This window comes from Notolepis coatsorum, assembly GCF_963971535.1.
Source record: "Notolepis coatsorum genome assembly, chromosome: 11".
Classification (NCBI taxonomy): Eukaryota; Metazoa; Chordata; class Actinopteri; order Aulopiformes; family Paralepididae; genus Notolepis; species Notolepis coatsorum.
In genome coordinates, this window is record NC_140175.1 from 71,127,229 (window position 1) to 71,252,414 (window position 125,186).

The 125,186-nt window shown below is 42.2% G+C and overlaps 2 protein-coding genes across 5 annotated transcripts in view; one reads left to right on the top strand and one right to left on the bottom strand.

Annotated features, from left to right (window-relative positions):
• Nucleotides 1-2,863: 2,863 nt before the first annotated feature.
• ptbp3 (polypyrimidine tract binding protein 3) lies at nucleotides 2,864-68,926 on the top strand. Of its 4 annotated transcripts, none has more exons than XM_084325181.1 (14): nucleotides 2,864-2,998; nucleotides 32,823-32,898; nucleotides 43,254-43,423; nucleotides 47,257-47,403; nucleotides 48,118-48,288; nucleotides 48,763-48,873; nucleotides 49,930-50,098; nucleotides 55,010-55,090; nucleotides 56,282-56,436; nucleotides 59,294-59,327; nucleotides 59,884-59,976; nucleotides 61,777-61,993; nucleotides 64,726-64,803; nucleotides 65,064-68,926. In XM_084325181.1, exons 2-14 carry the CDS (start codon nucleotides 32,874-32,876, stop codon nucleotides 65,194-65,196), a joined length of 1,584 nt encoding a protein of 527 aa, XP_084181307.1. In that variant the 5' UTR covers nucleotides 2,864-2,998; nucleotides 32,823-32,873; the 3' UTR covers nucleotides 65,197-68,926. The 4 variants fall into 4 exon arrangements, with proteins under 4 accessions (XP_084181307.1, XP_084181309.1, XP_084181310.1 ...); XM_084325183.1 differs by having other exon boundaries at nucleotides 56,303-56,436; XM_084325182.1 differs by lacking the exon at nucleotides 2,864-2,998 and adding an exon at nucleotides 26,014-26,085.
• A 27,627-nt stretch (nucleotides 68,927-96,553) lies between these two features.
• The window catches only part of ugcg (UDP-glucose ceramide glucosyltransferase), a 60,786-nt gene continuing 32,153 nt past the window's right edge, over nucleotides 96,554-125,186 (bottom strand). Inside the window, exons 5-10 of the mRNA XM_084324451.1 lie at nucleotides 121,367-121,479; nucleotides 120,880-121,058; nucleotides 120,013-120,099; nucleotides 119,472-119,579; nucleotides 119,265-119,343; nucleotides 96,554-100,994 (exon numbers count right to left, since the gene is read on the bottom strand). Of these exons, the coding sequence (XP_084180577.1) occupies nucleotides 100,824-100,994; nucleotides 119,265-119,343; nucleotides 119,472-119,579; nucleotides 120,013-120,099; nucleotides 120,880-121,058; nucleotides 121,367-121,479 (737 nt within the window). The 3' untranslated portion in view covers nucleotides 96,554-100,823. The remainder of the gene's footprint in view (nucleotides 100,995-119,264; nucleotides 119,344-119,471; nucleotides 119,580-120,012; nucleotides 120,100-120,879; nucleotides 121,059-121,366; nucleotides 121,480-125,186) is intronic.

Consider the following 125,186-nt stretch of genomic DNA (forward strand, 5'->3'; position numbering starts at 1 on the left):
GAACAGAGCCCGCTACAGCCTCTGAAAGACAGTAATGTCGGCCTCTGAGATTATGGTCTCTGAGGATTCATTTTCCATTGAGAGTACATTATGGTAATTTTTTACACATGTTGTGCATTTTTGGAGTAGTGATACAAATGATTATGAATAAAAAAATTAACAATTTTAACATCAAAATAAGTATTTGTGATGTTAAAAAAACGACTTAGTCTAGGAATTAATTAAATATTGAGTAATCAAATGCATAACATGCAAAGATATAAAACAAAATAATTTGCTCTGGTCACTTTTGACCCATGCTTAAGGGTTACCAGTAGGCTATATACAGTAGTAGACTTAGTGCAAGTTTAATTTAGGTTTCTGTCCAAGTTAGTTATTTAAGTAGGATTTCTGTCTACTGTTTTTATAGGCTGTGACTTGGATTATAATATATTTAAATTACCTGTAGAATTTCAGTTTATATTTATAGGATTATAGTATGATGTTACCCCATAGAACCGTATTATTATAACTTGGGCTAATAAATCCATATACTTTAAATTTTAATTTAGATTCATGGTGTAGGATATCTATGGTGTAGGATATCTGTCTATTTTAGATTAGATTTAAACCCACCGAGGAGGAAAATCTACCAGTAGCAATAATAGCCTTACTCAGAGGTTAAATTAGGCAGATAGGATTAGAAACTAGCAGAAGACTTTTAGTCCATAATGATCTATAGTAGTTTGTAGCCTATTAGATCTGTAGTGTAGCATTATACTGTAATTAATCTATGTGTAGCTTTAATTTTCAGGGTCAGGTTATGAATACATTTTTGTTCTACAGCCTGAATGAGCATTCTGTTTTTGGTTGTTGTTTGTGTCATGCCTTTGTTGAGTGGTTGTGGACATAATATTAGCCAATTTCTCCACACCTGTTCAAATATATTTGCTTTGGCCTACTATTTCCTGGCTCAGGGATTCATTTTTGTCCCACTTCTTGTCCTCACCCCCACCAAGCATTTGTTTTTTTGTTTCATGGCTCTACGTTGAACATTTGCAAAGACATCTTGGTGGACTGACACAAGCCTTTAGTTCAGATTCGTAAACAGTAAACTATTTAATCTTACTTGTTATAAAGTGTATATCTAGTAAGGATACCAATTGCACACCACAGATACCACAAATGTTTCTATGAAAGAGAGACATCGAGAGGTTTTGTATCAGATTTGTATCATCAATTACTAACGGCTTCGTATGAAACCCTCCACCTAGACTCTGTTTGGAGGAGGGATATACCAGACCTAGAAAAAGATTTTGATTGGCAAGAAGCATGGGCAAATGTTCGACTTGCATCAAGGAACCCGGACCATCAACAAATCAATCTTAACTATATTCATAGGACATACTTGACTCCTATAAGACTGAACAGAATGGGTCTTAAACAAGACTCCAAATGCTCCTTATGTACAAATGGGGACGAGGGGACATTTATGCACATGTATTGGGACTGCCCACCAGTTAAGATATTCTGGGAAGAAGTGACCCAGCAATTATCAAATCTCTTAATTCTGAATATACCTGTACACCCCTCTATATTACTGCTGAATGATGTTTTTGAATATGCAGTACCTATACAGCAAAAGAGATTGGTTTTATCTGGTATTACAGTGGCTAAAAAACTGATAGCATCACGATGGTTTCAACCGGAAAAAATGTGCCGAAAGGTCTGGATTCTTACATATCTCGATGTGATTTATCTAGAAATATCTACAGCAAGAATTTTGGGTCTCAATGAATCCAAATTGACAATGTGGTTAGAAGTGGTGGAGAGAATAAAAGCTAGCATTTAATGGTAGTGTCTGGTTAGGAGCGAAGGATAATGGATGGATTATTCATTGGGGGGTCCAGGGCGGGGGGTGCGAGCAAGAGCATATGTGTGTAGGGGAATAGATAGCAGGTATTAGGGGTATATCTTGTATAAGACATTTATCCAAACGGTGAGTTAACTGATGTACACTGTTTTACAATGCTTGTATATCTAATTGTGTGTTGTCATGTTTGTTTATGTGTTTGTTTAAAAAAAAAATAAAAAAAAATATATATATAAAAAAAAATGTGTATATCTTATTAAGTAGATTAGGCTAGGGTTGTAAAGGAAGCACAGCTGTCTCTCAGACTCAGGGGTGTTTTTTAACTGTATAGTTTTGGACTGTGCTCTTTCAGGACTCCCTGGATTGATTGATTGAAAACTTTATTAACAGATTGCAGAATGGGTACAGTACAGTACAGCTCAATACATACAATTGTTAAGGGGATGCAGACCAGAGAAAGACTTTCATCTTGTTTACATCAGGGTCCCCCATTTTCAATTCATCATAACATATATGACATACAGATAGACAGTACTGCTACATCTACATTTATGACATACCAGATTTGCAAATACAGTATAGTTTGTGATACAAAAAAAGTCCAGATATATACATTTGATGTAGAAACTGTACAGACTGGAAGAAGATATCTTGTACATCAATGGGACATTCCTGGATAAATAAAGGATAAATAAAAATAAAAGTAGGCTACCTGTACCCCTTTTCAGATAAACTCCTTCATTCATCCCATATCTCTATGGATTAATTTCCAATAGTGACTGATTAATACTGTGCTCAGAGATAGCCAAGGAATCTCAGGAGCTTAGAGGCCATTTCACCTGTAGTGTTGTTAGGACTTTATTATATTGAATCATGTTGTTGTTCAGTGGATACTAACGCCATGATATCAGCCCCTCCGTTGCTCCCAGCTCACCAAGGTGTGTCTCTCTCCTCTCAGAGGCCATTTTGTGTGTCGTCTGCTCACGTCAGGAAGCAGGAAACGTGCCATTATGCAGCGTCTCACAGCGAAACACTTTCTGCTCTGGAGGGGCTGCCAGCACTAACAACACACCCAAACCTCTCCTTCTTCCTCCTTTCAGTGCTCCCTCTCTCCTTTCTCATCTCTTTCCTTTCTGCGATGGATGGGTAAGCTAATTTTTTTTTTTAAATAACTGCTTTATGTATATGTGTCCTTGTTGATAGAATCGCACCTGCGGCACGGGAGGAAATATAGGCAATAGAGCGCGAAATGGGAGGGAGGGGGCGAGTCCAGCCCCGCCAGCTTATTAATAAATCTATACGCGTTTTTAATGCGATCATATGTGATGTGGTGCTTTCTTATTGAGTTCTATCGGAGTTATTATTTCTTTGTTATTTATTTTTTACACCAATGCGTGTGTCGTATGATGATGATCATGCTTTTGTTTTGCTTTGCTCAACACAACAATCCCAAGTTGACGTGAGGAAGTAGCCTGATAATAAAAACATGGTTCGTTACAGCGCGCAGGGCCTGGCTGGTATATAAATCAAGCGATCTGTCGGTGTTGTTGTCGTGTGGATACTGTTGACGGATTTGCTCTGTAACTTCTTGACTTGTTACTGTATTCTTGTTATTACCGGAGATAGCTCACGCTTTTAGATCGAGCACGCTGAAACGAGCAAACGAAGACGTAAAGAGAGGGCTGCCATTTTCAGACACAGAGGGGCGTTCCTGCTTTTCTTGTTCTCAAAACAACGTTACAAAAAAACTAAAAGCTACCGAAACACAACTGTTCCTAGAATAATAAGTGTAGCATCCGCTATAAGTGCGAATGATTGGCATTTAATTGAGGTGGTGTTTCCCTAAACAAGGGGCGCGATATAAAGCATTGTTTGTTTACAACTTGTGGAAAATAAGGGGCATGTTGTTATGTGGGCGGGGGGCTGACTGAGCAGAGCCACCATTTCCCCCAATATTATGGCACCAATGGGCTAAAAACAGACCTGAGGAAAACACTGTGATGCTACATCCTACTGCCTATATGGTGTGCGAGCAGTTTGTCCTATATTATTTTAAAGGAACACGCCGACATTAAACGCGTTTTCCATCTTCTCCAGAGTCAGACAAGAAGATAGACACCAATTTCCTCTCAGTAGAAAGACATCCGGCTGCAAGCTAGCCTAGCTTAACACAAATGAATGGAAGCGGATACGGACCACTAGCCTAGTTAGGCTAATGGTCCGTGTCCACTTCCTTCATTTATGCTGTGCTAGGCTAGCTTGCAGCCGGATAGTAGTTTACTGAACACAGAGAGGAAATGGGTATCTATCTTGTCAGGCCTCATCCTGGCAAGTAGTGTGGGTGTTAAACTAAGGCTTCACCACTACAGATACAGTTTTGATTAATTATATATCTTGCAATATCACAAATTGTATATGGTATGAATCGATGAATCAATATGATACATGGCTCACTATCACTATGAATTGAAAATGGGGGACCCTGATGTAAACAAGACAAACGTCTTTCTCTGGTCTGCATCCTGTATTGAGCCGTACTGTATTGGACCCATTCTGCAATCTGTTAAATAAAGTTTTCATTCATTCATTCATTCATTCATTCACATTGTGATCAAACGCAATCACATTACAACATTTCTTATCAAGTCACAAACACATACAACCATACTGTAATTATGTTGATTAGGTAGTAAATCAAGAAAATACAAAGTTCTCTGAATCAATATATTTCAAGTTTCTTTAATAGTTGTCATACAGAAGTACAGAATACTTTTATACAAAATGCTTCTTACTGTTACGCTCCAGAGACTGTGCTAGACAAGATAAGTATCAAATAACATAGTATAGCATGTAAATTAGAAGTAGAAAATGAGGTCACAGTGTTCAGTATAGACATACAATGTTCGATGCAGAATAGACGTAACTGAGTTACCATATAATATACAATACTATGCAGTGTACTAATATACAATACTATATAGTGCAAAGCAGAAATGGGATGAGGTACAATTTAGGTACAATTTACAGTAAGGTGTACGAGTTGTAGTGCAATCCTTTATCAATAAATATAAAGTGTGGGGAGTGGGTGCTACAGTGTGTTTGTTTAAAGTGAGTGTGTGGATGTGTGTGCTATGTGCGTTTGATGGTTGTTGTGTAGTGTTCATTGTTCGTATTTACATCGAATTGCATCACTCTTTTGCATTGATGTAGGCCTGTTAAATAATAAATACATATCATTATACATGATAATTTAGTCAAGTATCCCTGTAAAACAGATTATTAAAAGCGAGATGTTCATCATAACATGCTAGTACCAACACACTGACCGACAGACATTATAGTTATTAGCAGTATTAGCATGCTAATGCTAGACGCTAATATGAAGGGGGATAGGAAGCATGTTAGGAAACATAGGAAGGATGTTAGGAAGCATAGGAAGGGCCATAGGAAGCATGTTAGGAAGGATGCTAGAAAGCTTAGTAAGTGTGATAGGGAGGATGTTAGGAAGGGTAATAGGAAGCATGTTAGAAACACAATGATGGGAATTAATTCATGCATACATTATTTTAATGTAGGTATAACAACGACAATAGGTTCACGAACTTCACTATGGCATTTCCATGTTGTAAACGGGCCAGCAAGCTGATTCCCTGAGGCTCTGAGCAGTGAACCTTTGTAGTATCGCCCTCTTGTGTTCAAAATGTGTAACTTTATACTGAATATAATATTAAAATACAAAATATTATTTGAATGGACAATGATGGACATTTATTCAAATAAAATACTTGTCGTCGACCCATTAAAAAAAAAAAAAAAAAAAAATTCCAGGTAGAGATAAGAAAATAATTCACATGGTTATGCCTTTATTTAGCTATTGTTGGAGGAATTGACTAATCTCAATCTCCTTTCTTGATCCTTTAATCACAATTGTTGCTGAGGAAAGAGGGCGGTTGCTGAGGAGATGGCACTGTGTGGTATGGCTGTCTTAAATACTTCGAAGCTTCGTTCGATGGGCATGGGATTCGAATGGGAAAATAAAATTTGAATATATTATTAAAATTTGATTTTACCTGCAAAATCAACTCTGCCTCTCTTTAACTACAACAAGCAATGCTGTTTGTTATTTAAGATGAGGTCGGACTCGGCACTGACCGATTTGTGTTCATTGTGCTGCTTTTATAAAGCCTCAAATGACGGCTTACAATATTTCATGAAAGCAAAGTGTTTTGTTTGTCTAAGATTTAAAAAGGTTTAAACTTTACAGCACTGACAATTCTCTATAGTATTTTTTATAGTGTCCCGACCCATATAAAAACATGTCTTAATAAAAGATTAAGTCGAATTCTGCCTTTGTCTCTTAACACTTTCCCGGCCACTTGGATGCGTCTAATCTCACGCTTAACGGCCAGCATTTCTAAACAGACTTGCACAGTCCGTGGGGCTGTTTGTAGAGCTAAATCTATACTTTATAGTATTGCTATCTGTCCATTCTCATTGTCAATTGAGACCATAAACCGTCCCTTCAAAATGGCTTAAAGAAATAATTTTTTCATCAATACGTTCTCATTTTATAGCGTCTTAAATATAAGCGTTATAAGGGATTTCGGCTAGGATATTTCCTGGAAGGCGAGATACAGGCCGCTAAGCTACTAACGTTATATCCAATGGCATTTCGGATATACAGAAGCTACAGTTAAAACTCAAACTGCATATGATCGGTATTGATGGTCCACCATGAATGCATGAGGGGGGGGGGGGGGATTTTTTGATTATTGATTACCAATAACCATGTTAGCCTCAGTAGTAGGGGTGGACGGTATAAACGGTATACGGTATAAGCGGTATTAATTTGCTCTACGGTATGGATTTTGACTATACCGTGTAACCGGTAGAGTAGCTCTAAAATAGCAATGACGTCATGTAACCACAGCGCTACTATTTCAATCGCATTTGCCCCTAAAAATAGATAGAATTAGTCATAGATAATAGATCTGTGCAAACTGGAAAAAGTTATTTAGAAGGCTTCGCGCAGTGGGCGTGTCAACACGCAATTGTCATTTCATAATAAACACATATCACCGCGGCGCACAGCAAGTTTCAATTTCAGTTCCTGGCATTTTTAACCAGTGGAGAAAGGTAAGCGATGTCCCTATCGTTTTTCTTATATGAATTATTCTACGTTAATAAAACATACCTGGTGATCAACTACAGTTTGCTGTAAACATTATGATATGCGTGTAGTGTTATGATAACGACGGCTGCAGCGGGAGCCGGAAGGACGGCGGAAGCAGTGGATTTGCGAATAGCATGCAGCTGCAGAGCCGCAGAGCCAGCGGCGCTTTCAGGTCAGATCCGCTCAACAGCGCCCCCCCACCCAACGGCTGAAAGCTGTGACCAGACCTGAAAGCGCCGCTGGCTCTGCGGCTCTGCAGCTACATATGCTTCTAGCAAAATCCAGCATCCAGCCCGGCTGTTTGCAATGGGAGCAGCACGGACTCGGGACTTATTTTATTTGGAATATAATGACTTTATACGCAAAAGTAGCCTAGTTTTAAGTTAAAATATTATAAATCTACATGCCTTGAGGATGTCATTCTTTATATAGCCTGCCTATCAGGCAAAAAAAAATATTCTAACGGAAACACTGATACCGTGATATATACCGTTACCGTCTATACTTCAAATTATACCGTGATATAAATTTTAGACCATACCGTCCACCCCTACTCAGTAGCCACATTCGTTGACCGGGTGGATGGATATCAAGACAAGCCTTGATCAGCGTGTAATTTACGTGAAAAAGATCTTACCGTGGGCCGGTTGGATCCCCCAGAGATCAATCGCCATCTGGTAGATCGATATGTCCATTGGCTGATGATATATTCCTTTACTGCATAGTGAAATCCGTGTCCCAAAACGTAATCCGTGTAACAGGCTATAGGCATCGCTTCAGGTTAGTAGAAAACTACATTGGAAATCCAGAAAAAACAAGACAACTTCTGCCACAGGGAACACCGCATTATCGAGATAGCGCCCCTAAGAGGATCTGGCCGGTAATGCACTTTTTCGAATTCAAAGAGTAGGGTACTTCTGCAGTGCCGCTCGGTGACCTTGATAGGTTATTAAAATGGAATAAAAGCCCAAACAACCTTGCCACGGACATGTCCGTGGTTGGTCCTCAACGGGTGGATTCGAACCACGGATTTATCCGTGGCCCGTCCCGAATGTGTTAACTACATATAAATATTTATATAATTGTTTGCTTTATAGACGAAGGTTGCAACATAACTATGTAATGTAATGTTGTTGGCTGTGTAACGGAAAGCAGCCGCCCAGGTGACTCATTATTAATTTAATTAATTAATCCAATCCACTTTATTTATAGAGCACATTTAAAAACAAGTGCTGTACAAGTCCCACAACATAAAAAAAAAAGAAAAAAATGTAATCTCGAAGCTTCGAATTAAAATCAAATCTCGGCCCCGAAGCAGGGCTGTACAGTGCGATGATCTCGTCGCAAATTGCCCCTTAATTTGGCCGTTGCGAGTTGGAAATATTATTTGGGAGCAACGTTGCGAGTTGTGATTTCAACCCTTCATTCGCATTTCACTCCTAAATTAATCCATACAAATTGGATACATTTTAAAAAAAAACATTAGCCTACAACCAGGGCTGTACAGTGCGACACAATGTCGTGGTGCTATGAAAGAATCTGTCGGCAATGAATGAACTTACTGCGATCACCGATAGCCTGAGTGAAAAAAAAGATTTGCGTGTGGAGTGAATCTGGGTCACGCTAGTACCTGGTACTTGTAGTCTATCGTGCGATTAAAGACCATGTCCCTATCTGCGTAGTCTATACATCCAACACCAAATCCCATAATTCCTAGCAAAACGAAACTGAATGTGGGCTCTCTTCCTTTCAATATGGGCTATTGCATCGCCAAAGAAGCACCTCATTTTAATACATTTAAGACGCAAAAAAGAACAACGGAGTGGATATCAGTCCATCTTATGACAACCACGTCCGATGTGGAGAGATGATAAGATGATGATGATTGATGTGATGATGTGATGATTGATTGACGGGGACACGGACACTTCTAACGTTCAGGTTCAGCTATGCATTAGGTGAGTAGTCCTACCGTAAGAGCCTCATACGGGTCAATTAAACCTTTTTGATTAGTCTTTCCTTCCAGCTAAGTTGGACTGAACATTTCACTGTCAAAAGCGCAAATGTAAATAAGGTTGCGTCGCAACACGGGTTTCAAAATAAAGGTCACATATACAAATACCTCTCAATTCTTATTAAAAAAAGTCCCGGATATACATAAACATTAATTGGCATAGATCTCTATAAACGGCCCAACACATTGATCACTTTAGGCACACACTGAAACCAGTAACATCACAAATATGAAGCAGGTAATTACCCATACAAATAAACCTTTCATGGGGTTATTTACAATAATAATTCATTTGATTTCTAAAGCACTTTTCATTGTGAAACAAATGTATGCAGAGTTTCTTGTCCTCCTGATTAATGCAATGGTGTGTGTGTGTTGTGGTGATCTCATTCAAGGAGCACTACACAAGCGCGCGCACACACACACACACACAGTTTGTTGTTTTTGTTCTATTAGTGATTTACACACTTTCTCAGTTGGTTCATTATAAAAGATACAAACCTGAAAACAAACGCACTTAAATGTTAAATAAAAGGACCACAGTAATGAGGCAGGAGGAACATATTTTTTTAATAATGGTAAAATTGTTATTTAAAAATTTGCCCCTAAATGTGCCCCTAGTGAAAAAGCTTAGCGTACAGCCCTGCGAAGCTTCGAATGCCAACATTTTTTTTTAAGGTCAGCCCTACTGTGTGGGCATCATTTTTAATAACGATTATCAGCTTATATCGGCCGCCAATCTTGGCTGACTGATATACCCCATTTCACGAGCCCTAGTTAGTGCTTTTTGTCAGCATGTGGTGCTAAAAATAATCCAAAAAGTTACACAAACGTGTTTCCTCCTGTGTGTGTATGTGGTGTGAGAGCTGAGGCTGGTACCGGTAGACGTTTGGTTTTCCAAGTAAGTTTGAATCAGTTGTGTCTGTGGATGCTGACATAGTATTTATGTGGTAGGTTCTGTGTAGGTCAAAGGTCATGAGCCAGGGACCACCTGTGAGTATATTGTTCTACTGAGGCAAGTGTTGTGTCTGGAATTGTTGAAATTCGACAAGGTTGAGATAGTTGGCAGGTAGTCATAATAGTTTCTCTATAGCGCCTGAACTTATAAGGCCTGATCACTTTTATCTAATTTGATTGAAGGCATTTATTACTCTGTGTTTGCAAAGCTTCAAGTGTTTTATTTTGTATTGTTTGTAAACATTGGAAATGTACTTTGAGTTATGTGGGAGCTGAACGTATCAAAGAGATTATTATTATTCCCTGTGCTTAAAAATAAATAGGCTAGGCTTCTTTGTGAGGGGTTTAATGAGAGGTTGTATTTTATTTTGATTTTGAGAAGACTGCCTGTATAAACTAGAACATCAGCGGTTCAATCCCTGCTGCTGTTGTGTGAATTACGTATTGTGGTGCTGCAGAGATGTCTCGGCCTACAGATCATATTCTACTGGAGACTTAAGAAAACATCTTTGTTTGGTACTACAGATCCCTGCAAAAATCACACCATGATTATTTGAATGTTTTGAATAGAATAATGACACACAAATGATTATTCCCTCTACTACTGTGAATAATATCACAATTGCAATCAGTCAAAAATAATTGCAATTAGGTAACTTAATGCTACCGTTAAGCCTTTGCTGAGCATTGGTTTTACAGAGTGTTATTGTGGATAGAAAAATAGGTCAGTGGATAGTTTAACCCAGGTAGTGGGTTGCTAGGCTCAGTCCTAGCAAGTAGTGTTTAGTTAGCCATGTACCAATTTCAAACCCTGCCCCCCTTTCTTGCTCCTCCAAACACCTGCTGCTTCCCTCCTGAGAGAAGCAACATTTGTGATTTTGAAGGATCAAGAAAAGGGGGCAGGGTTTGAGATGGGTCAATTGTTATTATAGGGATGCAAGAAAACATTTCCTCTAATTAATTATATGCGCCATTCCTTGGCGAGTAGTAGGGCTGGGCGATATGGCCTCTAAATGATATCGTGATATTTTTTGGCCATATCGCGATACACGATATATATCGCGATATTTTGACATTTCCTCTAAAGCACTTAAAAATGCTTGATTTAACCCTTTGATGCATACAGTCACGCCAATATGATGATTATAATAAGTCCCTGCAACATATGTTTGCATTATTAAACCATGAAGATGCTTTAAAAAATTATTTAATGAAAATGTACTAAGTAGTCTACTGACACACTAATAAAAAAGTGTATTTACATGTATTTATATAAAAACTCTTGGGTGCCTAAGACTTTTACACAGTACTGTGTTTTCTATCCACTTTAGCCAAACACACACACATAGATATATGTATATATATATATACACACACACTACTGTGAGAAAATAATAATCACACACAAAGGTATAATGGCTTATAGCAGACTTAATGATTTTAGAATATTTCAGATAATGAAATTAAATGTTTATATCATCAACTATCCAGTTAGTATTTATACTGTCTGTAACGTTTGGCTACTGAATGTAGAGAGAGAGCGAGAGAGAGAGAGAGAGGGGGCGAGAATGAACAAGAGAGCCAGCCCCCCCCCCCCCCCCCCCCTCGGGTTTTGTTCTAGGTTCGCGTTTTGATTGTCTAAGGCTCTAAGCTGCCGTAGGTGATGACGTCGCACTCGAATGTAAACAGGAAGAGATGGAGATGGAGACACACAGAGATGGAAATTGGATGATATACAGAAACGAATAACCAATAAATATGAAGTTATGTTTAAACTTCTGTTGTCAAGCGTTGTCAATATAACCCACCCCCTTTCCTCACGAATGGAACTAGTCTTGTGGAGTCCGCTTTGACCGTTTTCCAGGGTTAGCAGCTATCGCTAGTTAGCTTAGCATAATCCTAATGGATACCTTGGTTAGCAGCTACCGTTAGCTCATTGCTTGTGTCAATTAAATTGCATGTTATTAAAGGTCCGCGCTGGTCTGTCTAATGAAATTACAACCGCAACATTATATCGCACTGTACAGCCCTGACTACACTAACGTTAGCCTATAGCTCCGCCGTCCCTTCTCGAGGAAAGCACTGCGAGTGTCTCTCGGCCGCGGGCGGCGCCATATAAACGAATACTCGATTTTCGCAATATAGTACAGTACTACATCTCGGGTAGAACAATCCGCGATACATCGAGTATACTCGATATATCGCCCACCCCTAGCGAGTACTCAAGTAAGCATTTAAAATGTTTTATTTATGTTATTGTTGGCTACATTAGCTATTAGTTCATATTAACTAATTCTCCATATTAACATTAATATTAATAATGACCATGACCAAGGGCAGCTGGGTGGCGCAGTGGACATTGCGCTCGTCACCAACGCAAGAGACACCGAGTTCGACTCCGGCCGTTCGGCGTTGCCTCCGGCTTGGGCCAGCCGTCATACTAACTCAATTGGCAGAGTTAGCGGGTGGAAGTCGATGGGTGGTAATCTGGACGTTGTGGACAGCGACTCCTACAGGTTGGTTGGGGACGTCTGCACAGCAGAGACAGGAAATGGCGGGGGTAGTGTGAGCCTCCCACACGTTACACCTCGCCAATGAGAGTCCGCGCTGGCAGGTGAAAAGATGTGACAGGCTGCCTTCTCGTGTATTGGAGGGGACACATGATGCAAGGCTTCTATCCTCCCTACAACCGGCCAGTGGGGGGCATATGCGAGCAACGTTCAAGACGGGGGAGGGGAGAATTGGCACAGTGGAATTGGGATGGGAGAAAAATAGAAAAAGAGGAGAGAAAAAGTGGATAAAAAAAATAATTACCATGACCAGGTTTTTCATGAAGTGTCAAATAAACTAAAAGACCATAAATGTAAATAGTATGTTTAAACTAAACATTACCTTCCTTACTTAAATCAAACAAGTCACAACACAGTCGTATCTTCTTTTAGGTTCCTCTGCGATTGTGTTTGTTTTGATCTGATGGCCTCTTTTCCACCAAATTACTCAGTTACTCTTGAGCAAGGCAGCAAACCACGACATGAAACTGCCCCAGAGCCACCGCAGTGTGGCTGACCCTGTGCTCTGACCTCTGACTGAATGAACAGTGTACTGTATGGGGTCTGTGTGCACATATTAGTATTCGGATGAATACTGTATGCAATAAGGCTTGATCATGAATTCAATTACATGAGCAACATGGCCCGGAGTCCTCTCTAGTTAACTTACCGAATGCATTTAATCATTTGTGTCAAACAAGGGAGGCACGTCTATTAAATTCTGTATTATTTATGAATGTAACTCGAGCCCTGCAAAGCATGGTAGGTAGCATGAATAAAACGGTATTATAGGCTCGTAAGTCATAACATGCGCAACGTGTAATCTAACTAGTACGCAATGAATCACGTTCAAAAATATAAGTAACTTATCTTAAACCACTATTTCTGTGATTCTGCCTAGAGCCAGGATTCTACAGTGCGCGTTTCGCTCCCATTTTATAACTTCCGTGTTTCACGTCAACGCCAGCTGTAAGGGATGGGCTGACCCCGATACCCCCACTTTCAATTTTAGAAGCTATCTACATCTAGCTCTTCAGCCCTGCATTCTACAGCCTGTGCCAACTCCTCTCGCGAGTTGTGCTGTTTCTATGTGCAATGAAAACTCTTAATGCGGTCTATTAATGCGTCTAACATGCTTTACATCCTCGCCATTCTTGTATGCCCACATCTCGGTAAAACCTTAACTAACATTAGCTGCTAACTAGGGCTGAGCCCAAACGTTTGAAGGTTCGGACCTTCATTCGTTACGTTGGCATTCAAATCTTAATTAATGGGTTTGAACCTCCGCTTTTTTATCAAAATGTTTTCTTTTTATATTTTATTTATTTTACACAAAAAATATATACTAGAATGTGATATATCAGAATATCACAGTACTATGTTATGTTGTGTTTACAATCATTTGAAAGTCGCGCACACAGGGATTAAATCGCTCCGTCCTACGACGGATTTCCGTCAATTTGATTCCAAGTCGCAACAAATTTTCCATCAATTGGCTACCTGGTGTAACGGTCACAAATGTGCCTATTGTATTTCTGTGTTGTTATTTAGTTGCAGTGCCATGTTTGGTCACTAAGTGGCACTCTTTGTTTGTACCGGATGTAGCTACAGGTTTAATTTGATTTAACCTGAGCCAGTGACTTCACTTCCTGTTCCACCTGACGTCCGAGAGCAGCGTCAAGCGTCAACTGGTTATAGTTAGTTCTCTAGTAACGATGTGGCTAGTGTTTGTGATCACCATTTATTGATATAGTTGTGTACATTGAATGAATGCCGTATGGTCATAGTCCTCATTTTATATGTTGTTAATAATAAATGGGTATGTATGTACCAAATCCCAAAAGTAACAACGTCTGGTAAGCTACTTGCTTAGCTATCCTGGTGTTATTATGTTCATGCTGACAAGTTGACATCATACAGCCAGACACCGTTACACTGGTATAATATGATTTGTAGAGGCATACAATCTATTTTGATGTCGGTATTAGGTAGCCTATATAAATTATATATAATAGCCTACATATAGGCCTTTATCGGCTACAACTATGCGACAGTGACTTGCGCATAACGCATGGCACAGACACGGAGCCCTGCGAAGCCTGCATACATTAAACTAACTTGATCGTTAATCTAACTGTTGTCCTTGTATCTTTACGCTTATGAAAACATTAAATAATATTTATAGGCTATAGCCTAGCCTCCCCTCGTTTGGCCATAATAGCCTATTCTCAAATGGCTATCCGCTGTGGGCTATCTCCTCGCTGACGGACCAGTAGCCTATATCATATCATATTCCTATGTCTCCAAGGAATTGTGGGGCTCTGGGGAAGAAAGGTTTGGAACCCCTGCTATAGCCTATCCTTTATAATGTTATAGGCTATTTTATTTACAGTAGTCTATTTTAGGGCTGGGCGATTAATCGATTTTTTTATCGATTAATTCGAATGAATGATTTAGGACGATTTTGAAAAATGTAAATAGATTTTCAATTTTTTTTTTTTTTTTTTTTTTTTTATTACAGTCACCTTTTATTTTACAAAAAGTTATGTTTGGTGAAAGTTAGATTTGCACTTTATTAATCCCAATAGGGAAATTCATTCTTGTTTGATGATCAAGAGGCACATTTTATCTGTTTTACGTGAAGTTTGGTGAAAAAGCAAGTTATTGCACTATTAATCCCAATAGGGAAATTCATCTTGGTTTGATAATTATTTTGTGTCAAATAAAAACAAAGGTGGGGTGCTCCAGTAGCACACCATAATTATAGCTCGCTGAGTCGTGAAGCGGTCGCCCAGGGTTCGATTCCCAGTCCCGGTGGCCATTTGCCGCATGTCCTCCCTGCTTCTCCTCCCGTTCTCCCTCTCTCCTCTGTCGGTCCTGCATGGCCAGAAAAAGCTGTGAAAACGCTAATAAAGATAATAATATAATTTTTTAAAATAAAAACAGGTTATTTGAATGATTTCCTTGGCGTTTCTAGTTTTCAAGAGAAAAAAAAATAAATCTGAGATTTTATTTTTAGGCCATATCGCCCAGCCCTAGTCTATTTATGATTTTTGCTATAGCTGGTCTCAGTTATGTGGCTGATACGGATTAGGATTAATTAAGCTTCTTAGGAGACTGCTTCTCTTAACTCATTCAGCGCCGGGGATTTTCCTCATCCTGTTCTAGCTAGGCCACGCTTTAAAGATAGGGGTGCGTCACCTTGTTTGTAGAGCTATATTCTATATTATAGCTATAGATACAATACTATGGTCATTTGACAGTAACTATCTTCTGTCCAAGATGCAAAAAAGAATAACATTTTCATGTATATGTTCGCACGTTATCCCGTGGTGAATATAAGTATAGTTTCGGAGTGATCCGGGCTAATTCCTGGAAAGCTGAGTTATAGGGCGCTACGTGAATTCTACTAAAAGCATTGGCCTTTCATCCCTGGACACGCTACTATTTCCAAATCAAATGTATAATAGGTATTATGTTTCATCATGAATGCATGAAAGGGGGGGGGGGGGGGGGGGGGGGGCGGTCGTTTCTGATGCTTTGATTGCCAGTAACGGCATTCGTTTTGAGAACTACACACGCTGATCAGCTGGATCGATATGAAAACATTGCAAGATCAAGCTGTAATTGACGTCAGATAGTCCTTACCTTTGATCGGGGCTATTCCAAAAATAATATTCCAATTGTTTGATCGCCATCTGGTCCATCGTGCCAATTCTCCCCTACCCTGTCTTGAATGTTGCTTGCATATGCCCCCCACTGGCCGGTTGCAGGGAGGATAGAAGCCTTGCATCACATGTCCCCTCCGATACATGTGGAGGCAGCCTGTCACATCTTTTCACCTGCCAGTGCGGACTCTCATTTGGCGAGGTGTAATGTGTGGGAGGCTCACACTACCCCCACCATTTTCCTGTCTGCTGTGCAGGCGTCCCCCAACCGACCTGTAGGAGTCGCTGTCCACAACGTCCAGATTACCACCCATCGACTTCCACCCACTAACTCTGCCAATTGAGTTAGTATGACGGCCGGCCCAAGCCGGAGGCAACGCCGACAGCCGGAGTCGAACCCGGTGTCTCTTGCGTTGGTGACGAGCGCAATGTCCGCTGCGCCACCCAGCTGCCTTGTCCCGGACACTTTTCAATGTGATCGAGTGAACCTCTAGGCTTCCCTGTACTAACATTCTCCGCCGGTGGGATTTAAATGGAGCACACGGTCTGGAACAGGGTTTACTGCACTCTCGACACTGCCACCTTGCCGGATCTGGCCGGTGCTGCACCCTCGGGGTCCCAGTATGCCTTTTAACGGCAACATACAGGTCCGTGACATTGAATAGAATATTAAAATAGGAAAAAAGCATAAACGATATATACGTTTTTTTGGCCCTGAACGGTTGGTTGGCCGGGAAAGTGTTAAGGCTACGAATTAAAGCCACGATTGAAAATAATGTACTTCCTTTCTTGACAATAGCCTATAACAATAATACAAGAGAGAGCATACAAGAACAATGAATCTCACTGCCATGTAGCCTACGGCCTATGCCATGTGTAGCCTGCCTATGTGATCAATAAAAACTTGAACTTGAATTCCATCACGTCTGTGCGGGAGCTCACAAATAGGCACACAAGCCGACGTTATTAGGCCTAACTATATAGCCTACATCTATAAACGTCACACAAGCACATTTGCCGATATGAGTGTCTTAATGTGCAGCAAGTATTAGAAATATCTACTAGTTGAAATGGCCTAATCAAGATTGCAATCAAATCAAAGTTTGGATTTAGCCTGATAGTGATTAATCTTTTCTGAAGCAGGCACTGTCATGCAAAATCAGCTGAAATTCCTTGTTCAAGTCATAAGCTTGTTCAGTTGTCACAATGTAAATAAAAACCTGCACTGAAACCTGCACTGAAAAGTTACAGTATGTAGATGGTTGATGATTAATTATTTGTATGACAACAAAGTCAGAGTCAACCCTTGCAAAAAGTCAGTCAAAGTCAAAAATCTGTTTTATTTAATGAATTGAAAACAGCATTGATATTCATATTACGTAAAAGCAAACTGGCAATAGAAAAGATATAAATAATACAAAATAATCTAGTTCCCTTAAAACGCTAACGCTATTAAATAAGAAATATACAGTGGAGGTTAAAATAAGAATATGACTTGGCCTGAAAAAAAGTTCAGGAGATATTTTTTTGCTTTAATCCCTGCACACGAACACAGACACAACAGTCTAGTCAAGATGAGGAGAGGTCACCGGTCCGTCATACTTTTATCAGGACATTTATTAATCAATCATGCAAAAAAAGAGGGAGAGAGAGACTCACTCACACGTCTTATTTCATAATACAACGTTTCCGAATGGACGTTTGGATTAAACCAAGTGTATGCAGTGATGCTGAACTTTCCCAGCCGAACACAAGTTACTTAACGTTAACAGTTATGTTATGCTCGTTAAGCTATGCACTAGGGCTGGGCGATATGGAAAAAAATCATATCGCGATAACGATATGATAATTTTATTTTATTTCTCGATATCGATAATTATCGAATTGTTATAAGTATAAAAAAAATTAAAAAAAAAAAACATTTTTTTTTTTTTTTTTTTTTTTTTAACAACAGATGTATGTTTATTTTGCAGCAATTCTTTGTCATTGCCGCCATCTTTAGTGTTACATCCTCTCACACTCCAGTTCTCAGGCTGCAGCTGGTTTAAAAGCTAAAGTAAACCGGCTTCTCTGCTGGCTGTGGCTCCAGAGGAGTTGAACAGTTCTGGCTCTGCTCGTTTATTTTCGATCTTTTGGCGCTTTTTTGGTGGACAAACCACCGCACATGTGCACTGTGACTCATGACTGGAGACTAGCTCTGCTAGCACACATAGCCTACTGTGTACAGACGGTTTCAAAATGTATTTTAAATTAGAAAGCAAACAAAATAAATGGACAAGAGAAAAAGAAATCTGAATTTGGTCAGTATTGTCATTTGGACAAGCAAAGCCATTACTTTAAGTTGCAGGCAAGAAAGACAAGTCTGTCCACTGTCTCTGGTTTTAAAACTGCCCTGTTGCAGGTAAAAAAAAAAAAAAAAAACGATTTTTCGATTTTTTTTTTATTTCGATATCGATTATTAAAATATATCGCGATATTTATCGTTATCGTTATATCGCCCAGCCCTACTATGCACGTTTAGTTTGCTAACGTTAAGATAGCAGGAGCCATCGCCCAACAAAGATGTTGTTTCAACAAATGTATTCACAAAATGGATTACCATCCAAACGTTATTAAAGCCTCTTGTGTGACCAGTAAGTACTAAGATACTACTACTTAAATTAAATGTACCGCAGCAATATGCGCATTATGTTCTACGTTATGTGTAAATGTGCGGCGCGCTATGTGCACGTAAAGTCAAGACTCGACACAGTACTGAACCAGAAAAATTATTTAGGAGCACATTTTTTGCATGATTTAAAACAATGGTTCGAACGTCCGTTCGAAAAAAACCTGCCAAAGTTCAAATCCCAAAAACAGGCTTCGGGGACAGCTCTACTGCTAACGCTAACTATTCCAATAGTGAGGAAAGTATGGCTGGGGGACTGAGCCTGTCCCTCTCTCTCTGAACATTCAATGAAGTAGAGTTACACTATAAAAACGAACTGGATAGTTGATGATAATAAATATTTCACTTCATTAGCAAAACGATTGTAAAATCATTAAGTCTGCTATAAACTATTCTCCCTCTCTCTTGTGTGTGTATACATTTACTATAGGCTAGGGCTGGACGGTATGGTCAAAAATGTATATCACGGTATAATTTGAAGCACAGACGGTAATATCACGGTATATTCATTTATCTTAAAATGTCTATATAAATGCTTCTGAAGGGGTAAAACACTGGTATGGCAGCTATTACTGTACTCTTGTATTGCTAGGACATATTTCACATAGTACAGAGGTATTTTAAGAACATTTATTGTACAAAACTGCAATAGAAAAATGCAAAATCTTTTCTCAAGTTACTTCCATCTCCGAAAAACACTTTTTTCATGAAATACAATCAAATCAAGCGTCACAAAGTGAAAATAAAAACTACAGCAGGACAGGAGGTTTCTTTCCCTCAAACACAATACAACTCCAACATAACTTAACTTTAGTGTACATGTTTGACAACGTAGAGAGAGAGCGTGATGTAATTTTGAGTTTGAGGTTTGAGCTTCCTAAGATGCCGTAGGACAGGTGATGATGTCACACCAGGATTGTCAACACACAGTTGGAAATGGGAGCAGCCTGATGGATAAAGCGATATAAAGAAACGAATAGCCAAATAAATGTGAAGTTATTTTTGAACCTCTGTTGTCAAGCCTCTTCAATATAACCCCCCCCCCCCCCCCCCCCCCCCCCCTTTCCTCACGAATGGAACTGGTGCCGCAGAGTCACGTTAGAATGTTAGCTTAGTGGCTAACGTTAGCCCGTTGCTGTGCTAAAGCCAGCCTCCTTAGCCAAATTGAAATGCCAAAACGATATGGCAAGGTCCGTGAACAAGTGGAGAAAAACTCAGTACAATTAAACACTATGCAACGACCACTGCAAATGTCGAGTGAATCGACAAGTAACGTTAACGTCATTGCTACTGCTGTGACTAGCTGCTCTAGTCTACCGGTCACAAGGTATGAAGGTATAGTCAAAATCCATACCGTTTATACGATATAACGTTTATACCGTCCACCCCTACTATAGGCTACTCTTTTTGACATGGATTATGCTAAATAGCTTTAACAATCCTGATTCCTGAGCCTATTTTATTCAAAGGGAAGATATTGATTGATATCTCCTGTGCTGGCACAAGCACTACCATAGTGTGAAATGGAGAGATAACACACAATACATTATAATAATTCATGGAGAAATACTAAAAAGCTATTTATTTAATTTGTGGCCGGTAAAAATAGCTCTGACTGGTTTTGTACCCTGTTTTTCAACATTTAACGGAACGTAGGCCAAGTGCGTCCACATTTTTATAGGATTCTATCACATTTTCATAACAATAGCACCCTGCGCCGTTTTCATTGAGGTTTCTTACAAATTAACGATGCTTTATCTTGTCCTTTATATGCCGATTATCATTAGAATCTTAAATTGTACCATATGTCCCCCTTTAGACAACATATGTAATGCTACCAGCGCACTTTTGTAAGATAATTAGTTGGCCATTCGCGGTCGCTATACCGAGGTTGCAGTAATAGTTTAACGCTGTTCAGATCACGTCGGAGAATATAGACCCATCCCAGTGACCTGCGACCTGTGCTAACGCTCTTGGGAAATGCAGTGTTGTAGTTCTCAACATTTTCAGCCTTTAATTTTAAACCAATGCTGCCATCTACTGACAACAAGAAAGTGTTGTCTAATCGTCACCTTGAGAGCCACTTCCGTATACAGCGCCGCCCCAAACCCATTCTAGAGATTCCCACTTTTTGCTGGGAGTGGGGCGTGGCCGTATTTGGTCCCAGACAATAAGAGTGGCTGCAATTGGTCACCGTGACGTTAGCTATTGACATGGATACATTGTATGTAATGATAAACAATGTCATATAATAATAATAATAATAATAATAATAATAATAATAATAATAATAATAATAATAATAATAATAATAGCAGCATGGTGGTGTAGTGGTTAACACTGTCGCCTCACAGCAAGAAGGTCCAGGGTTCGATTCCCGCTTGGGGACCAGGTTTCCGTGATGCCAGGTGGGGTATCTCCTGGGCCTTTCTGTGTGGAGTTTGCATGTTCTCCCCGTGCTCGCAAGGCCCCCCCCCCCCCCCCCCCGATATGAGAAACTCAAATGGAAAAACATGCAAAAACAACAGATCGCTAACGCTGTCGCGTCTGTGACGAAGACGGGCAGGAGCACTTGGATGGTCCCCGGTTGCCCTCGTCTGCTCCCGGCTGCCCTTGGGGGGGGGGGGGGGGGGGGGGGGGGGAGACGGATCCTACAAAAACAATGCATGCGTGTGTGTTCCGGTGTGTGTGTGCTAACCGTGCGTGCTAACCGCTAACATTGAGGATAATTGCATGCCAATTAAAGACCTCTGTGACAGGTCCTGCATTATTATTATTATATTCGTGAAATACTCACTTTGATAATTCATAGTGTTCCACCCTGTTCCCATTCATCAACTGTCTCCCCAAGGTAGAGAACAAAAAGAACATGCAACAGAAGACAATTTAGTCAGAATTTGGGGCATAATTTATGCTAAGTGACCTGGACGGTCCATTGTTACGGGTGAGACATCGGGGTTCCTCTTCACGCAGCTCTTAGACGACCGCCTAAATGTTTTTAGACCTCCAGTGCAAATTTCAGTGTGATTTTACATATTTGTTTGTGTTTTAATGCTGCTCCAAGGAATAATTTTTTCATCTTGCATTTGTTTCTCACCATTACTCTCTTGACTAATGTGCCAATGGTCTTGTTTCCTCTCCTGTGGTTGTGGGCTCTTCACAAGTCTGCAACCACCCCGTCCTGGTCTGCAGTCTCACCTCGGCAATAAGGAAGTTGGCCAACTTGCACTGAGCAAGTGTCACACGCTGGATTCTCACTGGCTGTGGTGCCACATCATCCCCTACTCTCTTTTCTGCCTCCAAACCACCTGCGAACAAGGCTAATGTATTGGAGGCTAAGTCACCCAATGGGACATAGGACTAGTAGGGCACACACTCAGATTGTGCTAGTGGGATATTAGCCATGTGTGTTCCACCCTCCAGCTTTTCACCATACGATGTGAAACAACGGCAGTGTGCAAACAGGAAAGAGCTCTGACTGCTTCCTGCTTTCCGCGTGTCATTTCCTGCAGAAGTCGCATTGGGGCGCAGAGGGAGGGTGTGTTGTGAATTTGAGATGTGTGTGTGTGCAGGGAATAAAATGAACAAGCGCCAATAGCATGTAGATTTCCTCTTTGGCTGATCAATTACGGAGGCTACTCAGCCACTCTGGTGTGTAATTTTTTTGTGTGCTATTATATAGTAATAATAACACATGGCGATATACTAAAAAGGTATTTATCATTTTTGGCTGGTAAAAAACCTGCCTGGCTGGTAAGCCAAAACGTGTGTGTGTGCGTGTGCGTGCGGGGGGGTTGGAAAGATAGAATAAGAGACAGGGAAAGACAGATGGACAGAGACACGCATAGATGGAGAGACCCCCAAGGCCTGCTGATAACTCAACACGACTATCTCTTTCTCTCTCTGTTTCTCCCTCTGTCTTTTCTTTCTGTCTATCCGTCTATCTATCTGCTTTGCTGAACTCTGACCCTTCAACTGGCAGGGTCACAGGGAGCTATTTAGCGCAACCTTGTGGCAACGGATGCATAATGCACTTTAGGCATAATGTGACACTTATATTTATAGTTGGGTCATTTTAGCAGATGCTTTTATCCAAAGCGACTTACAATTGTACAAGTCCAGTGCAAACCCAGCTCCCTGTGACATTTAAACAGCCTATCCCTACTAATTGAGATTAGCAGCCAATTTTAATCTTTTGCATACATTTTTTCCACTGTGCCAAAAACATAGAGAACCATGTGTCACATCTATCTATCTATCTATCTATCTATCTATCTATCTATCTATCTATCTATCTATCTATCTATCTATCTATCTATCTATCTATCTATCTATCTATCTATCTATCTATCTATCTATCTATCTATCTATCTATCTATCTATCTACCCATCTATCTATCTACCCATCTATCTATTTATCCCTGTGTTGTCACCAGTGTTGTCATGGTGATGTGGTGACTACTTCCTGCTAATTCTGTCAGGAATGTCCCATGTCATATGACTCAGTTCAGCCAATCAGAAGCTTCAGTTTTACCACGGATGTGATTTTTATTAACTTTTTCAGGTGTTTTGAAACACACAAACACAATTCATTCCTTTGTCATTTAGAATCCAGTTCCTGCTTGCCTCCCATGATTTCCGCCTTTTGTGTGTGTTGTCATAGTAACAACCCTGTTTAGTGCAGTCTCCTCTATACCCATGTAACCTTCTGTCCTTCTTTACATCCCTCTCTTTCTCTCTCTCTTCTCTTTTCTCTCTACCTACCGCCCTCCCCCTCTCTCTTACAGACAGTATTCTGGCTGTGGTTGTGGTCGTCAGGGTAACAGGGTCGTTGTCATGGCACTGTTGTTCTATAGCTGCATTCTGATTGGCTGGATGGGCCTGCTACTGTACCAACCTCTCTCTCTCTCTGTCTACTGTACCCTATCAACCTTTTTCTCTCCCCATCCCCCCTGTCTCATCCCTCCCTTTGCCCCCCCATAACACACCATCTCTCGCTCTCTCTTCATCCCTCCCTCTATTTCTCCTCTACCCTCCATCCATTCCTCTTGACCCCCCCCCCCCTCCAGGAATGCCAGCAATGTGCCCCTCAGATAAGGGCCTCCTGGAGCGAGAGGTGGCACACACACGCACACGAACTCACACACACACACACGAACACACACAAACACACACAAACACACGCACACACGCACACAAACACATGCACACGAACACACACACACACTGCCCCTGGCATTTTCTGTGCAGACAGTAGTTTGATCAGTGGCGGCCATGTTGGCCCTAGTCAGGTGTCCAGTTTCCTGAGGTCAGTGGCAGAACAAAGCAGGCCAGGGGAAATTGGGAGCAGATCATGTTTCACTTTACCCTTATCTTTTACTACTCTACTCTAATCAGTGAGCTTAAATAAAAAAAATTATAATTTTTTTTAACCACTACAAATACTTTACAATTTCTCAACATTTAGAGAGTAACAGTACATTATCGTGTGTCCGTAGGGTTTGGGTTGTTCTCAGCTCTTGTATCTGGACCCTGCGCTGTATGAAATTAGTCTTTCGTATCAATAAAAATTGTTTCTGCAGAATAAAGGATTCATAAACACAAGAAGATAACGAGAAAAATAATTGGGTCTTAAACAATGTTACAATAGGTGAAATATAAGTATATTGTCTAGATAGAATTTTAGAATCCCTAGCTTTGACCCTCTGCCTCTCTCTCTCGCTCTCTCATGACAGACACACACACACACACACACACACACACACACACACACACACACACACACACACACACACACACACACACACGCACAGATCATACTGGTTTATGTGTGTGCAGCAGGCAGCCATTGTTGGTTCAGTGGTATCTGGTTACTTTGTTAGCCAGCAGCTTCAATTATACATCATCCTGACAATGAGAGGAACACTGAGGAACACTGGACTGGAAACAACCCGGCCTCCTCATCAGGTCTGACTGGTGACGCTTTTTCCAAAAGAGCACACGTGTTGTTCTCTGGAAACATTAGCGAAGGATTCATATGACATGTGAAAATGATTTGGGGGGGCGGGGGCGATATGCTTATCTCACGATTCGATACACCATATGGAGTTCACAAATTCGATACAACCACGATGCGAAGGGTTTTTTCGAAGGAGTTGATTGATGGCATATATAATGCTGTTTACCCTCTGCTTTACAAAGTGTAATAATAATGGTCATCAAATGTGTGATACTATGATACTACTACGGGAATGAAGCGGAACGTTGATATGGCAATCTTTTTTCTTTGCCCCACAATATGTATTTTCAGTCACATTTCTGTATCGCTACATATTGCATTTCGATACATTGTATTTACCGTCCCTAATGCCCATCTTTCCTTTTTATCTCAAATAATACATTTTCCTTTTATGCAAAGCACCTCGTAGACCAACGATATCAATTACTAACTTGATTGATTGTTTCATTCATTCATTCACTCACTCACGGTTAGCCATCCTGCCCCTAGTGGTGGCTCACATGCATGGCACGTGTATAAGACCAGTTCAATCCATCAGATTTTTTTTTTTGCATCTATGACACTGTGTGTCCTTTTTTCAGGAGCTACTGAAATGGCAGCATTGTACAATCCTCTCCTCCTCTCCTCTCAGGCCTCTGCCCCCTCATCTTTGGTCTATCTAGTCCAGGCAGATTGGCCCTTAGTTGATTTGTGTAGACAGCATTCTCTTGTCCTGATATCTGCATCGAACATGCTGTGCTTAAACACACACACACACACACACCCCTTTCCGTTCTGTTCTCTACTCCCCTCTGCCTCACGTTATAGAAACACACACAGACACACATGCACAATCACACACATGTTATGAACCCTCCCTCCAATCCCTCCCTCCCTCCCTCCCTCCCCGTAGTTTATCTCCTCCCAGTGTGTGGCGACTCTCATTCTCTCTCTCTCTCCCTCTCTGTCTGTCTGTCTGTCTGTCCAGCGCACTTTTGCACCTGTCTGTCTCTCCATCTGTCTGTCTCTGCATCCCTCACTCTCACCCGCTCTGTCCATTTTCTACCACTCTATTCACTCTCTTTACTGAATCCATCAGTTTCTCTGTCCTCTACTCTCTCTCCCCCTCTCTCTCTCTCTTTCTCTCTATCCGTATTTTGACCAGAATGCATCCAGTGGAGTTTTAGGTCATGCTGTCGTCTACAGGTACTGTATCTTAACAGAGACATCCAGTGGAAAGTGAGCCAAAGTTGGTCATTTTTATCTTTTTCATTTTAATTTTTTAATTTTAAGCCTAAAAGTCTGGCAACAGTGAGCCATGGTTGGTCTTGTTCAGAAGGATGAGTGGTATTACACGACAGTGAGCTAAAGTTAGTATTTTTTACACTTGTTGTTTTAAATGGATTCCAGTAAGGACCCTATACTAATCCAAGGTGACAGTTACTGTTATTTATCCTTGTATTCAAATCCATGTTAATATCTGTACAAAGATCTTTTTGCTCAGTGTCCCTTAAGCTTTTTGACGGTAGTTCCGCACGTCTGCCACCAAGAAGAAACGACAACAACCCAACTTTAGCTCACTGCCCTGCTCAACACTTGAGCTTTTGGCTGCAGCTTGGCCACCGTAACATGTGGTCTATTGTGCAGCGCTGCTGAGCGGGAGGAGCGGCCCTGACGTGGTGCTGGTGGTGTGTCGTTGAGAGAGAGAGAGAGAAGAGGTTATGCAATGCAGAGGTGAAGCAAGGTTGTAGAACTGGTTTGAGAGCATGAACGAAAGGAGATAAGAGAGACAGAGAGAGAGAGTTATCCTCTTGGCTCCTTGATGTATATCAACACCCATTGTAGTTTTTAAGAAGTTGAAAGAATTATAATAACTACGGGAGGGGGGCGGCGGCACTTTTTGTGTCACGGAACTTGAACGGATTGGAGTCGGGACATTGCTATGAGTATCGTGGTGATCTCCTTTGGTACGGTTATAAGATGGCTGCCAAGAAGTTCGATGTTGTCCTCGTGCACATCAGGAATTGTTGCATGTGTGGACACGGGGACGGTGCGTGAGATTCCGAAAGTTGGGAATGTTCAAAATGCAACGGTCACTGCACTGGAATGTTCATTGGCGCCTTTACCTTGGGGGGGGGGGGGGACTAAGCCAATATTGAATAGAAGGACGAATATTTTTATTTATCAAGAACATTTTACATATACCCGAAATTCATCCTGGCCTGGGGACCAACTCCAACCACACATGCATGTCTTTATGGTGTGGGAAACCCAAGCAAACATGAGGAGAACATGCAAACTCATACAAGGCCGCCTCCCACTGGGGGTTCGAACCCAGGATCTTCTTGCTGCGAGGCAACAGCGCTACCCACTGCGCTACCGTGCCGCTATTATAATAATAATAATAATAATAATAATAATAATAATAATGGATTGGATTTATATAGCGCTCTTCACTGACCCAGAGCGCTTCAGAGTCCATTATTCGTTCATACACAGTCATACCGGTGGTGGTAAGCTGCAATTGCAGCCAGAGCTGCCCTGAGGCAGACTCACGGAAGCGTGGCGAATAATCATCGCCTATGGCCCCTCCGACCACCACCAACATTCATTCACATACACATACACATACACATTCATACGAGGCAAGTAGGTTAAGTGTCTTGCCCAAGGACACAACGGCAATGAGATGGACATGGGCTTGAGCTGGATTCGAACCACCAACCCGTCGATCATTGGACGCCCCGCTCTACCCCTGAGCCACGCCGCCCCACCTATTGATTTCCATGACCACAATGTCAAACATTCTAAGGAAGCCATCTTATTGTGTGTGCTGGCCACGAATGTTCAATTCTAGTCCTGCGTGTTCAATTCTAGTCCTGCGTGGCACATTCCTCTGCTAGCCTTCATAATCTGACCTGCTCTCAAACCCTGCCATCTCTTTTTGATCCTCCAATCGCAACGGTTTGTCAGTCGCCCTGCTAAATAACATTGTAAAGAGAACGGTTTTGAATCTCCGGTTAACAATCGTGCACATTTGACGTTTCTAGAAATGCATTTTTAATACCATGACTGCCCTCCGGCGCCGGGTCGGACGGAAGAGGACATGTCCTGTGACCTTATCAACAAGATGGGGGAGAAGAAAAAGTGAATGGGCTCATGAAGTCCCTCTAGATTTGACGTGACATGTTGGATACATTGTGACGCACATGCGTGTCACTCAGACAGGTGCAGAGGCGTGTAATGGTTCCTCTACATACATCAGGTGTGAAGGTTTTATATTGCCTTGTGTAAAACATTTTCAACTTCTATTTTTGATTTTCCCTTCAAGGAAGGATCGAATCGACCAACGGTTTAGATTATTAGTTGACAAACGTGCAGTATTTCACTCTGCCTCCCTCTCTGGGTGCAGCGGGTAACATGACAGCGATGTGATATGTTATATCCGCTGTCACCAGGTGGCGGTTAGTCACGGCCAAGGAGGGTAAATAGAGGAAATGTCATTTTGTCGTCATATCCTGTTCAGATGTTGGGGTTTAAAACATGCACAGTTAATAATGTGTCCCTCTCGACCAGCGCAATCTGAGCATGTGCTGTACCCGCATCTCCCGTTGGGTGACTGGTGACTCAGCCTCCGATATATTCGCCTTGGTCAAGGCTAGTGTTGCTGCTATTGTGTGTGAAACGCCCACCCTGCTGCAATCTAAATGTAGCCTAAACAAACAAAAGGGTGGCCGTACCGCTGAACACAAAATATGGGCTGAGACAGGGACGCTAGCTTTTCCCCTCGAGGAGTAAATGTGCTCCTAAATGAAAAAGAAAATTAGGAGCACACAAAGAAATGTAGTTTTCATACGTACTACGAGTTTTCATAGTGCAATGTTTGGCTACTTAGAAATTATTTAACAGAAAGAGACCTTTGCAAAATCAACTCAAATGAAAGTAAACTTGCCCAGAGGACTGCTCTCCGATGTGAGCTGCCCCAGGGTTAGTTGAACTGTTTTACTGGCCCAGAGGACTGCTCTCCGATGTGAGCTGCCCCACGGTTAGTTAGTTTAACTGTTTTACTGGCCCAGAGCACTGCTCTCCGATGTGAGCTGCCCCAGGGTTAGTTAGTTTAACTGTTTTACTGGCCCAGAGGACTGCTCTCCGATGTGAGCTGCCCCAGGGTTAGTTTAACTGTTTTACTGGCCCAGAGGACTGCTCTCCGATGTGAGCTGCCCCAGGGTTAGTTGAACTGTTTTACTGGCCCAGAGGACTGCTCTCCGATGTGAGCTGCCCCAGAGTTAGTTAGTTTAACTGTTTTACTGGCCCAGAGGACTGCTCTCCGATGTGAGCTGCCCCAGGGTTAGTTGAACTGTTTTACTGGCCCAGAGGACTGCTCTCCGATGTGAGCTGCCCCAGGGTTAGTTTAACTGTTTTACTGGCCCAGAGCACTGCTCTCCGATGTGAGCTGCCCCACGGTTAGTTAGTTTAACTGTTTTAACTGGTCCAGAGGACTGCTTTTTGCTGTGAGCTGCCCCAGGGTTAGTTTAGCTGTTTTAACTGGTCCACTACCGATTTAAGGTGTTCTTTGGCAGATATAAGGCTGGGATGTTAGTTCCTTCTGCTGTTTTCACAGCATGTCTCCTCTCTGTAAACTAATGCTGTTGGTGGGAGTGGCACTCACTTACACATATAAACGCTAAGAGAAACAAAGTGACATCATCGGGTAAATTGCAGGGAGATATTGGTCCAAAAATTAAGGCAAAACCAAAATAAATTTTCACATTGTGATGTCTACTAAAACGCCTGGGACAATATCCAAATAAATGGATGTCACTCATTGAGGAAAAGGTGTATTTGCACCAAATTTCACATGGCGGTTGAAAACACCAAAATACAAGTGTTATTCAACAAAACATATTATATGCTCACACAAAGGCAATGTATGATGCTGACTTTACACTGTACCAGAAACAAAGGGTATTAAATAAAGGGTAAACACTTGATACTGATGCTTAATGTGTCAGTTACCATTTGTAATAATTGCATTACCTCCACTCTGTCTCTGTAAAGTGGGCAACATATTGTTGGCACAATTTGGAAATGCACAAACGCAAACAGCTGTTTTTATCTTTAAATATAATGCTAAGCTAGCTGTATTCCAATGCAACAAACCTTTCGACGTATTTGCTGGTAACCAAATAAATAAATAAAATAATGGAGCACTCTCAAAAACCATCCAAGTTCAGTTGAAACGGTGATTACTCACACCCATCCCTACTGTGTACATTTGTAATGTTAACGTTGGAGTACAACTCTCACCCATCCCTACTGTGTGCATCTGTAATGTTAACGTTGGAGCACAACAGGCCTCTGAGTTGTAATAGGATGAGAGTTCTAAAAAGCCTATAAATCAAACCCTGCAAGGAAATCTATGAATGCACCCAAAGATCCAGAATTCATAGTGTTCTCATGACACGTTTGTCATACAATATGGCACAACGCCACAGCGCACTGGGCCACAGGTGTCATTTTACAATAATCACCTGCTATTCCCTTTGGAAATATATTATAAAGTGAAAGAAAAAGGTCTGTGTTGAGAATTGTACTTGTGTCGAGGATTTTCTCAACACGTGACAATGTCTGAAAATTGGGCACTCCATTGTGTGTGTGGTGTCAGGTTTCAAGACACACTACCCTGCCCCTGTCACCTTCCACAGAGCTGAAAGCTGATCTACACACACGTTCCTATCTCTGAGTCAGCTCAATATATATATATATTTTTTTAAGATTATGTTATTATTTGACCACCAAAAATAAAATAAATTTCCCCTTCACCATAGTAGTTTTCTTTTTCACAGTAATGAGTATCATCATATGTAGAAAATAACAACACATAGCCTACATGCCTGGCTAATCCATTTATGGAGAATCGATTCTTTATTATGAGATTGATGCCTGGCTAGACTCAGACTGCCCGTCAGAGAGACAGACAGAGAGAGAGAGACGACTGAGGGACGGGCTAGTTATTGTCCGTAGGGCGTGTCTCTGTATATCTTGTGTGTCTTTGTATCTGTGTGTAAATGTCAGAGCAGTAAAGGGTAGAGCGATTGTATCCATTTTGCATATCCATGTTTCCTGCTGGAGACATTTGAATATCTTCTAAGCGAGCTGATCATTGCCCGGCAACCGCTGCCTAGATACGGGTGGGGTGGGTTAGGTTACACTGTGGAATAAAAATGGATGGGAAGGTAACTTCAGGGTCTGTCATGGTAATTGTATTCGGTATACCACCTACAACTACCTACACCTTCGTTTTATTTATTCAATTTCTTTTGTGAATTCTGTCGTCATGGAAATTAGTGATTGTTTAATTTGAGACGTGGACGTTGAAATTAGGCCTGTCCTCGACTACTTTATTTTTATTAGAAAAATCTGTAATATTTGAGTTCCCCACATGCCATGATGCAGAAGGACCTTTTGTCGCATCAGATATGTTCTAATAATAATCTTAAAATAAGATTAGATGGTAAAGATAGTTCTTTATTGTTTGTTGATACAGAAATTAGTTTTGTGTCGGAACACACAATACTGTGTTACAAAAAAGAAGAACATAGGACAACCATGTCACAGCAGAGACACAAAGTTCATCATAGATCTAGCCTCTTTATTTTGCTCTCAAAGTGCACCAGATTGATGCATTTAACTTTAAAATGTACCAAAAAAAAGGTCCCTAGAGGGTCGGAGGTTCACCCCCCATAGTCTGAAAATCCTGTGGGAAACACTGGTTCCATAGCTGCAGACAGTATAGTTCCATAGCTGCAGACAGTATAGTTCCATAGCCGCAGACCGTGACGGCAGTATAGTTCTATTAGCTGCAGACGGCAGTATAGTTCTATTAGCTGCAGACGGCAGTATAGTTCCATAGCTGCAGACGGCAGTATAGTTCCATAGCTGCAGACAGTATAGTTCCATAGCTGCAGACAGTATAGTTCCATAGCTGCAGACAGTATAGTTCCATAGCTGCAGACAGTATAGTTCCATAGCTGCAGATGGCAGTATAGTTCCATAGCTGCAGACAGTATAGTTCCATAGCTGCAGACGGCAGTATAGTTCCATAGCTGCAGACGGCAGTATAGTTCCATAGCTGCAGACGGCAGTATAGTTCCATAGCTGCAGACGGCAGTATAGTTCCATAGCTGCAGACAGTATAGTTCCATAGCTGCAGACAGTATAGTTCCATAGCTGCAGACAGTATAGTTCCATAGCTGCAGACAGTATAGTTCCATAGCCGCAGACGGTATAGTTCCATAGCCGCAGACAGTATAGTTCCATAGCTGCAGACAGTATAGTTCCATAGCTGCAGACAGTATAGTTCCATAGCCGCAGACGGTATAGTTCCATAGCCGCAGACAGTATAGTTCCATAGCTGCAGACGGCAGTATAGTTCCATAGCTGCAGACAGTATAGTTCCATAGCAGCAGACAGTATAGTTCCATAGCCGCAGACCGTGACGGCAGTATAGTTCCATTAGCTGCAGACGGCAGTATAGTTCCATAGCTGCAGACGGCAGTATAGTTCCATAGCTGCAGACGGCAGTATAGTTCCATAGCTGCAGACGGCAGTATAGTTCCATAGCTGCAGACGGCAGTATAGCGGCAGTATAGTTTCAGAACAGCCGTACATTTCCTGCCTCCCAGTACCGCAGAAATCCGCAGCACCGGAGGAGCATGCAATGCTGGCTGAACGGACTCGCACTTTGTGACAAATTAGACCGGCTTTTAAAACATTGAACTTGAACTATCCTCTTTAAAGGGGACAGTGCTGTGCATGACCTCTAGAGAAGCACAGTCACACACACAGCGTCTGAAAGACTTCCAGGGCCAGTTAAAAAATATAAATGTTATTATGGTATATTTGGTGTTGTTTATTTATTTATTTATATTTTTCTCTTTCAGGAATCTTAGACACCTCCTCTCCTTTCCTCCTTTCTCTGCGGCTGAACTACCATGAGCAACTCTAACCCATCCACAGGTTAGTGTGTACTCTGTGTGTGTGTGTGTTAGTATGGATGTCTGTACTGTACTGTGTGTCTGTACGGTGTGTGTGTGTGTCTGTACTGTGTGTGTGTCTGTACTGTGTGTGTACTGTGTGCGTGTGTCTGTACTGTGTGTGTCTGTACTGTGTGTCTGTACTGTGTGTGTGTGTGTCTGTACTGTGTGTGTTAGTATGGATGTCTGTACTGTGTGTGTGTTAGTATGGATTAGGGCTGCACGATTTTGGGAAATAATGTAATTGCGATTTTTCTGACAGATATTGCGATTGTGATTACATTATTATTATTATTATTGCGATTGCGATTGCGATTATAATATTTTTTTTAAGCAGCCCCACAGAGGTTTATTGTAAAATGCGGCTTGCATCTGGCCTACGCGGTGGGTCTGTTCGGGACACCGAGCCTGAAAATGTTTCTTTTTACCTGGGAATCGATACCAGTACCCAACAGTACCTTTTTTCTGTACTTTACTCTCCCTCTCTGAAGTCTAAACTTCACAACACAACCTAAAACCACTTACCTCCCTCTCCAGACCGCTTATAGCTTATCCGCAACAGTAAGTGACTTCCGGGGTAGGCCTGATTGGCCCCGACAGGCACGTGACGCGCAACTTTCTCTGCCGCGCGGCACGCTCCGCGGAGCGGAGCGGCAGAGCTTGCGGAATGATGTAACCGTCCAAATCCGCTATGACTTTCATTCGGCGCTTCAGCTCACCTGGCAGAGCAGCGGTCCTGCGATCCTGCGGTCCGTTGTTGACGAGTTCGAATCCCATCAAAAAAAATTTAGGCATTGTTTCGGAGTTGGTTAAGGTTAGAACGGTTAAGTTTAGGCGCTGTTAAGGAGCTGGTTAAGGTTAGAGTTTGTGTTAGAGAATGGCAATATTCTTTCTATGGTTAAGGTTAGGCATGGTTAAGGTTAAGGTTAGGCATTGTTTCGGAGTTGGTTAAGGTTAGAACGGTTAAGTTTAGGCGCTGTTAAGGAGCTGGTTAAGGTTAGAGTTTGTGTTAGAGAATGGCAATAGACAGCCTATTTCCGTGCGACAGCTCTCAGCAGCCTCGTTGCGCGTCCTGAGTTTGCCGCGTCACGTGCCTGTCGGGGCCAATCAGGCCTACCCCGGAAGTCACTTACTGTTGCGGAACAGTTACAGGCCTCCAGACCAGGCTGCAGAAACAAATTAGGGGGGGGGGGGCATAAAATGTTCTCGGGGGGACACAATGGTTTTTCAACACAGGTTCCATTTTATACGTTTCAGCTGGGACAACGGCACTGTGGCTTGCTTGGCGCTGCCCACGGTGCTGAACTAAACAGCAGAGAGGCAATTGAAAAATCTAATTTCTCTCTATCTTAAGAACATTCACTTATACAAAAACAGACTGAACGGATATATAACAAACCTGCCGGGGCAGCGGACTGAGAGCAGGGGACACAAACAGGCTGGATAAGATGGTCAGGAAGGCCAGTAGCGTGGTTGGGGTGGAGCTGGACTCTAGCGAGGGTGGCGGAGAGGAGGAACCTTGCTAAGCTCCAGGCCACCAGGGAAAAGCCCTCCCACCCACTATAGTATACACAGACTTGGCTGACAGGAGGAGCATGTTATAGGCTCACACTACCTAAATGCAGCACTGAACGGCTCAGGAAGTCCTTCATTCCGACAGCCATCAGACTATACAATGCATCACTGTGCCTCACTACATCACTGAGCACAGAGTGACAGTTACCATCTTCCTGGACTCTTACTTTTTAAACAACACTGTGCAATATTACACCTACTGTAGACTTCAGTATATTTTTACTGTATTTATTTACTGTATCTTTTATTCTATTTTTATTCTATTTCATTTTATTCTATTCTTAGGCCATTTGTTTTGTTATTCTTATTCGTGACTTGTTCTGTCTAAATGTTTAATGTTGAGTGATTTGCAGTAAAATTTCCCTCAGGATAATACATTTCTATTCTATTCTATATCTTTGAAAAGTCTCCATTTATTCAACACTTCTGAATTCACTGTCAAACTGAACTGAACTGACAAAAATAAGGTGCATAAAAAAGCAAACAAAATTCCTCCACAGGCTACTCACCATCATTAGTAGAGCGGCAAGCGGCGTTTGGGGACAGAGTGAAATCTTCTTAAAACACTGCCCCTCTCCACTCATTCCTGAACTTTTTTGTTAAGTCCTTCTCAAATGCCAACTGAATTAAATTGGCCTTGCGTCGATGAAGCATACTAAGGCGATGTTCTGTAAAGACGTTCTTGAGGGTAGAAAATGAATTATCACAGAGTGCTGTGCTAGCTTCAGTAGTGTTGTTGTTGACATCAGTGCCCACTAGGGCTGTCCCCGACTAAGGATTTAGATTGTCGATTTTGATTGACAAAAAAAAAATTAAAATTTTTACCAGGGTGGGCAAAGCTGACTCAGTGGGCGGGCCCGGCCCCCTAATGCCCGCCCATGGCTCCGGGTCTGTCCCTCTCCCAAACTGTTCCTACAACAATTTCTTTCATGTTGCATGATCATGTATATTTATTTTGTATTATAATTTTTTTTGTGTTTAAATATCAACATTATCTGGCAATCCTCAGTAAATACTATCGAACTCCTCTGATGGCAGACCAGATATGAGACGCGTGCACACACACACACACACACACACACACACACACACACGCACAGAGAAAAGGAGAATGGCTTAAATGATTTTAGAATACTTCAGCTAATGAAGTAAAATGTTTATTATCATCAACTATCCAGCTCGTTTTTATAGTGCAACGTTTTTCAACTTTTTTACATTAATTGAACCAGTAGAGAGAGAGAGATGCCCCCCCCCGAGCCCCGCTCCCCCCCCACCCTTTCCTTACTCAGTTCAGATGTTTTCTCTGTCTTGAGCAGGGTTAGCTAGGAACAGCTTTCTCAAGCTTCACACCTTGGGCATGGAATGGGCTACAGGACCATTATCCACTTAGACACCCCGGTCTCTCTTGGTGAATTTAAATATGTATTACATAACTTCCTACAAGAAGAATGTTGCTGCTTTCTGTAGTCGGGTCCCAACTGCAAAATTACTATTACCCTGTATTATACACTTTTACTATCATGTAGAGTCAGACCAATGGTTCTCAACCTGTGGTACGCGTACCACTAGTGGTACTTGGTGGTACTGCTGGTGGTACTTGGGAATAATAAAAAAAAAAATATATATATATATATAATCTTTTATTTAAATTTTTTTGCAGTCAGGCCGCTGAACTTAGAACCTAAGTGGGGACCAACCAGGAGATCACTGTGACAGAGATGAATGCAGTCTAAACGGTCATAAATCTTTTATTCAACTTCAGCCCTGATCATAACCATTTACATTTTTAGATTTTTTTTGTAATGTCATAAAAAATGAAATGCTCCCAAGAGTTGTTGTTAAATCTGACATTACAAAAAACTAAAAAATCCATCAAAATCTGTGTTGTTGCTAATCATTGACACATGCCTAGCCTGTAATAATCCCCCCCAGAAAAATTTACTTTGCATTTGATATATTGAAAATATTTTACTTGTGTTAGTATGGATGTCTGTACTGTGTGTGTGTGTGTGTGTGTGTGTTAGTAGGGATGTCTGTACTGTGTGTGTGTTAGTATGGATGTCTGTACTGTGTGTGTTAGTATGGATGTATGTACTGTGTGTGTGTGTTAGTATGGATGTCTGTACTGTGTATGTGTGTTAGTATGGATGTCTGTACTGTGTGTGTGTGTTAGTATGGATGTCTGTACTGTGTGTGTGTTAGTATGGATGTCTGTACTAGGGCTGGGCGATATAACGATAACTATAAATATCGCGATATATTTTAATAATCGATATCGAATATCGAAATTAAAATAAAATCGAAAAAAAAATTGTGACCTGCAACAGGGCAGTTTTAAAACCAGAGACGGTGGACAGACTTGTCTTTCTTGCCTGCAACTTAAAGTAATGGCTTTGCTTGTCCAAATGACAATACTGACCAAATTGAGATTTATTTTTCTCTTGTCCATTTATTTTGTTTGTTTTCTAATGTAAAATACAGTTTGAAACCGTCTGTACACAGTAGGCTATGTGTGCTAGCAGAGCTAGACTCCAGTCACGGTGCACATGTGCGGTGGTTTGTCCACCAACAAAGCGCCAAAAGATCGAAAATAAACTAGCAGAGCCAGAACTGTTCAACTCCCCTGGAGCCACAGCCAGCAGAGAAGCCGGTCTACTTTAGCTTTTAAACCAGCTGCAGCCTGAGAACTGGAGTGTGAGGGGATGTAACACTAAAGATGGTGGCAATGACAAAGAATTGCTGCAAAATAAACATACATCTGTTGTTTAAAAAAAAAAATATATATATAACAATTCGATAATTATCGATATCGAGAAATTTGATAACATTATCATATCGTTATATGATTTTTTTCCATATCGCCCAGCCCTAGTCTGTACTGTGTGTGTGTTTTAGTATCTATGTCTGTACTGTGTGTGTGTTAGTATGGATTAGGGATGCCCCGATCGATCGGCCAGCGATCGGTATCGGCCGATATTGAGTATAAATATGAGATCGGTGAATTCCGATAATGCTTTATTTTCGCTGATCGTGAAAACCGATCGATGACACGCGCGGAAAACATGATCCAATTCTCAGCGGAGTTCCCACTTGCTGTCTCTCTTGCTCACAGCTGCTGCTGCTGCACGCCTTGCCCCTCCCCCCTCCCCCTCCCAGACCCATGTCAACAAATGCTCCGGCAGGGTCGAGTGCACCTCGAGTGATACTAGCTAACGTTACTGTTTAAACAAAATTACCCAGTCAACTATTCACTTTAGTTTAATACATGAGGCATTGTCTAACGTTATCTAGCTGGCTAGCTACTGATAGCTCCTGATATCAACGTCTAGTGATATCATCATTTTGGCAATAGTTTTCGCAGTAGTTGCTAGTGTTGGCTAACTAGCTATTGTTGTTCCGTGAGCTAACGTTAGCTACCTAGCTAACGTTACTGTTTAAACAAAGTGACCCAGTCAACTATTCACTTTAGTTTAATACATGAGGCATTGTCTAATGTTATCTAGCTGGCTAGCAGTAGCTACAGATAGCTCCTGATATCAATGTCTTATAACATCATTCGTTTTTGCAGCTGTTGGCTAATTAGCTATCGTGTTTCATAGCTGTAACTTAACACTGAGAACATCTTATATAAGTTTCAGTGCATAGGAAAATACATTGACTATAATGGTCAGAAGTAAATTAACTTAGATGCTGTTATGCTCAACACCCAGTACTATTCACTTTACTTCATTTCTAAGATTAGATTAGATAATTTAGACAGGATTTTGAAAATGCCTGTGTTAGACCTACAGTATAATACTGCCAGCTGCTATAAGAAAACTAAAAACGATCAGTATCGGCCGATATGACTCATAGACGATCGGTGATCGGTATCTGTGGCAAAAAACGTGATCGGGGCATCCCTAGTATGGATGTCTGTACTGTGTGTGTGTGTGTTAGTATGGATGTCTGTACTGTGTGTGTGTGTGTTAGTATGGATGTCTGTACTGTGTGTGTGTGTGTGTGTTAGTATGGATGTCTGTACTGTGTGTGTTAGTATGGATGTCTGTACTGTGTGTGTGTTAGGAGTGGACGGTATACGGTATAAACGGTATGAATTTGCGCTACGGTATGGATTTTGACTATACCTTGTGACCGGTAGAGCGACACAGTGTGGAGGGAGGGGGCTGCCAGGAGTGGCGCCAACGCCAGCCCGCCGAGACAGGGCTCCACAGTGCGACTATTTCACTCGCATTTCCCCCTAAAAATAGATATGTGCGAACTGGAAAAATTATTTAGGAGCACAGAGGCTTTGCGTAGTGGGCGTGTCAACGCGCAATTGTCATTTCATAATAGACAAGAGCCGACCTTCAATTCTAGAAGCAAACTAGCACTTCAGCCCTGCGTTGCACACAGCTGTGTGACAACTTCTCTCGCGAGTCGCGCAGTTTCTATGTGTAATGTAAACTCTGCGTTGGATCCAATGGTCTAACATGCTTTGCATCCTCGCCATTCTGGAATGCTCACGTCGCACTAAGTAATTGATGTAGCTAGGCCTGCCGCGATAAGCAATAAATCGATTAATTGCCGCGATAATTAAAATGAATGCAATGATTTTGACGGGCGCGATTAATTGCTATTTGCGCGTTTGTTTTAATGAGGCGGACCCAGTGCCCCTTGTCAGTCACAATGTGTCTATTCTACTAGCATTAACGTTACTCATACAAACAGAGTAAACACAGTTTTCAATCAATCAATAACAACATTAACGAGACCCTCGTTGTGTCTATTCTGCTAACGCTACCTCTGTGTCTATTCTACAAGCGTTAACGTTAGCTAGGCTGTCTATGCTAACGTTAACGAGCATTAGGCTAACAAGCTGTAACGTTACCAGTCGCGTCTATTTGCTAACGTTAGCATTAGGTAATAACCGGTTTAAAATGGATGGTGATTACCTCACGTTGTGTCTATTCTACTAGCATTAACGTTACTCATACAAACAATCAATAGCGAGTTATATTGATCACGCTATGTACGATAGCCATGCTAAAACGCTAGCACAACATTAGCACCTAACCTAACAACAAGCCTTAACAAGTCAGCGATCTTTTTGCGAGACTAAACTCTCCGCTCGGTGGCAAATTGTGTTGATGTCGGTTTTGTTTAATCAATAAATGAGGCAGAATACACAGTGACTGTATCCTTTGTTTATTGCACTTGTGCCTGCTGCAAACATAATGATTATGAAATCCTAGAGACGCGTCTCTATTCAGTGGTCTGCAGTGTTTCACGTGACTTTTCTGGTACCCAAAAAGTACCTGATAAAATCACAACAATACTTCCGGTCCGGTCGGTGGGCTTCAAAATAAAAGTCTTAAACACCGGAAAAGACGGAGCGGTGGGCTTCAAAATAAAAGTTTTGGGAAATAAATTTATCCAAAAAAAAAATTCTCTAACCGGTCGCAATAATATCGCTTATCGCGATATTTTCGGGGGCAATTAATCGCCCAGCAAAATGTGTTATCGTGGCAGGCCTAGATGTAGCCTCAGAAAGCTAACGTTAGCTCTACTCCTAGCAGCCTGTTGGTGTAGCCTCAGCAAGCCAATGCCAGCTCCACCCCTAGCAGCTCTCTCTCTCTCTCTCTCTCTCTCTCTCTCTCCCCCCCCCCCCTAACAATCCTGATTCGATTCTTGAACCTATTTCATTCCAAAGGAATATATTGATGGACATTAGCTATAGTATATAGCTCAGCAGCTGTAACAGAATACTTTTTTTTATTATTATTATTTATGTTTCAACAATGACAAGAAAAGCCAGCGGTGGACCGACAGCAAATGCTGTCACTGTTTACTTGTGTAAGGACATGGTTCCTTTTCAAACTGTCAATAGAAAGGGCTTTAAAGACATGGTCAAAACACGATCCAAGATATGCGTTATCTGCCTGCAGACACTTGAGAAAAGGTTTTGTATTTTTTTATTGCAGTTTTGTACAATAAATGTTCTTAAAATACCTCTGTACTATGTGAAATATGTCCTAGTAATACAAGAGTACAGGAATAGCTGCCAGTGTTTTACCCCTTCAGAAGCATGTATAGACATTTTATGATAAGTTAATATACCGTGATATATACCGTTACCGTCTACTAGGGCTGCAACAATTAGTAAAAAAAATCGTCGATGAGGAATTGTTGCGTCGATTAGTCATTCAAATAAAAATAATAATAATATTCTAATTACTTTTTTAAAAAATTATTTTTTATTTTTTGGACTACCTATCTTTGTGAAAGTGGCTTCTCAGCTCTGGTCCAGCCAGCTGAAGACTTCTTAGCTTAACATAACAGACCGACAGTACGTTTGGGGGAACTAATAGGATAACTGGGGATGTTGTTTGGTCCTGACAAGAGTCTCAAAGCAACTCTGAGGTCATGCTCAATGTCCAATCTGTTCCTCTGCTCTGTCTTCAGCTGGACCATAGCCGAGAAGCCACTTTCACAAAGGTAGTGCAAAAAAAAGAATATTATAATTTTTATATAATTGTTTTTCGATTAGTCGACTAATCGAAAAAATAATCGACAGATTAGTCGACTACCAAAATAGTCATTAGTTGCAGCCCTACCGTCTACGCTTCAAATTATACCATGATATACATTTTAGACCATACCGTCCAGCCCTAGTGTGTTAGTATGGATGTCTGTACTGTGTGTGTGTGTGTGTTAGTATGGATGTCTGTACTGTGTGTGTGTGTGTGTTAGTATGTATGTCTGTACTGTGTGTGTTAGTATGGATGTCTGTACTGTGTGTCTTAGTATGGATGTCTGTACTGTGTGTGTGTGTGTTAGTATGGATGTCTGTACTGTGTGTGTGTCACAACATCCAACATCACAACACCGCAGGAAGAGACTGTCGAACTGCACAGAGACTCTGCAAGGAGGGTTCTGCTTAGCATGAAGCAGTCTGAGATCATGCAGTACTGGTGTGGACTCAGATTACAGGGAAAGCTAGCCTGTTTAGAGTTTGCTGACCATGTTTTGAAATTTACCATCAAAGCAAGACTGCCGGTATTACCCACTAAATACAATCCTCAAACTCGCAGTCCATTCTGTTTAAACCATCAGGATTCACAACAACACCTAGAATCCATTGCACACATAACAAATGGATGTAATGCATACAAACACCTGTATATAGCTCGTCATGACCGTATTGTGGACATTGTGTCTGATGCAGTACAAAACATCTCACCATCTAGTGCAGCAATGTACAAACATACTAGAGTGCTACCAGAATGGTTTGGTCTTACCGTCGATGTCTTTGCTAACATACCAAATACACCTGATGTTGTTTTTGTTGACACCAGCCACAAGGAGGTGCTAATTATAGAAGTAGGCTGTGCCTTTGATCTGTACATGGACCAGACCTGTCTTGTCTTGTCTGTCTCTCTAAACTGTCTAGCTCAGTGGTTCTCAAACTTTTTACACCAAGTACCACCTGAGAACGTAGCTGGCTCTCCAAGTACCACCATATGACCGGCGTTAAAATACAGTCTATTCAGCTATGCACAGTTCACGCAGGAGGCAAATGTATTCCTAATACCATTATTTATTGTTAACTTTTGTCAGACACAGCCACAATGTACAAAAAGATAGCACTAGAACTAGCAAACGCTTCCACACAACTCATACAATGCAAGGGGCATTGAGAACATAATAACTAACATTCTCACATAGCAAGTGAGAAAGTTAAGAACAACTGTATTCCAGCAAATGTACTTAATTCTCTATCTCTCTCTCTCTCTCTCTCTCACACACAGCAAGCAATTGTTCTTCATTCTCTCTCTCACACTCACTCACACACACACACACACACACACACACACACACTTATTTAGTTACAAAAACTTAATTTCCTGCATTCTGGTGCAGGAATTTTTGAAGTTTTACCCTTTAAATGCCAGTGTTTGTGATGGGCATCACAAATTATTGTAAAAAAAGAAAAGAAAACACATATTCAATACATTTTTGAATTTTTACCCTTTAAATGCCAGTTTGTGTGATGGCATCACAAATTATTGTTAAAAAAAACACAAAGTAAAATATTTTCAATATATCAAATGCAAAGTACATTTTTCTGGGGGGGATTATTACAGGCTAGGCATGTGTCAATGATTAGCAGCAACACAAATTTTGATGGATTTTTTGTAATGTCAGATTTAACACCAACTCTTTTCAGAAAAGTGGGAATATTTCATTTTTTATCTGACATTACAAAAAAATCAAAAAAAAATAAATGGTTATGATCAGGGCTGAAGTTGAATTAAAGATTTATGACTGTTTAGACTGCATTACTCTCTGTCACAGTGATCTCCTGGTTGTTCCCCACTTAGTTTATCTAACTATCGCGCCGCCGCAACCAGAAACACTGACCTGGCCTGTTTCTAAATTCAGTGGCCTGACTGCAAAAAAAAAATATATATATACACATTTTTTTAAGTGTTTTCAAGTACCACCAGCAGTACCACCAAGTACCACTAGTGGTACACGTACCACAGTTTGAGAACCACTGAGCTAATGACACAGATAGCCCCCCCCCTCTGTGTGTCTTATCTGTCTGTGTGCCTGTCTCTCTGCAATCTGTCTGTCTTAATGGCCACATGGACATTCTGTGCTGTAGCTAATCTCATCTCTCTCTCTCTCTCTCTCTCTCTCTCTCTCTCTCTCTCTCTCTCTCTCTCTCTCTCTCTCTCTCCCCCCCCCCCCTACCTAACCTGTCTCTCCATCCCCCAGCTAATGGCAGTGATAGCAGGCTATTTAAAGGCGAGCGCCCCCCCTGTGGCCCCTCTCGTGTGTTACACCTGCGGAAAGTCCCATTGGAGGTGTCCGAGGCCGAGGTCATCGCTCTAGGACTGCCCTTCGGAAAAGTCACCAACCTGTTGATGCTCAAAGCCAAGAACCAGGTGATACTTTCACCACAATCACATCACTGGTATCATCTCTGTTAACCTCATTCCAATCATTTTTATTGCAGTAAAATGGGATTGTCAAGTAACATAAAAAATAAATATATATATATAATAATAATAAAAAATATCGATACTTGCCGTCACTATATCAATATAATATTGTCATGCTAAATATTGTGATATATTGCTGTATCGTCCCCCATCCATAACATCAATATATATCCCAGAGAAGTTGTCGTGTGGGGGAGAGGGGCAGTCGGTCCAGGCAGCAGGGCAGAGAAGTTGTCGTGTGGGGGAGAGGGGCAGTCGGTCCAGGCAGCAGGGCAGAGAAGTTGTCGTGTGGGGGAGAGGGGCAGTCGGTCCAAGCAGCAGGGCAGAGAAGTTGTCGTGTGGGGGAGAGGGGCAGTCGGTCCAGGCAGCAGGGCAGAGAAGTTGTCGTGTGGGGGAGAGGGGCAGTCGGTCCAGGCAGCAGGGCAGAGAAGTTGTCGTGTGGGGGAGAGGGGCAGTCGGTCCAGGCAGCAGGGAAGAGAAGTTGTTGTGTGGGGGAGAGGGGCAGTCGGTCCAGGCAGCAGGGCAGAGAAGTTGTCGTGTGGGGGAGAGGGGCAGTCGGTCCAGGCAGCAGGGAAGAGAAGTTGTCGTGTGGGGGAGAGGGGCAGTCGGTCCAGGCAGCAGGGCAGAGAAGTTGTCGTGTGGGGGAGAGGGGCAGTCGGTCCAGGCAGCAGGGAAGAGAAGTTGTCGTGTGGGGGAGAGGGGCAGTCGGTCCAGGCAGCAGGGAAGAGAAGTTGTCATCCCGGCGGCCGGTCAGTCTTCTCTGTCTAGGAACAAATAGTAGGTGTGAGCTGTGGCTTGATATGAGTTCTAGACTAACCTGACTGGCTGTCAGACGCCTCTCTCTTTATGTGGGTGCTGATGAGGCTTGATGAGCTCCTGGTGTGGGGAACTAGGTGGTAATTGTCACGCTCTGCAACCTGCTGAATCCCTCATCACACTGCCTAGTCCTCCCAGCTGTGTGGCTCTATGACCTGCTGAATCCCTCATCACACTGCCTAGTCCTCCCAGCTCTATGACCTGCTGAATCCCTCATCACACTGCCTAGTCCTCCCAGCCCTATGACCTGCTGAATCCCTCATCACACTGCCTAGTCCGCCCAGCTCTATGACCTGCTGAATCCCTCATCACACTGCCTAGTCCGCCCAGCCCTATGACCTGCTGAATCCCTCATCACACTGCCTAGTCCGCCCAGCTCTATGACCTGCTGAATCCCTCATCACACTGCCTAGTCCGCCCAGCCCTATGACCTGCTGAATCCCTCATCACACTGCCTAGTCCTCCCAGCTCTATGACCTGCTGAATCCCTCATCACACTGCCTAGTCCGCCCAGCTCTATGACCTGCTGAATCCCTCATCACACTGCCTAGTCCTCCCAGCTCTATGACTTGCTGAATCCCTCATCACACTGCCTAGTCCTCCCAGCTCTATGACCTGCTGAATCCCTCATCACACTGCCTAGTCCGCCCAGCTCTATGACCTGCTGAATCCCTCATCACACTGCCTAGTCCGCCCAGCTCTATGACCTGCTGAATCCCTCATCACACTGCCTAGTCCGCCCAGCTCTATGACCTGCTGAATCCCTCATCACACTGCCTAGTCCTCCCAGCTCTATGACCTGCTGAATCCCTCATCACACTGCCTAGTCCTCCCAGCTCTATGACCTGCTGAATCCCTCATCACACTGCCTAGTCCGCCCAGCTCTATGACCTGCTGAATCCCTCATCACACTGCCTAGTCCTCCCAGCTGTGTGGCTCTATGACCTGCTGAATCCCTCATCACACTGCCTAGTCCGCCTAGCTGTGTGGCTCTATGACCTGCTGAATCCCTCATCACACTGCCTAGTCCTCCCAGCTGTGTGGCTCTATGACCTGCTGAATCCCTCATCACACTGCCTAGTCCTCCCAGCTGTGTGGCTCTATGACCTGCTGAATCCGAGCTCCGGGGGGGTCATCAAGGAGAAGCCGCCTTTTCTCAGTCCTTGCCCCACAATGGTGGAATGAACTGCCCACCCCAGTTAGGACAGCCGAAACCAGTCCAATCTTTCGCCGTCGACTAAAGACGCACTTCTTCAACCATTATCTGCTGAATCCCTCATCACACTGCCTAGAAGATGATGGGTGGTTGGAACACTGAACCTTACCCATTACTGCCACTTAGTGGAAAGAGTGACATGGATCATTCACCTCCATTATAGAATAAACCAGGAGTCATTAGGTGGCGTTATACTATACACACACAAGGGAACAGTGTTTTTTGTGTACCGTTAAACCCCTAGTATACACACAAGTGAACAGTGGATCGTCCCTAGACACGATTAGGGGTGGGACAATACATCGATCCAGATCGATATATCGATCTATTATCAATAATCAAATAGGATCGACGCAACGTAAAAAGATCGATTCATATTGCGATACTCTTATTTTGAAAATCCCCGCGAGTCATATCCGCCGGCGCCCAGTATTGTGAAACTCCGTGTACACATTACAGCAGTGTTTGCGTCTGCTGTAAAGCACTACAGAGCGTCTATTTTGCGAGCAGATATAAGTCTGTGCAGTTTTTTCCCCGCAACGGGTCAAATGCATATAACAGGCGTTGCATCGTCGCCATTCCTTTATGCCAACGTCGCGTTAAATATCTAAATGAACGTCGCGTTGGCTGCTTAAAAGCTAAGCAGCTAACCGTGAGAGAGAACAGGAGAGTGAAGAGGGGACTTGGAAGGAGGAGGGGTGGGGGCTGTGGGGGACTGTGTGTGTGTGTGTGTGTGTCTGTGTGTGTCTGTGTGTGTCTGTGTGTGTCTGTGTGTGTGTTAAAGCTCAATATATAAAAACAAAAGTGAACAGGAGGTCTATTTGTATTAAAAACAATAGATTGTTTTTCATTTAAATGTCTGGAAGAGCTCAAAAATAAATACATCAATTGATATTTCCGTAGCCTTTTTTTAGTTGATCTAAATGTGACTGATTGTGTTAAATGGGCACATAATATCGCCTCATATCGATCGCAGGCACCTGAATTGAATCGTATCGTATCGTATCGTGGCAGACTTTGTGATATCGGCAAATATCGTATCGTTGTCCAAAGAATCGATATCGTATCGTATCGTGATGAAACTGATGATTCCCACCCCTAGACACGATGTAGTAGAAGATGATCATACTCAAAATGGCGTTGTGTGGTGAGGGACAGGATGCTTCATGAGTGCACTCTCTTTGGTATCTTTTTTTTTTTTTTTTTTTTTCACTTTTTCTCCCATTTTCTATATTTTCTCCCATCCCAATTTCGTATCATCCAATTCAACCCTCCCCTGTCACGAACGCTGTTTCTTGCCTCCCACAAGCCGGCTGCAATGTGGACTAAGTCATACATAGCACAAGTCCCCTCCGGTACTTGAGGTAACAGCAGTCGCATCTTTTCACCTGCGCAGCTCGATCTCTCAGTGTCGAGGAGTAACGCGTGGGAGGCTCACGCTGCCCCCGACACTTCCTGATTCTACTGCGCAGGCGCACCAACCGACTTGTAGGAGTCGCTTGTTCACAACGCCCGATCCCCACCCTTCAGTTTCCCACCCCGTAATACGGCCAATGTGTATTACTGCGGACGACCAGCTAAACTGAAAACAATGTGGAGAGCTGGATTCGAACACGCGAATCCTAGCGTCTCCACACTGGTGGCGAGTGCCTTGCCCACTACACCACCTAGCCGCCCTCTCTTTGGTATCTTTGTAAACTCTTTCAGTAGAAGGAATGATTAATCCTCCTCCTCCTCTACGTAGGCCTTTCTAGAGATGGCGTCAGAGGAAGCCGCCATCACCATGGTGAACTACTACACTACGGCCACGCCCCATGTCCGAAACCAGCCAATCTACATCCAGTACTCTAACCACCGCGAGTTAAAGACAGACAACCTGCCCAATCAGGGGGTGAGTTCTCTATCGCGTTTACATGCACATGGTGTTCCACGTAATATGTCCATTAAAGGAGAATTGACCGTATTCACACGCCGGCCATTTTGCTCTTATGTCATGCGGGAACAGGGTGGAAAGAAATCCCAACCTGAGCATGACATAAGAGCAAAATGGCCGGCGTGTGAATATGGTCCATGGGATATTGATTGAATTGCCTTGGTGCACAACAATAACATATGAATAGAGACCTTTCACCAAATGTTTACAATGCCTATTTGTCTGTCATGTTGGTTTCTGTGTGTTGATATGGAAATATATAAACAACAATTAATAATTCCATGTTTTAATGTCATGCTTTTCCAGTGTTTTACTGACTTCTGCACAGTAAATTATGTATTTTCTTTCCAAAGTGTTTACCAACGGTTACAGTTAGCCATGGTGGAAGAAAGAACTACACAAACATTCAGTGCAAGGCCTCCACCCTATAATAGTCCCCTTTTAAATTCTTATTCAGGGTAAACTAGTTATGCTAATGTTCTTATCTTGCTCATACCAGTTTCACCAGACAGTCAGGCTAAAGAACCATCTGAATATCATGTGAAGAAAATGTCCTTTACTTGACTGAAATTACTAACCGATTACATGTACTGTATATTACCCCTTTTCTCTCTCTCTCTCTCACCCTTCCTCTCCCTCTCCCTCTCCCTCTCCCTCTCCTGTCCTTCCCAGCGAGCACAGGCAGCTCTGCAGGCAGTCAACTCAGCAGTGCATTCTGGGAACATGGCGTTGGGTGGCTCAGCTTCAGGGGGCGAGGCAGGGTTGATGCCCGGCCAGAGTCCAGTCCTGCGCATCATCGTAGAAAACCTATTCTATCCTGTGTCATTGGAAGTCCTGCACCAGGTAATCCATGGTAGTCTGATGTAAAAGGTGTGTGATGTAAAAGGTCGGGTCAGGTTTGGTGAATCACTTGTTGTTGATGTACTCAGTGTTTCCCCTGGGATGCTTTCCAGCCGCGAGGCACATGAGTTTAGCAGATTTTTCATTTAGGCTCCAGCTGGACATGTTTGATTCAGAAAACGTCTTTGAGAATCTTTGAAAACCCATGCTCTCATAGCAGCAGCGTTAAGAGACGACACTGCTGCCTCTCTGGTGGGCTGTAGACGGATAGTTAGACCATTACCATATGTTGTTTATAATCCAACTGACAAATGTATTGCTGTTTATTAATTCGCTTAACTGTATTCTTCATTTGGGTCGGGATGGAGTTGAAGAACACTCATAACTCTGTCTGTCTGTCTGTCTGTCTGTCTGTCTGTCTGTCTGTCTGTCTGTCTGTCTGTCTGTCTGTCTGTCTGTCTGTCTGTCTGTCTGCAGATCTTCAGTAAGTTTGGAACGGTATTGAAGATTATCACCTTCACCAAGAACAACCAATTCCAGGCTCTGCTACAGTTCAACGACCCTCTGAATGCACACCACGCCAAAGTGGTCAGTACACACACACACACACGCGCACACACGCACGCACGCACACACACACACACACACACACACACACACTGTTATCATGTGCACAAGCTTCTTGCAGTTCCATCACCTGAAGACTTGCCTTGCTTTGTGTTTTCCTTATTCGGCTGCTAGCAAGCTAGCTAAGATAAAGGTCAAAACAGAAAGAGAACATATATATTGACATAGAGCAAAGTACTAGCCTTGTTACGGTGAAATTCTTTGATAATGAATGGCTGATTGTAAGGACCTTGTTATGGCTATCCATCTCAGCAGACGGCCAGACGGCTACTCACGGGGGGTTGTCATAGAAACGCAGAGTTCCGACCCAGTTAAACTGCAGCTGTAACTCTGTCGTTGAGTGTAATGAGTACCGTTTATGTTGTTGTGTGCTCTTGTACTTTTTATCCTTGTGAGGATCAAGTCTTCTTTATTTTCGTGTCCATAATACAAAGCTATTCAGCTTATACAACGTCCAGCCAGTGCTGCTTGGTACATTGGTTTCCCTTGATGTTGTAGAGTGCTAGGTGAGGATCAAGTGTCCACATGTGGATAGAAAGTTTAAGGAATCCTAAAGTGAGGACAGTTGGTCAGTCCTCTCAGTTGTCAGAATTGATTAGAACAGTGGTTCTCAAACTACAGGTCGCGACCCAAAGTGGGGTCGTTGGTAGGTGACAGTGGGGTCGCGCATTGGCAAGTAATATGGCAACATATTTTGGCAAAATATGCCTCGTTTTATAAATGTGTATTGATAACATAGTGCTGTAATTAAATTTGTAACTAATAAATATGCATGATCAAGTTCAACAATGTGTGCTTTTATTTTGATATTCCTTAATTCCATGTTGAAATTACGCGATACATGAAGTGTGGGTTCCCCAAAAAAAAATTGAGAACCCCTGGATTAGAAGATGGCTCATTTATGTGCAGTGGTTGAGTAGATAAAACATTGGAAAAGCATGATATTACTGTTTGATAGATTTATTGAGAACAACAATCAGACATGTCTAACAGATATACTGTGTGTGTGATCTCCAGACTCTAGACGGTCAGAACATCTACAACGCGTGCTGCACTCTGCGCGTGGAGTTCTCCAAGCTCACCAGTCTAAACGTGAAGTACAACAACGATAAGAGCAGAGACTTCACCAGGCTGGACCTGCCGTCAGGGGACGCTCAGCCCAGCATGGACCCCGGGATGGCCTTCGGTGAGTTAACTAAAACATGCCACAAGACCTAGTATTTTAGTATAGTATAAAGTATTAAAAAATATATATATAGTACATGCTTTTTTTATTTTATTTTTTTAACATATGCACTTATCGATATCACGCAGTTATTGACAATTATCGATATATCGATAAGTGGTCTCGGCCTTGGCTAACACCAGAACAACATCCTGGCGGTGCACAGTTTCTTCTGCTATGGAGAATGTGACGAGCGACACTTCACCCTGGCATGAAATGAGGCTTTCAGCACCAGCATCTTTTTCTGGTTTCGTTTAGAAATCCATGTCATTTACCCGTTCCTGACAGCGATGAGAACCGAGCCGTGTTTTTAGCACTCAGTGCGCCCCAAGTGCTAGAAGCTCGGAATATTTCACCAGTGACAACGGCAGCCATGACTAGTGTTTCTGAGCAACTCCCCTCTGGATCTGCTCAGCGCTGCCAGCTGAGGAACAGCTGCCTGGTGACACGCTCTGTACTGGTGGTCATGTGACCTTCTGGTGACACGCTCTGTACTGGTGGTCATGTGACCTTCTGGTGACACGCTCTGTACTGGTGGTCATGTGACCTTCTGGTGACACGCTCTGTACTGGTGGTCATGTGACCTTCTGGTGACACGCTCTGTACTGGTGGTCATGTGACCTTGGCTTCTGGTGACACGCTCTGTACTGGTGGTCATGTGACCTTCTGGTGACACGCTCTGTACTGGTGGTCATGTGACCTTCTGGTGACACGCTCTGTACTGGTGGTCATGTGACCTTCTGGTGACACGCTCTGTACTGGTGGTCATGTGACCTTCTGGTGACACGCTCTGTACTGGTGGTCATGTGACCTTCTGGTGACACGCTCTGTACTGGTGGTCATGTGACCTTCTGGTGACACGCTCTGTACTGGTGGTCATGTGACCTTGGCTTCTGGTGACACGCTCTGTACTGGTGGTCATGTGACCTTCTGGTGACACGCTCTGTACTGGTGGTCATGTGACCTTCTGGTGACACGCTCTGTACTGGTGGTCATGTGACCTTGGCTTCTGGTGACACGCTCTGTACTGGTGGTCATGTGACCTTCTGGTGACACGCTCTGTACCGGTGGTCATGTGACCTTCTGGTGACACGCTCTGTACCGGTGGTCATGATGTGGCAACACTCAACTATCCAAGTCCCACATTCACAAGTGTTTGTTGGTTCTGTAAAGGATGGTTCTGTAAAGGATGGTTCTGTGAGAGATGGTTCTGTAAAGGATGGTTCGGTGAGGGCTGGTTCTGTAAAGGATGGTTCTGTGAGGGATGGTTCTGTGAGGGATGGTTCTATAAAGGATGGTTCTGTGAGGGATGGTTCTGTAAAGGATGGTTCTGTGAGGGATGGTTCTGTGAGGGATGGTTCTGTGAGGGTTGGTTCTGTGAGGGATGGTTCTGTGAGGGATGGTTCTGTAAAGGATGGTTCTGTGAGGGATGGTTCTGTAAGGGATGGTTCTGTGAGGGATGGTTCTGTAAAGGATGGTTCTGTGAGGGATGGTTCTGTGAGGGATGGTTCTGTGAGGGATGGTTCTGTAAAGGATGGTTCTGTGAGGGATGGTTCTGTGAGGGATGGTTCTGTAAAGGATGGTTCTGTGAGGGATGGTTCTGTGAGGGATGGTTCTGTGAGGGATGGTTCTGTAAAGGATGGTTCTGTGAGGGATGGTTCTGTAAAGGATGGTTCTGTGAGGGATGGTTCTGTAAAGGATGGCTGTTTCCTGCTCTGTTCTCCTCCTGATCTCTGTTTCTGTATTGAGAGTCACAATGAAAATGATTGGCCCGACTATGATATGAAAAGTGAAATAAATATACGCTGTATTGCCCACCAAATAGATGTATCCTATAGTCCTGAATAGGGATGTCGGGATTAACCGGTTTCACCATAACTGTGGGTAAATGACGTCACAGTTTCATAAGTGTAAGGATTGTAAAAGTGAAGAGCACATGGTCAGATCTTCATGGTTTATATAAATGTATTGTTAAGCGTTGAGAGAAAAATACAGATTAGGAGCTGCCATCAGCTGGTTAGGAGGCCTTAACCCTCAAGTCCCTTTCCAGTTCTGTGATCTTACTTTTAAGTATGGAAGGTGAGGGAGACAAAAAGTAATGTGTGACAACAGGAAGGGGGAGACGGAGGAAGAGGGGAGGGGGGAAGGGGGAGAGGGAGGAAGAGGGGAGGGAGGAAGGGGGAGAGGGAGGTGAACAAAGAAATCGGAGAAAAACCTCCAGTGTCCTGCATCCCGAATCACGTTGTTTGTGTTTGCGGAGTGAAATCTCCTTGTGAGTGTGTGTGTGTGTGCTGTGGTTTGTTTGCACATGCCACTTGAATGTTAGTTAACTCATTCGTTTTTCTTTTATTCTATTATTTTATTCTATACAGTCTCACGGACCTCAGTGTTACCATTGGAACTCATTCTGAGACCCCGAGAGTGCAATACCGGCCGAATCCTGCTAGGTCGCAGTATCGCCTACCCTTTGAAACCTTATTTCACACTGTGTGTTACATTGTATATGGTCCAGGCGGAGAATTTAGACCAAGCCAAGTGAATCGCTTCATCCGAGCACTTTGAAACGCGTTCAGCACACTCCATGCATATTTTGTGCCAGTTCATGTCAGGGACCCGATGGACATCAATACTGGAAATCGCGATCAGACAATTGGAATATTCTTTTTGGGATACCTCCTAGTAAAGGTAAGGACTATATGACATCAATCCTACTTTGATCCAACAATGATTTCACATCGATCGCAACGATCAACGTATGTAGTATTACCAAAAAGAATGCCGTTGCTGACGATCAAACATAATACCTATTATTATATACCTTTTTGATTTGGAAATAGTAACGTGTCCAGGCGAGCAACGCGAACGCCTTTAGCAAAATTCACATATCGCTCATATCGATAGTGATTATCAAATGAGCCATAGTATTGTCTCCATAGCTATAATATAGAATATAGATATAGCCCTGCAAACATCGTGGCGCACAGTGAAAATCCCTATATTTTAAAGTGTGGCCCATTGACTACAAGGATGGATAAAACGGCTGGCGCTGAAAGTGTTAAGACTGAAATACCAGCCTTATATCCACCAAAAAGTGCCTTAAATCGGCAGTATGGGAGCATTTTGGATATCTAATTTTTTTTGTTGAATTAGACTGATATCCAATCTGCCAAATGTTCCAACATGTCTGACATGTTCCAACATCTTCCAGATAATCATCCATCCCTGTATGACCAAGTCGAGGTAAACAATACTAAACTAGCTAATGTACACTGGGCTAAAACAGCTCCCCTGGAGCAGTTCACAGCGACTAGAGAAGTCCTTGTGTGTGCCGTGTTTACTTTCGTTTTCAGCTCCAAGTGAGGACTGGAGTGGGAGGGGCTGACACACACACACATACACACACACACACACACACACACACTCTCACACACATGTATATTCCTATTAACTATTATACATGGTTTTATGTAGCCACATACACTATCAAACTAACTGGATATAGTTGATGTTGATAATACATAGTGTAGTTCATTAGCTATATTATTATAAATATTCTAGTCCTTAAGTCTGCTATAGGTCTCTCTCTCTGACATGGATTAAGCTAATTATCGTTTTTAATTAACTTTTAGACTAAAATCTGTAGCAACTGTAGTTCAACCAACTGTTGAAGAGTCCTTTGCCAAGTCCATGAAATCTCAACACAAGCGGCGTGCCTGAGCCTGGTGTGGACATCAGACATAATGGGGATCCACAATAAAACAATCTGACCGCTCTGTTCCAAGAGACGGATAACTCAAAAGTGTGGCCAAGTCACTCGTGGTGTCGTACAAGCTTTTTTACGTTTTCTTTTTCAAATTTAGTTTAGAACTGCATCAACTGAAGTTATGTGAGGATGACCAGTAGTTACCTAGCAAACACAATAGGAAATTAACAGGAAATAAAACGCTCCTGAAATTAGGATTACTGTGGCAAAAATGCCACTGAGCAATGAGAAAATGTCAAATAAATCCAGCGTATTGCGTCAGTCACATTCAGGTGAGAGTTTGCCTTGTGTTAAGCCAGTATTTGGATGAACCTGCCCAGAAAGGCTAGTGTAGCAGAGTGCTCCTGCCTGATGCCTAATATGCCCCCCCCCCCCCACAGTTTAACACAGTTAAACAGTTTCAACCTTTCATTAACCCTTACAAGACAACATCTTGTAAGCGATGCATGGGAGCCTTACCTTTTGTGTGTGTGTGTGTGTGTGTTTAGGCATGTTTACTACTAGATGAATGCTATCAGCTGTTGACACACCCACCTCTATCACCCACCTCAAAGCCAGCCATGCATCCAGCAGATGTGCGTGTGCTTTTCTATTGTGTGTGTGTGTTTCTAGCCACCTAGCTTATCTTTAGCTACAGCTGCCTCCAGCAAACTATACTGATTTATTTGACTGTTTATTTGTGTGTGTGTGTGCGTGTGTGTGTGTGTGAATGAGGGAGACTCCCAAACTGTGTGTGAGAGAGACCCCCGAACAGGGTGTGTAGTCCACCTAAATTTAATTCCATGTACAGTGAATGAATATATTCATAATGTTTAGCTGTGACCAAGCAGCTAGTGCAAGACTGTCTGTCCGTTGGTCCGTCCGTCTGTCCCAAATATTTCCAAAAATACATAGTATTTTACTATACAAAGTCACAACATAGTACATGATGGAGACATGACATTTGCTACAATAATAGATATTGGTATCCCAAGGCATCATGACAAATATTACACCGATCAGCCAGATGGCGCTACGCTGTAGCTCTGATTGACACAAGACTTCCTAAACATGTCCACCTCATCTTTGCCACTGGGACCCCGTTTTTATTTGTGTGTTTGTGTTTTCAGGGGCTCCTGGTATCATCTCCTCTCCCTATGCTGGAGCAGCAGGCTTCGCCCCGACCATGGGCTTCCATGGGCAGACTGCAGGTAGTGACTGTATACTGTTACCGTAACCCATAACCTTTAACCCCCTAACCTGACCATGGGCTTCCATGGGCAGGTAGTGACTGTATACGGTTACCCTAACCCATAACCTTTAACCCCCTAACAAGGGCGGCTACGTGGCGTAGTGGGCAAGGCGCTCGCCACGAATGCGGAGACGCTGGGCTCGCCTGTTCGAGCCCAGCGCTCCACATTGCTTTCAGTTTAGCTGGTCGTTCATACTAATACACATTGGCCGTATTAGGGGGTGGGAAACTGATGGGTGGGGATCGGGCGTTGTGGACAGCGACTCCTACAGGTCGGTTGGTGCGCCTGCGCAGTAGAATCAGGAAGTGTCGGGGGCAGCGTGAGCCTCCCACGCGTTACTCCTCGACACTGAGAGATCGAGCTGCGCAGGTGAAAAGATGCGACTGCTGTTACCTCAAGTACCGGAGGGGACTTGTGCTATGTATGACTTAGTCCACATTGCAGCCGGCTTGTGGGAGGCAAGAAACAGCGTTCGTGACAGGGGAGGGTTGAATTGGATGATACGAAATTGGGATGGGAGAAAAATATAGAAAAATGGGAGAAAAAGTGGATAAAAAAAAAAAAAAAAATGTAACCCCCTAACCCGACCATGGGCTTCCCTCTGACTGCAGGTAGTGACTGTATACTGTTGCCCTAACCATGACCTTTAACCTCTAACCCCCTAACCCGATCATGGGCTTCCCTCTGACTGCAGGTAGTGACTGTATACTGTTGCCCTAACCATGACCTTTAACCTCTAACCCCCTAACCCGACCATGGGCTTCCCTCTGACTGCAGGTAGTGACTGTATACTGTTGCCCTAACCATGACCTTTAACCTCTAACCCCCTAACCCGACCATGGGCTTCCCTCTGACTGCAGGTAGTGACTGTATACTGTTTCCCTAATCCATGACCTTTAACAGGGTTCCCTTAAAAGGCCTTAAAGAGTTAATATGATTTTGGATTAGGAAGTTACTTCTATGTTGCGATAAATTCTCTGTTTTATTATTTAAATGTGTGGGTAGTATGGCGGTGAAATGGGTATTCAATTATATTCAAAGTTATCTTAAAGGATACTCGATTAACACCGATCACCCACCAAACAATAACAAAACATGAATAACCAAAACAGCATAGTAACAAAACTACTAATTCTAACATTTAATTAGAATATTTTCATTATATTTCAGGTCTCTCTATGCAGGCCATGCCAGGGGCTATGGGGCCTCTAACGTTGCCAAGCTCCGTGGGCCGTATGGCTCTGCACGGGATGGCGCCCCCTGCAGTTCACTCTGTGCTACTGGTCTCCAACCTCAACCCAGAGGTAGGGCCAACATGTACACACACACACACACACACACACACACACACACACACACACACACACACACACACACACACACACACACACACACAGTATGATACAGCATGATACAGCCATATTGAATGATGTGTTTGTGCAGCAGTGTATTAGGGGTAATATTGTATCCATGTCACTGTTTTGGTATCACTTCAGGTTACAGTGCTGAAAATGTTCTTGCTGGTTATACTCTGGTTGGGCCTCATGTATCAAGTAAAATACACCAAACTACAGAGAACTATTCAAATATACACCACATATGGAAATATAGATAAATAAATCAGACCCACTAAATAAAAGAAAAGAAAAAACAAATAGTAATTTTTGGGACCATTGTTTTTAGGGGTTAGATTTGTGACAAGGTTCTTGTTGTAATGACCAGTGCTGAATGGATATGGGAAAAGCTGGTAATGATGTATAATTGTGTGATTAAGGCCCAATTTCCTTCTCTTGGCTCTACCCCTCGTTTTGGAGTGCCCTCGACTAGGTAGTGGCCCTGTCAATATGAAGTTACAAGGGGTAGGGGTTGAAATCTTGACCTAGGAATTGGGACACCCGTCGTTTCTTATCAGTAGTAAAATAATATAAAGGACATATGTACTATGCAGTATGCATCAGCTTATTTGTTTATTGCAGGTCCTAGAAATGTAACCTACAGTGTAGTTTAACATATAATAATGATAGGCCTACATATTTATTGTATGTATCAAACACAGCACTTTATTTACAGTGTATTCTGAAATTATGTTAATTGTGTGCCTACAATCATTTAGAATTTTTTTTTTTTTACTGAAATGTAGTGGAACTAACATCTTTGGAACGCTGTGTGTCTGGAGAGAAAAGCCACACAATTCTGTGTTTTTCCTCAATATCTCCACGACACCTGTGAGTTACAAAACACCACCGGTTAGGGGGGCTGGGTGGTGTAGCGGAGATTGCGCTCGTCACCAATGCAAGAGACTCCGGTCTCGAATCCGGGTGTCAGCATTGCCTCTGGCTTGGGCCAGCCGTCATACTAACTCAATTGGCAGAGTTAGAGGGTGGAAGTCGATGGGTGGGGATTGGACGTTGTGGACAGCGACTCCTACAGGTCGGTTGGGGGACGCCTGCACAGCAGAGACGGGAAGTAACGGGGGTAGTGTGAGCCTCCCATGCGTTACACCTCGCCACTGAGAGTCCGTGCTGGCAGGTGAAAAGATGTGACAGGCTGCCTCCTTGTGTACCGGAGGGGACACGTGATGCAAGGCTTCTATCCTCCCTACAACCGACCAGTGGGGGGCATAGTCGAGCAACGTTCAAGACAGGGGAGGGGAGAATTGGATACACGAAATTGGGATGGGAGAAAAATAGAAAATAAGGAGAAAAAGTGGATACAAATAAAAACACCACCGGTTCTCTGTAAGCAGACCGGTCTCTCCTACATTACTGGCTGCGGATGAACCCGGAATGAGGAACATCCAGTTGAGCTGATCATAAAACTGACATAGCGATCATGTCCGCCGGTAAAATAAACTTTAAACCATTATTTTCTTCTTGATTTGCAGCAGTGGAAATGGTTGTAATCATCTTCGGAACGGTCTGAGATAGAAATAAAGCGACACGTGATTCAGCGTTTTTCCTCAAAGGGAAACGAAACCTTTACGTTCTTCCTTCTACCCCTCCGTTTGGAGTCAGCATCCGAGAACACTCCATTTGGAGTCAGCATCTGAGAACACTCCATTTTGGAGTCAGCGTCTGAAAACACTCCGTTTGGAGTCAGCGTCTGAAAACACTCCGTTTGGAGTCAGCGTCTGAAAACACTCCGTTTTGGAGTCAGCGTCTGAAAACACTCCGTTTGGAGTCAGCGTCTGAAAACACTCCGTTTGGAGTCAGCGTCTCAGAACACATGTTTGGAGTCAGCATCTGAGTTTGGAGTCAGCATCTGAGGCAGGGGCGTCCATTTGGTATGGCAAGGTATGGCACTCGCCATACCTTGGCAAATAATTTTTTTTTTTTTTTTTTTTTACAATTTTTTATGTTGAATTAGAATTAGAATGTCAACATTATGAACGAAGCTTCGAACTATTCGGTACAGCCCTAGCATGTTTTGATATTGTCAATTATCTCACTTTTACTAGGTGACTTTTGCTGTGACTAACTGAAATATGCCCAAAAAAAAGGAAATGGACATAGGGACGTTTTTTTATCAAAGGGCAGCAGAGACAAGTGATACAGGGACACGGGTAAGGTCTGGCTTAGTGATTATAATAGTGCAGTTCAGCATTCAGTAACCCATACTTTTTGTGAATGTGTTTTTGATACTACATTCTGTTGAACACACACCTCAAAACCGTACCTAAGGAAAATTGGCTCAATTGCAAGAAAAGTAATAGACAGTTATGATATTACATTCTGCATAATTCGTATGCAAAACATTGTGGTTCCCTGCTTTAGTCTGTTGACACATTTCTATACTAAAAATGCTTGTGTAGTCCTGTGTCATACCTAAATGTCATATAACTGAATTGTATAGAAACAACTCACCAAAAGTAACTATTGCACAACTGATTTGACAAAAAAATTCCACCAAGGGGGGGAAAACCCCCCTTTACCCCCCCCCCCCCCACCCCATCCTTGCCATACCTTGCCTTTTACTGAAAGGACGCCACTGATCTGAGGGCCAGGTGATCACTACTCCTAGACCCACAAAAGAACCAGGACACCCTAAGTTACGTGGCCATGTGCAAAACGGAGGGGTAGGGCCAAGTGCAAGTGCTAGGGCCAAGGGGGGGGGGGTATTGCAATTGGCCCTAAGACTGTTTCTTCCGTCTGTTTCCCTCAGAGCATCTCTCCTCAAGGACTCTTCATTCTGTTTGGTAAGAAAACACACACACACACACACTCACAGAATGGGCTTGAAAGGATAATTAAAGGGGCACTGCACCCAAAAAACAATGCAGATTTATTTTGCACATAATCTCACACACGTCCCAAAACAGTTTTGCACACATTAATTTAGTGAATGACAGTTATTGAGAGTAAATTTGTTTTCATATGGCCAACAGTGATGTCATCGTGGACATGAGTCGTGTTAATTATAGCTCCATGAAATGATGTAGATGAAAAGATAACAATACCATGTCTTATAGGGACTGCTACCTTGTCATTTAATTGAGCTGTAATTAACACAACACAAGGATTAAATGTCCCAGATGACATCACTGGTGGCCATATTCAAACTAAATGAATGTGTGCAAAACGGTTTAGTTTTTGGATGTGTGTGAGATTATGTGCACAATAAATCGGCATTGTTTTTTGGTGAAGTGCTCCTTTAAGCAAATAAGTGATTTACCTCAAATAAATTTACTTGTTCTCTCTCACCCTCTGTAATTGTGTCTCTCTTTCTCTCTCTCTCCATCCCTCTCCCTCTAGGTGTGTATGGTGACGTCCATCGCGTGAAGATTCTCTTCAATAAAAAGGAGAATGCGTTGATCCAGATGGCCGACGCCACTCAGGCGCAGCTTGGTGAGAATGGACCCGCCCCAAGCCCCGCCCCGCCCCGCCCCCCCTCTTTTCTCGATCATCCAATCGCAACGGTTACTTCCCTCGGACCACACTTTTGTTTCCACGGTCCCCGGGGATAGGAACGTTGGTACAAGTCCAGCCTGAGACAGAATGCACACAGGCTGTTCCCATTTTGGTCTAGAGACCTGGAATGATAATGAGACGTTTTAAGGGAATCAGAACGACAAACAGAGAAACCTTTACCCACAACATGACCAGAAAAATAACCACCGTAATGTGAAATTGTCAAGGTATCCCATTCGCTTTAACTTGCAGGGGCTGGTTGGTTGCTTCATGTTCAATGACCACCCAAAGATTGAAGGTCATTTAGGTCCAGGTGTAATTGGAACAAGACTGAAGTACAGACTGAAGCGGCTGAACTAGCACTCGTGTTTATTGCCCATTGGAAAAGTGCACATTTTGAGACAGACTATACTAAGTGTTATGAGGTGACCTGACGAGTGCTTGAGTTTTACTCTTGAAAAGCTGTAGGAACCCTGTAAATGTAGATGCTTTGATTTGAATGTAGGAGTAAACACTCCAATATAAGTCGACACTCAATCAATCACCAACGCGCGCGCGTTAATGAACTGTGCTGCTAACTGATTTTATTTCATTCATTGTTGTTGTCTTATATGTCGACTTACAGTATATTAACACTTTGAGCACCGGCTATTATCCTCATCCTGTAGTAAATGCGCCACGCTTTAAAATATAGGCATTTTCACTGTGTGTCGCGGTGTTTGCATGGCTATATCTATATTCTCTATTATAGCTATGGAGACAATACTATGGCTCATTTGACAGTGACTATCCCTCGTCTAACATGTAAAAAATAATGAATTGTTTCATGTATACGTTCGCGTGTTATCCCGTGGTGAATATTGTATAGTTTTAGAGTGATCCTAGTTAATTCCTGGAAACTGCGTTATGGAGCGATATGTGAATTTAGCTAAAGGCGTTCGCGTTGCTCGCCTGGACAAGTTACTATTTCCAAATCAAAGGTATATAATAGGTATTATGTTTCATCATGAATGCAACAAAGGGGGGGGATCGTTTTTTGATGCTCTGATTGTCGGCAACAGCATTTTTCTTTTAATACTACATATGTTGATCGGCTGGATCGATGTGAAATCATTGTTGGATCAAAGTAGGGTTGATGTCGTATAGTCCTTACCTTTGATCGGGGTTATTCCAAAAAGAATATTCCAATTGTCTGATCGCGATTTCCAGTATTGATGTCCATCGGGTCCCCGACATAATCTGGCACAACACATGCATCAAGTGTCCTGGGCGCGTTTCAAAGTGCTCGCATGAAGTGATTTACTTGGCTTGGTCTAAATTCTCCGCCCGGACGACATTAGATGTGACACACAGTCTGGAACAGGGTTTCAAAGGGTAGGCGATACTGCCACCTAGCAGGATCTGGCCGGTATTGCACTCTCGGGGTCTCAGTATGGCTTTCAACGGTAACATAGAGGTCCGTGAGACAGAATAGAATATTAAAATCGAAAAAAAAAGGTAAACCGACCAAATAACGTATATATAAGTGATTGCCGTTCAGCGGTTGGCGAGCAAACACGTATACGTGAATGGCGCAGAATGAGTTAATGGACCTTTAGATATTTTAGATTGAATATTTTATATGCATATACATTTTGTTTATTTTTTATACATGGAAGTACACAAAGAAATGACAAACGAAATGTTGAATTTTATATTTAAGGCGGTCCGCTAACTGGTTTCCCCCCCTCTTGACAGCGATGAGCCACCTTAACGGGCAACGTCTGCACGGCAAAGTGATCAGAGTAACGGTTTCTAAGCACCAGACGGTCCAGCTGCCCAGAGAAGGTCAGGAGGACCAGGGTCTCACTAAAGACTTCTCTGGATCACCTCTGCACCGGTTCAAGAAGCCCGGATCCAAGAACTTCCAGAACATCTTCCCTCCCTCCGCCACGCTGCATCTCTCCAACATACCGTAGGTTTATAATACGTGGTACACACACACACACAAACAGTGGCTCAGGAGGTTGATTCTTTGGCAGGTTGACAGGTGTGTGAATGTGTGAGTGAATGGGTGAATGTGAGGCATAAGTTGCAAATCACTTTGGATAAAAGCTGTTATTATATATTATATTTATATTATATATAAATGCAGTCTATTTACCATAAATGCAGTTCATTTATACACACGCACACACACACACACAAGCAACACATGGAAACACTTCAGTAAGTGTTGCATGCTTTAGAACTATGTCTAGAATATGGGAAAATATATATTGCATTTTTTGCTGATTATCCATTAAAAAGGTTGTTTGACGAGTGATATTGTCATACCCAGTCCTTTTTATCAACTGTGATATATTAATGGTTAAGTCGTTAGTAATAACATGCTGGACTCTATTCTTAATGTCTCTGTATCCCTAAAGGAATGGACATGTTTGTTAGATTTCGATCAATCAGCCAGTATCACCTCTTCATCTGTTGCCTTGTGTTATCACCTCTTCATCCGTTGACTCTGCGTTGTGTTTAATCTCTCCGACGTCTCCTCATACTGGCTGTACAATCTTTGTCATTCCCCTTTAATGCAATCCGTAATCATAATAATTCACCACCTTCGTAAGAATTCGACACTTGACAGCGTAATACCTTTCTCGGAAAACGTTGTTTATTCCATAAACAAAAGCCTCGTAATCCGATGGAAGCCAATTCTGTATTGTCCTTGAAAAGTCTTTGGAAGAAAACTAAATTCATTATTCTATCGTCTTCTGCTGTTCAGTCCAATGGTGGCTAAGGCCTTGTTGTTAGCCAAAACCCTTCTCCCGTTTGCCGAAGCTAATGATGATGTGTCATCTCCCCTCCCCCACCGGCAAGGGTGAGAGAGAGATGGACGTCTCTGATCCACGTCCGCTCGCGTCCGCATCTTCTCTTAGTCTAACTCATACGCAACACTCGCATTATAATAATCATCATCATCATTCATCAATGACAGGCCCGCCCCTCTTCTGGTTGTCATGTGACGCGTTGTCATGGCAACTGCTTTCAACCTTTAACACACATTAAACTGCCGTTTCTATTTCTAATGATGGCAAACTCTCCCCATCGCTCTGACCCAAACCTCCTGCTGCTGTTCTTATCAGTTGTTTATGTGCTGATGGAATGCAGACACCCTGCTCGCTGCTACAACACTGACTGATTCTCTCTACCGTCCTCCTCCTCCATGTACATACCTTTCTGACCTAGCACCGTTAGATGCTGTCACCCACCGATATATATATACATTATAGTGTTGTCACGATACTGGAATTTCGACTTCGATACGATACCTTGAAAAGTATCGATACTTCGATACCATTTCGATACCAAAAAAAAATATATATATATATATATATATATTTTTTTTTATATAAACAAATTTAGCTTTTGTTGCTGGTTGATTCTCCTCAGCTTCTCTCTGGTACTATAAGAGAAGATAAATATAACACTTTTAAAACCCTTTGTTTATCTTTAGATCACACATTTAAAAATAACTGTTCATCTCACTTCAATCATTTTTATTGCAAATGCAGAACATGGTATTTTCTCAAGCAGACAGATGTAAACACTGTAATCTGTGTTGCATGTACCTGACAAACTGAACTGTTTGTATTACAGTTAGTAACAGTTTCGATTTTTAGTAAGCATTTTAGTAACGTTACATTTTCAACAAGATTGCTGCTATTTAAACACTTGATGGAAACGGGGTAACGTTAACCTTATGTCGACTGTAGTATTGTATGACCTCGACATAACGTTTAAACGTTAACGTTACTCCGTTTCCATGCAGTAATTATAACGGTGGCCAGCTAAGCTAACGGAGCTAACTGCTAGAAGTAGCTAACGTTAGCTGGTAGCTGTAACGTTACAACGAATCAGCTGTTGATATTATGCGCCATCAGTAGACAACGTATCATGTATTAAACTAGAGTTAATGGTTTAATGCTTCAGTCACAGTGACGTTGAAAGAGCAGCTGTCACGAACCTCTTTCATTTCTTTATGGAGATCCGCGCTGGCACTGCTAAAATGTTTATTTACAAACTGAAGACGGCTCTGTGACTCTGTGAGGGGGAGGGCTGGAGCAGGCGGAGGGGCAAGCGCGCTCTGAACAGCGTGTCAACAACTTGCTGTAGAACACTCGCCAGCTGGTACCGATACTACAGAAAGTATCGGTATTTCGGGAAATGAGTATCGAAGCCGTTTTAAATATTCAGTATCGATATGTATCGATACTTCGATATTTTTGACAACACTAATACATTATATGCATATAGAAAAACATAGACATCCTTCATGTTGGATGACAGAACATGGGACTAAATGGCATTCATTCATGGATTTGTTTTCCCTATACCTCCATAGACCACATAATAAAGTTCTCCTCTCATTCTCTTTCCACTTCTCCTCTCCATGCCCTCCTTATTTTCCTCTCTCCTCTCCTTGCCGTGTTCTCCTCTCTTGCCCCACCTCTCTCCTCTCTTGCCCCACCTCTCTCCTCTCTTGCCCCACCTCTCTCCTCTCCTGCCCCATTCCTCTCCCCTGCTCACCTCCTCTCTATTTTTCTCCACTCCTCTCTCATCTACCTTTCCATCTCCTCTCCCATCTCCATCTCCCTTGCCCTTTCCTGTCCTCTCCTCCCCATCAACCCTTGCCCTCTCCTCTCCTCTCAGGCCTTCTATCACAGATGACATGTTAAAGGATCTATTTGCTGGAACTGGATACACAGTCAAGGCCTTTAAGTTCTTCCAGTGAGTAACATTCAATTCTGACTCCCATCAGCTTTATGTTTCATGATGCTATTGGTTGATAAAAAAATCAAATACAAATCTTTAAGAGTTTTAAGATCATTTGTCATTCGTTCATTTATTCATTCAGCTGGATTGACTTTACAAAAACTCAAATGATGGCAAGTGATTCACATGTTCTCATCTATATCTGTGTGTGTGCTATGTGTTTATGTGTGTGTTTTTGTTTGTGTTTGAATGTGTGTGTTTGTCTGTGTCTGTAGGAAGGACAGGAAGATGGCGCTCATCCAGCTGGGTTCTGTAGAGGAGGCCATCCAGGCTCTGATCGACCTTCACAACCACGACCTGGGAGACAACCACCATCTCAGAGTCTCCTTCTCTAAATCTACTATCTGACCTATGACCTTTAACCCCCCCCCCCTCCCCTCCTGACCTATAACATAACCTACAACCTAGGAGATGGTTATCATTGTCTCAGAGCATCATTCTCTAAATCTATCATCTGACATATAGGACCTTTACCCCCTAACCTATGACCCCATGACTTGATTTTAGAAGACAGCGGAGGGTGGATCCTTAAATCTACCCTCTGACCTATATCCTTTACTGCCTGAACCTGACCCGACAACTTGGGAGACCAACGACCACCATTTCAATGTCATTCCACTGCCCTGTTCATGTGGTCCTCGGAAACTCAGAAGTTCCGACCTAGGGAATTCTGTGACCTTTTGCAGACAACCTGCGAAGCATTCACATGTCAAAGTCAGGAAATCACTGACTGAGTTTTAAATGTTATCAGTAAAAGCGCATGATGCTTTTACTCATGTGCAACTAGGGTACCAACATTCTCTCTGTCTTTCTGAGATCGTTTATCTGATCCTGGTGGGCTGTTCATGTGATATTTCTGGGTTGGAAACTCGTTCATCCGATAGACCCGACACCACATGAACACCTACCATCTGACCTATAGATACTCATGGCCCCCTACGGCTAGCATTGCTACAAGTCTTTCTTTATGCTTGTCAGCTGTCCCCCACACCCTCTGACCCTGATCCCTAGTTTTAAAGGAACAAGCCAATACACTTATTTGCCATCTTCCCCCGAGTCAGATGAGAAAATTGATATGATTTTAATCTCTGCGCATCAGTTTTGGGGTTGTTGGAAGTTGTATTGCTTCACTTTTGATGGAGCTAGGCTAGCTGCTCCCTACTGCTTCCAGTCCTTGTGCTAAACTAGGTTTTCATCCAGACCATGCTCTCCAGCAGGACCTAGGACCGGACAATGATATGACAGACTCATTAAGGGTTCAGTGGAATTTTTTATAAATGCTGTATGAAAAACAATGACCAGATCATTTAACATCGTCATTGTGAATATGTTGTAACTCCATGATCTCATTGTCCAGTCCTTGGTTTTTACTCCCAGACTCCCAACCCCACCCCCGACTGACTGTTGACCCCTGAGTCAACTGACTACTTGACAGACTGACTGTAACTAACTAGTTGGCTACCTGACTTGTTGACTAGTTAGTTTGCAGACTATGGGACTAGTAGACTAGTTAGTACATTAACTAACTAACTAACTTTTTTGTGAGTTTGTTGACTTGCTGACGACAAGCATACTAGACTGGCTGACTTGAGACTGCAGGCCTTATGGTAGAAACTATCCTACCCTGTGATTGGCCAGCAGATCGGATAGCAGCCTGTGATTGGTCAAAAGACTGGAAAGAAGCCTGTGATTGGAGGACAGGAACACCCTTTATATGGGCACATTGGTGGGTGGACGGGAAGTCCTCTTCATCGCACTGACTCTTGGCAACGCGTCGTGCCAGACCAGGACCAATGACGTAGCAGAGCGTAGGCGGACGGACCAATGACGTAGCAGAGCGTACAGTAGGTGGATGGACCAATGGACTGCTGTGGAATGTTCAAATGTTGACCCCCAGAAAACTTCTGTCCCTTTTTGGGAACCCCTCAGCCTGCAAGCAGCAGTTCAAAGACTCCACACCTACACTGCTTAGAAACCAGATGCGGTTCTAATAGCTGTCGCAAAACATTTAGAAAATGCGTCTGAAGCCACAGTGCAGCGTGGATTGTCACAATACGGTTAAGAGGAGTACCTGCGCTGACACTCTTGAAATGCTCTTCAGCCCCCTTTCCCCAAGACCAACTCCCTGCACCTCAAGCACAACCAGGGTCAGAGGGGAGAGAGGACCTGAGCCCGTCTGTGCTGCGCTGAAGAACCCTGTAGCTGGAGACGTGTTGATACAACAGGAGTTCTAAAACTTCTGTCCCGTGACCCAAATGAGAAGTTCATAGCCTCTCACCCTGGGACTAGTTGGAAACATATTCTTGTCCTGTGAGGACGCACCAGAAACAAACGCCAGTGGCCCGTTTTGGCCTGTAGTTGAAGAAACACTGGTATTAGATGATATATAGTATGATGTAGTGACTGGGTGGAAAAAGTGTGTCCCCGCAATCTGGCTCTTTACAGTTGCCAGTTTCCCCCAAATGGGCCACTGTCTTTACACTGCAGGCTCAGCGTCTGTCCTCTATTTTGGCTCAATGGTTCCCAGGCGGGCCATCCATGTTGGGGGGCGGGGGATCAGTTTCCAGATGGACCATTGTTTTTTGCCTCGCGGGTCCTGCATCTGTCCTCCATGTCGGATCATTTAGTCTGGAGACGTTCACCATGGTTAAGCTACCGTGGTTAGCAAAGCCTTTACATTCTTACGAGGGTCGTTGGCCGAGGTTCTTTACATTGGATGAGGTCAAGGCGGCTACAACAAAACAATCATGTTTCCTTGACAACATTGCGGATGTTTGGCAACCACAGCCCCGCCCCCCGCTGGGACCAACTGAACTGTTTTGATTCAAATTAAATGTCAAAAGTGATTGAACGGAAGGAAAGCTTGACGCAGGTAAAATGAACCAGTGTCCCAGAGTGCCGAGTTGTTTATGTCCGTGAAACTCAACTCGACCTTGTGATCCTCAGTCTTAGTCGTCGACCCACTGAGTAGCATTGCATTGTGGGTAATCACCACCCCATGCGTGAGTCAGCTGAATGGCCACGGTTGTGATTATCTGTCGACTGCAACAACAACATCCAAGTGTTTTGTTTTATGTAAATGCAAGGCAAATGATGGTGTCACTGTTAACCTTAAAGCAAAACAAAGACAAACCCTTCTCAAAACAGAAATTGAAAATATTATTTTGAAGTTTACAGTCTTAACTAAAAGCAGAAAGTTATTCAGGTTCTATAGCTTAAGGATTGTCGAATTTTTGAGGAAGAAAAAAAAAGGTTACTTATTTTGATAATTAGTTGTTTTTTATGAAACAAGTAAATCAATGTGAAACCTCGCCGGGTTTTTATACCACTAGAACCCTACCAGAAATCACAGAGAGAAGAATCATATTTACTATGGAGTTACTTCATTTCACGTGCCTTATTATGTGTTCATAATCAACTAGTTTTTAGTCTTTTATCTAAGTTCTGTTGTTGTGTGATTGGTGAGTGGGTTGCTTTTAGTTTCATTGTTCCTGTTTTGTTTCATTCTTTTTTCTTCTTTTTAATGTTCTTTTATAGCAGTTTTATTTGTGGGGATTTGTTTTGAAAATGTAAGTTAATGCCTGGTGCTTTGAGTGCACTTCGAAAGAAAACTAAAACGAATGGTTAAAAACTCCAGAATATCTGGGGTGGCCTGAGGCTCTCTCCCAACGCCACCTGTCTGTTTGCGAGTGTGTGTGTTCACATGGTTGTGTTGCTGTTGTGTGTGCTATGTGAGTTGCTGTGTGTGTGTATATATATGTATGAATACATATGTGTGCGTTCCTGTACATGTGCATGTTTCTGTGTGTGTGCTTGGAGCAGATCTTAGGCCACTCAGCAGGTCAGGTACACCTCCATCGTTACCGTTTGTGGGGTGAACCTGTGAGAGACGGTTCCTTCTGTGTTTTTTTCTTTTGGGTTTGTTTCTCTTGATTTACTGTAGCTGATGCTGTTATTAGGGGCTTCAGCCCAAGTTGGATTGTAGATGATGCTTTATACCATGTTTTCACCTTCAAAGACCTGGGCTAAAACGATAGCTGAATATGTTTTTGAATACTTGAGGGGGGGGGGGGGGGGGGGGGGGGCACAAGGACTTGCTTGACTTTCAAATCGTCACTGCCGGATGACGCTCTTGTGTCTCCAAAAAAAGACAACTTTTCAGGAATTTAGAACTAGTGAAATTTGAACGTGTTTCATAGGACCTATCATCATGGAACACAGGGCGGTGTAAACTTTAATCTGTTAATTAAAACACATTTGAAACAAATTCAATCTCAAGCATGACGAAGCAAAGAAAAAAAATCAAACAAGGAGAGCTTGATTTATAGGATCTTGCACATTATGTGTCTTGGATGCGAGGCTTTTTAAGTATCTGGTGAAATAAATCAAGCATGCCTTACCTAGTTCAAATATCTATTCAAATGTTTATGTTCAGGTCTTATTCTTTGGTTGTGGTTTTCTGGTCCTCAGTCTGCAGCACCCCCTGTTGGTCACATTGTTTAATCACAATCCATAAGTGCCTGAGGGGTCACGTTTTTTACCAATTATTTACTGACTGTTGGAAGTATTACAGCCTAAGATACAATTTGATTCATTTAGACCAGGCTATGAATAGCCAATGCTAAGCTTATGTAACCGAGTGGATTTGAACCTTGGCTGGTTGACTACAACCGACTAATCAGTAGTGTACACTTAGTCAACCAAAATCATGTGGTATGTGAATGTTATACATCACCTGAAAGTACACAACCTCCACTGTCTAAGTACGGATTTACACATCACTCCAACTTAATGAATTTAGATAAAGCCACACTCCTACGCAGAGCTGTCTCTCTACGCCTGTACACAACAGCCTGTAGAACAGATAATACGACGAGTATGTACAACCACCAGTTAGTTACTTCCTGTTTGGGTAGATATGTTTGCAGTGGTACGTGACGATAAAGCATGGCTCATCTGATCATTTTAAACGGAATTACAGTTTATGGTTCTTTGTCTGACATATTGCAACATGAAAGAAAAACATTCAGAACCACAGCAAGTTACGATTTGATCAGTCCACACAGACGTTCAAAAGCATGGGTCGCTTCCACTCGTTTGCCATCTTGAAACGTGCATTAAGGTTTTGTTTAATTGACCGCTGCTCACGTTGCAGACACGCATAACCTTGACACGAATACCCACAATGCAAAGCGATGTATCGGACGTTGCGCTCCGTTCCGTTGGCACTTATGGGTTGTTGCCTGAATGTTTGTGGATGCAGACTTTTGTGTATTAAACTGATTCATAGAATCAGCCCCCTGAGCGCACACTGGAGCGTAAGAAACTTGTCATTACAGTCTGTGATTGTAGTTTTGTGCAAAACCAAACCACGCACCCTTGAATGGCTGGACTTGGGAAGGATGTTGAGACGATGTTTTTTTTTTTTTTTTTTTTAATTATATAAAAGTGTTTATCGCTTTTTACTATTGGGCAGTCCAGTAGAGAGAGAGAGAGAGGAGGAACGGGAGACAGAGTGGGGGGAAGACATTCGGCAAATAACGACGGGTCCGGGAATCGAACCCGGGTCGGCCGTGCCGCGACTCAGCGCGTTATGTGGTTCGCCACTGGGGCGCCCTGAGACAATGGTATTTTTCCATAGAAAATTAAGTAATTTTGTGTTGATATACATTGTTTATCTCATATCTGGTTAAAACGGGAACAATTGTAATATAGAGAAATATGACCTTGGTTTTGAAAAATTATTAAACGAAAATGTAAATTCATATATTTTTCTGTTGTAGCCGGATGTGTGAATATATCAATGGTTTGTTATAAACTAAAATATATGTTTTTCTCCTATGCAAAAATCCTACCATGCATTATCTTAACATCCTTCGTAGGTCCGGGGTCCAACTATGGAAAGCGGGTGTGGTTAACTTATGTGTTTTAAAAGCAACGGATGACAGGTTGCCATGTGTTCTTATAAACATGCTGACACACTCCCAAACTACCCTCACAGATGTAAAAGACAGCCCCCCCGCCCCTTTTTTTTTAAGCAGATTCTTTAATTTATGATGCCTTCACTGTTATTTTGAAGCCTCCTTCTCTAAAGGCATAGTTCACCCAATTTACAACTCACCGCAAACATTCCCAACCCCCCCACCACACACACATACAGCGGTTTATGAAAATGGGACTCTGATCGTGGTTACGCTAACCCAGTGGGATTCCCAGGGATACTTGAGGGAGGTACTGGCGTGTTCAGAGAAAGATAACTGCCTAGAGGTTAGTGAGAAAACAGGAAAACATACTTCAAAGTGTTGGCTCCTGTCTCGAACGAAGGTATTCTTTGTACAACAGTATGTACTATACAATATACTAATACTGTGAGTATCTACTTTTGTATCTGCAGTAGCTTTAGTGGGAGAGAGGATCACCTTTTGACGTTCCGTCCGCTTGCCATAGCAAGGCAGCGCTGCTCTAACACACGGGAGCGGAGACCTCCTTAACCCTTTCACAGCCACACTACAGACCGTCTAGTGTGGTAGTGAAAGGGTTAGCCTTCTGTAGTGTGGTTGTGAAAGGGTTAACCCTTTGTCGTGTGGCAGTGAAAGGGTTAACCATTTGGTAGTGTGGTAGTGAAAGGGTTAAAGTCTGTGAATCCAGCCCAGATAACGGGGAACCTTGAAGGAACTATGCCTTTTTTTTTTTTTTTTTTTTTTTTTTTAATGATCCCCTGATTCCCTAGACATTATTTTAGATATACAAACGGGAAACAAGCCAGACTCTAAATGCTGAGCAACACACACACACACACAAACACAATGAATTATTCTTTGCATACAAAGATCGTGGAAAAGGTATTGAATATTTTGTTTGGCAAACACGTGGTGGCTAAAAACGTCAATGACAAACACGCACACACACAAACCTGTGACCGTAGTGTTGTTAACTCAGGCACCCTGCTTCAGCCATGCCTTTGCCTTCAGAACTGAGCTCTGGCCTTCTGTGGTCAGAGACTATTGGCTGGTGTTTTTGTTAATTTTTCTTTTTTACTCAAAACAAGTCACAAATAACAGGACCAAAGTTTATGTGCCTTTCATTGATCATTCGCATGGTTTTTCTCCTGTGTGACATCTTAAGATGATCTGTTAATTCTCTCACATGTTGTAAGGTTAGAATGCTGGACAGCCCCCGCTGTAGCTTGTTCCACCTGTCTCGTCACCATGGCAGCAAAGTGTCCATTCTACCCTTCCTGATTCGATGGCTGGACAGCCCCCCCCACCACACCTTGTAGCTTTATCCAAAGCCATACGATGAGAGAGTTTGACCAGGTTGTACTATGGGAATCATGTTGCTGTGTGTTAACCGCAAAATAGGCAACAATACCCTCTATTACATTGCCACGGTAATGAACTAAAGATCAGCTGGCATGGAATCATAAGTCGCCTAACATGGCTGTCATGGAAAACTCGTGGCCAAACTCTTAATATCCATGGCTCTGGTCTTCCCCCTTCCCGACACAACATGACAGCAAAGTGTCTGTTCTATTCATTCTACTTTTATGGCTGTAGCTTTTTATTTGTATTTCTTTTCTATGGTTGCCGGAGGGTGATCATACAGATGTTGTTTTACGTTGTATTGTGTTATTCTGATGATGATTGTTGGAGCATGTGATGCAAGACAGATTTTTGTGTGTGAACGGACAATAAAAGTTTTATCTTATCTTATCTCACCCCATCCTATCTATACAAACACGACAGCAACACATCAACTGAAACCAAAGGAACTATTGTTCAATTAGAGTTACCCGTCACAGAAATGTTGCTTTAATATGCTGCATTTTGAATGTTTAGTTTGCAAAACTCCACCCCCTTTTTTTTCTTAAAGCATATACTGTAGAAAGTTTCACTCGTTAACGAAGAGGACTTGGTCTGAAGAACTTGTCATCCTTATCTGTATGTGTAGCAGGGCTGGCCGGGCTCACTACCCTTTCAATTCAACCAGGGCATAATGTAAATGGTAACTAAGAGTAATTTGGCTAATAAGCTTTCGTTAATTATTTCTTAGTCTGGATGTTGGGAGTTTTTATTATAATCTTTTTGAAATATGTGAACATTTCCAAGGAAATCAACTTCCCAAATTGAGAGAGCATTGATCTCTGCAGCCGGTTAGATCCACTCTGCAGCCGGTTAGATCCACTCTGCCGCCTTCTGCAGCCGGTTAGATCCACTCTGCCGCCTTCTGCAGCCGGTTAGATCCACTCTGCCGCCTTCTGCACCCGGTTAGATCCACTCATCAACCAAACGCTGTCATTGTAAACTGGCCAGGACCACTACATACAAACGCCTTTTTGTATTTAAGGAAAAAAAGTAAGAAAAAAGATGGACTCTGATAAAACTGTTTTGTGTTTTTTGATATACCAGCTTCGATCTGTAAAACAAGTGTGGCATTGTGGGGAAATGGGTTGGTAGAAGACTTATTATTAAAGAAACATTTTCAATATTTTTTTTGCGGTGCATGGTTGAGTGAAGTTTCCGTGTTTCATAGACAAACAATTTCTTTCATGTTTTTTGGAATTATTTATTACTATAATTATATTATCAATATTAATATTATTACCATGGTTATCGTATAATTGATACACCAGAATCTCTTCTTACTTTTTCCTAAGCAACTTTAATTGTAGCATGCAATGAATAAATGTCATGACATCTCTTATGCGTCTGCTTCTCTGTCGCCTCTCTAACCCCTCCCACTGACACCCCCTGCCAATCACACTGCTCGCTGTGCCAAAGCTCCGCCCACTGCTAACCAAGGTTCCCTGTATCCCTCCGCATGGCCTGTCCCCCCTCTGACTGAGGAGGAACCTTCTCTATGGTTGGCTGTTTGTGTGTTTTTTTTGCTAGAGGCAACGGCCATAGAGAATGGTTCCAGGTCCGTAGAGGGGTCAGGCATAGCGGGGCTCTACTGCTCTACTGCTAACCCAACAGCCATAGCTATGTCTGAAAACAAGCTGTGCCCTGAATCTGCTTGTTCCATGCACACTCTTTAAAGGTAGAATCTGTATGTCACTGTCAAGCAGCGGCCTCTAGGAAAAAGATGACAACATGATACTGCTTTGTTTACAGTTGTTTACAGTGTCTGATGCGTGGATTGGATTTCAGTGGGTATAGGGGGAGTGGTTGCTACTGCTGGCCACACCTCAGGCTCCACCAACAGAGGTCTGAAGAAATTCAGAGTATGATATGTCGCTAAACTCCAACCCACACATCAGACAGAAAACAAAAAGGTAAACAAAGTGCAATACCAAGTGGGGCTCTTTTCGGGTCACTGTTCAACGGCATTACAGATTATACCTTTAATAAGTACTATCCATACTAACACTATTGGTTACCTACCTGTTCAGTACATCATTTTAACTACACACGCACTACATGTGCAGCACAACACGGATAACAACACTACTGTATAATGTTTGTTTATGGAAAACTAGCATTATGACAGACTTGCATCTTCTGTTTGCCATTAGTGTGGTTTATAATATGGGGTAAATACACTTCGACATATTGCCCGGGAGGAGTGGGAATTAAACCAGGAACCTTCTGATTACCAGTCGACCGCTCTACCTCCTGAGCCACTGTCGCCCCTAATGGTCCTCATCTTACAATGGCATAATACTATCCAAGAATCAAAATAATTACATTTGAGAAACACAATATAAAATTCTTCACAGATTACACATCACACCTGTGTTACTAAACAAAATGGACCATTCAATATCTCCTTTATGTTCGAAATGTCAAACAGATCTGGGTACTTACTATCACTACTTTTCGGAATGTAAGTTTATCCAGGTTCTGGGACCAAGTGGTACGTGAGTTAAGCGACATTTTCAAGGTGAAAATAAAGAAGGACCCGGGAGCTTTCTTACTGGGACTCCCATTCAAACTATTTGATAAACTTCTACTTTCAGCCCGGAAATGCATTCTGATAAACTGGATTATGGATAAGCCTCCATCTATACAAATGTGGTATAGAGAGATCTTCGGTGTGCTACCCCATGAAAGACTGTGAAATGCATAGAGGCAACAACGCTTCCTTTCAGGAGGTGTGGGCCCCACTATTAGACTATTTTCCTGCTGAAATTTCTCGGATCCTTCTAAAGGCCCAATGCCCCATTGTATGGACAGACCTAGGATAGAAAAAAATCAATATAGGTATGTCTACATATGAATGGGCTCGAGGCAAGTGCAATACTGTACAGTGCCTGTCTTGGTTTGCTTTCCTTTTTGCTTGTTTTTCTTTTTGTTTTTGCTTGCTTATGGTGTGGATGATGGCATAGATGAACTGGAGGAACCCCCCCCCCCCCCTGTCCCAATGTGTGTTTTTGTAATGTAAGTAACTACGTGAAAAATCTTTAAAAAAACAATAAAAAAATATATATATAAAAAAAAAATTAAGAACTGGTCAGACGCGAAACGTTCGTTATACAAGTATCGCAGAGAAATTCCAAAGGTACTCACAGTTGCACGAGGGTCTTGGACAGAGAATCGCAATGGTTTGAAAGCTCGGCGTTGCTAATAAACATTTTAAATAATTTTTATAAACGTGTAAACAGCGAAGAACGTATGGCTGCTCTCCCCAGAACGCCACAATGAGGAGTAGGGTATATCTGCAGAGCCGCACTGCCGTCTCGGTGATAGACGTTTATAGAAATTATTTAAAATGTTTATTAGCAACGCCGAGCTTTCAAACCATTGCGATTCTCTGTCCAAGACCCTCGTGCAACTGTGAGTACCTTTGAAATCTCTCTGCGATAGTTGTATACCAGAGATATCTCGTTATTGGCGCTCAATGAGTTAAGGGTATGGGAGAGAGTTATTCATTCACTTCCCCAGCCCAGATTTTTCCTGCCGGTCGGGGGGATCGAACCGGCGACCTTCCGGTCACAAACCCGCTTCTCTAACCTTTAGGCCACCGCTGCCCCCAATGTATTTTTTTTTAACAAATGTTTTTTATTTTCCCTTTTTTAACATAAAACTAGACACACAATACATTAACAGTAGAAATCCACAATAAATCACAGGACTATGACCGACATAATAATAACAATTGTTGTGAAGGGCCAGATTAAACTGAATATATATATGTATCGTTTGATATACCTTGTATATTATTTGTATATATACACGGAATATCCCTTTACCTGCGTACAAACCAGAGTAATATTCGCTCTCCTATTGGACGGCGAACCCAGGCGCCAACGACCAAGCCCCCAACGGCAAGTTCAAAGGCAACTCCGGGCATGTCGGTACATGCCCAGAGTCTGCGTAGTAATACGAGACAAGAACTGAGGTTGGGACTAGATATTCACCTTACGTATAAATACGGCGCAGGTGTAAACAGCAGTAGTTCAAGTTCAATGTCCAAGCCTTCACCACGAGTCAACGTGCAGTGAAGTGAGCAACCTTGCATCTAAATAGAGCATTGAGAACCGCGTGCGAATAGAATGTTAAAGTGTCAGAGTTTAACGCAGTAACGTTGAGTTCGACTTAATCTAATGTGAAGTAATAGTCGATCATTTATTGTGTATCGTGCGGCTACAGTTCTCCGTGACCAGCATTACTATCGGTTCGTCGTGTCTTTAGCTAGTGCACTTATCCAGGCTGTGCGGCCTAAATCCGTGCCCACACCCGAGGAGTCCTAGGCGAGAACCGTTGGATATGTACACAGGAGAATCTACACCGGCGATTGCAGAACCATTTCTGGTTGGATTATATTGCTTTGGGACCGTGACCACCGGAGAAGAGCACCGTTGATTCCACTGTCGTTTGGGATTTAACCTCGTGAGGATCACCACTCGGGCCCGCCTCTTGGAAGGGGCTGGCTAGCTGTCGTCAATGCTATCGAGCATATTGGATTACAACTATTGCTTTTGTCTGCTGATCAAGGGAGTACATGCACTGGCTCCTGTATCTGGAGCCTCTTTATTCCTCGTTGACTCAGACTGTGTACCCGAACATTCCTCTACCCCTCCCGGCCTTACACCCCGGAGGGAACCCCCAGTGTCTCCTGTTGGTACCGGTGTGGCCCATATAATTGCTATACCACAGGTGGCGTCAGCTTAGACCCATCATAGTATTCCTACTATTCTCATTGACTTATGCTCTTGACTGACTTTACGTATGTTCTTCGCCATATAAGCGCGAGCCTAATTCTCAATCTGTAACCTAACGTTGCTTAATAATAATAAATAACCCTCCAATATAATTTATGTGTCAATGCCGTATTCTTGTGTGGGTGTTCACCATATATATTCATGTACTGTATGGCCAGTAATTAAAGTACATAACTAGTAGTGGTTTAATATATCACAATCTTTAATACAGTCAGGGTTTTGTAACCCCTCAGTTACAACAATAATGACAGTCCATTACTTAAATCAAAATAAATGTAGATTAAAAGATATACACATAATAAATACAATACAATACATATGCTCTTGCTTGCTCTTCCTCACACTTTCCTTCTCCTTCCCTTCCCTTCCCCTCCACCCCCCCCTCAGGACCCCCTCTTGGACTATCCATCCATTATTCCGTTTAACACCAGGGATTACAAGTTATTGGTATGTATTGGTTGATCGCCGAAAACGCAACCCGTAGCCGACAGATGAGGGCAAAGTGCGCGTGAGTGCGTGACCGCCCGCATTCGGGACGTCCGATCTTTAAGAGGTATAATAAGCAAACTTTTATAATGATGGCAAAACACAAACCACAATTACATTTATTTATTATCTCATTAAAAAAAATTGCTGAGAGCAGAGCTGGGCTGGCCAATCAGGGGTGGCAAATGCCCCCCTCTAAAATCACCTATGTGTAACAGTATGTACAAGTTATAGTAACAGTTATGTAACATAATTATATACACATAGTGTGCAAAGACATATAGACAGTTTCAAAGTGACAACAATAGCATTCTAAAAAGGACCCAAGTGTATTTCCTGTTTCAGTGTTTACTAACCCTAATGTTGACAGGAAATACACTTTGATCCAGACTGTTCCCTACCAACAGAATTCCAGTGGAACAGTCTATATATTCAGTCGTATGTACCTAGCAGTGTACAAGGCTACAGAAGGAAATATACATATACAAAACCTATAATACTAGATACGTTAAGAGTTGTGGGCAAAGGTAGCAGATGATGTTGTGTGTGTGTGAGAGTGATGAGGAGCATGTTCAGTCACAGACTCATACGCCCCAAAACTAACCGCCTCGGCCAGTCCTTCGTACCAGCGGCCATCAGGTTCTGTGGGCAACCGTGGGCATGGACTGCTGCCAGCATCTGGAGAACTAACGGCCGCAGAACTCAAGAACTATTAGGAATGTCTGACCACTGAGTGTGTCTGACTCTTAACACATTGAGTGCCACGCCCCTTCCAGGAAGTGACCCCTTCCTTGCCGGCCATTAACCCCATGTAAACATAGTTGTAGTTTGTAGAGCTAAACCTATATTTTATAGTATAGCTGTGGGTCTAATAACGTCGTCGAGTCTCAGTGAGTTGCTTCTGGTCAACGTGCAAAAAACATAATTTTTTCATCCGTACATTTCCGTTTTATACCGTTTTGAATATGAATATAGTTTGGTTGCTTCTGAGTAATTCCAGGGAAAAGACACGAAAACAGCGTTTTTGTGTAATTCAATAAACACGTTGTAATTTTTCGCCTGATCATCGGATCTTCCTGAAATCAACACTAGATCATCATTATTATCCTTCCTCGTGCACGCATGCAATGTGGTTTAGACCGGCACGCCGCCCCCCCCCGAACCCAATGGCATACAGCCATACACATAAAACACAGATAGCTTCAATCGCGGTAGAAATAAATATCAGATCAACGCAAACTTTCATATAGTGTCCTTACCTGGTCTCTGATGTAATGCAAAAAAAATAATCCAATTATCTGATCGCCATTCCAGTTATCCACAGCGATCCTGTCTCCGACATTGTTGGGCATTGCACTTCAACGGGCGGGCGGGGTCAGTAGTCCAAACCATCCCTACAAGCGTGTGTTTTTCCGGAGTGTTTAGGACCCGCCCCCACGCCGCAGCTCAGTAGAGAAAAGAAACTAACCCGTTTCTAACGGGGTGCAATAATGGCCGAAGGCGTTAGAGGGCGGTATAAGACCGTCTGCCAGCTCAGACACACTCAGAACAGTATGCACAAGGTGCCCCGCTGAATTATGAATGGCAATAGCGAATAAAAGAAATACCGTGAGAAAAACGTAGATCTACGTTTCCGGCACTCAACCATCGGGCGACAGAAACGTAGTTCTACGTTTTCGGCAACCAAATGGTTAACACATTAATTGCCAAGAACGAGTATACTCGTTATTGCCCGCCATGTCTTCAGCGCCAACAACGAGTTAACTCGTTTTTGGGATCGTTATTTCTTTTATTCGCTATATCTATTCATAATTCATGACTGCAGCCTCTGGAGACCCTTCAGACCCTGTCTGAGCTGGCAGACGGTCAACACCGCCCTCTACTGCCTTGCGGAGCTATTGCATTCCATTGGAAATGGGCTGGTGTGTTTTATGAGCCGATCTGAGCCGTGGGGGCGGGGTTTAAATACTCGGCATGGAATACTAACCCCGCCCGCCCGTTCATGTGTAGCGCTCGGTAATGTCGGGGACATGATCGCTGTGGATAACTGGAATGGCGATCAGATAATTGGATTATTTTTTTTGCATTACATCAGATACCAGGTAAGGACTCTATATAAAATGTTTATCTGCGTTGATCTGATATTTCTTTCTACCGCGATCAAAGCTATCTGTGTGTGTGTGTGTGTGTGTGGCTGTTTACCGTTGAGTGGGAGGAGGTGGCGGGGGATCGCCGCGCTACGAGGGCCATTTCATGTATGCACGAGGAGATATAATAATGATAATCTAGTGTTGATTTCAGGATGATTAGATAATCAGCCGAAAAATTACAACGTGATGACTGGATTACACTAAAATGCCTTTTTATCGTCTTTTCCTGGAATTACTCAGAATAACCCAAACCATACTCGTATTCAAAACGGTATAAAACGGAAATGTACGGATGAAAAAACAATCTGTTTTGTGCGTGTTGACTGGAAGCAACTAACTGACAATCGACGGGTGTATTAGACCCATAGCTATAATATAAGATATATTTTAAGCACTCGCAAATGTCGCAGTCTAAAACTATATCCATTGAATAAAGACCTGGCGCTGAAGGGGGATCAGCGCCCCCTGCTGCTGGCGGTCAATGTGTTAACCACCAAAACCTGCTAGGACTATGTATGACGTATGACGTACATCATGCCAGTTAGGGTACAGACCTGCACCATGTGTATACAGTTTATTTTTCTCATATTTTTATATTCAGAGTTAATTATATTGTTTACACAGTTTTTTCTCATTTTTCAGATTAAATTTTATTGCCTATATTTATGTCTTTCTTCTATTACCCTGCCCATACCTGTACCTCCCCTCCCTCATGCTGCTATGACACCCCAAGGGGATCAATAAGGAATATCTTATCTTATCGTATGTGCTTGGGTATATATGTGTGTTTGTGTGTGTTAACTGCAAGAATGAATGAAAACTTTATTTAACAGATTGCAGAATGGGTACAATACATTACAGCTCAATACTCACAATTGTTAAGGGGATGCAGACCAGAGAAAGACGTTTGTCTTGTTTACATCAGGGTCCCCCATTTTTTATTCATAGTGACTGCCAAACAGGCACCCCAACATTATTACCATCTTCTCAAGAGTCAGACAAGAAGATGGATACCAATTTCCTCTCCCTGCGTTCAGTAGAAAGCTATCAGGCTACAAGCTAGCCTAGTTTAGCACAAATGAATGGAAGCGGGTACAGACCAGCTAGTCTAGCTGTTGGCCAAAAACACCTCCTGGAGTTGTAAGCTAGTGCTAGTGATCCGTATCTGCTTCCATTAATTTGTGCTAAGCTAGGCTGGCTTGCAGCCGGATAGCTTTCTGAACGTACAGAGGACATTGTTATCTATCTTTAAGACTCTGGAGAAGAGTGCGGCTAAGTGGCGCAGTGGGCAAGGCCCTCGCCATTAACGCAGGATATGCTGGGTTTGAGCCCAGCTCTCGGCGTTGCTTCTGGCTTGGCTGGTCGTTCACACGAATACAATTGGCAGTATTAGGGGGTGGGAAAGCCGGTGGGTGGGGATCGGACGTTGTGGACAGCGACTCCTACAGGTCGGTTGGTGCGCCTGTACAGCAGAATCAGGAAGTGTCGGGGGCAGCGTGAGCCTCCCACGCGTTACTCCTCGCCACTGAGAGATCGCGCTGTACAGGTGAAAAGATGCAACGGCTGCCTCCTCGTGTACCGGAGGGGACACGTGATGCAAGGCTTCGTCCACATTGCAGCTGACCAGTGGGAGGCATGGTCTAACAAAGTTCGAGACAGGGGAGGGAAGAATTGGATAATACGAAATTGGGATGGGAGAAAAAATTTAAAAATGGGGAGAAAAAGTAGATACAAATAAATACTGGAGAAGACGGTAAGCACATTTCCCACAATGTTGGCGTGTTCCTTTTAAATGTAAGCTGGACAGTCACTGTATTTTTAATCCTATATGATTATGTACTCTTGAAGTTGGCAGTCTTCAAACTTGAAAGTACATTATCTTCATCAGTTTTTGTTCACAATCATGTTTTGTATGTGTGCAAAAAAAAATTCCTTCAAAGTAACTAGTAACCGCAGAAGCTGCCGACCAAGTCTTTAGAACGGAACTCGAAAGGAAAGAAACAGTGACCCGAAAGCTGCTTTAAGGTATAAATTCCAGGGATACACGAGCCAGTCACATGTGACCGTGTTGCAGTCTGCTGAAGGCCTCATGACTCCCGAACAACAGAACAACACTTCAGCTGCACCCGTGAGAACTCTCCCGTCAGCATTTGACACACATTTAAACTAAACTCTTTTCAGGACACAGCTTTTCTGCAATCTGTATTATCGTTACAATGTTGAAATATCACACACATCCAAGTTTAGCATGTTCTAGTAACGGAATAGTGTGTTATAGGTTGGATTTACATGGAAGAAGAATGTTTTAACCTCTTGTGCTTCAGATCTGACACTCTTGGCTGTCTAAAACGGGAAGAAAGTGTGGTTTCAGACTTTCTTTGATTCCTACAAAGGGTTAAACATCACATTTTGCAATTCCTGTGTAAATAAAGCCATATAGCTTTATGATTAATTGAAAATGGGGGACCCTGATGTAAACAAGACGAAAGTCTTTCTCTGGTCTGCATCCCCTTAACAATTGTATGTATTGAGCTGTACTGTACTGTACCCATTCTGCAATCTGTTAATAAACTTTTCAATCAATCAATCAATCAATAGTATTCTTGAAGGAATGAGGAAAGAACCAAGACACTCGACTTATAGTAAGTAAAAAGATAAAATGCCTTTATTTCAACTCCCTGAAGGCTAGGTGTTGGAGTCCACTTTTTCTCCCCGTTTTCTATTTTTCTCCCATCCCAATTTCATATATCCAATTCTTCCCTCCCCTGTCTTGAACGTTGCTAGAATATGCCTCCCACAGGTCGGTTGTAGTGAGGACAGAAGCCTTGCATCACGTGTCCCCTCCGGTACACGAGGAGGCAGCCTGTCGCATCTTTTCACCGCAGCAGCTCAAACTCTCAGTGGCGAGGAGTAACGCGTGGGAGGCTCACGCTGCCCCCGTCACTTCCTGCTTCCGTCGCACCGGCGTCACCAAACCGACCTGTAGGAGTCGCTGTCCACAACGTCAAATCCCCACCCACCGGCTTTCCCACCCTCTAACACTTGCCAATTGTGTTATTATGAACGACCGGCCAGCCGGTAGCAACGCAGAGAGCTGGGCTCGAACCCAGCGTCTCCTGCGTTAGAGGCGAGCGCCTTGCCCACTGCGCCAATCAGCCGCCCTGGAGTTCACTTTTTAACTTTTTAAAATCAGTTGGGCCTAGCCCATCTAAACATCTATCAAATAATAGCCGCCCTCAGACCTAAGTGAAAAAGCAGAAGCCTAATGTTTTATCGGTCACATACTAGCTGATCCAGCTTTGACCCCACATTGGCTTCCTATTACTTTATAAAAGGAATTGATTGATTGATTGATTGATTGGATTTATTTGACAACTGAAAAAAGAAAAGTGCATTTGAAGCTTCCCTTTTTTTATCAAATATTTGTATTTCTTTTTATACACAAAACAAGACAAACACAATACAGTAACAATAACAAGACCTCAATATTAACCCTTTACCGGCCAAGTAACCATTTTTGGTCATTTTCCCATACAATATATTTAGCCAGGTGGGAGAGGGGGGTTCTTTAATCTATGAAATAAGCTTCTTCCAGCCAATCAGCACAGGTCAGGCTATGACACAGATATTGTCACCATCCCATCTGACCAATCAGGATAGACCCTGGGGATCTGCAACTTCCTTCTTTTCACCACAGCAAAGAAAATGCAAATTACTGCACCTGCTTCTACTCTTCAAAATCCATTATTTCCTCAACAAGTCATGGTAAATTGATAACATTTACTCATTTTTGCAGTTGAACAATCATTGTAAAGGATGGGATATGTGTTTTTTGCATAGGATTAGTGAAATCAGGATTTGTTGTTACATGTAGCTAAAAAGTGGTGAAGCCATAAACGGTCATATGCCCCTTCAGGTGAAGTCAAGAGTTTTAATTGTCACGGCATACAAGTATACATAGTGTCCATTTTTAGACATAATGCCTGATGCATCTAGTCAGTCACACTTAGGGTTACTTCTACCATGTAGTGCCAGTACCCTGTAGTGCCATGTAGTACCCTGTAGTATGTAGTGTCATGTAGTACCATGTACCCTGTATTACCCTGTAGTACCATGTAGTACCATGTATTACCCATGTAGTTATATAGTTTTGTCCGCTATTCTTCTTTGGGCCTTTATCGGCTACTGTTGCCATGGCAACGCAAATTCAAGAAAACTCCCAATACATTTTCCCAATTATTTTATATTATGAATCAGCCTGCCGAGTTTCATAGATATGCCCCCTAAGGAAAAATATGCGCCATAGCCCCCACATTTTTAGGCTACCGGTCGAGGACCTGTTCACGGACACTTTGGTTAACCTTGATTTACAGGGAAGAAATAAAAAAAATATTATTTCAAAATTGTAGATAACTTTTGAAATAGCACCAAAATAACATTCTAGAGTTGAAATTGTGAATTTCCAGGTATTTCAAGAAGTGACCGGTAAAGGGTTAATAACAATGACATTAGCAATAACAAAAATAATAAACACATAACATAAAAAATCTACTTATACTATTACAGACACCACAATAGACAATTTCTCCCCCACCCCCACCCCAGTACCGACCCCGCTCCGCCGCTAGATTGTGGCCTTTACTCTCTCGGCCACTGAGACCCAAAGTCCAATGCTGGCCTGTCCAACCCCAATCACCCGTGCAGTGGAGATTTCCATATAAATTATATCCAACAGTGTCAGATACCAATTAATCATTGTGAGCCTCTCAAGTTCTTTCCACCTCATGGCTATCAGCTTCTTGGCTGCAGTAACGCCCGCCAGAATGATTATTTTCTGTTGTATCGATGCCGGTAGCAGTGATATATCATTTAGGAGCAGTGGGTCTCATTCCCGAATTTACGACAAAAAATGTCCTCTTAGGCAGATTTTTGCCCATTTAAGACATATTAGTGCTAGTAGCGCGATTCCCCAAATGTTCCTGAGATCGGATTTGCCCGTGGCTGAGAGCAGAATTTAAGAGTGCTGAGGAGCACACTTATGATTGATTGACTAATTGAAAATGTTATTAACTTGACAGACTGTGTTCTCATAGTGATTTCTTCATGTCAACGCTACAGGCCTCCTTGGAATTAATTACTTAATCATAATTAAAATAAATATGACAATATTTGTATGATAAGAAATTACGCATTTGATGTCGGAAAAATAAATAATATGGATTCATCTGATCACAGGGCAGCTGGATTAACCATATCTGAACCAGCTATTTTGGACAAATGTATAATTACTTTAATTACTCAGATATTCAAACACAATTATGCAATTATTGTGAAATTATTGAAAATAATATTTATTTAATGCCTTCTGTGGAATTTGTATTTCTTATTTGTTACATTATCTGTTTTAATGATTAATTATACATTTGAAAGAATGCAGGTCAACATGCAATATATCCCATTGATTGTTATACAATGGGACAGACCTTTGTTTGATATAGCTATAAACCTGCATTCCTTCGAATATATCATTAATCAATTAAACTGATATTGAAATACACTATATAGCCTATACACCAACACTGAAATGACAGTGGATAAATAAATAAATAAGAACTAAAGCTAATCGCGTGGAAATAGACTGCATCCATACGTCTTGTGTGCACCAGTGTATAGCCTACGTGGTGTCTAATGAATGAACAGTATATAGGCTTATATTATTCTAGTTACTTGTTTCATTAGGATTTAGTAGATACTATATGCTCTGCCCTACGTACAGTATAAGTACAGACTGTACTTATACTGTACGTAGGGCAGGGCATATATATAGCATCTACTAAATCATAATGAAACAAGTCATTAATGGAATAATAAGCCTATACTGCGTTCATTCATTACGCGCGTAGGCTATACAGTACTGCGCGCGCGCGTGTGTGTGTGTGCGCGCGCTGCGGCAGGTGCCCGAGCCGTACTATATATGATGACAATACAATTAATCTAATCTAATTCCGAGCTGTCCCCTCGCCAGACTGTATCCAATGATACGTTTTTATATGTGGATTTGTTTAAGACTGTATACAAATCTGAGACACCCTCGTCTTGAGGTTGTTCTGTCCCTAATAAGCTTAACAAAAGGGTGTGGGTGTAGTGCTTGAGCCCACAGTACCCCATGCGCCCTGAGTGCCGACCTTAGTTGTAAGTAGAGGAAGAAGGAGAGATCGTAAAATTCTCTTAGGTCCTGAAACGTACGAAGGCCGGATTTATCTTATATATCTCCCAGAGTATGAACTCCCCTCCTCTCCCATTGAGGAATATTAACAGGTTTGTGCCCAACAAGCAGTTGTTGGTTATGAAAAATTGGAGAGTCGAGGTGCCATGGGCATTTGACAGCACAACCACAAGACCTCTGTACATTATGCCATATTTGAATCACATGGGATATTATCGGTCCATATCGTAATTGGCATTTTGATATAGGGGCATTGGAGTATACTAAATTTTTTTTTTGTATCCACTTTTTCTCCTCTTTTTCAATTTTTTCTCCCATCCCAATTCCAATGTGCCAATTCTTCCCTCCCCTGTCTTGAACGTTGCTCGCATATGCCCCCCACTGGCCGGTTGTAGGGAGGATAGAAGCCTTGCATCACGTGTCCCCTCCGGTACACGAGGACTGAGAGGCAGCCTGTCACATCTTTTCACCTGCCAGCGTGGACTCTCATTGGCGAGGTGTAACGTGTGGGAGGCTCACACTACCCCCGCCATTTCCTGCCTCTGCTGTGCAGGCTTCCCCAACCGACCTGTAGGAGTCGCTGTCCACAACGTCCAGATTACCACCCATCGACTTCCACCCCCTAACTCTGCCAATTGAGTTAGTATGACGGCCGGCCCAAGCCGGAGGCAACGCCGACAGCCGGAGTCAAACCCGGTGTTTCTTGCGTTGGTGACGAGCGCAATGTCCGCTGCGCCACCCAGCCGCCCCCGGAGTATACTACATCTTGTAATCTTTGCGGCGAGACTGCTGCTGCCTCTAAGGAACGCCACGATACAGCAATTTCAGGGTCAAACCAGCTTATTAGGGGTCTCAGCAAGAAGGACCAGAAGTACAGTTTAAAATCTGGGATTGCCGGGACTTCCGGTATGGTGAGCAGGGAGTAGGACGCGTTTTTCCCTCTCTCCCTCATGTTTTTTTTATTTCTACGTTTTAAGACTCCAAAACCTCACAATTCTTGTTTATATGCTAACATCGATATAGCTAACTAAGTATTTATCGTCGCAAAGATGACATCCAAGACTCCAAGACCAAAACGGGGCGATGTTCCGAACGAGGAAGAGGCTGACGATACTTTTAGCAAGGCCTGGCTGGCCACCCTGCTTGAAAGCTACAAAGAGGCTATGACCGCCGAGTTCAGAAAAGCCATTACCGCTTTGGAAAATAAACTTGACCAAATGAAAATGGACGTGGCCGACAATGCACAGCGGGTCGATTCCCTGGAGGAGAATGCAGAATCTGTAAGCGAAAGAATTACGTTGCTGGAGGCTACATGTGCGGATCTGAGGGCCAGCCATGTGGTGCTAAAGGCTAAGGCGGAGGACCTCGAGGCTCGAGGGCGACGTAACAACCTTCGGATCATTGGACTACCAGAACAGATTGAGGGCCCAAGACCAACATCCTTCTTCGCCACCCTTTTACCCCAAATTCTTGGGGCAGAGACCCTCCCTAACCCTCCAGAATTGGACAGCGCACACAGGTCTCTGGCAGCTAAACCGAAGCAGGGTGAAAAGCCTAGGCCCGTTATCATCAGGTTTCATAACTATCAAACTAAAGAACAGGTGATTCGGGAGGCCAGAACGAGAAGAGCGGAGATGCTATACGACGGTCAACAAATTGCTTTCTACGAGGATTATACCCCGGCTGTGTTGGAACAGCGAGCACCGTACCGCGATGTGATGGCACTACTTTACAAGCAGGGGCTGAGGCCTAGTCTCCACTACCCTGCTAAACTGATGATTACGGAAGAGAGCGGGGACAGAATACGCTTCACGTCTGTTGGGGATGCCGAAGCGTACCTCAAGGCCAAGTTAGCCTAGCGTGGACGGCTACCCTACGTATACCCAGTGGTAAGCTAATCTGACGCCGGGAGCAATGAACAATGAATGTAGAATGCGAGACTGAATTTATAGACATTGGTTGGGCTACATTGGTCGACTGCGTTGGACCTGATAATTAGACCTCATGGGGGGATGCTATTGACATTAAGCGGACTGGCTTCTGAAACTGAACTCTATGCTTCCCAAACAGCCGATGCAGATTATATTTTGCCCGTATTTCTAATGCATTTTTGCTTTTTTTCATTATTCTTTGATAGCCCTTATCTTACATATATCTCTCTCACTCAAACTGTAGACGTTCCCTCTGTTTAGGGGCTGCTAAATAAACAGAAGGGATCGGTTTGATAGGATAATGAAGGTTCTATATGTACGCGTTAGGAGTACTCAATGCGCAGAGACTGGGCCTGAATTTACTAGGCCATTTACCTAGGCCCAACGGACACTCTGGGACAGCTGAAACCAACGCCAACAGCATTAGACATGATTACGACGTACTGAATGTCCGGCTGAACTTGTGGAACTTGGCTATATTATTATAGTGCTCAGTCACTATAGATTGTCCGCCTATGCCTCAGAAGGGGAATATTGTTATTTCAATCGGAGGGACTTCTTCAAAAGGAACCCTATGCCAACCAGGTTGCTATAGCCATGACCTTGTGAATGATTGCATGCCGTTTTCTTCTGCTCCCTATTTTGTATTTTTTGTTTTTGCCCCACCCCCCCCTTATTTTTTATTTCTATTTTTATATATGTATATAATCTTTTCCTTTTTTTCTTAACTTAATTTGTCTTTTCTTTTGTATGGATTTATTTATATACATATGACTCTCTATGCAGGGTGAGCATATTCAGGGTGCACATGCTCCTCTTAATATTTGAGTGTCTCAATACACATAAACCGGATAGTATCTATTGGGTAGTGGGGGTTGTGTATGCATGTTTCAAGAAGCACTTAAGGTACTGACTGAACCAATTCAATTTGCACACACTTCTTTTTACTGTCTTAAGGTATAGGTCTCTGACACTGCCGAATGTGACTAACCATATTACCTCCCTATACATATTTTAGGTACATTGTGAGGTCCCTGAATTGTGTAACCCCTGTAGCTGCATATACCTCATGTTTATTAATATTTTACTCTTTAAATGTATGTATATAATTTTTTTTGTTTTTTTAAATAGGCAGAAGGAGAAAGGGGGGAAGAGAAAAGAGGAGAGTGGCAACTCTTTTTCAACTATGTTTTGGTTTTGCAATCTTTATATCCCTAGTGGGCTTGGTAGCAGGGGCTAAAGACACTCTCCCCAAGCTGCTGTAGGTTGGAGGCGGGCTTTGCCCAGGTCCACTGAATTATAGGCTGACCTACACACACTGTAACGCCTCGGTTTACTTGTCCACTCTTAACTTTCTATGGGCCACACTCCTTATTGGGAGTCATTGGTAGCGCTTTTATGTCTAATCTCTAATGGATAAGCCCCGAGTTGTGTTGCAAATATCTTTCATTGTTATCCCAGTCTTTAATTTTTGAATTTAAGCATCCCTTTTGTTGTTTTGGCTTTTATTTCTTATTTCTCTGGCAGTTCGAATGTTCTTTTAACACAATTTAAAGGTTTATACGTAACCATATTGGAGGCTTTTCGAAATTGATGGGAGAGAGGGGGGAAAAGGGGAGTGAGTCTCCACCGGAAGGAAAGTATCCTGAGAGATACAGAGGCTGTTGCTGTTCCCTTAGGGACCAAGGGATGTACCCCCGGGTGAGTATGGTTGTGTATGGTTGTGTGGGTGTATGTGTGTGCGTCAACTCCCCTCCCCCCCTTTCTCTATCCCCCTCTACCTTTCTCCTCTCTTCTAATGTTTTATCTTCTCAACTCAGGTATGTATATACTTAGCAGAACATGGCAGTGACGGGCAGGAACATCCGTTTCGTCTCATGGAATGTCAAAGGGATGAATAGCTCTATCAAGGCTAATAAGGTACTTAACCATCTACGACACCTCAAGGGTGACCTTTGTTTTCTACAGGAGACACACATCTGCACCTCAGATATCCCCCGCATTAAGAGAGCATGGATGGGACACGTTTTTCATTCTAAATTCTCAGCAAAAGCCAGGGGAGCTGCAATCATTATACATAGGGATGTACTCTTTGAGCCTGCCACCATTCTAACTGATCTTGACGGACGATATGTTATAGTGTCGGGCAGGCTGCAAAACATTCCAGTGGTTTTGGCCTCAATATATGCGCCAAATTGGGACAATGATAAATTTGTGTCTAACTTATTTTCCTCGATACCTAACCTTAATGATCATCACATAATTAGCGGAGGAGACTTTAACCAGGTCCAAAACATAGAATTGGATAGGTCCTCGGATAGACGAACTACCATCTCCAAAGCAGCGAACATCCTGAAATTTCATATGGAACAACTTGGCCTTATAGACCCTTGGAGAGCAACATTTCCTACCGATAAACTTTTCTCCTTCTTCTCCCATGTCCACCACATGTATTCGAGGATAGACTTCTTTTTGCTAGATGAAAAACTACTACATAATGTAGTCTCTACTAAGTACCATAGTATAGTCATTTCCGATCATGCCCCGACATCCGTTGAAATTAACTTCCCCCAGGGTAGAACACCCTCTAAATTTTGGAGATTCAATTCCCACTTATTATCTGAACCTGAATTTAAGGATTTTATCCATGCACAAATAAAAGTCTTCTTTGAGATAAACGACACACCTGAAGTTGGCAGTGACATGCTCTGGGAGGCCTTTAAGGCATATCTCTGCGGACAGGCCATCTCCTTTACCTCTCATTTTGGGAAGCAGGAACAATCCAAATTAACGGATATATCAGATGAGATTAAACGATTGGACATCCAGTATTCATCTAAACCAACTCCTGCTCTATACAAGAAACGACTCCAGCTCCAATCACAATATGATTTGCTCTCAACTAGTAAGATCGAGAGACTACTCTTGCACACCAAGCAAAGTTTTTTCGAACAGGGGGATAAGGCCGGAAAATTACTTGCGTACCAAGCACGAGTGGTGAGTGCCTCTAGACTGATTCCCAGGATAAAATCCCAATTAGGTGTCACTACAACAGACCCTACGGAAATTTCTGAAATTTTCTCTGACTATTATTCCAAACTTTACACGTCGGAATCTTCACAGCAGGACTGGGATCGCCCAAACCCCCTCAAGTCTCTCAAGTACCCTCAAGCGAATAGAGCGGAGGCTGAAGAGTTAGGCACGCCTATAACCATCTCTGAAGTGACTGAGGCAATAAAATCTTTACAAAGTGGTAAATCTCCCGGGCCAGATGGCTATACTACAGAATTTTATAAAACTTACTCCGTGTTGGTTGCTCCTTTCTTACTGAGAGTATGTAACGACTCCCTTCTAAAGGGCCAAATGCCACCCACGCTATCAGAGGCGTCATTATCCCTGCTGCTCAAAAAAGGTAAAGACCCTCTCCTTTGTAGCAGTTACAGACCAATCTCCCTCCTTAATGTGGATTGTAAAATATTGGCTAAGGTCCTTTCATGCTGTCTTCAGAAGGTGGTCCCGTTCCTGATAGACCCGGATCAGACGGGTTTCATCATGGACAGGCAATCCTTCTTTAACACCAGAAGGCTGCTAAATATCCTTTTCACAACCACGACTGGCGCGCCAGAAATGGTACTCTCCCTAGATGCTGAGAAAGCGTTTGACAGAGTGGAATGGAGGTACCTGTTCCATACACTTGAGAAATTCGGTTTGGGACCGGGTTTTATTTCATGGATAAGACTCCTATACTCGTCCCCGGTGGCCTCGGTCAATGTGAATGGTACCAAGTCGGGCCAGTTTGCGCTCTATCACGGTACTCGTCAAGGATGCCCGCTTTCTCCCTTGCTCTACGCGCTCGCCGCAGAACCCTTAGCCATTTTGGCTTCGCAGTGAGGTTAGATTTGAGGGGATTGAGAGTTCGGCCTGGTTCATAAACTCTCATTGTATGCCGACGATCTCCTACTTTATGTCTCCAATCCGTCATCGTCCATCCCTGTTATCCTTGATATTCTAGAACAACATAGGCAGCTTTCTGGATACAAACTCAATCTCCAGAAAAGTGAATATTTACCGGTTAATGCGTCTGCGGAACGGCTTCCTCAATCGCTTTTCCCCTTTAAAACATATCTAGGGATTTTTATGGCCAAATCACCGACGGAGCTCTTCGCAAAGAATTTCCGTCCTCTGCTGGAGCGCTTTAAGCTAGATCTGATGAGATGGTCCTCTCTCCCCCTCTCTCTTCTGGGAAGGGTTAACCTGATAAAGATGGTGGTCCTACCCCGATTTCGATACGCTTTTCAGCATATACCGATATTTATTAATAAAGCCTTTTTCACTTCGATTGATCAACTTATAGGTTCATTCCTGTGGGGTAACAAAAGAGCACGTATTAAGAGGACGATGCAACTTCCCAAATCAGAAGGGGGTTTGGCTTTGCCTAATCTTCGCTATTACTACTGGGCATGTAATATAAATAAACTCCTTTACTGGAGGACCAGGAGGGAGGAAGAAGACCAACCCCAATGGGCTCGGATGGAAGTCTCCTCTTCAAAGTATTCACTCTGGTCTGTGGCAACATCCCAATTACCCATTTCGATCCCTATTAAACAGGTGGCTCAGAACCAAATTGTGACGGAAACTTTGAAAATCTGGAGTCAGTTTAGGAAACAATTTGGCCTACACGCTCCGTCAGGGCTAGCTCCAATCTCTCGTAATCACGTATTCTTACCATCCTGTTCTGATCCTGTATTCAGAAGCTGGGCAAACAAAGGTTTGCTAACCATTAATGACCTCTACTCCGGAGGTGTGTTCTCGTCGTTTGCAGAATTGTCGAAAAAATTTGGTCTCCCAAATTCCCACCTTTTCAGTTTTTTTCAGATCAGACATTTTGTTCAGAACCAATTCCCACAATTCCCTGGCCGTCCTCCAGACTCTAGGACTGACCCTCTCCTATCGCTCGGTACCGGGCGGAAAGGGCTCGTCACTACTATTATTACTGACTGTTTGAATCCTGCCATTCCACTACTATCATCACTATTATTACTGACTGTTTGAATCCTGCCATTCCACTACTAGTATCACTATTATTACTGACTGTTTGACACCTGCATTTGGGCAAGGGGATTAACAAAGGAACACTGACTTGACTTGAAAAGGCTGTACAGTAGATTTGTTAAAGCAGTAATATGAGTAACATGTTGACACCAGGGCTTCTCAATGTTTTCGCAGGGGACCCTGTTTTGAAGTTTAAACTATCCTGTGACGTCATCTAAAACACACTGAACTTGTTTGTGTAGCAAAACTGTACAATACATAATGTGTACAATGTTGAATTCCTCTATAGGGGACAGAAAACAAATAGACCACTATAGAACATGTAGTACTGTGTCAGAAGTGGAATAAAAAGTGTCATAGTAGCTTGTATTGTAGTACTGTGTCAGAAGTGGAATAGTAAAGTGTCATAGTAGCTTGTATTGTAGTACTGTGTCATAGAAGTGGAATAGTAAAGTGTCATAGTAGCTTGTATTGTAGAACTGTGTCATAGAAGTGGAATAGTAACGTGTCATAGTAGCTTGTATTGTAGAACTGTGTCATAGAAGTGGAATAGTAAAGTGTGATAGTTGCTTGTATCGTAGTACTGTGTCATAGTGTAGCATGAACAGATTTTGAACACAATGGTTTGATAAAACTTTATTGTTTCTGTTTTGATGACACAGTCCCCAGCTGCAATAGTCTTGTTCTGCTTCAGAGAACTTTCCAAAATACAATCAATATAAAAACAAAATGCTGTTTAACTTCACAGGAGTTTGTCCAGCTGTGTTTCCACCACCAGTACGCCGACTAGGGCTGAGTTTCCGGCACCAGTAAACTGACTAGGGCTGAGTTTCCACCACCAGTGCAGATGATAGTGCTGCAGATGACAATGGGTTGCTTGTACTTGCACCATTTAGCATCCAGAGCTGAATTAAGCTGAGTTAAGGGACACAAATTAGCAGCTGTAAAATGGTAGCATGTGGAAGGTGCAACATTGAGAGAAAGCAACAGATGAAATCTCACAAATCATGATAGCAAACCCTTACAAATACATGCTATAACAAAAATGATGGTCCCCGAAAGCTTGGTAACAACATTTGAAAAGAACAAAGATCCATCCTATTATCCAAACATTTAAGAATGATGAGACAATACTAAAACCTGGTAAGCTTGCCGTTGTATCCAAGACTCCAACCAGTGGTATCATGATACTTGAGGTAATCACACAGGAAGCAAACATGTATCAGTTTTTTTGCCCATTCTGGCAGACATCTTTTTCATGGTTATCTGATCACAAATAAATCAGATTCCATGTTGTTTCCTACCGTTCAGAAAACCATGGGATGCTCAGATTTGCTCCACAAACTGATAAAATCTGATCTTTTGCGCTTGTGCAAATCAAGCTTCAGGATCAAATGATATTAGGTATAGAACTGTAGGCCAGTGTACCATAAACCTACTGCTTTCAAGTACAAGGTGCACAACTATAAGAGCTAAAGTCAACGTGTAGCAGTGATTAAAACGGCGATCAACCAAATTTAATTTATATACAAGACAAGACACATACAAAGTTTTGCAATATTTGACAACATACACAAATGTGGCAAAGAACAGCCATGGCCGTATTTACAGGCACAATAGATATTATGTATTGTACGCGGGATGCGTAGATGGTCTCATGTCGGTCGCAACCCGAGGAGAAACCATGGAGAATCCCACATTTTCCAGTTCAATGGCTGTGAGATCAAATTTGTGTCACATAGACTTAAAGATGCTCTGTTCCTTTATAAATACAGGCCAACTGATAGTTCTGTGATGAGGAAGCAGCAGTTTCTTGCAGTTTATTTTATTTACATGGCAAGCTGTGATCTGTTATCCTGTATACAAAGACGGCTATAGCCTGGTCCTTCTGACCAGAGTTCCCATGGATCAGGCCGTTTCTGGTACAGCCACACTGTACACAGTATATCTAAAATATACAACGTAATGGGCCTGCGTCCCGGGCGCGTAAAGACTACATAAGCACGAGCAGTGAACTCCAAGCCCACGTGACTGAACTCAAACTGGAAAGAAACAGACTAAGAAATGATGTAAACACCATGATCAAAACAGCAAAAAAAACGTCATCAATGACAAAACCGAGGAAAACAAAAACAAACCATGTGAACTTTGGAAATTACTCAATAACCAACTAGGCTGCAGTAAAAAACTTAAAACCAGATTCTCAAACATAAACATAAAGACGGACAACACGCTCATCACAGAAAAGCTGGATGTAGCCAATTACTTAAATAGTTTCTTCACAAACATAGCCACAACACTGGTAAACAAACTACCCTCCCACTCAGGGCATTAAGGGGTAGAACACATAGTAGAATACTACAAGAACCTAGGGGTCCACAAAGACGACTTCAAACTGAAAATGGTAACAACAGATGAGGTACTCAAAAAACTGAGCACCCTCCAACCTAACAAGGCCACTGGCCATGACAACATCCCCTCCAAATTCCTCAGAGACTCAGCAGCCGCCATCACCCCAGTCATCACACACATAATAAACCTCTCCATAAAACAGGGACACGTCCCCAAGGACTTCAAAATTGCGAGAGTGACCCCTCTGCACAAAAAAGGCAGTAAATTAGACCCAGGCAACTACCGCCCTGTTTCTATCCTTACCTCCATCTCGAAAGTCATGGAACATTTTTTATACGAACAGGTCGAAAAATACCTCACAGAAAAAAATCTAATCTACGAATTCCAATCTGGCTTCAGAACATCCCACTCCACTGACACATGCCTTCTCTATTTAAACGACCACATCAAACAAGAGGTGGACGCGGGCAAATACTGCGGCATGGTCATGCTGGACCTACAAAAGGCCTTCGACACTGTCAATCACACCATTCTGATTGACAAGCTAAAAGCAATTGGTTTTGATAGTCTATCAGTGAGCTGGATGCAATCCTACCTGGAGGGGAGAGAGCAGATGGTGGAGGTAAACGGTACCCTATCCCCCCCCCTCACAGTAAGCTGTGGTGTTCCACAAGGAAGCATACTAGGTCCGCTACTGTTCCTAATTTATGCAAATGACATGTCGTCAGCTTGTGACTGCAACTTATTCCTGTTTGCTGACGACTCAGCCCTGCTGGTCTCTGACAAGAACAAGTTACAGCCTTACAGGTTGGAAAAAAACCTCAGCTCAGAACTAGGCAAAATCTGCATATGGCTCGCTGATAACAAACTATCATTACATATGGGCAAAACAGAGTCCATTCTCTTCGGTTCAAATAACAAATGCTCACTTAAAACAGCGCAGGTTCGTGGCTGCCACAGGCTTGCCCCTTGAGAGGATTCTCCGGCGCTGCAGCTGGACCCTACTCGGCTGAGGAGTGTACAATTGACGTATCTCAAACCCCCGGAAGCAAAAGCTGTGATTGGAGAATCAAGAAAAGAGGGCAGGGCTTGAGATAATGTCAATTTCTGCACTTAACATAGGAGAACACTTGGGGTAATCACACCACACATGTTCCTTGATTGATTGATTGATTGAAAACTTTATTAACAGATTGCAGAATGGGTACAATACAGTACAGCTCAATACACACAATTGTTAAGGGGATGCAGACCAGAGAAAGACTTTCGTCTTGTTTACACCAGGGTCCCCCATTTTCAATTCTCAATCCTTCCAGTTTTAGACAGCAATGAGGAACTCACATCTGTGCCATGGAAGGTTAAAATGTTGTATTTCTTTTTAATACCTGTGCAAACCTAACCCAAGAATAGCTGCTTTGGACAGGGAACCAGTTATCTTAAATAAAACAGGTGAGGCAGCTCTCCTCTATACAAGGAATCCTGTGACCCAATCAACTTTAATACTGAAGGCATTTCTGCAGTCACCGCATTGAAGCAACAACAGTTAAAACATAGCCACTGTGAACCCTTTTAAAACCAAACTGATAAAGATAGAGGTGTGCTTATCATGGTGCACTCTCAAGAAGTAGGTAGGTTAAATTCACCTATGGTTTGTATGGTTAGTCCCTGGGTGATCCAGTTACCAACATGCAGAAAACGCAAACACTTGCTTGAAATGTGTAGGAACAGCTAAGTTGAATTCCATTACCTTGTGACCAGTTATGCTCATTTGGAATGTTAATCCTATCACTTGACTGGGTTAGTTCAAAGCCAACACTGAACTAAAGGTTAGGTAACAGTTACCTAATAACGTTAGCCACGGTCAGCTATCCTATCCTACATGCTCAAAGTCTGGGCACAATTCCCTCAATTCAACAAATGCAGGAATTTGGAAGAAAACACCAAGTATTCTTTTGCGCTTAGAAGATTGCCAGAAATAAGGACCGTTAGGAAATAATAGAGTATGTTCTATTGCTAGAAAATTAAATAGCATTTTCTATTCACATTCTCAGCTGATTTGGGGCGAGAGTGAGCAGCCCTGGTCCAAGCTAATGCCGTTACGTTTATGCCCCATTAAGCACACCTCCACTTAACCTTCTGTTGTGAGACCGAGTAGGCCAGATAAGGTATCCAATCAAAGTAAGGTTACATTTACAAAGGCAGAAAATGTATATTTAAGCATTTGTGGCATAGATCCATATAACAAATCTTGGTACAGGAGTGCTGATTTGAGACCCATTTAACTAATAAATATATTCCGGTGACGGGACCACTAATCCTAGATCAGTACTCATCTACTCCGTGGATCTTTTTAGACACCCAGGAGAACATCTGGACCAGTACGCATAAACTGAGAAACCACATTCGGATTCTTCCGTTTAAACAGCCAGTAGATGAAATCAATGCCACAAAGAGGTAAAAATGGGGTAAAGTGAAACACAACAGACAGTTTTCTGGCTTTGGGCTCAGGCATGAAGAATGATTACAAAATTATATCAACACAAAAGGCCGCCAATCTTCAACAAAACCAAAAATCTCAATAGTTATATTCAGTCAAACGTAGACGCACTCATATCTCTTAGCATTCAAAAAAAAAATAATAATCCAGTTCTACAATGTACATCACAATAATACAATCTTTTCTGATTTACAATGTATAAAAGGCGTTCAATGGAACACTTATTTACACACACACGCACGCAAACGTACACAATATACAGTGTTAGACTCGCCATAGAGGTGGTTATAGAGGGAGGGGTTGTGTCTGTGGAATATCGGGCTAAATTAGACAACGTTGCTTTGAAATGCAAAATGGGATTACAAAAACGGGTGAAAATAAATAAAAATCTGAAATGATTTTCATCCCAGTTCTTCTGAGTGTAACATAATAGAAAACATTCTAATCTCTCTATAAGATCTACAGAGGCTGTCTTTACACAAGAACTGTTAATGGCATATATATTGTATGATCTTCATATCTGTAGGGAGGGGGGAAATCACATTCTGTGTTGTTCCTCTTCATTCAGATGGCCATAAAAAGATCAGATCTGTGCCCGATCGATGTTTTGCACCTGTATAAATCCAATGACACACACACACACAATGTACAAGACACAATGAAACTACTGGACTCTGGTCGTGAGAGCCATCAGATGAGAGGGAACAGCATGAGGAAGGAGTCCAGCTCGGACTAGTGACAGAAGCAAAAGGAAGGAGGGACAGTGGACTTCCCAGTCAAGTCAAAAAACCCTTTGTGATCCAGTAGAAAAATCCGTAACACAAATATTAAACAGAGCTGCCCCGTGCTAACATTGAGCTGTTTGGCAAAAAAAATTAAAAAAAATTTAAAAATATGATAAGAAAACAGAGTAGGCAAAGTAGTGTAACACGAACATACAATTAGCTGATTCTTCATATTCAGGTAAATCTTATTTTTTTAGGTTATTGCTGCTCAGAGTTTTTCAGGGGTTTGTTTGCATTTCAGGGGCGCTAAATATCTTATCTGGCAAGAATAGATAACAGGGTGCGTTTTGTTATTTGGTACAACATATCAGCAAGTATCTAGAGATGCTAGATTATTCAAGAATTTGGCAAATGAGTGATTGGGTGTCATATTGAGACAAGGTTTCCATTTCACATCCCTTCCTACTAGCGCTAAATGAATGACTCCTGACTTGCAGTTACCTTTTCCTTCAACTTACATTTTCTTTCCAAATAAAGTGAATTTCTTGTCATTCACTAGATCAAACTAAACAGAATGAACTAATTGTTCACTACAGCCACCAGGTTAATAAATGCCACTAGGTTTGCCAAACTTTTCAAATAAATGACTTTTACATAGTCCTCAACTAAATGGTTTTGATTCCATATCTGTAATAATAACTAAAGTACTAAAGGAGGTGTACTGTACTAGGTACTGTAATTCGTTTTCAGTTCATTGCAGCTCTTAAAGAGGCCATATTATGCTTTTACCTTTCTTTAGTGTTATATAGCTGGAGCAGCATGTGGAACAGTTATAAGATCCAAAGTCCACACCAAGTTATTCTCTACGACAGGAACCACTGACTGTTCTATAAACTGCTTGAAATCCCTTGTTTGTAGTCCAGCCTTTTATTCTGCTAATATCTACATCACTATGTAACACAATAGTTTACTCTAGGCATATATATCTACTGACATTTATTATTGTTCACTCTTGGTGGCTACTTTATCTTTTTTAGAGAAACGGTTTACTAAATGTTTCGGACAGCATTTTAGGCGAGAAATAAAATATAAATGAGCTGGATCTGATCTGCAATGTCTAGTTTTACAGTTTGATCTGAACTTCGTGAACCAGGATGTGCAGCCACACAAGGGAAATGCAGCTCATTTTAATTGGGTAAATGGACTGCATTCATATAGCGCTTTTGTCCAAAGTGCTTTACAACTTATGCCTCTCATTCACCCATTCACTCACACACTAATGGTGGGGGCAACCATGCAAGGTGCCAACCTGCTCATCGGGAGCAGTTAGGGGGTTAAGTGTTCGACACGCTGCCCGGGAGGAGCCGGAACCGAACTGGGAACTTTCTGATTACCAGACGACTGATCTACCTCCTGAGCCAGTCGCGAGAGACAGGAGCCAAAACTGCCTGTTTGAGGCTGACTGAGCCTAACTGCATGTACAGCTGTAACTAGGTGCTTTTTGGTCATAATAACATGCAAATGTTTTTTAAATAGACCACGAAAATTAAACATTAAACAGGGAAGTGGCCATAATATGGGCTCTTTAAAACAAAAGATCGACCTTAAAAACCTACTTCTATAATCTATGTACAGTTCCATTTTTATGTGTTTACAAGTTCCTCCCAAAGCTAAAAACAAGTGGGCCATTCTCTCACTCTCGAGCTGAGACCATCACTGATCAGAAACTTTGTTCTGTTGTTTCTCGCTCAGGAGAAAGTTGTTCATACTCACAAATAGTGACTGAACTGTCTTGCCATTAGATTAATATACAACATGTGAACGCCACTTCAAGGGTGGATGTTTCCTCCAATGGTAGCATAGACATCCAGGGGTCTATATGACAGCCAGAGGACCGGACAGTCCAACACACCGTAGGGGTTCTTGAATGGGTCAAGACCCAACATGGGGTTGTATGCCTGGTTGTGGCAGGACCCCATGAGTGCTGGCAATTCTAATGCGCCTGGGTCCCAGGTGTAAGATTTCGGGTCTTGGCCTGAAAACGTTTTAAGAATCTCTCAACTGGACTAAATTGTCATCTTAGTCTCACATCACATCCTGACCATTGACCTCCATCCATCTCTCCTCCTATAACCTCTGACCTCCCTCCTATAACCATCTCTACTGAAGGACTTCCATCAAGTGTCCTCCTGTTTTCTTAATTTTAAGAGCACCAAAATAACATAAATAGTAACACACAACAGATACACACATACACACACACACACACGTGTGCGCACCCACATACACACACGTTAAAACGGGGGAAATGGGTATTTTCTCTAAAAGCAAAGAGTCTCTGTTTCTCCGTTGGTCTCCATGGTAATTATACGATTCCCTCGTCGTCATGGTAACTAAACGTCCAGGATTTCCTCGGCCGTGCCGCCGCAGCGTAACCGGTAGCGACCGGTGCGCCAGCTGATGGTGGGGTCCCACAGAGCGGACAGGAAGATCTGGATCGTCATGGACTCCCTGATAAACCAGGCTACTGCATAGTCCAGCTTGGAGAAGGAGAGGGGGCCGCCCTGGACAGAGAGAGGGAGGGATGGATGGAAAGAAAGATGCAGAGACAGACATGTTAGTCGAACATAAAGGCAACCACATTGTCGAGCTTGGAGAAGGGTATATGGGACCAACCTAAGCTCATAAGCTGCCTTTAAATTAACATATGGTAGGGCGGCTACGTGGTGCAGTGGGCAAGGCGCTCACCACGAATACTGGAGGCTGGGCTCAAACAGATCATCTCCCTGTTCGAGCCCAGCGCTCCACATTGCTTTCAGTTTAGCTGGTCGTCCGCACTAATACACATTGGCAGTATTAGGGGGAGGGAAACTGATGGGTGGGGATCGGGCGTTGTGGACAGCGACTCCTACAGGTCGGTTGGTGCGCCTGCACAGTAGAATCAGGAAGCGACGGGGGCGGGGCCCCTCCAAAACCCAGACCCCGACGCTGAAAAATCGAGCCGTGCAGGTGGAAAGATGCGACTGCCGTTACCTCAATTATCGGAGGGGACTCGTGCTATGTATGACTTAGTCCACATTGCAGCCGGCTTGTGGGAGGCAAGAAACAACATTCAAAGACAGGGGAGGGTTGAATTGGACGATACGAAAATTGGGATGGGAAAAAAATAGAAAATGGGAGAAAAAGTGGATAAAAAATTAAATTAACATATGGTTAATATAATAACTTGTAAAACAATAAAGAATTTCAACAATAGCAGGCACTATATTGAACAGGACAATAAATACTGAACAGAAAATTGTAAATAGACATATGTAAATAAACAACTCCCCAAAACGAAACAGAAAATAATAAATTAAATAAGTGCACAGAGTGCATTCAAGCATTATGAATTAACATACAGTCTACCTGATAACTTTCTCTTGTTGATCAGATCTCAAAAGCTTGCCCCTAGCCCAAGTAAACATGCAGTTAGCATAAATTCAGATTCAAAATATAGCTGACCTTTGGATATAAAATATTAGTTTTCTTTCGGTCAAAATATTGCACATAAAACTTTGGAGCACTATTCAGCACTATCCAGGATATGTGAGCGCCTACGGATTCCTTGTGATGTCCAGTTACACATGATGCCACTATGGCCACTGTACTGTTAGGGTCGGCAGCAGCTCAGGAGGAAGAGCGCTTGTCTGGTAGTCGGAAGGTTCTCGATTTTTTTTCTTTGATTCCTGATTCTCCCAGCAGAGTGTCAAAGTGTTTTTGAGCAAATGGTAAATGGCTGCATTTATATTGCGATTTTATCCAAAGAGCTTTACAATTTGTTCCTCACATTTTACCCATTCACTCACACATTCCCACAGCGATGGCGATGGTAGAGGCAACCATGCAAGGTGCCAACCTGCTCATCAGGAGCAGTTAGGGGTTAAGTGTCTTGCTCAAGGACACTTTCACAAGCTGCCTGGGAGGATGGGAATTTAACCTGGAACCTCCGGATTACCAGACTACTGCTCTACCTCCTGAGCCACTGTCGCCCCAATATAGAGCAAGACACTTAACCCCTAACTGCTCCTGACCTCCGCCATCGGTGTGTGGATGTGTGAATGGACGGGTGAATGAGAGGCATAAGTTGTAAAGTGCTTTAGATAAAAGCTCTATATGAATGCAGTCCATTTATCATTTACTGTTAAAATTAAGCCTGCTAGAGTCCATGAAAGATGGTAATGTTGGTGGTTACCATGGTCATTTCAATATCGGCCAATACGACACTTTAAAAACAGCCACTATTGGCCAGATATAACGGCAATCCAATATGTTGTCTGATCTCTATCGGAGTTATTAAGATTGATGTATGTATTGTAGAGCAATTCTGTAGGTCCTATGGTGTTAAAATGGGCTTCATTACTGTGAAATCATTTGTGATAAGTGTATAAACAGGGCTCAACATTAAGGGCCTCCTGAATGGAAGGCTGTGGCATCCTTTATGCAGAAGGATGTTTGTTTAAAAATATTTATTTAAGTGCTGTGTCTAATTCTAACAATAGAACAATGGTGAATATAAACCTTCAAAACAAAGTTCAAATCGAGGGCGGGGTCCTAATGTACCTTGAAGCATAAAAAACAAGATATTCCAGCACATCCACACTCTTCACTGCATTGACTTCAGGGACAACAGTAGAAGTACAGTAGAAGTAGTGCAGACAAGACACGTTTCAGTCAAACGCTAGAGATGGACTCTACTACTTTGCATTCCTTGTACTACTGCCTCTGCATTAAAAATGCATTGAAGTTAATCTTCCGAGAGCGCCGGTACAGTTCTTGGTGGGGTGGGGGTGCGGTGGGAATGGGTGGGGTGCGGTGAATGTGACTGTTAAATTCCTTAGTCATGATGTTCTGCTTTGTGTTCTCATCTGTGGCAACAATACAGTACAGCTCAATACACACAATTGTTAAGGGGATGCAGACCAGAGAAAGACTTTCGTCTTGTTTACATCAGGGTCCCCCATTTTCAATTAATCTAGACATTTATGACATACCTGATTTACAAATACAGTACTGTTTGTGATACAAAAATAGTCTAAAAACGAGTATATACATTTGACGAAAAAACTGTACATTGGAGGTAGTTGGGTGGGTGGGGTCGGGGGGGGTTGGGTGGGGGGGGGCAACTGTACATTGGAGGGGGTTGGGTTAGGACATTTACAGGGGCCATTTTCGAATTGCAGTCTCCCGTAGGTGCTCTTTGAGAGTGTTTTTGAAAGTGGGTAGTGATTCACATTCCTTTACAGCTGTGGGTAGGGCGTTCCACATTGATATGGCATAATTGCTAAACGTGTTTAGTACCTTGTTTGAGCCGAATCTGGGTTTAACATGATTTGTGGCGCTCCCTCTGGTGTTGTGGTCATGGTATTCACTGACCTTTGGGAAGTATTTTGACATGTACATGGGTACCTTAGTCTTTTTTTTTTTTTTCACTTTTTCTCCCATTTTCTATATTTTCTCCCATCCCAATTTCGTATCATCCAATTCAACCCTCCCCTGTCACGAACGCTGTTTCTTGCCTCCCACAAGCTGGCTGCAATGTGGACTAAGTCATACATAGCACAAGTCCCCTCCGGTACTTGAGGTAACAGCAGTCGCATCTTTTCACCTGCGCAGCTCGATCTCTCAGTGGCGAGGAGTACCGCGTGGGAGGCTCACGCTGCCCCCGACACTTCCTGATTCTACTGCGCAGGCGCACCAACCGACCTGTAGGAGTCGCTGTCCACAACGCCCGATCCCCACCCATCAGTTTCCCACCCCCTAATACGGCCAATGTGTATTAGTATGAACGACCAGCTAAACTGAAAGCAATGTGGAGCGCTGGGCTCGAACAGGCGAGCCTAGCGTCTCCGCATTTGTGGCGAGCGCCTTGCCCACTACACCACGTAGCCGCCCATGGGTACCAGTTAGTCGTGTAGTGTATCTTGTAGACCAGGCCCATTGCACGTTGCTGTACTCTGTCATCTACTCTAAGCCATCCTAGGTTGTCAAAGTGAGCAGGGGTGAGGTGGGTTCTAGGAGTAAGGTCAAGCAGTAGTCTGACCAGTTTGTTTTGTGATGTTTGTAATTTTGTTTTTAGCGCCTTTGAGGGTGCTTTGGTACCATGAGGTGCAAGCATAGCCGTAGTACCCTTGAATGAGTGCTCCTGCCAGAGTCTTCAGGGAATTCTTGTTTACCAGAGAGGAGATCCGGTAAAAGAATCTAGTTCGTTGGTTGACTTTTTTTATTACATTGGATGCCATTTTGTCACAGGAAAGATTTGTCTCTAGGATGGAACCTAGGTATGTAATTTCATCTTCCTTGTGACAATATTGTCACCCACTGTAACTAAGAAGCCGTCGGTCTTGCTGAGTTTGTTATTTGAACCGAAGAGAATGGACTCTGTTTTACCCAGGTGTAATGATAGTTTGTTATCAACAAGCCAGGTGCAGATTCTGCCTAGTTCAGAGCTGAGGGTTTTTTCAACCTGTATCTTGTTCTTGTCAGAGACCAGCAGGGCTGAGTCGTCCACGAACAGGAACAAGTTGCAGTCACAAGCTGACGACATGTCATTTGCATAAATTAGGAACAGTAGCGGTCCTAGTATGCTTCCTTGTGGAACACCACAGCTCACTGGGGGGGGGATAGGGTACCGTTTACCTCCACCATCTGCTCTCTCCCATCCAGGTAGGAATTGTAGGATTGCAGCCAGCTCACTAATAGACTATCAAAACCAATTGCTTTTAGCTTGTCAATCAGAATGGAGTGATTGACAGTGACGAAGGCCATTTGTAGGTCCAGCATGACCATGCCGCAGTATTTGCCCGTGTCCACCTCTTATTTGCTGTGGTCGTTCAAATAGAGAAGGCATGTGTCAGTGGAGTGGGATGTTCTGAAGCCAGATTGGAATTCGTAGATTAGATTTTCCGCGAGGTACTTTTCGACTTGTCCATGACTTTCGAGATGGAGGTAAGAATAGAAACAGGGCGGTAGTTGCCTGGGTCTAATTTGCTGCCCTTTTTGTGCAGGGGGGTTACTCTCGCAATTTTTAAGTCTTTGGGTACGTGTCCCTGTTTTATGGAGAGGTTTATTATGTGTGTGATGACTGTAAGCAGCAGGGGGAGATAAGGACAGATCCGCTGCTTATCTTCACTATACAAGTGCAATAATGTGCCAATCGGCCAAACTCCTTCTGTTTCAAGATGATTTTTCATTGTTTGTCGTTTTGAGAAAATCGGAGACAAGCCAACATTTTTATTGGAACAGGTGAAACTATCTCAGACCATTGGCATATTTCTTTTCACTTGTTTTAAGGAAACAAGATACAGAATCAAATTACTTTAGGAACTTTAAGTTCCTTCTGCCTATTGTTCTCTGCGTTTGCAATGTAGTGGAAAGATCAGCCAAGATTAGGCTAATTATTCCGGTGACGCGTCTCATTAGAACATGGAAGGACAGTCAGGCGGTTAGGTGGCCGAGCGGAGATTGCGTTCGTCACCAACCCCGGAGCTGTGAGCTGGATTCGTCTGTTCGAATCCAGCTCACAGCTCCGGGGTTGTCACCAGCTTGGCTGGCCGTCTGCACTAATACAATTGGCTGTATTAGAGGGTGGGAGAAGCTGGCGGGGTGGGTCCGGGTCGTTGTAAACAGCGACTCCTACAGTTCGGTCGGGGCGCCTGCTAAGCGCGGATAGGACTCAAGGGGGATAGTGTGGTCCTCCCACACGCTACGCCCCCTCGATAAGAATCCGCGCTGCCAGGTGAAAAGAAGCGGTGATTGGCTGGACGTGTGTCGGAGGAAGCACGTGGTAGCCTCCACTCTCCCAGATGATCTGACTGTGGGGGGTAAGTGCGCAGCGACCAGGAAGGGACTGGGAATTGGCATACGACTAACATTGGGATGGGAGAAAATCGGAGGAAAATGGAGGGGGAAAAAGACCAAAAAAAAAAAAAAAAGAACATGGAAGGACAATTTTCTCTGATCAGATCTTCGTGATCACAGTTAAATGAACAGACCAATGTTCCCTGCATACTCTTTTGCCATATATTGGTCCTCGCCAGTGTTGTAGTACTCGAGTCCAGGACCGAGTCACAAGTCCGAGTCATCAGTGCTCGAGTCCAAGTCGAGTCACGAGTCCTGAAAATCAGCCCAGGACTCGGACTCGAGCATTGACTGCATTCGGACTCTGAAGGTGCAGACGAGGACTCAAGAATTTGTTTTTGTAATAGCCCCTAATCATTTGGCATAAGATATTGATGGCTATATTAATACTGTAACATAATTCAATTTTGTGCAAGGGCAGACATGTGTGTTCCACCTACATGCAGATTGACGTTGATACCCTCATGTTCAGTACTTAAGATGCCTAAAGATATGCCCCGAATTGTGCGCTTTTCTTACAGATTTTACATAAAATTCCAGCAAGAGCACTGCTAGATGTTTGATATGTAAACGAACTATTGAAGAGAAGACCGGGACAACCTCAAACTTCAACAGACATCTGTCAAGGATGCACCCAGAAAAGTAAGTGAGATGTAATCAGTTGATGATATGGTTGATGATCAGTTAACGTGAGCTAACTAGCTAGTTAGCTAACGTGAAATACATCTCGGACGAGAATCGGGCTTAAGGGGTTTTAAAAATGAACGTCATCTATAAATAAATAACTTGGTTCTAATTATATTAAGCCCGATCGGCCCGATACCGGTCCGAGATGTATTTCACGTTAGCTAACTAGCAAGTTATTTATTTATAGATGACGTTAATTGTAACTGAGGGGTACAATCCCCTGACTGTATTGATAAGTATGGTATCATTAAACCACTACCGCTTTATGTACTTTAATTACTGGCCATACAGTACACGATATCTAAGTATGATGAACACTTTCCCACATATGAAATCAGGTCCACACAAAGGTAATAGTCAAATATTTAATATATAGCAAAAGGTACATATAATAGTTACTTATTACATTTATGATTTGAATTGAATGCTCTTGTAAGGCAAATGAGTACTCGTATGCAAATCAACACTGAATGTCCAATCTCTGGTTACACAGGAAGCAAGTATACAACCTGGCTCTTAGGGGATTATATCTATGGTCACTTAATGATTATAGCTGGATAATATACTGAAGGGGTCCCGCCGGTTGTAAGCCAGTAGGGGGGGTAGGAGAGCCGTCGGCTGTATCCCGTCTGGTCAACGATTTCTAGGGAGAGTCCAGGTACAGAACACAGTGCCCGTAGAACCTTGATCCGCAGATGAATACACTTGGGCTCTCTTGTAGACGATAGCTGTAGCTGTCGCTGTCGGTCCACAACGAAGAAGAAGCGAGGCGACCTCAGTCTGGTCTGAGCGCCGTCTCACCTTGGCTCCTCTTGGGGTAAATCCAACACTCACCGGTGTTGGCGATTATCCGCTCCACAAATCAAAGCACCAAAGCAAATAGATATTCCATGCCGTATAGGGCTCAGCAGTCGTCGGGGTAGGTAATCCAATGTGCAGGTCCACTCGTCCTCGCCCAGAACTCCTCGGATGAAAGCACCACGCGTGGTCTGCCCAACCTGGTTAAGACTCTAGATAACGCGAGGAAACGATGGGGGTGCTGCTCACTCTAGAACTCTAACCGAACGATGCACCATACATAGACTATTATTACTTAATAGAAATACGGTGCCAAACTCTGGCAATTCAGCTATTAATTCGCACGAGGTATCACTGCTATTCTAAGGCCAAACAGGCCGTACTACACCGCACGCGGTATCGTGGGGTGAGGCTTCACGTCTTGTTACTTAGTTGGGTAGAAGGGTAAAGGACTAAGAGGAATTCTACATTTCTTGCGCCATATTTATATGCACGGTGGACAAGTAGTGCCGCTCTGCTTTCGGTAGCCGTATTCCTGCGCGGAGCTGAGGCTAGTAAAGGCATGTCTCGTCGGTACCTTTGAACTTGAACGCCAGGGGCTTGTCCCTGGCGCCTGGACCTTTTGTCCAATAAGAGAATGAACTATTATGGGCTGTAGTAGAATAAAGGGATATTCAGTGTATATGTACAAGGAATATACAAGGGATATCAAACGATATACGAATACTATTAAATATATATCCATAAATAAATATATATATTCGGTTTAATCTGATCCTTCACAACATTAATCTTTAAAAACCCTTAAAACCGATCGGCCCGATACCGGTCTGAGATGAATTCTCACGTTACAAATAGATCAATATAGTCCGTATTAAAAGCTAGCTACGTCACGTGTACGTATTTCACTGATTCTTGAGAGTTGGGACAAAACATGTCCTACATAGAAAAGTCTAATTTATATAAAAAATTAAGAAATTCATAATGAGTGATATACTCACAAAGTTACATCTAAAGGTATTGTATATACTGATGTTTTGTTTTAGCACATATTTGTTTTTTGGGGGATATTTGTTTAAATGTATAATCTGTGGTTAGAAGCTCCCATGTTAATTATCTTGTCCTCAGCAAGGGGTTACATTATTGACCAGCCCAAAAAAGCTTGAAAGACCTCTCCACTTGTGAAAACATACATATCAAATCAAAGATAAGGGTTATACATGTATAAAACAATGCATGCCATGAAACTCAAATAATATTGCCCATATAAATCTACCTATCAAAGTTGTGTCCTCAGTTTATGTCAACTCTGTCAGACCTTTTCATAAACCTAATTAAATCAGGCAATAGCATGGCTAGCTCTATCCCTGAGGACCCCTTTTCCTTCCCCTGAATGTGGTGAATGAAACACTACCACACATGGTCTGGTAAGTTTTACACTTTTTGATATTTTAGACAAACAATGTCAATATTCCGATGGTCACAGCTGGAACATGTCAACACCGTCTCTCCGTTATTATACTTTTAAAAAAACAATAGTGGATTGAATTCAAGTGTTTCAGTGAGATTATTAAGACAGCTAGCAACTGCCAAAAAACTAGCTAGCTGCAGTGCACAATACAGGCTTGGAGGGAAAATGTGTGCCCTTTTGTCAACTCCGTCAGACGTCAACTCCATCAGATTGTGTGTCTGACGGAGTTGACGTGTAAACTGATGGAGTTGACAAATCCATCAATAACCTCATAATATGCTATTATTATACTATTTTTGAACATGGTAAAGGATTTAAATGTTATTTCAGAGTTTTATCTGCACAGAAGTGTGCATATAATAGCATGCATCAGAGCATGGCCAGGCTGTGGTCTGCTTATTGAATAATTGTCTTACTTTCCCAGCACATGTGTTAATAAATAAATATAAATATATCACTTGTCTACGTTGATTGATTGATTGATGTAAAATATGGTGCAGTGTGTAGTTTTCACTACCAAACATCTACACTCTTGCCTCTTATAGAGCGGGGAAGGAGTTCCATGTTGCCCTTTCATATCCCAGAAGAGATACAAGACAGAAGAAAACAGTTATTCTTGTTATTATACTGTTTACTTAGATCATCAGAGCAGAGGGGCACGGTGGTAAACTGTGGATATTTGTTAGGTTTTAGTGAGTTTTTCCTTACCTTCGCGTGGGGTATGTCTGGGAGTGCTTGCATTCTTTCATTTATTTGCATTTATTTTAAATTTGTTGGACCTTATGGTGTTCTTGTTCTGTTCTTGACTTATTGTTATGTTTCTTCTTGACTTGTTTAAAGAAGACGTGGGGACATTAACGTGTGTTGTCGGGCCTTACAAATAAATTTGATTTGATTTCATCTTAATATCTTTATAATAATTCTTAATATAGGACCAGGCCTGTACGCTGCGACGAGATCGTCGCAAATTGCCCCCTAATTTGGCCGGTGCGAATGAAAAATTATATCTACTCGCAAGCTTGCGAATAGTGATTTCACCCCTTCATTCGCATTTCACTACACTAACATTAGCCTACAACCAGGGCTGTACAGGCGACATAATGTTGCGGTTGTAATTTCATTAGACAGACCAGCGCGGACATTTAATAACATGCAATTTAATTGACACGAGCAATGGGCTAACGTTAGCTGGTGGTCCCGAGTGAAGCAGGGACGGCGGAGCTATAGGCTAACGTTAGCTGGTGGTCCCGAGTGAAGCAGGGACGTTGGAAAAGTGAGGAAAGGGGGTGGGTTATATTGACAAGTGACAACGCTTGACAACAGAAGTTTAAACATAACTTCATATTTATTAGTTATTCGTTTCTGTATATCATCCACTGTGACTTTCCATCTCCGTGTTAGACTCTTCCTGTTTACATTCGAGTGTGACGTCATCACCTACGGCAGCTTAGACGATCAAAACGCGAACCTAGAACAAAACCCGGGGGGGGGGGGGGCTGGCTCTCTTGTGCGTTCTCGCCCCCTCTCTCTCTCTCGCTCTGTCTCTACATTCAATGATTTAAAGTAGCCAAACGTTACAGACAGTATAAATACTAACTGGATAGTTGATGATAAACATTTAATTTCATTATCTGAAATATTCTAAAATCATTAAGTCTGCTATAAGCCATTATCCCTTTGTGTGTAATTATTATTTTCTCACAGTAGTATATATATATATATATGTGTGTGTGTGTGTGTTTGGCTAAAGTGGATAGAAAACACAGTACTGTGCAAAAAAAGGGCACCCAAGAGTTTTTATATAAATAGTCTTAGATGTAAATAATTTTTTTTATTAGTGTGTCAGTAGACTACTCTTAGTACATTTTCATTAAATAATTTTTTAAAGCATCTTCATGGTTTAATAATGCAAACATATGTTGCAGGGACTTATTATAATCATCATATTGGCGTGACTGTATGCATCAAAGGGTTAAATCAAGCATTTCTAAGTGCTTTAGGAAATGTCAAAATATTGCGATATATATTGTGTATCGTGATATGGCCAAAAAATATCGCAATATCATTTAGAGGCCATATCGCCCAGCCCTACTATAATGGTAAAATAGTTATTTAAAAATTTGCCCCTAAAAAATATTATTTGCCCCTAAATTTCTCATTTAGGGGCAAGTGTGCCCCTAGTGAAAAAGCTTAGCGTACAGCCCTGAGGACTGGTTCATGCACGTCTAGATTGCTGCATCATCCTTTCTCTGACTTTCCATCCATAGTGTAATACATTATGGTATGGAGTGATCAACAGGATAATTCTTTGCTAGTCAGTTGTCACAATCTTATCAGTTGTAATTAAGGCTGTCAAAGTTAACACGGTATTAACGCGTTATCGCCCGATTCTATTAACGCCACTATTTTTTTTAACTCACGATTAACTTTTAAGATTATTATTATTTTTTTATTACTAGACTTCACTCAGGTGTATTATTGATGCTCTCATTGATGCTATGTTTGTTTCTGAAGTGTGTGTGTGTGTGTGTGTGTGTGTGTGTGTGAGATATATATAGAGAGAGAGGGGGGTGAGAGAGATGAGGAAGGGGCAAGAGAGAAAGAGAGCCGGGAGAGTGTGAGTGTGTGAGAGAGAGAGAGAGAGGGGGGGTGTGTGATTACTCAGCCCTTGTGTGGGTGAATGTAACAAGTTCCTAACGTTTTCTTTCCCCTATTATTTCATGCACACTTTATTCATCGTTTTAAATTATTATTTTCTTTTAAAGTTATTTTGTGCATCACTCTGTTTTGAATTTGATGCAAATTTGCAATGCATGAGGGTCATCCTTTTGTGTTAAATGGCTGCATAAAGCAAGCATTTGTTGACTCATGTTGATAAGATTATTAAAACTTGGAACTTGAAAAATATCTGTTTAAGGTAGATAAAAAAAGATATGTTAAAAGAAATGCGATTAATTCATGATTAATCGCGAGTTAACTATGGACAATCATGCGATTAATCACGATTATATATTTTAATCGATTGACAGCACTAGTTGTAATATACCCTAGGATTATTGGAATGAATGTCTTTGAATTTTCTCCCACTGCTTCCACTGAACATGGATGTTGTCTGCACAAGCCAGTGTGAAGATGTTTGCAACATCTAGTTGTAGAAACTACGCACTGCAGCTTTAACGTCAATCAATCAATCATGTTTAGTAAATAGACACCTGATTTTATAGTCTTATTCTAATACATTTTCATGACTTTTGTATTATAGGAAAGCATGGCTATACAGAAATTGTCAGTTGAGGAGCGAAGGAGAAGAAATAGAGAGTACCAATGAAAGAGAAGAGAAGAATTACACAGTGACGAAGAGAGCAAACATGTCATGCAAGAGCAGGAAAGACAAAGGTGGAAAAAGAGGGTTCAAGACAAAAAAGTTATAGAAATAGACAAGATGGGAGACAGGGCACAGAGGTATCGGAGAAAATATTGGAGAGAGGTCCAGAAAAGGTGCAGATAGAAAAGGTCCTGTGAAGGTGCGGTGCTGGAGGCACTCATTAAGTGTCTAGGTATAGTCCCTTTTGAGCCATGTCTTCAGATGGTGAATGGAATGGCAAATGGCACTTCTGCAAAATGACAGGGAGAGACAGCGAAAGACAAAAAATTTCAAGCATAACCTGCGCTTGAAGATGGACAGTGGAAAAAGAGGAAGGGTCGAGCAGAGAGGGAAAGAGAGAAAAATACATACTGCTTACTGCTTGTATTTCACAGAACAGTCAGATGGAAATGACTGGAAATTAAATGTTTCAACAGTGGAAAAAAGAGGAAGGGTGGGGCAGAGAGGGAGGGAGAGAAAAATACATACTGCTGACTGCTTGTATTTCACAGAACAGTCAGATGGGAATTACTGGAAATGAAATGTTTCAACACTTCAACAGTGAAAAAAAGAGGAAGCATGGAGCAGAGACGGGACGCCCTAAATGTTGCCGCTAAATGTGGCAACATTGACCAAATGTTTTCTTGCACCACGGGACCACCAGGTTAGTCAGTGATAAAAATAAACATGCTAGCTAGCTAACATAGCTAATGTTACCATGCATCATCATCATCCCCTGTCATTTTTTCCCCCCATAAATCTTTTATTCAACTTCAGTCCTGATCATAACCATTTAAATTTTTCTTGTAATGTCAGATTAAAAATGAAATACTCGAACTTTTCTGATTTCTGAGTTGTTAAGTCTGACATTACAAAAACTAAAAATCCATCAAAATCAGTGTTGTTGCTAATCATTGACACATGATGATTATAACAATTATTAGCCTGTAATAATCCCCCCCAGAAAAATCCACTTTGCATTTGATATATTGAAAATATTTAAATGTGTGTTTTTTTTAACAATAATTTGTGATGCCATCACAAACAATGGCATTTAAAGGGTAAACATTTTAAAAGTCCTGCACCAGCATGCAGGGAATTAAGTCATTGTAACAAAAATCTTCCTGGTGGGGGACCCCCAGACCCCCTGCTTAAAGATTTGCCTGACTTGGGCTATATTTCGCACTATATTTCCTGGCCTGAATAATTCCCCCAGTCCGGCCCTGCAAAGGGGTGAAAAATGGTAAAATCTGCCATTTTGAAATACAAAATGATGTAAGTTAGAGTTATCATATCCGAAAATGTTTCCTATATTTTAATTCCCCACAAGAAACACATATTTTAGACACCCCTCATGTTAAGATTTCTTTAAAATTCATGTTTGCACAAAAGTATGGTCCGCCCTAATATGATGACCACTGGTGGCTAGCCAAGATCATCGATGTGGATACTGATCAACAAGATGTAAAAGTGGAATTTCTGCATCCCCATGGTCCAACAGAAAAGGTTCCGTTTCTGCCCAGTTCAAGACATCATAGTGAAACTAATCGGAAATGCAGAAGGAAACGAAGAGAAGTGCAGGGTGAGAAAGTGGAGATCAGGAAGTTGGGTAGATGAAAACAGGGACGAGAAGAAGGGGTCCTGGTCTCCATTACTGTTTTTGTTGTTGGAAACAGTGCATTTTGTAATAGTTGGAAACAGTGTATGTAAAGTTTGTTGTTATTACAATTGAGTTAACAAAATGTTCAGTATAAGACAAGGAGTTATTAGTTCTTATCATTGTCACTTCCATCTGTTTAAAAAAATGCATGTGTTCATTTATCAGAGATGCATATACAATTTAGTCAACTCTGTCAGTTTCTCGTCAACTCCGTCAGATCTTTGTTTTTGTTAATTCTGTGGAAAATACAAATTCCTTCTTCAGTTTATGTTGTTTAAGTAATAAAGGAGCATCAGATCTTCATCCTCTTGTCTTATTTACTTAATGATCTTTTGTTTATCATATCAAAATTAAAAACAAAGTTTGAAAATGCAAATATTCTAAATCTGTGTTTTCAGAATGGTTTGAAATTACACCTGAGGTTTATATATTATATTTGATTGCATACCAGAGTAACTAAACACTATTACAACATACTTCAGAACTTTAGATTCTTGTTGGACTGGAATAATTAGAATTATATACTTTTTTGTGTGTCTGACGGAGTTAACCCAAATCAAGTTTCAAAGGGAAACATGTGAATTTGTTCAAAATGTTTTTCTATGTAGAGCCCGCACCTTTACATGGTTAAATAGCTCAGACCTTTCTCTACATGAATATACAACTCTAATCAATATAGTGTGCATTCTCAAAATATAATATTAAAAAGTGTTTTGTCCCGACTCTCAAGAATCAGTGATTTTACATCGTCGCCCACACAACATGTGTACAGAAAATAGCTAACGTTGTTACTTGGACTGTTAGCTGGCTGGCCGACTGTAAATATGTGGATATTTTTCTTTGCATATATATATGCAGCATTGGATGTACTAAATAAAAAAAAAAAAAAAATAGACATGCTTTTGAATAGTATGGTCTGGGTCTGTCTTCTAACAATATCACAGCCTCCATGACCCAACTACAGTAGACTCACAAAGGATAGAGTTAACACTCAGCTAGGTAGCATGCAACATAATTCAACCAATAAATACATGACTAGGTTTAGCTCATTAATCCCTGTCCTGTCAGTCTCATATAAATTATTCATACTTTTCATTCATCCAGCTATCTTACATGAGTTAATCTACTAATATGAGCATGTTAGTTAGCCTATATAGATAACTAAATATATAACGTAACTGGTAATGGTTCAAACAGCTATGTGTATAATGTGTATAATTTGTATTCTTATTACAGATATTATTATAGCCATACACATTTTTAGCTGTGAGAAATTACTTGACACAGTTTGGCATCAGCAAGCTAAAGTGTGCATCCCATCTTCCCCTAGGTTCCAAGAATACCATGCCTCAACTGCTTCAGATGTGACCAGCTGCTTCAGGTCAGAAGACCATTTTTCCGTGATGGACAGCAAAGGATGTACGATCTCAAACATCCACGTCAGAAGGCAAAATCTCTTTCCAATGGCAGTTAAATCTGGATTTAGTACCACCAGGTGCCCGATACAGGGCAGCAAAGACTGTGAATGAAATCTACTGCAAGTACAGTTACTTTTGTATAATGTCCATAGCGCCGCCATTTTTCACCAGATTGCGACATGTTCTTTTTGTACAGAATGGTAAAGAAACAATATACGTTGTATTTTATGGCAATAACGTTCAGGTTTGTTGGATGGCTGAGAGATATAATCACGAAGATTACGTTTAAAAATAATTCTTCGCATAGAATATTTTCAGCAGTTTTGACAGCGGCTGGTGTGAGCTGGGTAGCGTAGTTTTATGAAATATTGCATGTGTGCGAGTGCATTTTGGCTTTTGTGTCACAAAGTAAATAAACTCCCTTTGGTGACCGCTGTGTCATTTGTGTGTAATGTAGACTTTTTTATTTTTATGTCAGCTCTTTGACTGCCAGAGTGAAGTGGACTCAACCTTGATGACTTGGACTCGGGTAATGGGGACTTGACTCGGACTCTGGCTCCTCTTTGGTGACTTGGACTCTGGCTCCTCTTTGATGACTTGGACTCGGACTAGGGTAATGGGGCTTGACTCGGACTCTGGCTCCTCTTTGGTGACTTGGACTGGAACACTGGGGAGTCAAGACTCAACCTCGAGGTTTAGTGACTCGACTACAACACTGAACCATTGAACAGGAACTTTCAACAAACCGCACAATGCACTGGCAACTCACAGAGTCCAGATGACATATACAAGGAGCGACGGATCTTTAAATACTTGAGCTGCAAACATTTCACCTGCTTAGTTCATACAATCTAAATGGAGGTCTGTAGTTCCGGGGGAAGTCCCTAGTTCCCTGCAGTGCAAGCACGGCTTATGACTGTGATAAAAAGTCTACCCATATAACTCTGTATAATATACCTACAGTACCTACTCTTACTAGTTATACCACTGGCCAGTATGACTTACTACCATAGTGTTTTTATACCTGCATCACTGTACACAATACTATAACACTGACTGTACATACATTGTTACTAGGGATGTTCGATATTGGCTTTTTTACTGATATCCGATATACCGATATTGTCCAACTCTTAATTTCCGATACCGATATCAACTGATACCGAAATATGCAGGGTTTCCCCCCCCCAAAGAAATGGAATAATTTCAGGTAATTAACATTACATATCTCTTGTCGTGGAATTAACACAACATTATGCATACCTTTGACAATAAATAAAATAAGAATTTGTTCTTACTTGCTTGCCTGGGTAAATAAAGGTTAAATAAATGTAAAACATATATATATAACGTACTTTTCGGACTATAAGCCGCGGCTTTTCCCCCCATTTTTCGACCCTGCGGCTTATATAACGGTGCGGCTAATCTATGGATTTTTACAGCTAACTGGGCGCACTCCCTCAGCTCTGTGACCGTCAGATCAGACTCCTTAATCTGCTGCAGCAGTGCACGCCTTGCCCCTCCTCCTCCCCCTCACAGACCCACATCAACAAACCATTACGGCAAGAGTCTAGTGTATGAGCAGCTCAGGGCTCCTCTTTCAACATAACTGAAGCATTAAACAAAATGACCCAGTCAACGAACTATTCACTTTAGTTTATTTATACATGAGGCGTTGTCTAATGTTATCTAGCTACTGATGGCTCCTGATATCAACTTCTGATATCATCAGTTTGGCACTCGATTTCGCAGGTGCTGGCTAGCGCTGGCTAACTGGCTATCGTTATGAGAGCTAACGTTGCTACCTATATGTACCCGGCGCTGCTAACTGGCTATCGTTATGAGAGCTAACGTTGCTAACTATATGTACCTGGCGCTGCTAACTGGCTATCGTTATGAGAGCTAACGTTGCTACCTATCCCCAGGCCATCAGGTTGCTCAACGAACAATATAACACTATGCAACAACCATCAAATGCACTCACAACACACACAACACACATCCATATGCACACACTCACTTTAAACAAACACACTGCAGCACCCACTCTCCACACTTTAGAACACCTAGACACACTTTATATTTATTGGTAAAGGATTTGCACTACAACCCATACCTCAGTACACCTTACTGTAAACTGTACCTCATCCCATTTCTGCTTTGCACTATATAGTATTGTATATTAGTATATTGCATAGTATATTGTATATTGTACGGTAACTCAGTTACTCTATTCTGCATCGAACATTGTACATATGTATATACTGAACACTGTGTCTACGTACGTGACTTCTATTTTTACATGCTATACTATTTTATTTTATACTTATCTTTTGTCTAGCACAGTCTCTGGAGCATAACAGAAAGAAGCATTTTGTATAAAAGTATTCTGTACTTCTGTATGACAACTATTAAAGAAACTTGAAACTACCTACTGTACCCGACGCTGCTAACTGGCTATCGTTATGAGAGCTAACGTTACTTGCTACCTATATGTACCTGGCGCTGCTAACTGGCTATCGTTATGAGAGCTAACGTTGCTACCTATATGTACCTGGCGCTGCTAACTGGCTATCATTTGATTGTTTTTGTGTTATGTCAGTAGTTGGTTAAGTTCATCACTGGGTGGCGGCGTGGAGCGCATGGGTTTTGGATAGGCACAGGTGTAGGCTATTGCACAATCAAGGTATGGGTGACGGAGAGGTCTGGCGTTTTTTTTACCGCATGCACCTTCGCTCATTTTCACAATTATTAATATAATTTTCTATAAACTATTGTTTGGCTCAGCAACCATGTATTATGTATTACGTTAAATACTTGAATTAAATGGGAACTTCAACCAACGGCAAGTGACACCGAAAGGACATTACTTTTATCTTTAATTGCGCTTCAAAGACGAAGATTTCCCGCACCCAGCTGAGCACCTACCAGGACATCAGGATAGTCGCTACACTGATATACAGTTTAATCACTTGTACATTGTATATTGCTATTGCACTTTACCGTTACATTTGAAGGGGAAGGTAGCATTGTTAGTGTATGAGAGTGAGTGAGTAAGACTGTGTGTGTCATGTGGGTGTGTGTCAGTGTCTGCTATGCTAGCAATTAGGGATGGGCGTGAGTAATAATTGATTACTCGTAGCTATGTGAAAAATCTATCTTAAATTATTAATAAAATAAAAATAAAATTACATATTTGTTTCACATGTATGTGTATGATTATAACTGTTTGTTGGTTTCCTTAAACATATACGTGAATGAACAAAATTAAGCAAAAAAATATATATATATATATTTCCCCCCTTTTCGAGTAATACACGATCACTCGAGTATAGCATGCGATCAATCGATCTGGATTTTTCTTTAAAATGCCCATCCCTACTAGCAATGTCTTATGTTTTGGGACAAGGATTAAGCCACAGACAAAAATGTGCGTATGAATATACTGTGTGTGTGTGTGTGTGTGTGTGTGTGTGTGTGTGTGTGTGTGTGTATGTGTGTGTGTGTGTGTGTGTGTGTGTATCTGTGTGTGTGTACCTGTACTCCTCGTAGTTGGATGTAGTCAGCTATGAACCAGGCCAAACAGTGGCACATAAAGAATACCATGATGTCCCACCTAAACAAAACATAAGGGTTATAACCTCACACTGAAGTCATAAGAATCTAACGTTATTAAGGATAAGTTAAGAGTTAGATAAGGGTTAGTTTAGGGCCAGGGGAAGGGCCAAGTCCACAATGTCCTACCTGAAGACGTGATGAGCGGCCCAGCCAATGATCAGACTGGCAACAAAACACTCAGAGATGGGTTCCACAATGGTGGCTGGGAGCATGTTGATACGAAGCTTAGCCCACCTAGAAAAACATCAACACAGCAAACTAGTAAAATAATCAATGAATTAACTAACCAACTAACTAACTGACAGACTGACTAATCACACAAATGGGCTTAACAATGGTGGCTAGGAGCATGTTGATATGAATCTTTAGCCCACCTAGAAAAACTGAAGATAGTTACTTCCTAATGAAAGAAGTGACTAGCTAGCTAGCAATCTAACCAACTACTTGGTTACTACGTCACAGCCCAAATATTCCAACAAACAAATACACTAATTAGAATTCAAATAAAAAACTAGATCGTTTTTTAAGGTTCTTTAAAGTCAGTAAATCATTTCCCCTGCCTATTTATTTTTTCTGAGGGGGGGGCGGGGCTTCTATCTACTCATGTGTAACCAGAGGAATGCAGCAGGGTCAGGAGGTAGGATCGCAAAGGGATTAAAGGTCATACCTGATCATGCGCGACTGGAACTGAGCGATGGAGTAGGACCCAGAGTTCTGCATCGCTACCTGGGTTGCCATGGAGAACTTCCATCCCCTAGGATGGAACAGGAGACAGATGGAAGTTAAAACCATAGAGACAAAAACTGAGATACAGAATATAGAAAGATAGGGCTGGTAAATATTTCAATACACATTATTTATCTGCATTATCATGTTCTGTGTATTAAAAAAAAAAAAAAAATTATTATATTGTTAATAAACTAAACTTTGTTGTCTAAATTGATGATAGAAAAATACATACATATATATTATACTATGTTTATTGTAACATATATTATGACAGATAGCACCTTTGTTTATACGGTTTAATTTTCTCATATTCTATATTCAGATACAATTCTATTGCCTATATTTATGTCTTTCTTCCATTACCCTGCCCATACCTGTATCTCCCCTATCTTATCGTATATTGATTGGATATTTATATGTATATTATATATATATCAGATTTATCAATATATTATTTCTGAAATACGAATGTCAAAGCCCCTTGAAGCGACAGGAAGAGCAGCCCGTTTCCTTCCAGCCTTCCAACGTTTCCTGTTCATACCAGAATGGCGCCTCAACGGCGCTCCTACGCGTGTCTGGTGTGTCTCTGGCTTAGAATGTGGAGCACTTTGTGCATTTCCTTTTTAGAGGACAGTTCAAAGTACATCGAGAGAGTATGGAACTGTTCCCAAGGATCTGTCTGGCCTTTTTTCCCCTACTACAATGGATGACTGAACAAGCATATAAGTAAAGAGTTTAAATTAACGTGTCCCCTCCCCCCCACCCAAGGTACTGCATTAAAACAAGTGTTTGTGTGTCTGTGTACCGATCAGCGATGGCTTTAGCCATAAAGTAGTCCTCTGCAATGTACTGAGCGAAGGCCACCAGCCCTCCTGCCTGGTCCAGAATGTCCTTCCTCATCAGACAGGACATCCCCGTCACACACTTGATGCCCGTTACGTTGGCCGAGATGTAAGAGCGGGGATGGGACGTCCCGAAGTACACCTGTAACACACACATGTGTAACACACGTACATGTACATTAGACACACACAGGCAGAAACATGAATACACACAAATAAATGCAAACATATATGCACACACACAAACAAGCGCAAATTCACAATAGCTGCAAACTTTTTGTGGTAGGCCACTCCATTTGCCACGCCTACTTTTAGAAAATTGGCATGAAAACACACACGCACACACACACTTGACCTCCAGGCCCAAACTTAGGCATTCAGAGAAGGCAACCTCAATGACTTTACGAGCATAAATAAAGGTTTGATGATGATGATGTCAACCAGTCTCACCTGCTCCAGGGTGGCGGCAAAGCCCTGCCTGTCGGCGACGTACGGCAAGCCGTGAACCAAACCAACCTTCTCAGTCATCTGGTTGGCCATGTCGGTCAGCGTGTCAGGCTTCACTGCATGGCGGACAGGACCAGAGCAACACAACAAGATCAGTTATTATATACACACACAAGACAGGACCAGAGTAACACAACAAGATCAGTTATTATATACACACACAAAGACAGGACCAGAGCAACACAACAAGATCAGTTATTATATACACACACAAGACAGGACCAGAGCAACACAACACGATCAGTTATTATATACACACACACAAGACAGGACCAGAGCAACACAACAAGATCAGTTATTATATACACACACAAGACAGGACCAGAGCAACACAACAAGATCAGTTATTATATACACACACACACAAGACAGGACCAGAGTAACACAACAAGATCAGTTATTATACACACACACAAGACAGGACCAGAGCAACACAACAAGTTCAGTTATTATATACACACACACAAGACAGGACCAGAGCAACACAACAAGATCAGTTATTATATACACACACAAGACAGGACCAGAGCAACACAACAAGATCAGTTATTATATACACACACAAGACAGGACCAGAGCAACACAACAAGATCAGTTATTACTGTTTATTACATGGCGTTTTAACATACGCCAAAATGCTTGATAGTTATTGGTTAATAGCGCTCCGTTGCCCCTAGCAGCGGTCAATTATTTCTCGATAATTCACCGCTGCTATGGGCAACGCGCAATAATGACCACTGTCAGGGGAAAGATAGCCTTGCAGTCGGACACTCGCAGCGTTATACCAGCCTGCGGAGCGTGGCTGTGCAGCACCTGTCCGAGGCAGGTCTCGACAGTAGACCATGCATTTGATCTCGTCTTGTCGATGGTGTAAAATGAATTATATTGTTGGTAAGTTAGCCCTGTAATAACCTAAATAGACTCAGCTTTACCATATGCATAGCTGCACTGCATCAGGTGTAATCAAGCCCATTGTGATATTTCCTCCAACGCCAGAGGAGCAACAGAACAACCGCGTCTGCATTTGATCTCGCCTTGTCGATGGTGTAAAATGAATTACGTATATTGTTAGTAAGTTAGCCCTGTAATAAGCGGGATAATGTATAGCTATACTCGGTCATTGTCGCAAAATAATTGACCTTCACTGCGTTTAGAACACCTCAGCTGCGCCTCTGTGTTCCAGAACGCAGTGTCGGTCAATTATTTTGCAACAATGACCTTGTAGCTATACATTATCCCTTACATACACACACACAAGACCAGAGCAACACAACAAGATCAGTTATTATACACAAGACAGGACCAGAGAAACACAACAAGATCAGTTATTATATACACACATAAATACAGATACAGTACATTACACAAACACAATCACGCTACAGCAGAACATATATACAGTGCCACACATATCTTTAAATAAATGTTATGTTTATTTAAAAAGATGTTTAACAAATTAACTAAAAAGGGTACACATCTATATATTTAAATACAAAATAAAAAAAGGTATTGTATTTTACAAAATAACAAGTATAAAACAAGGGTAAACAAACCACTCTAGCAGCAATGAACTATTCTGCTGATAAAAAAATTGTCAAATACACATCTATATATTTAAATAACAAATAAATGAAAGTATTTTACAACTGATTAAACAAACAAACAATCTAGCAGCAATGAACTACTCTGCTGCTGATTGAGTATTCTAGCAGTTCTTTTCGCTCCACACTCACTGTGTCTTGGGAGAAGACCGGCTCTGCCGCGGTGTGTTTGGTCTTACATAACAGCCTGTGGCTTGTTTACCGACGTCACATCCTCTACTCTTCTGTCCTCCTGACTGCGCTTGCTAACGTTAGGGAGCTAACGTTATGTCCGACGATTATCTAACGTTATCTTAATAACGTTAAATAAGTTACAAATATGTGAAACTATGGAAGGAGTAAGCCGACCGCAAAAAATAAAACCCACCGCGGCAGCGCGAGCGGATAACTAAATAAAGAGGAGTGGAAGTTTGGACTCTTTGGAGATAGTGTTTCAAGAGCAGAGGTGGAAAATTAGCTACACTTTCTAACAACCTGGCCAGTGTGCCCACTGTACCAAGATATCAGAGACATATACACTCCCCATGAATTGCAAACACCCAAAGAGAGTTTGAAAACATGTATTGTGTTGTTGACATTAACACTTTGAATGCCCATCACGAGAATATTCATTTTTTTTTTTTTATTAGCGATCTGAATTCATATTTCATCAACCGAGTCTACCGTTGGTAAGCCTGCCCCACCAGGCGCTCAGATGTGAAAAAAGCGCGCCCTATCATCTCCCAGATGGCAACGCACCCTTTTGGATTGGACTCAATGAAAACGGATGGAAAAAAAATCCGGAATCCACATTTTACCTCTCACGCATGCAACCGGAGCCGATCAGACCCATCCTGGACCCTCAGGATAATATAATATGTGTTTTAGAGTATACGCGTGGGATCAATAAAAGGATCGATTTTTGGAATGGCGATCAGGAATTGGAATTATCCATTTGGATACCATCTGATCTCAGGTAGGGGAATCTATTTTACCAGTCTTAGGATAATCAGACCTTTTTTCACGGAGATAATATATTATAAGCTTTCCCCCTATATGTGATATGACTGTGCAAGTGATCAGGAAATAAGAGAATCCAGGGTTAGAAAAAAAAAATCCAGGGCTTTTTTTGCCCCCCTTAATTGATTTTCGGGGGCTTTTTTTTGTATTTCGGGGGCACCGCATTTTTTTGATAAATTAACAAAGATTATAAAACATTGTCGACACTTTTTTTTACAGTCTTCGTCCCTATGTTTGATAATGTAATGTTAATGTCTCCATATATAGGGCTCTACGCTAACCTTTTTCCCAAGGAGCACATGTGCTCCTAAATAAAACTTAAATAAATCAAATCTAAATAAAAATGTAGGAGCACAGTGAAAATTGTTGCTCTGGTGGCAAATAGGGGTGGGAATCACCAGTTTCATCATGATACGATACGATATCGATTCTTTGGACAACGATACGATATTTGCCGATATCACAAAGTCTCTCACAATACGATACGATTAGATTCAGGTGCCTGCGATCGATATGAGATGATATCATATGCCCATTTAACACAATCAGTTATGAGACTCACCACAGGATTTTCAAAATAAGAGTATCGATATGAATCGATCTTATTACATCGCATCGATCCGATTCGATCGTTGATAATTACATCGATGTATCGATCTGGATCGATGTATCGTCCCACCCCTAGTGGCAAACCATGTTTCCCCTCTGGGATTAAGAAATAAGCCATACCATACACATATACCGTTACTTCCTGTCATTGGCATAAGTTATTTTATTTTTTTACTAACATCTTAGTGCCTCATTAGCCTAGGGATTAAGGATACATGAAGTATTAACTACACCATAATAATATTGAGGTTTTGATCCATAGAAAGGTCTGTCCTACACAATTTCAGTTAGATTAGATTTAATGTCCTTTAATTTTGCACTCATGACATTAGTTGCTTGCCGTTTAATCAACATCGAAAGACCCCCCACTTCCTCCCAGACACCCATTCCAAGAGCCTGTTTGCTTTCCATGTTTGATTGAAAACTTTATTAACAGATTGCAGAATGGGTACAATACAGTGCAGCTCAATACACACAATTGTTAAGGGGATGCAGACCAGAGAAAGACTTTCGTCTTGTTTACGTCCTCTCTCTCTCTCTCTCTCTCTCTCTCT

What these genes read in the sequence shown, in the direction of transcription:
- ptbp3 (XM_084325181.1), top strand. Translation starts at nt 32,874, where the DNA reads ATGAGCAACTCTAACCCATCCACAG. An exon ending in CATTGGAAGTCCTGCACCAG is followed by an intron (nt 48,289 to 48,762) that starts GTAATCCATGGT and finishes GTCTGTCTGCAG; the next exon opens with ATCTTCAGTAAGTTTGGAAC. An exon ending in ATGCACACCACGCCAAAGTG is followed by an intron (nt 48,874 to 49,929) that starts GTCAGTACACAC and finishes TGTGATCTCCAG; the next exon opens with ACTCTAGACGGTCAGAACAT.